Source organism: Microcaecilia unicolor, chromosome 3, assembly GCF_901765095.1.
Source record: "Microcaecilia unicolor chromosome 3, aMicUni1.1, whole genome shotgun sequence".
Classification (NCBI taxonomy): domain Eukaryota; kingdom Metazoa; phylum Chordata; class Amphibia; order Gymnophiona; family Siphonopidae; genus Microcaecilia; species Microcaecilia unicolor.
The window spans coordinates 402,360,490-402,466,475 of NC_044033.1; the positions used below are offsets into that span (position 1 = coordinate 402,360,490).

At 43.0% G+C, this 105,986-nt stretch overlaps 1 protein-coding gene across 2 annotated transcripts; it reads right to left on the reverse strand.

Moving 5' to 3' along the window:
* Window positions 1-2,313: 2,313 nt before the first annotated feature.
* Window positions 2,314-93,410, reverse strand: MMUT (methylmalonyl-CoA mutase). 2 transcript variants are annotated; one of them, XM_030198754.1, is made up of 13 exons: window positions 93,219-93,410; window positions 85,718-86,164; window positions 67,930-68,297; window positions 61,605-61,762; window positions 47,527-47,698; window positions 45,928-46,176; window positions 42,118-42,229; window positions 38,061-38,176; window positions 25,209-25,324; window positions 15,293-15,424; window positions 11,423-11,570; window positions 5,375-5,542; window positions 2,314-2,728 (listed from the first exon to the last, which is right to left on the reverse strand). In XM_030198754.1, exons 2-13 carry the CDS (start codon window positions 86,130-86,132, stop codon window positions 2,600-2,602), a joined length of 2,283 nt encoding a protein of 760 aa, XP_030054614.1. In that variant the 5' UTR covers window positions 86,133-86,164; window positions 93,219-93,410; the 3' UTR covers window positions 2,314-2,599. The 2 variants fall into 2 exon arrangements, with proteins under 2 accessions (XP_030054614.1, XP_030054615.1); XM_030198755.1 differs by having other exon boundaries at window positions 93,335-93,376.
* Window positions 93,411-105,986: the final 12,576 nt, after the last annotated feature.

Genomic DNA, 105,986 nt, shown 5'->3' on the forward strand with positions numbered 1-105,986 from the left:
AGAGTACATCCAAAACTTTATTTTTATATTTTAATCATCTTTATTCAGAGCACAACAAGTTGGTAGATAAGTTTCATATAGAAAAAGAAAACCCAATGAACCATTCAACATTGCACAATATAAACTTTTACAGAGAACATACCTTAAGAACCCTTCCCCTCCCTCCCTATAAACCCACCCGACTGTTTCCACCCACCAAAATAACAGAACAGATGTGCAGATCAGTAAGGCCCCAAAGCAGTACAAAACAAGCAAGGGAAAGGGACTTGATATACTGCCTTTCTGTGGTTTTTACAACTACATTCAAAGTGTTTTACATAGTATATACAGATACTAATTTGTACCCGAGGCAACAGAAGGTTAAGTGTCTTGCCCAGAGTCACAAGGAGCTGCAGTAGGAATCAAACCCAGTACCCCAGGATCAAAGTCTGCTGCAATAACCACGAGGTTAATCCTCCAGTCATAAACACCACACTTCATACCAAATTATTTAATCACCCTTAGGTGACAGTATAAGACTACCTGGCTCATTCTGTGGGCAGAAGCCAGTAGGCGGAGCTTGCCACCATATTGAGTGACCCAAAACATTCACATAGGTTATCGAAAACAATAGCAAACTTGTGAGGTTTATATTGATTTATTAAACCTCCCTGGTTTTGCATTATTTCTATTTGGAGGGGATTGAATCGGGGTAAGGGGAGTATTCGAGGGGTCTGTGAAGGGGGACAGAGTTGTATTCAAAATGTTTTTATCAGTGCTCCAGTTTGCATTATTTGCAATACTGTATTGCGGATTTCAGTGCTGTGCTATATGCCTTTATTTGTGCTTCTGATGACAATAAAGATATTTCTACCTAAAAATAATAGCAAACACTTATGACTGCATACGTGTGTGTTTTGTTTACAGCTTTTTATTTCACTTTAAAGCATACTGGGATCCCAAATGAATGAAAAGCACTGCATACAAATGATGAGTCTCATTAACAGCTAAGCAGTAGCAGGCTCTCACCTCAGAACAATTCCAGATCCTTCCAAGAGCATGCTATAATCCTGAGCAATCTGCTTGGTGAGGTTTGACAGCAGGGAAATGTTCATGTGACCCAAGCCCCTATTCTGGCCATGATTTAAAAATCACACATTAATAAGTACGATCCATAGGAGTTCATTACAAGAGAGCAGGCTTAGCTCCTGCTGTTATGCATATGGGAGGAAAATCCTACTGAACACTTCTAACTCAATAGATTAGGAAGCATGAAGGAGACACTCTCCCAAATCCTGAGCGCTAATGACTAAAACCTGCACATCTGGGTGAGGTAGTGAGGAAGGAAAGATAAAAGTGAGGGGTGCTGTGGGGAGAGACAGAGTGTGTGGTGTAAAACCCAGATCCCTCTTAGTAACACCGTAAAAACAGATCACTATTTTGTTTAGAGTGCAGAAGTCCTCCAAAGAAGGAAGGGACACTTCCCGCTCCAGGACTCATACTCAACCCTCTAAAGTGCTGTATCCAGCACACATTCTCCTCAAAAGGACTGGATTCACCTCTTATCAGCCCTCTTATCTGTCCTTTTGGAAAGTTCTGAAAATTCATTTATTTAATTAGTAACACTGTTTTTTCTAATTGCATTATGTTATTATTATATGCTAACCCTGTTAGTCTTCTCTATTGTAGAGTCTTTTAGATTTGTTAACTGCTGTGAATCCATTAGAATATTGGCGGTATATAAAACTCTAATAGAACAGAAGGGCTGCATCCCCCTGGATCCAGCACTCATTCCCCCCAGAAGGGCTCTATCTCCCTGGATCCAGCACTGTTTTCTCTCAGAAGGGCTGCATCCCCCTGGATCCAGCACTCATTCCCCCCAGAAGAGCAGAGGAGAGATGGCATGGTTGAAAGCTCCAAAAGATAAGAGGTTTACTATAGTCCTCATGTTAGGCAGTGGACAAGGTTCATGGTAAAGGGATCCAAGCATGGCAACTTAATCCATTATCTTTGAATATTGTTCCTATTACTGAGATGTAGCAACCCTCTGTGTTTAACCTGGTAATAATTTGGTATTCAAATTCTACAGCAGTCCCTCACTAGTCATATTCAAAGTCTGTTTCACCAAATTAATCACATTTTCAGTGGACCCTTTTCAACTTAAGCAAGGTTTGGGATATATTGATAAAGGACTTCAGAAAAATTAGGGAAAAAGTTATAAGGAAGAATTTATAAAAGTAGACACAAATGAATCAATAAAGACTGCTTGAATTTAGAAAGTATGGAAAATAAGGAAACCAGAACACATTGATTAAAATTAAATATATACTTTATTTTGCCAAATGTCATGAAATAATTCCAAACCACTTTATGAAATTTTGAATGGAATTAAATTTTAATTTTTTCAGGCACAGACTTAACAGACATATACATATAGAAGCATACAAAACAGCTCCATACACAAGGAAAATGTGAACTCTTAACTTTCTCAGAAAGTACACAGTGCATTAATCATTGAAGCTGAATCTGAAATCATGACTGTCCATCATTCATTTCTACTAAGGGTGGAAACTGTATGTCAGGATGCACACTAAAACAAATACACTCTTTTGATATGATGTCAGATTGATTGCTGTCTCTTATCAAGGCATTTTTCAATATCATCAACCACCTGGACAGCTGCTTTTGGAATCCGAGTCCCTGGACCAAATATACTGGAAACACCACAGTTGAACAAGAAATCATAGTCCTGTTGACAAGAACAAATTGACAAATTAATATTTTTAAAAACCTGAACAAACACTAGGAGAAAAAGGCTTTATCAATAGAATGATGAGGCCCACTACATGTGAAAAAAAGCTGATTCACAAGTGTACATTGGAATACTCTTGTAAGTATTCAAAGGATTTTATACTTCTAAATTGACCTCTGAAAATTTACTAGGACTGAGTACCTAAATTTTTAGGAGCATAAAACGTGGGTAGCAAAAGGGGAGGATTGAGGGCAGGGGAAAATAGTTTAAGCTTAGCACTGATTTTCAGCACTAGGCTCATAAAACTAAGCAAACGAACAGAAGGCCTAAATTTATAAACATAACTTGAAGCTCCTAAATGAAGATGAATTTTCAGCTGAAAACTTAGGCTTTCAAGGTGTGAAATGATGTAATTACAGCTTTCCATGCTGACTGAGAAAAGTCTGGCTAACAGATTATTTTGGGATTTAACCTCTATGATTCCTTCAGGTGATCCTCAAATGGCAGGATTCTGTCTAGACAAACTCCCAGGTATTTTGGACAGGACAGATGTTAAGCTCTTTTCTGGCATTAGCATTATGGAGGTGGAAAATAGTGGATACCATTTTGGTGGCATTCAGTGTGAACCTCTGTGTAGCAGAGTATCTGCCACTTTATCCTATTTCCAATGTCTTATATGGACAGTGAAATAATACATACAGAAGCTAATCAGTAGACTTCCATAAGACTTAGCACTGGCCCCAATTTTATTAAACTTCCATACAGAATCATTTATCAACAATTCGTTCTCACAAGTGGACTTTTTTTTGAGCCTTTTTGGATTATTAATATTTAATAATCAAAAAGGCTCAAAAAAGTCCACTCCTTACACACGGTAAATACAACAAAGCAGTGAACCCTAAAGTTCACCGCAATATTATTAAATAGGATTTTTGGTCGATGATTACAACAGTCATCTATTGGTTCTATTTTCTGACCCGGTTTGAATGTTCAGAGCTAATTGACCCGGTGATGTCTGAGACCTTTTCCTCCTAATAATATTGTGGTGAACTTAGGTTCCACTGTTTTGTTTTATTTATATGGACAGTGAACAGATGAAGCCTGTGTGGTGCATCACATGCCTTCAGCATAGATAAACTTGTGAGAACGAACTGTTGATAAATAATTCTGTATGGAAGTTTAATAAAATTGGGGCCAGTGCTAAGTCTTATGGAAGTCTACTGATTAGCTTCTCTATGTATATCATATGAAAAAAAGGTTCTATCACTAATCAGCAGTACTACTCTGAACTGCTGTCATTTAGCCTTCAAAATACTTTATTGAACATGTTTTTTTACAAAATAGATTTTAAAAAATGGCAACTCAACAAAGGTCTTTGTTTCAGATTTAAATACAAAGGATATAATGTGAGAAGGTATGAAGCTGTCCTATCCAGGGAGGCCACTAGAGGGCGCTAGGAGAATCGGTGGAGGTCGCTAGGACCGGGGAGAGCCCTGTGAGGTCCACAGGTGTGGGAGGTTATGGGCTGGGTCCTGGGTAGCGAATTAACCACTTTATATACCCCACCTGAGCACTGTCGGCAGGCTGCGGTAAGCCGCAGAATTGGGTGGCTTTTCGGGACGGCTGCGGTGGGAATTTCGAATCGTGTGGGTTGCGGGGATTTGGGCGGGTTTTCGAGCGGCCGCAGTGCAGGATTGGGTGGGTTTTCGTGGCCGCCGATTGGCCGGTTTTCCCGCTGCCGGGGCTTCTATTGGTCCAATTTGGTCCAATAGAAGCCTTTCAGGGGCGGGGTTGACATCAGGGGCGGGGCTAGTGACGCGAGAGGCGGGGTTAGTGACGCGGGAGGCGGGGTTAGTGACACAGGGGGCGGGGTTCGGGTGGGGCGGGGGTTGGCTGCGGGCGGTTTTTGGGCGGGTTTACGGCTGGTTTTGGGCTGGGAAAATTTTTCCCAGCTGGCAGCCCTGCACCTGAGTTGTGAAAGGAAGGGAAGTTAGCTAGCAGCAGAAGAAGAAGAGAGAGCCCCTGGAAGATACTGGCTAACCTGATGGACTTGGGGTGGACTGGGTGTCCAAAGGAGATCAGCAGGCTGAAAGTCCTGGGGTAAGAAGTCCCTAAAGCATTAGTGTTTGACTGTGTGTCCTCAGTACTTATAGGAACTGTGTGTTCAGTGGAGGGACTGTGTGATCAAAGAAGAAAAGACTGTGTGTCTAGAACTGTGTGTTCAAAGCGGGGACTGTGTGTCCAAAGTACTGAGAGAAGCAGGCTGCAAAGCCTGGGGTTGAGAGTCCCCAAAGTATTGGTGTAGTACTGAGCACATGTATCTGTGTGGGGAGGCTCAGGGTGAAGATCTATGAAAGTATAAAGTATTAAGCTAGAAGAAGTGTGCCCAGGGGCTGGAATAAAGAGTTGCCTGAGAACTATGCAGTTGGTGAGACCTGTTTAATTTGCCGAGTGGGAACCAGGTCACCCTGAGCGAGAAGGGGTTGCACACTAATTTGCATATAATCTGCATATTGAGAACCAGGTCACCCTGAGTGAGAAGGGGGATATCACAATAAGCAAAAATCAAAATCCCAAAACATATTGGAATTTAGGGTTAAAATATTCATGCCGACAGCAAAGGTTCCTTTGAATATGTATTACCTGGGGTGGTATAACTCCACCACATATGATAAGAATATCAGGACGCCCAAGAGCAGACAGCTCTTTTAGGAGTTCGGGAACCAGAGTTTTATGACCTGCAGCCAGAGTGCTCACACCTACACAATGTACATCAGCATCCACAGCTTGCTGGGCAACTTCACGAGGTGTCTGAGGAAAGAAAATGGAATATTGGCGTTTGTATTCCTTGCCAAATCTCGAAGTTTCATAGTAAGTTTCAAACAAGCATACATAAGTAGAATAAATGCACAAACACATATCACACAAGAACAGATCGAAGGTCTATTGATGAATCACCCTCATCCTCCTCAAACATGACCTATGAGCCTATCAATCTGCTGGGTAATATGATATTGCAATCCTACACAGAGACACAGAAAAGCTCTAAATAGTAGATTTTTAGAGCTTTATGTATTCCTGCAAATCCAGCAGGCTCCTTAACTGATTGGCTAGTACATTCCACAGCAGTGCGGCATAACAGGAGAAAGCTCAATTTCTACTCAAAGGAAATAAAGTGTCAAAAAACAGTCATTTATGGGGGAATTTCTTGACATGGGCTATCGTTAAAGCGTTATTTTACTGTTAGCCCAAGTTACTAGTAACTAGGTCTCGCTGCAAAAAAATGGGACCAGTACTAAAATAGCACAAGTTAGTGGTAAAATAATACAACTTAACAGTAGCCCATATTGATAACTATGCTCCTGAGATGACCACAGAATCCTAGAATGCACATGAATTATGATTTATAACAAAACATAAGAAATTGCTAGAAAAAAAATTATTTCCCAAACATTTCAAGCTCTTATTTCCAGATGAAGAATTTTTGTGTACAAAGTATATAAAGTTGCAGCAATAAATCCAGATACAAATGCCCTGGCTACTTATATGAAAATGTTTTTAAATGGCTGTGGATAAATGTATTAAAAGGTAGTTAAGATGATCTGTTTTGGGGCAATTTCTTTTGGATTTTCATGATCATGATATACAAATGAATATCCTAGTCTTTCTGTCTTTATTTAACATGTCTTGTTTTTATTTTGACTTGGCAGTTTCTTTTTGCTGCTTTTGGGCATCTGACCAATCGACTTTGGATAGCCCCATTGGGGAAAAAAAAAGTCACAGTAAATATCAGATTGATATCAGTTTCATTCTGTGAGGGGTTCGATTCTGGAACCTGTATTGAAGTTCTTGAATCTATTTATGAATCTGGTAGTGAAGTGAGTAAAATCTTATGTAAAGGGTACATCTCATATGTCACAGGAATTACTGACTCATACAGAAGTACCAGAGGAAGTCTTTTTGATAACTAAGGATATCACAGTTATATACTCGCATACTGCAAGGGGTGGTTCTGCACATGATTCTTCATGCTTTACAGAATTTCATCATGCTTTACAGAAGACTATGCTTTGAAGCCTCATATCCATAGAGATTTTTTTTTTGCTACAACTGACTAAGATAGTATTCAGAAGGTATTTATTTTGAATAATTTTATTTACAAATTCAAAGACTGGCTATGGGATCGTCTCTAGCTACTTCGGTAATGTGACTATGTACCATTCAACGACATTCTCAAACACTCTTTTGTGGAAAACATTTTTGAACAATGTATTTTGTTTTGTGTGGACCGGCTCCCATGGCACTGGATCAATTTGTAACAAGACTGAATGTAGCTTGATGTGAATCTGAAGAATCTGAAGTTTACTATGACTTGTTACCTACTATTTATACATTTTTTTAGATATTTGAATTGAGAAGGCTCATGGAACTTTTGTTATGAGCTTATACCAGAAGAAAGTTGACCAGAAAAACTATCTACAATTTCATAGTTTTCACCTTACTAAATTGAAGAATTGTCTACCCATAAATTGTTTCTTCACTTAAAAGCTCTTCTTTAATGGATTTTGAAAATCATACAGAATTAAAGAACTAGGTTTTTTTTTTTTTGCCAACAGGGTTATCCAATCCAATGTGAGTTGTACAAAAAGGGCAAGGTATGCACACTGTGATTATTTATTGTTGTATCAACAGCAACAACCTATCAGAAGATAAAGATGAATTTTGCCCTATATGATAGGAATTGGTTCTGTAGTGAAGATATTGTGGTGATACTGGCAAATGCTGTCAAGTATAATTTTTTTTTTTTTTTCAAGAACCACCTTTGATGGCATTGCAGCAAGGAAGGAATGTGGGGAAATTACTGACCAGTAAGATACATCAAATTCAAGAAGTAGAGGCTCATATAGTAAGTGGCAAGTGTATTGGTGCACTACGACTACTGAAGATTCAGAATAGGTGGCCTCTTCTGTGGGTCAAAAAATTGTATCTAGAATGAAGACTACATGTGAATCTAGTTATGTGGCATGTGTGTTATCTGTCTATGTCTTCGGATATATGTGGAAAGAATAAAGTATGTGATGTAGCTGCATTTGAATGCACATAAGAATCGGCTCAAGACAGCGAGTTTATCCGCACCATTAGTTTCTCATTGGGCAGAGAAAAATCATGCTTTAAGTTTTCAATGGTAGATTATAGATCACGCGCCTTTGAATCCCCAAGGAGGGAATCAGGAATTCCAACCACATTATAGAGAGCAGTATTGGATACATATATTACAATCAGCTTCATGTTTGGGTCTGAACAATGAATCAGAATGGCTATTATCAGTCTGATGGCCATTGGTTGTTGGTGATCGGCTACTTATTGAGGATGCTGTGGCGCCATTTTGTTTGAAATAAAGCCAGTTAAGCAAAGCTATTGAAGCAATTTCTTAACATGGACCATTAATGTGTTGATTTTTCCCTGATGCAGTTTCTACCCCAAAACATGATCGTGTTGGATGGATTTGAAAGAGCTCTCAAAATGGATTTTTGAAGTTTGGAGTATTTTATTATGTTTGGATTATAACTGATGGAACTCTAAAGCAAGGTGTGTGGATGACTGGAGGACATTACTACAGTCTTCTTAAGATAAGTAAGTGAAGAAGTCATTTATAAGAATAACATTCTTGAAATTACTGTTTGAAAAGTTAATCTACTTACAGTAAGGCAGGCAGTCCACAAACGTCAAGGCAAAAAAAAAAAAAAAAAAAAAGCAGACCAGCTAAAAGGTGCTCAAAATAGAAGATAGTTCATTAGATTGCTATAACACTAATGGGGTCTTTTACTAAAGATTAGCACATATCCGCCACAAGACCAGTTTTATCCCTATGGGCCCTGTTGCAGATAACATGTGCTAATCTTTAGTAAAAAAAGTCTCTATAAAACACTTGAGGAATTTAAAATTTTGTGCCCAACATGGCCACATTTCACTGTCCACTAGGGCTATATCAGTGGTGAAGAGTAATCAGTAAGATCATAACAGAAATTATAAAGGGCACCATTGTAACTTTTATTTTATTCATGTTACACTTTTACATACAGCCTTGTTCTAAGTTGCTGAGATGCAGAATTTAACTCATTCACTGGCAATCACTGAGCAGCCTTCACACAATCATTGTTTATGGATTATCTGTTATTGATGTTTAGCTTTTATATGGATCTTGATTCTAAGTTGCTCATTTATATGTTGACAGATTTAATATACGTTATAGTTTTTTAAAAAGTTTTATGTTTGTTATTGATTCATTTAAATAATTGCAATGGTGCCCTTTATATTTTCTGTTATTATGATTTTACTTATACTCATTTTGTTTTACTCTGTTCGCCCCTGATGTAGCCCTAGTGGAAGGTGAAATGTGGCCATGTCAGACACAAGTTTGAATCACTCAAGTGTTCCACTGCTGTAGAAATAGAAGAAATTATCTTCTATTTTGACCACTTTCAGCTGGTCTGTTCTTTTTTTTATATCACCAGTTCATCTACTGTAAGAATCTATGATGGCTTTTTAAGAGTTGCTGTGATATATACGAATGCTACATGTTACACTCCCCTGACTGACGGTTCTTACTAACTGACCTATATGAACTTATTTGCAATTGGTGTTGATAAAAGTGAGGTATTTTATAAAGACAACATGGGTGTCCAGATGCCTTTAGTTGGGCAACATACTGTGGATAATCTTTATACGTTACTGAAAAGAGAAACAGGGGTGATATGATACAGACGTTCAAATATTTGAAAGGTATTAATCCGCAAACAAAGGCAGTAGAACTAGAGGACATGAAATGAGGTTGAAGGGGGGGCAGACTCAAGAAAAATGTCGAGAAGTATTTTTTCACGAAGAGAGTGGTGGATACTTGGAATGTCCTCCCGCGGGAGGTGGTGGAGATGAAAAAGGTAACAGAATTCAAAAATGCGTGGAATAAAGGAATTCTGTTCAGAAGGTATGGATCCTCAGAAGCTTAGCGGAGATTGGGTGGCAGCACCGGTGGTGGGAGGCGGTTTAGAAATGTTAAATAGTAGTAGTAGTAGTAGTGTTAGTGGTTGGGAGGCGGGGCTCGTGCTGGGCAGACTTCTACGGTCTGTGCCCTGAAAATGGCAGATACAAATCAAGGTCAGGTATATACATAAAGTAGCACATATGAGCTTATCTTGTTGGGCAGACTGGATGGACCGTACAGGTCTTTCTCTGCCGTCATCTACTATGTTACTATGATAAGCAGGGCCTTTTCACTGTTGTTTATGAAGACTAGGGATGCAAACTGGACTAGCTTTTTCCTTGAACATTTGACTTTTTGTACATATTGAAAACTGAAAAATTATTCTGATAACAAAGAGTATGCATGATTACAAGTAGGGCTTCTATTCTTAGACATTTATCAAATGTGGAAATAAGTGATTATTTTTCAGTTAATTAGGGGTTCTCTGACGTTATGAAAAATTGGTGTATACTTGTGCCATTGCTGGGGGTACCGTTTCTGGTGAACCACATCTATACATTTGTGCGGCAGAGGCACTGCCACCACATAAAAGGCACATAAATATAGAAAGGATCTAAGACCGGCAAGGAAAGGGGTGAGAGAGCACTAGGGGCAGTAGTGTTTTTCAGGTTTTTATCAAATAGATACCTTTGGTTTTTTTTTTACATAAGGGATGGTTAATTAATGCTTGTTCAGTTAAAACCTAAAATCAGAAGCCCTGATTATATAGTTTAAGCATTTTTTTACTTTTTTTTTTTTTTTTTTTAACTAAGATTGAAGTACATACACATTTTCACATATAAACTTTGGGACCACTGTTCAGTATGGAGAAGGCTGTCCCTACTTTGATGATAAAAAAAAAACCCTAAAAAAACAAAGAGCAGACCTTGATGAAGAAAATGAAGTCTTTAATAAATTATATAGATGCTCCCAGGATTCACACTGAAATGCCTGATGTGGCCATGTTTAGCCTAGAACACAGGCTGTTTCAGGGGCATAAATTACTACAATAAATACCATAAAAACTCCAATCAGTAAAAAGTACAGTTGGTCACATATAAATAAATACAAACAATCCAGGTAAAAAATCATCAGACACTAAACAAATAAAACAGTGCATCGGTATAACAAGTTAAAGCTTGAAAGGTAAGACAAGTGAATTAAGAAGCAAAAGTAAACACTCAGAGAATGGCTTACCTGGTTGGTGCAAATCTAAACACTCTACCAACACAGATCACTATTTAAAAAAAAAAAAAAAAAAGGAAGACCCCCCCCCCCACCCCACACAACTCTTTCAACCAAGCATTCAAACCTGAATTTGTTCAGTTTGCAAGGAACTATAATGGTAAACAAAGAAATAATGACGTGGCTCTTTGTATTTTGTTCCACGGTGGATATTGTGGACCAATTGCCTTGTTTTCTTACCCCTATTTTAATGATGTCCATATTCCAGAGTACATGTTGATGTTCTGTTAAGATTTGGTTGTAGTTTGGAGCTCCTCAACTCCAGCCTTTAGGTTTATCAAGCATTTTGACTATGGAAGACCTTTTACGTTCTTGTGCATTTTTGCCATGTTAACCTTATTTAGCATAAGAAAATTATACTTGGCAAGATGTGGACAATGGAATCTGTGGAATATATTAATATTTTTTATTCATTAAAAAGGTACCTGGAAAAGAGGGCCAATGTCTACATCAAAGCCGAGGTCAGCAAAGCCAGTAGCTATAACTTTAGCTCCTCGGTCATGGCCATCTTGTCCCATTTTTGAAACAAGGATACGAGGTCTGCGCCCTTCACGATCCATAAACTTCTTTACCCTGAAGATGAAAACATACAATATAAATGCATCTAAGCCACATACTTCTGAATTTTATCATGTTGAGATTTCCGTGCTGAGTTCGAAGCATATTCCAAAACAATACTTATAACCTAAAAGGTGTGAGCAAATCTAAAATAAATAATTGGTTAACAAGCCAATCAGTGCTGATAATGGCCAACAAGCATTTATTGACACTACTGATAATGGCCAACAAGCATTTATTGACACTACTCTATAATATGCTGTGCATAAATTCTAAGTTGAACAATTAAAAAGGAGGCATGGCCATAGGCATGGAATGGGCGGGTTGTAGGCATTTCTAAAATCTATGTGCATTGTTATACAATAAACCCGGTCCATGCTTAATTTAGGCATCAGCATTTACACCAGGTTTTACCTGGCGTAACTGCCCACAACTAAATGTAGTCACATGGACCGATGCTTGCCCATATTCTATAAACTGCATGGAAATTAAGGCTTATTCTATAAAGTACGCCTAAATTAAGGTGCACTTTGTGGAAAGTGCATAGGCGAATTTCATTTTGACGCCAAATTTTTAGGCACGATATATAGAATCTAGTCCATAGTGACTGCAAATTCCTGAAACATATTAGTTGAAAAAAAAAATCCTGTAAGCAGAGCATAATGGAAGACAATAAGTGTTTTAATTATGGAAAGTGCTATTCAAGATTTAATTTTTAAGCTCATTTTCTAACCCAATGTGGAACATAGGATGCCAATGAAATTTTATTGTGTTTTGCCTCAGAATAAAGGGAAAGGGAAATGGGACTTGATATACCGCCTTTCTGAGGTTTTTGCAACTACATTCAAAGCGGTTTACATATATTCAGGTACTTATTTTGTACCAGGGGCAAGGGAGGGTTAAGTAACTTGCCCAGAGTCACAAGGACCATCGAGCTAACAAATTTATTATTATTCTTTTGCTTGTGTCATTTCTTCTCAATTATAATTATTCAGGAAGCATAAGGACAATCTTGTATTAATCATTTCCCTGTAATTTGCCTCTTTCAATGTAGTTCCACCATGTACTTAAAGCCACATTTTGGGGCCCTTTTACAAAGCGGCGGTAAGCCCATCGCGGGCTTACCGTGTGCCAATCTGAAGCTACCGCCAGCCCAATGTGGGCGTTAAATATTTCCACAGGTGCCAACTCGGCAGTAATCGGGCAGCGCCACACACTACCTGGTTACCACTGGGTTAGCGAGGGAGCCCTTACCACCATCTCAATGGGTGGTGGTAAGTGCATCCAACTGCATAGCCACATGCGGTAAGTGAAATCTTACCGCATGCCCTTTTTACCCACTGCGGTAAAAAAGGGCCTCAGCGTGCAGCAAAAACAGCCCCCGCCGCTAGCACAGGGCCCTTTTTACCACAGCTTGGTAAAAGGACCCCTTTATTTATTGTGAACTGCATCCAAGGTGTCATACAACATTTTAAATGGCATTGAGAGAAGGCATTTCCTAGCATGTGTTCGAGGCGGGGGGGGGGGGGGGGGGGGGAAGGAAAAGCCACATATGTAGATTGTGTTTTCAAATCTTTGTGCATACATTTCCTGCAAATACCTACCTGCAGAAAATGTAGGTATTTGTAGCAAGTTTCAAAGTCAAAGTACGTATATACTCTCATGGCTAAATAGTGTGGTCTTTGTCCCTTGGGGGACAGTTTGAAGATTTCCATATTGTATCACTGTATATCATTATTGAAAAAAAAAAAAAAGCAAAGTACAGTGTAGCAATTTCTTTAGGCTGATATTCAAGTTGTAAAAAGGAGACGTACAAAAAGAATCCTCCTTAATGACTTGTTTCTGAATCTATAATAGAACCAACCAATATTGATCCCTTCTAATTCGATTATTTTTTCATATTATCATTATTAACATCATATCTTATCCTATTTCACTTGTACGCTAATGTATTATCATTTTATTTACCCTATTTACCTGTTACTCTGTACATTAATTATAACAATATATCTGAACCTCTTACTCTGTTAATAGCGATGCCATTGCAATATAATGTAAGCCACATTGCGCCTGCAAATAGGTGGGAAAATGTGGGATACAAATGCAGCAAAATAAATAAACAAATAAATAGTTGGAGATAAACGCCTACGTTTAAAAGCCAAAATTTTGTTCTACAGACAGACAGGTAAATTTCAATATCTAGCCACTAGTATTGTAAGGAAACATGTAATATAAGTATGACAAACGTTCTTTAAACAAATAATCCTTCATTCATGAGTAATACATTCTAAAGACAAAAGAAAAAAGATAAAGAAGGCGCACTTATCTCTGCGCTGCTGGGTGTGTGCACTACACCCAGCACCTGCTATTGAATCCAGCGTTGACAAGTATTCTCTCCACCGTCGTTGCTGTGCCTCAATCAAGCTCTTTTTTGAAAAATGTTTTGAAGGGTTTTTTGAAAATCATTTTTTCTGAACATCATTACTTCCTCTGTTCCACTTATATTAATTTTTCTGTATCATCATTATATTTAGTTTTATTTTGGTTTTTGTATTGTTAAACTGATGTTTCACGTTTTTACGTGACACTGATCACTTCCGGTTTTGGGAGTATAATAGCGGGAACTCTGTTGAACTCAGACTAAGAACGAGGTTTCAGAAAGTTTGGCGCAGTATGTGTTTATTCACAGGAACAGGCAGCAAAAAAACAGGTCCCTGATGAAGATCGTCTCGAAACCCTGCAGAGTCGGACACAGACGGTATATACTGCCAATATTGGAGCTTGATTGAGGCACAGCAACAACAGTGGAGAGAATTCTTGTCAACGCTGGATTCAATAGCAGCTGCTGGGTGTAGTGCACCTTTGTAAAATTTATTTATTTATTTATTTAGTTGCATTTGTATCCCACATTTTCCCACCTATTTGCGGTCTCAGTGTGGCTTACAATACATTGTAAAGAGCCCCTATCTGTATTGTCTGGCATTTTTTTATGCCTTTTTGACTTTTATGCCTTATGAACTTTTAGGACTCACCTTAGGTTGATTTACTGCTGCTGTTTTTGGTTTTCACTGTTTTGAAATTGTTCCTTTATGTATTTTATTGTGTGTTTTTTGTATCCCCGCCTTGGATAAAGGCAGTATTATAAATAAAATTTTATTCTATATAGTTTGTTGGATTAAGGTGGATTAGAAGAGCTTATATCTTTCTTGTTGAATATCTGTATTCTCCTGTTTAATATCTGTTTATATCTTTTCATGCTTAACAGGTAAGAATTAATGTTATAATAGTTATTTTTTTGCAAAGATAAACATTCTGAATCTGTATATCTACATTGCATATTATCTGATACACCTATCTTCTTCTGATACTCTGAGAAAAGGGTGTTTGTTAATATTTTTTTAACTTTAATTTTTATTGCAAGTTCTTATCTGAGCATACAAGACAATATAGTTGTCCAACCATACATAAAAACCTCATCATCTCATACATTCCCCAATCCTCAGGACTGTCATAGAAATCCCATTTTCTTCCTAGAGATAATATTTCAAAATACTAAAAATCTCTTACATATAATTTTCTTAGAAATATTATGATGTGAACAGTTAACACCCCCCCTCACTTAATATTATTACAATGCAAAGTTAAACCTACAATACACTACACAGAAAATATCACTGCCTTGATTTATCATAAAGGTAACATTGAATTAGAAGGCTAATAATTTGGCATCATCTTACCTATTGATGGCAAAATCAATTTCATTGCTTTCCCCAAACTCCTGGCGATACGCTCCACTCACCATTCGATCACTGGCTTTATGCTCACCAAAAACTTTTTTCATTGCATCAGTTATTTCTCCCACTGTGCATCTAAAAGAAAGGTCACAAGCACAACACATAAAAGCCATGTTTGAAAGGCTACTAATTTTCACTATGAACAACTAAGTAGACGACAAATCAGTGACCAGGTCTCATTTTTTTTTTCCATATACTGAGTAGCATTAGTAACAGGTCTATTTTCTTGAAGTCAAATCCTCCTCTTTGCTGTTCATTTTACTGCCCTTTAAATTATATTACACTCCTGTTGTCCCCCCATGGCATCAGTGTAATTTACCGCCTCCAATTCTGTATCATGGGTTAGTGTTAGACTCTGTCCTTCCTGTTGGTACTGATCATTCTTCCCCGTAGCATTAGCAGGAAATCTGAGAGAAATCAATATTCCACATAGCCTGGCTTAGGAGTCAGGTTCATTATTGTCATGGTATGTGCAAAATTAACCCACTGGGAAACTTTGCCTCCAAGAAAGGTGAAACTGCATGGAAAAAAGGAAAGAATGTATGTTGGAAGGAAAGAAAAAAAGGGGAGAGAGTGGTGAGAAAAATGAAACAGAATCTAAGGAAGGAAAAACAGCTATTTAGAAATCTAAATGACAGAAAAAAATGACCTGTGGCAAAATCTTGAAGAAAAGAAAAAGTTCTAAGTACTAAGGGAAAAACGTAATAACAGGCAAAGGGTGAGAGGGCAAAAAACAACAAAACAAAAAGAGGTAAATATGTTTAAAAAGAAAAAGTCAAAGGTAAAAAGGTTGTGCCTCCAAAGATCACTGTGAAGCCTAAGATGTCTGAAAAAAAACAAAACAAAAAGAACCACACAAACATACAAAAAAAAAAAATAAAACACTACAAAGGTTTCTGTCATTATATAGAAAACAAATAATATTAAAGCAACAGAACTGCAGAACTTATGATGGAAGGAGAAGGCACTACAAAGAAGGAATAGAGCTTCTGTTTCTCCCTGAGCCCATACGCCAGGCCCCCTCCCTGCCCATCTTCAAATCCTTGCTCAAAGCCCACCTCTTCAATGTCGCCTTCGGCACCTAACCACTATATCTCTATTCAGGAAATCTAGACTGCCCCAACTTGACATTTCGTCCTTTAGATTGTAAGCTCCTTTGAGCAGGGACTGTCTTTCTTTGTTAAACTGTACAGCGCTGCGTAACCCTAGTAGCGCTCTAGAAAGGTTTAGTAGTAGTAGTAGTCTATTGATATAATATATAGACCTTTGTACACAGAAGAAACAAATATTTAACTGAAAACAGATACTGATTCGGATATTCTGGCTGTGGTTCTTCTAGAAGAAGGGAAATCCTGGCTTCTGTAAATAGCTGATAAAGGAATCCAATGAGAGGACACTGGACCTGGTGCTTATGGATAGAAAGAACAGAGGAGACTGCTAGATATGGTGTACTTGGCTTTTGGCAAGGCCTTCAACATGGTTCTCCAAAGATAACTGATAAACAGGGCACATTTTGTATGGCCCAAAGGTGAGTGACCAGCTAAGACATTTGTGGAGTGGAAGGTGCCAAAAGCAGTGGTAAATGGTGTGCGACAATGATCAGTCATTGATCCAGTTCTTCGTTGCTCTTTTAGACATCATACATACAATTATTAAATATATTGATGATTTTATGGCTTTAGATTTTGGCGCGTTTTTTTCAACTTTGACACAGTAATGACATATATATATATATATATATATATATATATATATATATAGACTTTAATTAGCTTCAGTCGTCTTTTCCAGTACTTCTAGACTTTATATAGCTTCAGTCGTCTTTTCCAGTACTTCTAGCGGCACGTCTCTAGAGGATCAGACACACAATTGTAAATGTATTTTTGATTGCAGTTTCCATCTTGGGGCACTTTATTATAGACTGGTTGCAAATTAGCAAAACTATATAATTTTTTTTCGCCGAGTGATTTAACAACGACTCGTGGTAGACTCAATATTCTATTAATTTGTTTCTTGTAAGTTTGGGGATAGGGGAGAAAATATTAAAAGTTCGGGATGCTGTTCTGTAATGCGTGGGAGTTCTACAACATGTTTAGCCTGTGAAGTTTGCTAAGTGGAATGTTCCATTATGGTTTAACATGCTGATTTCTCAATAAAAAATGTTTAAACAATTTGTTTCTTTTGTACCGTATGTGCTCCTGTGGACATCTTAAATATACTCATTATGTGTTGGAGTGATTTTATATATTTTTTGACGCATTTTTTGTATATCAACATGACAATGACGCATTTAAGTCCTCTTTTCCAGCATTATTTGCGTAAGTGTATCTTTGCTTGTAGTTTTATACTTTGGGGTACTTTATCGTTGCATATTAAGATAACATGTGTTTTTTAGATGGAGTATCGAATAATAAAACAATAGATGTAAAACAGATTACTTGAAAATGGAGAGTAATTCTTTATCTTATTAATTAGGGACCCCACTGGATGTACTGGTTTTTCTTTTATGAGTATTGCAAGTGAGTGATTTTCAAATTAGTTCAGTTTCTTATGCTGTCTTTATGAATGTATCCAGTTGATTTGATTATAATTGTTTATATTTTTATTATATTATTTTTCATTTTTTTATTGCATTTTACTTTTTATTTTTCATTTTCATATTATTTATATTTTTATATTTTTGATATAGTTGTTCCTATTGGAAGGTTTTCATTTTAGGTACGTGTCCTATTTTTAATTACATGTTAATTCAGTACATATATATTCTGTTGTAATTTGATTGCTTGTTATATACAATACGTTTATAGACTCATGCTTTATAATTTCAGGTTTTATATTTTAATGTTTTATTATTTCATGTATTATTATTACAATCATATGCATCAGTTTTTCACATGGGTATAGCAACGTGGTGAATGGTTTTCTTGATAATAGATTCTTTATGACTAGTGATATATTTATAATATTTATTATTGTACTTATTTATTATCAATATCATTTATATTATGATATCTATGTTTATATTACGTTATTTTAATTTTGCATGACATATGTTTTTACAATCTTTTTATATCCTATATAATAATTTGCACTTCCAACATTCTACGTCTGGATGCCTGGGTTCGTAACACACTTCTCATTGGTCCGCCCTGGCGATGACGTCAGAGGGCGGATCAGTGAAAGGGAAGGGAAGCCAGCACCAGCCAGCCACAGAACACTGGAGGTGAGTAGAGAATCGCCCCCTCCCTCCGAGTTCCAGGTTCCCCTCTCCTCCTCCCCCTCCCTCTCCTTCCCCCTGTCCTCCCCTCCGAGTTACAGGCCCCCTCCCCTTCGAGTTGCAGGACACCCCTCCCTTCCTCTCCAGACCCCTGTGCCTCCCTCCCTCTCTTTCTCTCCCCTCCGAGTGCAAGCACCACCTGTCCTCCGCCTGGCCCTCGCCTTCCTAAGTGCCGACTGTAATTTAAAAATTCTTATCTCGGGGATCAGCATCAGCAGTGAAGGCGAGCGGCGCTTCACATTGCCTTCCCTTCTGTCTCAGAGGGTGGGACCAGAGGGAGAGCTGAGATAGAAGGGAAGGCAGTGGTAAGCGCCGCTCGCCTTCACTGCCGACGCCAGACCCCGAGGTAAGAATTTTTAAATTACAGCCGGCACTTAGGAAGGCGAGGGCCAGGGGGAGAACAGGTCTTGCATGCACTCGGAGGGGAGAGACAGGGAGGGAGGCGCGGGGGTCTGGAACTCGGAGAGGGGGGACATGGAACTCGGAGGGGAGGAAAAGGAGGGAGGGGGACGGTCCTGGAACTCGAAGGGGAGGGGGGCAGTCCTGGAACTCGAAGGAGAGGGAGGGAGGTATGGGGGCATGGAACTCGGAGGAGAGAGAGGGAGGGAGGTAAGGAGGGGGGCGTGGAACCTTGCTAGCATCCGTTTCATTTCTGTCAGAAACGGGCCTCTTTTACTAGTTATTTCCTATTTGTAATTTTATGTGTTTGTCTATTTTAGCCCCTGACGCAGCCCCTTTGGGCGAACATGGCCTGTGTCGGGCATTTTTCTGGTATATAGTTATCACTAATAAAATCCTTTGATGTTTTATTGATCTGCTTGTTTGTTTTCCACATTGGAATTTGCAGATCGTTTGCCTTGTTGTTTTCTGGGACCCAAAATCCTAAGAGACTGTCGACCAACTACTTGCTCCCTCGATCCCTGCCCATCAAAGATAGTGCAGCAGGCAAGTATGCGCCTTATAGAAGGCGCCACAAAAATTGTGACCACCTCTCTTTCTAATGGGCAACTACCAACAGCATTAAAAAGGGCAGTGGTTCGCCCTCTGCTGAAGAAAACCAACCTTCACCAGGACAAACTTGAAAGTTACAGGCCAGTATCCAACATCCCGTTTCTTGGTAAACTCACAGAACAAGCAGTCTGTGTTCAACTTAATGAATGGCTAGATCCATGTCAATCTGGATTCAGACCCGGTTACGGAACAGAAACTGTCTTCGTATCCCTGCTAGATGATCTTCACAGAAACTGAGACAAGGGATTCGCCTTGATGTTGGTACTGCTAGATTTCTCATCAGCTTTTGACACTGTGAATCATGATATCTTGCTAGCACGACTGACAGAAACAGGTATCAATGGAACAGTACTTGCCTGGTTCAGATCCTAGAAGACTGGGCGGAGTCGTACCAGCCGATCTCCTTACTAAACATTGATGTTAAGATATTGGCTAAGATCTTAGCAAATCGGCTAGCGGAGTGTTTACCCCGGTTAATAGGGCCAGAGCAAGTCGGCTTTGTTAAACATCGCCAAGCAGTGGTCAATGTACGGCGCTTATTGCTGGCAATGGCTCAATGCCAACAAACTAACACCTCTGCAGTACTCATTAGCCTAGATGCAGAAAAGGCTTTCGATAGGGTGGGCTGGGATTATTTGTTTGGGGTGTTACAATACATGGGCTATCAGGCGGTACAGGACCTATACACAGACCCCAAGGCCTCGTTGCTAATTAATGGTGTAAGTACTGCGCAGATCCCTATTAGGCGAGGTACTCGTCAGGGGTGCCCTCTGTCCCCCCTGCTATTCCTGCTATCAATAGAGCCATTGTTAAAAATCCTAAAAAGGGAAAGAGGGGTGGCTGGGATTGAAGTGGGTGGAGAGATAGTGAAAACATTAGCATTTGCTGATGACCTGTTGGTGGTAACAGGCACCCCAGACATGTCTCTGCCATTACTGTTGGACAGGGTGGAACATTACAGCTTAATATCAGGCTTTAAGGTAAATTTACAGACATCTCAACTACTACCAATAATACAGGATGAAGAAGTTCAGGGGAAAGAGAACTATTCTTTGGTGTGGGCAGAGGGGAAAATTAAATATTTGGGAATGCAGATCCCACAAGATTTATCACAACTGTATGTGTTAAATGTTAGCAAACTGTATGAAGACACTGCTTCCAAGTTAAAGGTGTGGCAGGCATATCCACTCTCATTGTTAGGGAGAACAGCGTTATATAATATGATGCCTGTGCCACATTGGTTATATGTATTTCAAACTTTACCTATATACCTCACACGTCAGGACAAAACAAAACTGAATAGCATGTTGCAAAAATATCTTTGGAAAGGGAGAAGACTGAGGCTACCTTGGTCGACTCTCCAGACACCAACCAGTAGAATATGGAGGACTGGGCCTTTTGAGCTTGAGATACTTACCTATTGCGTGTGGCATGAGACATGTTAATGATTGGTATCGCAAAACAAATGACTTTTCAGCTACTAACATTGAGCTACACCTGTTTGGCCATACACACTTCAGTTGCCACTTGAAAGATTGGGAAGAAAAGGTCTGGCAGTACTAAAGAGCACCTTCATTCTGCCAACAGCCAAATCGGTCTGGAGATGGATATGTAAAGCTCATCGTTTTTTGCCCAATGCTACGCCATATATCGCTATTTGTGACAACCCAGATTTCCTACCAGGATCGCTCTATAAAGTATTTGACAGATGGAGAAGACAAGGCTTGAAATACTTATGCCATGTGCTAACACAGGAAGGTTGGATTAAGGCATTTGCAGAACTACAAGAGCAATACTCAGTGCTGCCCACAGATTACTTTTATTACTGCCAATTGAAACATTATATCTCTAGTTTATCATGGGAAGCTTTAACGGAAGATGTGCGAGAGGCGATAGCCTCGGCAGTTTCTTTAGGAGCGCAACAGAAAGTGCCAATGTCGTTTCATCATAAGCATATCCGAGATATGACAGAAGTGCAACAAAATAAATAAATAAATTAGATTTTGCAGCGTATGCAACAACGTGGAGTCGACTTGACTATTACAGTGTCTCCCACAGTATTTAAAGAACATGTATTGACATTACATAAAACATCCATGATAGCAGCAAACTGGGAGTTACAATACCGTTTTGCTCTGCGTCTACACATACCCCAAAGACGATGTGGGCCTGTCCCCTGATGGGGCTTGCATGAAGTGCGGAATGGAAGGAGCAACGCTGGCTCACATGTACTGGTCATGTCCAAAAGTAGCTACCTTTTGGAAAAATCTCCTTCAACACATTTCGCACATGTGGTCAGCAGTATGGCATTATGACCCATTATTACTATTTGGCAGGCCTAGACTAGGCCCTCCGCTCCCGATGGGCTTTACAGAGTTTGTGAAACGAGCAACTATCATGGCCAAAAAAAAACTATCCCTATAGACTGGCTTATGACGCAGACACCTTCAGTTCAGAAATTGCATATTCAGATGGTGACCCTTCTCTGAATGGAATGTTTAGCAACATACTGGCTCCCCCCCACTAGGAGTACAACAATTTCAAAACCGATGGTCTCCATTCTGGGAGACTCTCACTCCGACAGCGAGAGGACAACTCTTGAACTTGTAATCTCTGCATGGACTCACAATGGACTAGGGCCTTTACAGCTTGGAAAAGGAGTAGGGAGAGGGGAAGGGGTTAGGGTGGGAGGGAGGAGGAGAGATTAATGGGAATTCATGAAAACGGTGCCAGTGATCTGGTTTTGTGTTAGTTGGAATATCATAAAATGACTTGGTATACACAGTGAGAGTAGGGGGGAAGGGGAGGGGCAGGAGTTAAGGGAAGGAGAAACTGGGGAAAAATTTGATGATGTGATTACTGCTTATGTTATCTACACTAATTTGGTTATAGTTGTAAAATTACTTCTATTAATATGTCGATAGAGATGTTTGCTTACTTTGTGGATTCATCAATAAAAATTATTGAAACAAACTTGCAACTTGAGAAGGGTTTGGGATTTGGTCCAATAATGGTGTGGGGTTAGTTGGATGCTCCATCCAGAGATCTCCTTGCTGGGCCGCTTAGGACCCCAGGGAAGAACTTGGCAGCAGCTTTAATCCTGGTGGTCCATATGACAATAGCACAGGAGTGGCAGGAGCTGGTCGGTCCCATGCTAGCCAGGTGACACTCGATATGTGTAGGAAATATGAGAAACAGTAGCACCGCTGAGTGGTGCATTAGAACACTTTGGCCTTGTGGGCATCAGTACCTTTGTGAGTATGGGGGATGGCCTTTCTAGCAATGTTGAGGTTTAAGGAACAGTGGGTGGGTGGATGTGGGTGATACTGCTTCAAAGATGAGTCAGATATGATCTCTATATACTACAATTGGTGGACATAGTTGCCTTTGACTAGGGAACTGCAGTTAAAGGGGAAGGGTTTTCATCTTGTTATAAAACTTATGGAAACTTCTGTGAACTCATGTTTATATAATCGGGTTGCTGTTTTGTTGGATGCCTTGTTGTGTGCTTCTCTGATGTTTTTCTATTGATTAAAAAAAAAAAAAGCTCCAAAAATAACCTAGCAACTTAGCCAGTAATATAAACAAAAGACCCCCCTCTCTTCTTTTAAAGATCTCAGACACACCCAAGAGAAATGGCATGCCAAAATATTCAAAATTATTTCAAGAAAATCAAAATAATTTGCTGAAAATAATCAAAGTTATGCAAAATTACACAGAAATAAATGTTTATATTTTTATACGACATATTAGTATTTAACCTTTTGAAGTATATGCAATTATTTTCCCACATTATAAGAGTCAGCCCACTTACTCCCTGGTCAGCTTTCATATGCACATACACAAAAACAACCAGATTCTTACTCCAAAGCGGTGAGTGCATGCTTTATACTGTTCTTTATATTATAGTTCTAGTGTGTTTAATGCTGGTCTTACTTCTTAGGTTCTTCAATGCTAATGTTACTTCCTGCTGTAGTATATGAGTAGTGCATGGTGTGTAATGTAGTCCAGCAGGTTATTACAGCTACTCCTGCTAAATGTATACCATTACTCCTACTGGCCATTCTTTTGAATGCTATCTCTTCCTCCTCTCAGCCAAGCCGAAGTCTTATCTCCCTCATGTTGCTTCCTGATTGTCCTTACAATCTATGCTCTGATGGGTTAGCCCTTGGCAGATGCAAGCAACCCCTTCCCTCTAATAAAGGGCTGCCCTCAGTGACCTAGTCTCAGGTTTTGACTCTGTTGGTTCCTTGCCCTCTAGTTTTGTGGGTGCTTCTTGTTGCCACTTTATTGTCATGTGCAATAAGTGAGGATGCTGTGCAACTCGGGGGGAGGTGAAGATATCTTGTTTAGTAAGTTGAATACTGTCTGCAATACTTGGGGGTGATATGTGGTTATAACCAAGGCTCCATAATGTTTGGCTGCCTATATGGTTGGCATGGTAGAGATTGACAACCATGGGTGACTGGGGCCCGCACAGAGGGTGCGGCTCTGGCTACCTTCTTGGGCAGACTGGATGGACCATGTGGTCTTTATCTGTCATCACTGACTGTGTTACTGTGACTGCACAAAACAGTTTACACCGACTTGGGTGAATCTCTTCATAAAGGTAGTTAATAAATCCAAATGCTGCTCTCAAGATCAATACACAATGCAACAGAAGCAGAGAATAAAAATCACAAAAAAATGGCAAATTTAAACATCACACACTAACTACCCTCTGCTCCCTGCCAAAGTGATGCAAGTGTGCAGAAATTGCCCTCTCTAATTTGTACACATGCACACATTTATGCGGATAGAGGAGGATGTGAAGCCACTACCTGTGCGCCGGGATGTGCTGGCTCCCCATCCCTTTTGCCCACCAGGAAGTGAACGTCACTCAGCACCTCGTTGTTAAAGAGAAAGGCAAAGCGGTCCTTCACCGTGGTCTTGGTGGCCTGCCAGTTGTAGACTGTTTAGTTTTATTAGGATGCAATCTGTGTAAGGAGAATCTTATACACAGCAAGAATGCAGCAGAATTGATCTCAGTGTGCATTCATAGATCCCAATGGTGTCTTTATAAAAAAAAAATATTTTCTCTTCCACAGTTCTAACCCAATAAATCTAATGGTTTCAGCAGTGTAACTTGCTGGTGTGCCAACTTTACACTGCAAGACTTACAAACACCCAACTCTTCATATTAACTAGTAGATGGGGAAATTTTTTTTATAACCAAATTTACTTTCAAACTTTCCACTTTTTAATAAACTTATGAGAAACTCTCTCCCCAAATTTTTAGTATTGTTCATATGGCGCTATTAAAATGCTTAAGTGAGTTTTAAACTCAATGCCAGGTCGGGGACCAATAATCCGACATGATTCATGTTTTGCAAACACTGTTTCAAGGATGCATCCCCTCCAAATAAAGTGCCAGTTAGACTGGGTTGGAATACTGCTTCACCCGACAACCCTTCTAAAATGACCACCTTAGATTAAGAAAGACCTACTGTACCTGAAAGGTAACTTGCTTTGAACTACTAGTGAAAGCATAAATTAAATCTAAATTCAAACAGTAATATCTTCTTTACATACCTGGCACGTGCTGCTTCCACTGCCAGGGCCAAGATATTGCCTTTTCCTGTAGCAGCACATTCTGTAATGGCAGCGAGACACTGCTGTACTGCTTTATTGTCTCTGCAAGATTTCACCTAATAAAAAAATATTTAAAAATTATGACCCAAACCAAAGTCTCATAACAGCACACCAGAGAAATTTTGAGTCAACTGAAAGACTTACAGTTGAAATAAATTTGAAAAGGGATACAAAATAAGACCAAGAATGTTATAATGCCTTTGTATTGCTCCATGGTGCGAACTCAACTTGAGTATTGCATTCACTTCTAGTCGCTGTATCTCAAAAAAGATATAGTGAAATTAGAAAAGGTTCAAAGAAGAGCGACCAAAATGATAAAGGGGATGAACTCCTCCCATATGAAGAAAGGCTAAAGAGGTCAGGGCTCTTCAGCTTAGAAAAGAGACAGCTAAGAGTGGATATGACTGAGGTCTATAAAATCCTGAGTGATGTAGAAGGAGTAGAAGTGAATCGATTTTTCACTCTTTCAAAAAGTATAAAGATCATGGGACACTCAATGAAATTACATGGAAATACTTTTCAAACAAACCGAAGGAAATATTTTTTCACTCAAAGAATAGTTAAGCTCTGGAACTCACTGCCGGAAGATGTGGTAACAGCAGTTAGTGTATCTGGGTTTAAAAAAAAGTTTGGACAAGTTCCTGGAGGAAAGGTCCACAGTCTGTTATTAGGATGGTCATGGGGGAAGCCACTGCTTACCCTGGTATTAGTAACATGGAATGATGCTACTAACTGGGTTTCTGCCAGGTACCTGTAACCTGGATTGGCCATTGTTGAAAGCAGGATACTGGGCTAGATAGACCACTGGTCTGACCCAGTATGGCTCTATTTCCTCAGGTACAAAGTTAGATTGTGAGCTCTGCAGGGGCAGAAAAATACCTACTGTACCTGAATGTACACTGCTTCGAAATTTTTTGTCACTCTTTAGCCAGGGCCTATGGAGATCTCAGTCTGAGATTTCCTGCTTCACTTCAGAGTTCATTAGGGCAGTACTGTACAGTACAACCTATATGCGAGTATTAAGAAGATGCATTTGCAAATTCTCTTTAATCAGGTCATGGGACAATTTCTGTATCAGTCAGTCACAATTTCTAGGTCTCTCATTGTACTTGGTGATGTGTGAGTAAAGTACTTGAGGATCTTCTCTTTCTCTAAACAGTACAGAATAATCATGTAGTAATGACACTTCTATTACTAATGTCATCTTTGTGGTCAAGTTTCTTGCTTCAAGCTTTTTATCAGCGGAAATGCTGCCATGCACATTGTTTTTGGATTACAGAAATTTGATCATATTTCTCCTGCTGTTTTAGGCCCCGATGCTCAAAAGTCTGGTGGTGTTCTGAACAGCACCGGAAAAATACTGCCTGATCAGTGCGGTGAAGCAACTCCCTAAAGCTGAACACTAATTATATGCAAATTTAGGCACGCTGTTAGTGTTGAGCATTAGGGAGCTCAGGGGGAAGATTGTGCATGGTGCATGCGTTCAAGAGTTGTGGGTCAAGCACAGTTCTTAAGCGCATGCCCAGAACGCTGGAGGGGGAGGAGGAACAGCTTTCGAATGAGTCAGTCATTGGGATCTGCACATAGAGTCCAGAAAAAGCAACTGCCACTGGCTGTCACAGAGCTGCTTCAAGAATATATATTTTCTGTTTTTATGGGGGGGTGTATATGTGTGTGTGTATATATAGATATACATACATACACACAGACACAGTGCAATCCGCTTAAGTGCAAGGGTCTGGGACCAAAGAAATACATGCAGTTAACCGGAGCGTGCACTTAACCGTTGTGACCCAAAGAAGCTTGACATCTGATAAACATATGTACAGAACTGTTTATTATATGTACAGTATACAGTCTCCGTTAACTGACGTTAGGCTTACTTGAAGTAATCAGTCATAGTCCTCTGTACACTCTTGTGTCTATGAGTTCCATAGACTACGTCTGCCAGACGGTAAAAACTGTCATAGCACTGACATCCAGTAGCCTCCAGATAGGCCCGCACGGTGTTGAGACTCTCCAGAGCTCTTGCAAAAGTGACAGGAGGTTGTTGAATTTCGTCAGCATGTGCCTCGCTGCTCATCTGTTTCATCATCAGCTGTTGCCTGCGTATAGGCACATATCTGGACATCAGTGCTGTCATCTACTGTTTGTAGATCGTAATCAACAGCTACGTAGTGATGAAACTCCTCTTCAGTAACACAGGCTTGGATGTCAACAGCCTGTTCATCTGACGCGTTTGCAACAGCTGCATCTGTTTCGTCCCTCTCCACATCCCTAACAAAGCTTGCCCACTTGTAGCAGTTCACAATGGTTGCCTGTGTAACATGATTCCAGACTTCTTTCTGCATATGTAGGGAATCCAACAGTGATAGATTACGAGCCAGTTCAACAGCACGTTTATCCTTGCCAGTCTGGTCATCCATAATGCTCATCAAACGACGTAGCACAAGAGCCCGATAATGTTGTTTGAAATTGGTTATTATGCCCTGATCCGGAGGTTGGATCAGAGAGGTAGTGTTTAGTGGCAGGAAGACCACCTTGACGTTAGACAGCCTAACATCATCACTGTGTGCAGCACAATTATCACAAAGCAACAAAATCAGACGCTTTGTGCCCGCATTCTAGTGTCTAACTTATTTAGCCACTGCTTCCAAATTTCCCGTCATCCATGAATTTGTGTTAGCCTCATATGACACAGGAAGTCGCTTAACATTCTTGAAGCAACAGGGCTGTTTGCTCTTTCCAATGACGAGGGGTTCCAACTTCTCACTCCCATCCATATTGCAGCAAAGGAGGATTGTCAGTCGGTCCTTCGACGTTTTACCTCCTGTCGTTTCGGCTTGTTTGAATGCAAGTGTTCCATCAGGAATCGCTCGCCAGTAGAGACCGTTTTCATCAGCATTGAAAATGTCACGAGGTGCAAACTCATTCAAGATGGTAGGAAGAACTGAAACAACCCAATTTTCAGCACCAAAGTCATCAGCATCTTGTTTTTCACCATGCTGTTTCTTGAATTTTATGTTGTTCCTCTCCTTCCATCTTTCCAACCATCCAACAGTGGCTTCGAATTCAGTTAGTCCAAGACTTTCAGCTAGCTGATTAAGCTTTCTCCATAAGCAGTGGACCACTGACAGGAAACTGTCTGCTCCTGACTTGAGAAAACCACCGAAGAAGAGCATCTTCTATCTCCTCAGCTTTTCCTGCCTGTTTTCGTTTCCGGTGTGGATTTGTATCGTTTTGCCAGTCTTCCAGAAGCTAGTCTTTCTGCTGCAAGATACATGAAATTTGACTGGGATTGACACCATATTCTTTAGCAATAGATGCTTGACTTTGTTTGTTTTCTAATTTTTTAAGAACTTCTATTCATTCAGCCAGTGTTAAAAGTCTTACAGTTGCGCAACGATGACAACTCCAGTGTACACTCTAACAACATTCTTTCGCTTATTTTGCCTGTGGAGGTTAAAGAGGCAGTAAATTTGAAATCTCATTGGTTGTCATGTGCCAATCGGCTTCCATATTCCGTTCGCGCGCTTATGCGGAGTCTTTCCTGCAGAGGAGTGGTCTTAAAGCATGCATATAAGCGAATCTTGCACTTATCAGTGGTGCGCTAAACCGAAATTTGTCCCCATAGAAATTGATGGCGCCTTTGTTTAGAGGCCATGTCAGCCGCCCAATGCCAGAGCCAAAGAAGGCGGCGGGCAGCAACCGCCACAGACCTGCTTAGCCGAAGCTCTGACCAGATCATAAAGAGCATCAGCCAAAAAAGAAAAGGGTAGACTCCACACGCGGGCCGACCTCAGCGAGGGAACCCGCTCCATTGGCGGGCTGCTCAACTGCCTGCTGCAACCAGGAAATGCAGGCCCAGGCTACATAGGAACTGCAAATAGCCGCCCGTAAGGAAAGGCCCGAGATTTCATATCTTTCAAAATGACCCCTCCCTCCACCGGGAGAGTAGTCTTTTTAGTCACAGCCGTGACTAACACATCCACATTAGGCATCCCAAAGAGGGCCAACTGACTTTCACTCAGAGGGTAAAGGTGACACATAGCCCTGTCCACCTTCAAGAGACCATCAGGGTCAGACTATTGACCTAAAATAAGCTCTTGGATGGAAGCATGCATGGGAAAAGCCTGACAAGGCTTCTAAGTACTAGCCATCCTAGGATTAATAGAAGAGGCAGTGCCCTTGTCAGGATCTTCAATACAAAGGGCCTGTAAGGGACTGGTGGTTGGGAGGTGGGGATGGTGCTGGGCAGACTTATACGGTCTGTGCCAGAACCAGTGGTGGGAGGCGGGGCTGGTGGTTGGGAGGCAGGGATAGTGCTGGGCAGACTTATACGGTCTGTGCCCTGAAAAGGACAGGTACAAATCAAGGTAAGGTATACACAAAAAGTAGCACATATGAGTTTATCTTGTTGGGCAGACTGGATGGACCGTGCAGGTCTTTTTCTGCCGTCATCTACTATGTTACTATGTAAGGCATCAGAAATGAGAGCTGGCAGCTCGTCGCAGTAGAAAATCCAAACTACTTTAGGGTCATCCAACTCCTGTGGCACGCAGCCACCCTCGTCTGGATCAGTCCATGAAGGCCTGCCCGACCCCTCAGACTCCCCGAAACTAGACCATGGGGGAGAATAGGGTGAAGAGTCCCTTTCAGACAGGGTATTCACTCGTCTACGCTTAGTGTCAGCCAAAAGCTCGGGGGAAAAAATAAAGTCTCCAGCAGACGTTGGGCTATCAAGAACTGGAAGAAACCCAGTCTGAAAGGAATTGTCAGGAGCCTCAGGCAGTGCTCTTTTTAACATAAAAACCTTATGCATCAACAGCACAAATTCAGGGGAGAAAAAAAAAACTCACCCTGTACCTCCGTCCCCACATTGGGGGAAGCGGAGGCAATAGCTCCTCTAGAAACCTCAAAACGAGGCGTCCCCCCGCACTCAGACCCCTCTGCAACCACGAGGGTCGAGTCATGCGGCGCCTCCAAGATGGCGCCCACTGCCAACTCTGTCGGGCGAGAGACTCACCGCCTGCCATGCTCGTGCCAGCATTAGCATCTAGGCAGCATAAGCTGCAAAGCCCCGCTGCTGATCTTCGTTTCCCAGAGTGGGAGCAGTGCTTAACCCCTTCAGCAGCCATCAAATACAGAAAACAAAATGGCGCCTTCACGCCAAAACTTAACCCGCACAGAGCGCTGTCAGTGGGAACCTCCCCGGAGGAGCTGGGCACCACTCTCACCTCAGGAGACCGAGTCAAATGAGCTTCGGTCAAGCTGCACTGAACGAGGAGCTCTGGAGAAAGCCTCAGAAATCGCCACGCTGAGAATGCGAGCCTCTCTCTTTTTTCTTTTTCTTTTTTTTTTACTGTGAGGAAAGTTAGAGGCAGGCAGCCACAGAGGAACTCTGGGAGGAGGGGGAATGGGGTAAGGCAAGGACAGGGAAAACCAAGTATGCCTTTAAAGTGGGCACCATCAGCCACAACACCCCCCTGCTCTACTGGCAAAGCACAGGAGCCACCCCAGGCAGAAATCCAGGAGCTGAGAAAGCGACGTCCACACCTGCTGGGAGATAAAGATATACTGAAGGCAGAGGGGGCTGGGCGTCCAGGAACACCATGTGCTTTCAGTGTTCTCTATTTCTACCTGCTGGTAGGCGGATACAACCCATTAGTTAATGGATTCATCTGCTGCTGACGACAAGGAACAGTGGTGCGCTAAACCGAAGTTTGTCCCCATAGAAACTGATGGCACCAAAAACGGGACCGAAGTACGGCATGCAGTTAAAACAGAGCATGTGCTTATCCGACGTACACTTAAATGGAATGGAGGAGTAGCCTAGTGGTCAGTGCTAAAGGTAGATCATTCCAAGCAGAAACAGAAAAACAAACAAAAAAAAGAGGCTCTCCAGTGCTTGCTATATTTCAGACCACTAGTAGAAGAAAAAAACAACAAACATCGAACCTCAGAATGACTACATTTTCAACTGAACAGATAAAGGAGAAAGGTACAAGGTCACAGGTTACTTTATAAACAAAACAGAGAACTTTAAATATCATTGTGGCATGTACAGAAAGTCAGTGACAAGTTTTCAACAGAGAAGAAACACTATGGTATCTTGAGCATGGAAAAATCATCCTCACAGCTGTATTCTGAAGTAGTTGCAATCTAGCCATTAACTTTTGTGAAAGGCCAATATATACAGAATTGCAATAATCCAAGACTGACAACAGCAAAGTGTTCATCATGAAATATGAGCTGATCAATTTCAACCAAGTTTGAAAAATATTTTCTTAGCCACATTAGTTATCTGAATCTCACAAAATAAAGTTGAGTCCAAGAAGACTCCTAATACTCGAGAATGCTAAGTTACCGGCAGCAACAACCCATCAGATAAGGCAACAGAATCAGGAATGTCGGTCAAAGAATTGCTGAACCATAAGATGTTTGTTTTATCTGCATTAGCTTAAGAAAGTGATCATGAGTCCACATCTTAACTTTAGAAATGCATTTTTCAATAACCTTGATCAGAGTGGAGACAGGACAAAAATATCATCAGTATATGAAAAAACGAATGCATCAGGAGATTTGGATAATTTCCTAAAAGAAACGACTACAAGCCATTATTAAGATGTATTGGGAAAAAACACTGCTTATTTCTAGGATAAGCAGCACAAATCTGTTTTACTGTTCAGGGATCTTGTCAAGTATTTGTGACCTGGATTGGCCACAGCTGGAAACAGGATACTGGGCTTGATGGACTTTTGGTCTGTGCCAATATGGCAATGCTTATGTTCTCTATGTTGTACGAGTCACAGAAATTAATTCAGAAGTTAGCTGCGGGCCGCTGGCTGTAGAGTAGACCAAAAACGCTCCCAACGCTGGAAGCATAACCCCCATACAGAGGTGATATCCTCCACCTCCAACCGTTCCAATGAAATTAAGGAAATCATCTCAGACCATCAAGTTGGACAGAGAGAGTGGCAAGGGTCTCTCCAGAAAAGAAGAATAACTTTCTCTGCCAGCAAAAACATATGACGAAGGAAAGAATAAAATTATAGAACTCGTAGACAAACATGGTTTAATGGGTCAGAGTCAGTATGGGTTCAGCTGAGGGAAGTCTTCCCTCACCAAATTGCTTCATTTCTCTGAAGGCGTGAATAAACATGTGGATAAAGGTGAGCCGGTTGATGTAGCGTATCTAGATTTTCAGAAAGCTTTTGATAAAGTTCATCATGAGAGACTCCTGAGAAAAATAAGAGTCATGAGATAGGAGGTAAGGTTCTGGTGTGGATTAGGAATTGGTTATTGGACAGAAAACAGAGGGTAGGGTTAAATTGAGGAAAGTGAACAGTGGAGTGCCACAGGAATCTGTACTGGGACCGGTATTATTTAACATATTTATAAATGATAGGGAAATCGGGACGACGAGTGAGGTGAACAAATTTGCAGATTATACAAAACTATTCAAGGTTGTTAAAACACATGCGGACTGTGAAATACTGCAGGAAGACCTTAGGAAATTGGAAGACTGGGCATCCAAATGGAGAATGAAATTTAACGAGGACAAATGTAAGGTGATGCACATTGGAAAGAATAATCCGAATCCTAGTTACCTGATGCTAGGGTCCACCTTGGGGGTCAGCACTCAAGAAAAAGATCTGGGTGTCTTTGAAGATAATACGCTGAAATCTTCTGCTCAGTGTGCAGCGGCGGCCAAAACAGCAAATAGGATGCTAAGAATTATTAACAAAGGGATGGTGAATAAGACCGAAAATACTATAATGCCTTTTGTATCGCTCCAAGGTGCGTCCACACCTTGAGAATTGCGTTCAGTTCTGGTCGCCATAGCTCAAAAAAGATATAGAGGAATTAGAAAAGGTTCAAAGAAGAGCAACTAATATGATAAAGGGGATGGAACTCCTCTCATATGAGGAAAGGCTAAAGAGGTTAGGGCGCTTCAGCTTGGAAAAGAGATGGATGAGGGGAGGAGATACGATTGAGGTCTACAAAATCCTGAGTACAAAGACTAGAGGACACGCGAGGAAATTACATGGAAATACTTAAAAAAAAAATAGGAGGAAATATTTTTTCACTCAATGAATAGTTAAGCTCTGGAACTCTTTGCTGGAGGGTATGGTAACAGCGGTTAGCGTATCTGGGTTTTAAAAAAGGTTTGGACAAATTCCTGGAGGAAACGTCCAGTCTGCTATTGAGACAGATATGGGCAGTAACTGCTTGCCCTGGGATTTGTAATATGGAGTGTTGCCATGATTTGGGTTTCTGCCAGGTACCTGTGATCTGGCTTGGCCACTGTTTGAAAAACAGGATACTGGCCTAGATGGATCATTGGTCTGACCCAGTATGGCTACTCTTATGTTATTTGTAATCCTCAAACAAGATATGGGGGTCCAGCCCTGCAGGACAGAACCATTGCAGTAGCATGAATCACTTGGCTCCAAAAGGTTTGAGGACAGCTCAAGAACTTATGATCCAAAATAGCCAGACTATGCTGTGCCCGTAAAGGCTACCCACTGAGCTCTGTGAGAAGAGATGTACAGTCTCAGGACAAATTTATATTGTAATTCCCAAAGGAAAGTGGAGCTCAGATACTGTTGCACCCCAAACATACTGACTTTAATCTGTAATCCAGTGATGTCCACTGCTACGTTGGCCGACCACTGCCGAGCCAATCGTTCATAATCCAATTATTCACTAGAATACTGTATATGTGATGATAGGCAAGTTTTTAGAGCTTAACACAAGGGCCTCATTCAATGTGTCCTGCACATCCTCACACAGATACTCCCACTGCAACCCCCGCACACAGTGATGCAGTTGTATATAAGCAAAACAGTCTGATGTTGGCAAGTGGAAGCTAGCCTGTAGATCTGAGAAAGCCTTCAAATGACCATCCTCAGTAAGAAGCTGCAACAAGTACTTGATTCCCAAGGCTTCCCAGCAAACAAACACTGCTGATTCTGTGCCCGGGGATAAGTCTGGATTATGGTGGATAGCCAAAAATGGAGTCACTACCGCTGAAAAGTGGTGTCACCTGCAGAGCCAGCACCAAGCAGCCCCGTCCCTGTTTCAAAAACACATTCCGCTTCAACAGCAGGGGAGAGTGATCCAGAATGGTGTGAAGCTGGCAGCTAAAATGAATCCTACAAAAAAGGTTAGCTTCCAGTACAGTAACAGAAGTCCCCCACTCCCCGATACCAATCATTAAGATGTCTCCTCGCACAAGTTATCGTTACATACCACAGATTCAACAGGACCAAACCCGCCCCCCCCCCCCCCCATGGGAATGGGGCTTGTGCAATGGATATGGGAAGCCTGACACATTTACCAAGTCACACATAGGCTTGCTAACTACGATGACACACTCGTCCATTGTGGCCCCTGAGGAACACCAGTTGCACCTGAAAAACATACAGCAACCATGGGGCCAGATCATACTGAATAAGGCAATTTGACCCATTAAAGATACTGGATAAGTGCAGAGCCCAAGCATCCATTTGGACGCACAGACAACAATGCTGGATATTACTAGCACGGACGATTGCCCCTAAATACTTAATCCAATCCTCCACCCAAATGAGGGGAAAGACACTCCTCCATTCACTACGCACCCCAGATGAAGAGGGCAGAGCCTTAGATTTAGTAAGATTGAGTCAAAATTCTGAAAGGCGCCCATAAGCTGATATTAAGTGCAACATAGCTAGTAAAGAGGATTGGGGTTCGGTAAGGGTCAAAAGTAAGTCACTGGCAAATGCCATGACCTCAATAACCTGAAGGTGTATTACCACATCCACCAGTTCCTCTGATGCTCGTAGAGTACACAAAAGGGGTTCCAAAGATAGCAGAAAAAACAAAGGGGAGAGGGACAGGTCCTGCAAGAGATAGAGGCCATGCGGACACCATTAACGAGCAACACGGCCCTGGGATGAGCATAGAGCATGGCCCCCACCCTGTAGAACCATTCCTCCAGTTCTACATAAGATGAGGTTTCAAATAAAAAAGGCCCTCAAACTTGGAGAAAAGTATGCTCCACATCCAAGCTAGTAACCACTAACAATAAGAAAGGGCCAGTAGCATGTTCTGCACATTAAGAAAGGATTGCTGCCCCTGCATAAACCATTCCTGGTCCTCATTAATGAGCTCTGGGCGCCCTGTCCTTGGAATTAGTGCTGTTATGGTTTGCTAAGGATATGAGTGTGTTTTTGCACAAGTTTGTGTATACTGTTTTGCAGTGGAGAGATTGTGTATTGGCCTTACTGAGGTGGCACCAAAACATCAGAAAGGGTTTTAGAGCCTAAATCACGACACACTACCTCTTGAAGGATCTACATATAGTCGTTAATAAAAGGAGCTCATTGTGAACACTATCCACCCTAAAAGGGTGTTTTGTGGCTCTACGTGAGAATTGTGATATTATGATCCCTTGTTTCATATTGTTGACGATCTGCATTTTCCGTATGGGTGGTATATTGGTGTATTAGGGTCTGCCTAGTGTTATGGTACAGTAAGGTTCTGAGTGTGTTTTTGCACAAATTTGTGCATAGTGTTTTACAGTTGAGCGATTGTGGTTAGTATATGCTTTGAGCAACCACTTTATTCTTTGACATATGATACATATTTAATATCTAAATTTAATAAAAGGTATTAATTGTGACTTATTTTTATTTATTTATTTTTTCTGTGTGTTATCAGACAATTATGGATTTAAGCTCCACCCCTGGCTCCACCCCTAACCCCGCCCCCTTTAGCCTCCCCAAACAGTTGGGCCACCAACCGCCTATGACCATATGTACCCACAAATTGCAAACATTCCCCCAGGAAGCAGGCAAACCAACAATCCCCACTCACCTCCCACCCTCCCCCTTCCTGCCCGCCAACACAACCATTTCCCTACCATCCCCATGCCATTCTTGCCACATCATCATGCAGCTGAAATGCGAGCAATTACTGATGTTTGTGGCCCCGCACACCACCTTCACAAAAACAGGATAAAACTAATCAAAACCAGCCTTCCTCTATGAAAGAAATTCTCTCCCAGAACATACCAATATACCATGAACAAGTAAAGTAAGAAGTCAATATAGAACGCTGACCCCCCCTCCCTTTATTAACAGCACACCATCTCTGCCCTCGCCCAAGCAGCAGTCAGGTCTTAAGTCCTGCAGCTCCCTGGAAGGCAAGCAAATACTCCTGCGCTGCCTGAGGGGTGTCAAACGTTTGCCACCTGTCCTGATTGAATATCTTCAGGATTGCAGGATATAATAGCATGAAGCGCCAAACAGATGGACACTCGCTGTTCAAATTCTCAGGTGCAGCAGATCATCTCTGCAAGAAGCAACTTCAAGCTGGTAAACTGGCCTGAGAGCTGACCCAGCCTGGGTTCAAGCACCTTTTCCACTGGCTCTGTAATTTGAGGGAGCTGCAGCACAGTGAAGGCAGAAGCTGAAGAAACTTCAACAGGATGTGAGCTCTCAGCTTCCTTTTTATTGTTTTTCCCCACCATAGGACCTTCCACTTGGGTCAAGAATCTGTTCATGTACCGACAGCAATCTAAGCGAGGGGATACCGTCCATATAGCTGGCAAAAAAAAAAGTCAAGTGGGGTGCAGGAACCCCGGAGAGGAACTGAAGCATGTCTGTTCCCCTCAGCACATCATGTGGTCTCTGCCTTTTTTTTTTTTATTCATACACTATTCTGATGGACTCCTTTCTAAAATCCAAAAGAATCCTTGATACCTTGTTGAGGAAACTAAGGAAGCGTATTAACTTTCTCTTTAACATCTAGACTGTGATAACTAGAGACTGGATCTTGAGGTAGAACAATGAAGTGGAAACCATAACAGTCTCATTCAAAAAGAAGTTATGAGTATTAAGGTTTCTTTGTCTCTTGAGTTTTATTAAAGAATTGGCCACCAGAAAAGTATCAGAAAATACACATACTGAAGATCGGCCCTGAAAGAAAAAGATACCTGCACTAGCCTGCCTTCTGATTTTAGAAACAGACTGGTACCTCTCCGTTTAGGAATGCTGCAAAACAGATCCATCTTGGATTTGTCTCACAAGACAAAAACAGTTTGCCACCCCCTGGTCAAGGAACAATTTGTGGGAGTCTAGATTTGTGACATGGTCCGTCTGCCAGGATATGGTCTCTTCTTGCCCAGTTCATCACTCTTGGATCACACTTGTTAAGTTGCCCAGCTATCTGTTGCCAACTGTGACCAATCCAGAACATTTTAAAATACTCAACATATCCTACTAGTGTTGATTTAATTAACTGTTGCTCATTCTTAGAAGGAAGGTGGGGGAGGGGGCAATCCCACCTTGATTGGCTAATAATTTGTCCAAGTGTTTGTTAAACTTAGCTGCTAATAACTTTTACCATGTCCTCCAGTAACAAATTTCAGTTTTATTGTGCACTGACTGAAAAAAATATTCCATAAATTTGTTTTAAATATACTATCAATTAGTTTATGTTCTGCTAATCCTAGTAAGTTCTTTATTAACAGATCCAAGCTAATATGACATAGGCAGTTATACTGAGGCAGTTTGGCTACAGTGAAAGCATAGTTACTACATGTACTCTAATCCAATCCAAAAGGGCCTCACTATACATCCATAGCACAGACAAAAGCATATACAGAGATCTTAGTCAAATTCAAAAAGTACTGTAACTTGGATGTCCTTTCTTGTACCCTCTCCATAAATATAATTTTGGCTTTTGGTCAGTTCCCAAACTTGGTGAGATTCTGTGAATTTGTGCTTTTAAAAACAAACACACCTTTTTAATCTTCTCGATTTGCTTGTTGCGCACAGAGGTGTTATCAATAGCCAGAACTTCCACCGTCTCTTCTTTTTCCAGCTGATATTTATTAACACCTACAATTACTTCAGCACCTGTTTGTTCACAAATGAAAATGAAGAACATTCAAATTAAACTCCTAGCTCCCTGATTTTTAAAATATTGTTCTTTGAACTATATCTGCTCAATTTAATGCAGGTTTAACCGGGAAAATCAGCAGAAGAAAGGAAACAGCTAGATACTGGAAAGTATCAGTTTCAAGTAAATAATTTCTAATCATTTAGATGGCTGTTAGAATAACTGAGCCCCTTTTTGTTGTCCTGAACTTTCTATTGGATTAAGGAGACTGGAAACACAAGATATCTTATTCTGAAAAAGCAGCAGCATATGTGATACAGAACTGGCAGTGCATGCTATTCCACATTGCCCTGCCAATATGCTTCCATCATGCAATGAAAGTGTGAGGTGATAATTCAGTCTCCAGCAGTATTCACTCAGACTCTTAGTATGGCTATCAGGAAGTAACAAATTCCGAGACTGGATGCCTTTCCATTAAGAGCTGAGAGGATCAGTGTATAACTGTGTGCAATGTTTATAAGTTATGCACCTTAAACCTTTTCTTCCTCTGCAAGTGACTTTCAAACTGTTAAGCAAACAACTGCTTTTCTTTGCTTTATGTAAAAGTTGTTTTGGCAGAACTTCAAGCCTCCACACTTAAAGCCCTAAAGCCTATGTAAAATTCAGTTGCAAGAATATTCTCCATAAGAGCATACCACACCAGCCCTGAGTTGCACTAGTTGCCTATTAGCCATATAATTAACTACAAAATCCTGATATTGACATTTAAATCTATTTATAGGATAGCAGTGACTACTGTTTCCTGCATATTGATTCCCTATGACTAGACCAGTCCATGCTTGTTTGTATAATGTATCAGATGTGCAAGTACAGATTGTGGGAAGGCTAGGCTGTACGAAGATTTCAGTATGCTTGCATTTCCTCTGGGGCACAGCTAAGTGGAAACAATCTGCCTCACTAAGACACTGCCTTGATTAGGCTGTCCCTTCAAAGTCAAGAGTCTGGCATGCATGTAGGATGTTTTGTGGTCTCAATGCTCTGTGATATATATGGCATATAGCAAGCACACCCTTCTAGCTGCTGGTGGTAGCAGCATTATGTTATGGGGATGCTTTCAAGCCATGGGAACAGGAGACGAGAAAATGGAGGCAGGGCCGGTCTTAGCAAGTGCGGGGCCCTGTGCAGACCAATTTGGTGGGGCCCCATCCTAGCCCCGCCCCACCCTAGCTCCACCCCATTGATAAGATTATTCAATATATCACTTTTTAAGAATATATATGACAAAGTTGAAAACCAAAAAGCAGTTGAAATGCTGGCATTAAAAATGATGCAAAATATTGAAATATGTTAACCATTGTAAAAACATAACCTTTTATAAAAATATGTTCATCCACCAAGGTGTGAGGTGAATCACAGAATATTGGACCTAAGAGAAATCTGATCATTTCTATAGATCACCTATTAGGGAATCTATAAATCACCTATTAGGGAATCATATAAATATAACAAATGAGAAATATTGAAGTAAAATAAACAAAGAAAAAAATAATGATTGAAAAGATTCATCCACTCTTTTTCTATTTTGAACAAAATAACAGCATACAAAAAGAATCCAGAGCCTGGACTTCTCTTAATCCTCTTAACTATTGGGCTATTCCTTCACTCCATAAAAAACGAAACCACCAATAAATAGCAAAAAAGCATTAAGATTCATGATGAATCTTAATGCTTTTTTGCTATTTATTGGTGTTTTCCTTTTTTATGGAGTGAAGGAATAGCCCAATAGTCTTTAAAATTGTGAAACAGTATAGAGAGGGAGAAATGAAGGGAAAGGCCTATGACAACGGAAATGAGCAGTTAGGCAACATGACGAATCATCAGGTTCCATTCGCAAATCAACAAGACCACTTTAATTTAAAAAGGTCTGGTTCCTTATAAGAAAAAAAGCTATCATACCTTGCCTTAATGGCACAAACTGTAGCCCTGTCTGTTGCTCCACTGCACGCTCTCGCACCACAGCGATGGCTCACCTCAGATCAGGCTCCAGCTTTTCCCGCTCAGTGACTCCCACCCTCGCGGAAACAGGAAACTTGGAGTGGAGGTGTAGCCTAGTGGTTAGTGCAACGGACTTCGGTCATGGGGAACTGAGATCGATTCCCGCTGCAGCTCCTTGTGACTCTGGGTAAAGTCACTTAACCCTCCGTTGCCCCAGGTAAATCGTTTTGGATGTGGTTGCAAAACTGTAGAAATACCTCATCAGAAGGCGGGGCATTGAACGGGAAGTGAAAAGCTGGAGAGGTGAGCCGTTGGCGTCGCTGCAACTGTCTGTCGGGGCCGTCGCTGGCTCGCTGCAAATGTCGGGGTCTGGTCCGGGGAGCTCAGCGGGCCCAAGTGGGGGGTGGGCGCTGGTGGCGGGGGCAGAGCGGCCGAGCGGGATCATGATGCGCATTGCAGTCGTCCGAGCGGGGCCCCCTTAGGCACGGGGCCCTATGGGGCCGCCTCTGCCTAAGACCGGCCCTGAATGGAGGGGAAATATGGATGATGGAAAGTACAGACAGATACTGGAGGAAAAACTGTTGCTGACTGCCATAAACCTGGAAATGGGAAGAAGATTTATGTTTACAAGGGAAAATAAAGCAAACACAACAATGGAGTGGCTCAACAAGAAGAAATTGAATGTCCTCGAGTGGACCAGTAAAAGCCCAGGCCTGAATTCAACAGAAAATCTGGGGCAAGACTTGAAGACTACAGTCCATAGATGATTCCCACCCAGTCTGAATGAGCCTGAACTATTCTGTAAAGATTAATGGACAAAACTTGTACCATCCTGTTTCACAAAGTTGGTACACACTTATCCTAAATGACTAATTGTTGTTATTGCTGCAAAAAATGCTTTCACCAGCTTACTGAGTGAAGAGGTATGAAGACTTATGCAATCAAAATATTTTTTATTTCTTATTCTTAAATATTTTTCAACTATTTCTATGATTGAAGTGGAGGAGTGGCCTAGTGGTTAGGGTGGTGGACTTTGGTCCTGGGGAACTGAGGAACTGAGTTCAATTCCCACTTCAGGCACAGGCAGCTCCTTGTGACTCTGGGCAAGTCACTTAACCCTCCATTGCCCCATGTAAGCCGCATTGAGCCTGCCATGAGTGGGAAAGCGCGGGGTACAATTGTAACAAAAATAAAAATTGTTTTTGCATATTGAAAATGTAGAGTACATTGTGTAGATCGGTGAAACAAATGGCTACATAAAAATGCATTAAATTGTTTTGGTTTTTTTTAGTTAAAAAAAAAAAATCAATAAGGATATGAAGATTTTTGAAAGGTACTGCACACACAGTTTTAAGGCCCTTTTTGCTGAAGCAATAGTGACCTTAAGAAAAGTCTGGTCACCTGTCTCTGTGAATGTGTGCAAACAAATTATGCATAAAAAACGGTAAGAGGTGGGAAAGTCTCAGCCACCCTCAGTTGAATGTGCTGCAGGAATCCCAAGCTCTGGTGCTACAGGAAGGAACAACCAGGCCACTGCAAGTTTAGTTGAGTGTCACCCAGAGATCCCAAGCCCCATAGCCGAGCAGAATAATGAGGATCTGGGCTCATTACAGGGCTTCAGCTGCACTGAAGAAAAGAAGCTGATTAAAAACATGCATGGACAACTTGGAGGGGGAAGGGATGGGAAAGGATATGAGTGCAAGGAGGGAAGAGAAAAGCAGAGTAAGTGTAGGGGGAAGTGGAGTGAGTGCAAAGAGGAAATACGCCATTGTGTTATGCTATAAGTATACATGTTTCAACTAGTTAAATATTTTTTTAAACAAAATTCTATACGTTACACTTTCTAATCTTGCCATAGGCTACTATAGAAACTAGAGGCCTAGCTTTTAAATTTTACATTTTATTTTTCTTTCTACATGGCTGATATATTTTGTTACCATCTGGCCCAAATTCAAAACTGTACCTGAATCAATCCTGGCTTGCCTTCGAGCTGCACACTCCTCAATTCGAAGCTTGGGTATTCCCTCAGCAACAGCCCTTGCCATTCCACCCATGTCTTCAATCTCATTGATAAGCTAAAAACGGGAAAACAGCACCACACTATGCTAGTGACAACTTAGAAGATGCAAATGTTTTTCCTATCCACTTCGAAATAAAACAGGTAGATTTCTGTGTAAAGAATGAAACAAGTAGTTTACATATGCTACAAGAGTGGTATAAACAGGCAAATCAATGAAACACCTGGTCAATGCTTTTTAAAACAAACCTAAGCATGGCATCCATATACTCCAGCAGGTCAAGGGAAAGTTACCTAAACTCCCCACCATTAAATTTAAGTGCCAATTTATTAAAGCTGCACAAGCCTTCTCAGATCTTTTCACTCTTTCAAACTGAATGAAATGTTGGGGGGGGGGGGGGGGTTGAAACTATAAATAAGGTAAATAAAATTGTCTGTCTAGGGGCAAAAAAAAACCCTGCAAAAATGTAACAGAACCGGATCAAGTATGTTGAGGAAGAAAACCCGTGAAAAGACATTTTAAGGGGCCAATTTTATATTATTAGGCATATATAAATTCATAAACAGAACAAAGATTAGCAGCTAAAACAACAGATCTTGCAGTGTGGATAAACAATTCAAAACCCCAATAAAATGATAACCATTCAACATCTTAGGAAAAATTACAAACTCTCAGTAGAAAGAAAATTCTCTAAGGCCTGGATGATCAAAAGCAAATGCAGGCGCTAGAGGCCATTAGTGCTGGACTACAGCTCATGCTTGCCTACGCCTCAGGATTAGGGTTACCATATGTCCAGATTTACCCGGACATGTCCTCTTTTTGAGGACATGTCCAGGCATCCGGACGGGTTTTGCCAGTCCGCCTGTTTGTCTGAATTTCTGGACAAACGGGCGGGCAGGCAGGGGGCCTATCCTAGCCTCCCCTTCCCTTACTTACTATCTCCTGCCCTGGTGGTCTAGTGACCTCTTAGGGGCAGGAAAGAGCCCCCTCTTTCCTGCCCGGAGTTCTGTCCTTGCCCTGCATCCTGTTGCTGTGATGGTCTCGGGATTCAAAATGGCTGCTGAGAGTTGAAGCGGCCTCGCGAGATTTCAACTTTCGGCAGCCATTTTGAATCCCGAAACCATCTATCCCTCTCACTCCCTCCCTGCAGTCCCTCTAATTTAATCAGATTGCCGCTGACAGGCTCTCTCTCATCCCCCCACCCCCCGATGCAGCGTCTATCCCTCTCACTCCCTCCCTGGCCGTGGTCCCTCTAATTTGATTTAGATCGCCCATTGCTGCCGGTAGCAGCACGCCAACATCGAACTACAGCTTGCTTCGGCCTGACAGCATGACGTACCCAGCCCCGCCGCCTCTGACCAGCCTTCCTGCTTCCGTGAGGGCTGGACACACCATAAGGAAGGCTGGTCAGAGGAGGCGGGGCTGGGCACATCATGCAGTCAGGCCGAAGCCCCGAAGCAAGCTGTAGTTCGATGTTGGTGTGCTGCTACCGGCAGAGATGGGCAATCTAAATCAAATTAGAGGGAACACGGCCAGGGAGGGACTGAGAGGGATAGATGCTGCATCGGGGGGTGGGGGGATGAGAGAGATCCTGTCAGTAGCGGCGATCTGATTAAACTAGAAGGACTGCAGGGAGGGAGCAAGAGGGATAAATGCTGCATTCGGGGGGTTGGGGGATGAGAGAGAGACGCTTGGGGCTTGCGGCCTCCCCAAGCCTCTTATACCAGGTGCCTATGGTTACAGTAGGATTTGAACCTGTGTCCCTTGGTTTACAATTCACATGGATGGCGGAAAGGGAAGACAGGAAGGAGATGCACATGGATGGAGGGGAGAGAGGAGGAATGCTAGACATGGAGTGGAGCGCAGGGAAGAGAGGAGAAATGTTGGGCAGGAGAGCGAGGACAGTTGCTGGACATGGATGGAGGAGAGGGAAGACAGGAAGGAGATGCACATGGATGAAGGGGAGAGAGGAGAAATGCAGGACAGGGATGGAGGGAAGGAAAGACAGGAAGGAGATGCACATGGATGGAGGGGGAAGGGAGAGAGAGGAGAAATGCTGGACATGGATGGAGGGGAGAGAAGCAGAGGAGGAGAAGCACATGGATGGAGAGAGGAGAAAGTCTGGACATGGAGGGGAGGGAAGACAGAGGAAGGAGATTCATACTGACGGAGATGAGGGAAAGGGAAAAGAGGAAATACTGCACATGAAGGGGAAAGAAGACAAAGGAAGGAGAAGAACATGGATAGATGGAGGGAGGGGAGGGAAGAGAGCGCGAGAGGAAGTGAGATGAACATGGATGGAATAGAGAAGCGAGAAGAGAGAGAGGGGGGGGGGGGAAGTGAGATGAACATGGATGGAGGGGAGAAGAGAGAGAGGGGGGGGGAAGTGAGAAGAACATGGATGGAGGGGAGAAGCGAGAGAGAGAGAGAGGGGAAGTGAGATGGAGGGGAGAAGCGAGAGATAGGGGAAGTGAGATGAACATGGATGGAGGGAAGAAGCAAGAGAGAGAGAGGAAGTGAGATGAACATGGATGGAGGGGAGAAGAGAGAGAGAGAGGAAGTGAGATGAACATGGATGGAGGGGAGAAGAGAGAGAGAAAGGAAGTGAGATGAACATGGATGGAGGGGAGAAGAGAGAGAGGAAGCGAGATGAACCTGGATGGAGGGAAGGAGAGAGAGAAGAGAAATGCTGGGCATGGATGGAGGGGGGGGGGGGGGGAGAGGAAAAATTCTGGACATGGATGGAGGAGAGGGAAGAGAGAGGAAGGAGTTGCATACTAACAGAGATGAGGGAAAGGAAAAAGAGGAGAAAAATTACACATGAATGGAGAAAATAGGCAAAAGCTGGATCCACTCTATACCTCCTCCAGTCAAGTCCGCGGAGGACCCAGCTTTTACTTACAGATGTAGTGCAAAAAATGAAGAAAGGAGGAAAGTAAAGAAATAAATGGAAAGGAAGCCTGGGAAACGGAGTTAAGAGAACAGATAAGGAGCAGAATCAGAGACTGGGACCAACATGATCAGAAAAACAAAGTCACCAGACAACAAAGGTAGCAAAAATCATTTTATGTTAATTTTAGTGTTTGGAATACGTCCAATTTGAGAATTTACATCTGCTGTCTTATTTTGCAATGTATAGCAATGTGTTTCTTTCTGTTTTTCTGGTATTGTGAGCTGCATGCAGAGTCTAGCTTCTTAGGATTTCAGGTTAATTTTTGAAGAGGGGCTTTCTCTGTTCTGCATGTGTGACTGCAAAGCCAAGTGTCTGAATAGGGATCTGTCTGTTAGGTTCTGAGATTTTGATAACGTATTGTGTTTCAGATTTGGCAAGACTGTTCTCCTAATTCCTGGTCTGTGTGCTAATTTGGTTTGTGTCATTTGGGTATACTAGAGCTGTAACAGCTTACAGAAATTATTTATAAACAAAAAAACCCAACAACTTTATTTTCTTCTCCTATACTGGTGTAATATTTTCAAAGATGCCTGTTTATATGCGCAATTGCCAGTGGGTGTCTCTACTGCAGGGCAGAGCCATAGTGACCCCACCCCTGGATGGGTAGCGGGCGGCAACTAATAAGATGCAGGTGGGCGCCAGAAACCCTAGCATCAGCCCTGCTTCATCATATTCATACACGTTGCAATTCCTTTGGACATAGACTAATCATCAGCCAAAAACCTCATTTTTTATATTAATGTACTTTTCAATATTCAGTGTTCAAAAAATAGCACTCTTTAGAAGAGAAAAGAAAAATTACCTGCAAAGCAGCCTTATAAACATCATTAGTGAGACACTCCATCATACAGGAACCTCCCCATGGATCTGCCACTTTAGGAATGCCAGACTCTTCTTGGATTATGATCTGAGTATTTCTGGCAATTCGAGCACTCTTCACTGTGGGTAAACCCAAAGCTTCATCAAATGAATTTGTGTGCAAAGACTGAGTACCTCCAAACACTGCTGCCATTGCTTCAATCACAGTACGAATGATATTGTTATAAGGATCCTACAAAAAATTAAGAAAGACAGCACTTACTACAAGTAATGATCCAGACAATTAGTTAACATGATCTCTGTCTCATGCTAGTACAAAAGGATTCTACCAGAAGTTTCTAGAAAATAGCTCACACTGCTGGATCCACTGCTTAACTTATTAATTGAGTAAATAAGAGGCATAATTATTAAAGGTGTGGTAAAAGTCAGACTTTTATCACACCTCAATTTTCCATGGAAGTGATTATCCTTTGGTATATCAGGGGATCACTTCTGCCCCTCCCTGATAGACACCCTGCAGGACAAAAAAAAAAAAATAACACCAGCTTTTTGATGGCAGTATTTTTCCAGGGATAATGCAGCTTGCACAAGTTCACCACAAGCCGCGCTATTCGATTTACATACAGTAGTAATGAGTTGTTTTGAATGCATTAGCATGCTTTGAACCTCATTACTATGTAGTCCATGGAACCTAATATTAATGTACAGTAATGTAATGCATATCACTGCCCTTTAACATGTGTTAAGGGGCAAATAACATGGGTTAGGGCTGTAACACACCTTAATAAATACTCTCCTAAGAAATAACAATTAACCTTTCTCTGATAAGCAAGAACATGGGACTACCTAGCTAAAGGTCTATCGTTTGTCATTTATTTGGACTTAACATACCGCCTTATCTGTAGTACAAGTCAAAGCGGTTTACAATTAAAATTTTAAAATCAGACAACAGAATACTATAATGGAAAAAGTTAAAACACACCTGCTTATGTCACAATTTCTATTTTTGATCTAATTTCTATATGCACAAAAATTACAGAATTCAAGCACAGAGGATCCGTAGATAAAAAGCTGGACAACAAGAGTCTATGGAACAGCAGCAGAAATGGAAAATCATTAGAATAAGTGCCTGGTTGGCATTCTGTGCTTCTTATGGTGCTAGCAATTTTAGAACTTGTCTGGTGCAAATGAAAATTTGGATTTTAACAGTATCTCTATAGGATATAAATACCGAAAATTATTTCAAACAAAAACCAGTATGAGATCTCGGATTCAAGAAAGACTGAATCACCATGTTTCCCTATCAACTGAATATTAGTTCTGCATTGAATAACTTTTTAATATTTTTGCAGCAGTGAAAATGGCTTAATGAGGCAAGGGAGAGACATCTTTATTAGTGGGTTTTTTTTTCTGTAGATAAGAGCTAGAATCCGGAAAAGTCCTGGAAAAGCTCTTGATAAATCACCTACAAAGAATATGCATCATTATGACTGCTTATGTTGCTGTATGCCTTTCCCTTTATATACAGATCTATCTATATTTTCATTACAGAAGGATTTGTTTTTGCCTTTTAAAGACTCACCTGCTCCGTAAGTGACCATCCTGAGGTCTGGCAATGAGCTCTAAGTAGAAGAGATTTCTGATTTTTAGGCTGGAACTTATTCTCTATTAAATGAGACCAAAGACGTCTGCCAGCTCTCATCTTAGCTATTTCCATGTAGAAGTTCATCCCAATACCCCAGAAGAAAGAGAGTCTGCAGTAAAAAAAAAAAAATTTTTTTTTAAGGCAAAAGACAAGTACTTTCTTTTACCATACCATGGAAAAGTGACATAGCTCAGGGCTGTGATTAAAAAGAACGTCCAGACACATCTCAATATGCTGCCTGCATATATAATGCACCATATGAACTGTAGAAGGAAGCTTTTCAGCACAATTCAAGTATTAAAAGTGCACTAGCGTTAAATCTGAGAAACTCATCACAGCGAGCTTTATTCCTACCACGGAATTGCAAACTGCATAAAATCCTAAATAATGAGACTAAAAGGAAGAAAAAGCAAGCACACTTTATTGGGAAAATATTTTGGATAGCTATGACAAAGGCCTAGAAATCACTGATGACATAAAATAGTGGCAGTAGAACCCAGCTGAACCTCCTCCTCCACATTAAGAACATGAAGAATAGTGGAAACCTTTCTATTTTCAAACTATTTACTTTTGGCCTGACAGAAGCCTAAAGAAATAGGAGGAAACTATTTGGCTATGGTGCCATAAGCTTTAATTTACAATTACTAGGTTTTATTATTATTATTTTTTTACATATTTCAAATCTCTCCTGCTTACCTAGCCCAATCCTCAGCTCAGCGTGATACGTAAGGGCACCCTCTGGAACCAGCACCATTGTTCCCTATGTCCACCAGCTGAGTGCTGGCATTGAGAAATGGCTCAGTCTCTCTGGGAAATAAATATCTAGCACAGGAATCAAACACAGGTCCTCTGCATTCACCCCTTGGTCCAGACCTCTTTATACCTTTGAGGCCTCTAAGGTCCTCTCAAGAAGAATCCCTAATTGTACCCTCATTAAAGGAAATTAGGTTAAGTGATGCACACCAGCAAGCCTTCTCAGGAATAACCCCAAAACTGGAACTCAATCCCAGAGGGGCTATGCCCAACTTTAAGAAAACCTCTACTTCAGGAAGCAAGTGAAAGCCTGGCTCTTCTCCCAAGTCTTTAATGGCTGTAGTGTCTATCCATTCACACCATTTTTGGACTAGCTTGCCGCACACCATGTAACTCAGACCAGTTCCACATATGTTATTCAACTGTACATTGTGGTGTGTTGGATGCCCTCCTGGTCTCCCTGTTGTCTTTTTCATACCCGATTGCTCATTAAATGGTTGCAGCAGAAGGGGAGATTGTAATTACCAAAAGGACAGATCCCGAAGGTTCTAAACCCTTCTCAAGAGGGCTTAGTTCTATTCTTCCCCAGGACAAGCATAGAAGCTCTGGAAGGAAGAAAGAACATATCCTCAGGAAGGGAGGGAAGCTTCACACCTGCAGTGCCTTCCTAGAGGGATAGGAGTCAGCCCTTAAGGAGGGGTAGGCGTTTATATCCAGGCAAGTTCCATGGGCTCACTAAACAGTATATCTGAGAATCAAAGAGAGCCTGAAGAGAGGGGAGGGACTGGCCAGTCCTCTCAAGGAAGACACCAACATAGAAAGCCTGCTGAAGCCAGAGTGGGGGAGAAGAACCCCAAGTTAATACAGAGCTAGGAAGCTGGAGAAAAGAGAGGAACTGGAGCTAGGTCCTCACAAATGCAGTTGTAAGACAGGGACTGACCTGCCTGAAGGGGGCGGTCAGGGGTGGAACAAACAGAGTTTGTTCTGGAAGGAGTACAATTACCAGTGGAGGAGAATATGGGAATTTTTCCTGAATACCCAGAGTTCCAGTTCAACCACGTGAAGTTTACAGAGACTGTTCCTGGCAGTCATAGCCTGTGGCTGGGATCAGTTTATTGAGAATATCTGGTTAGAAGGAGGTACACTGAGGATACAGCTCTAAGCTGCATCCTGAAAACAGCGGGTAAAGCCCATGAGAAGCATAGAACTATCATGGACACAAACTAAATGTTTGTTGAGGAAGAAAAAAAAATTAAACCTTTCCTGTTTTGTTTTGCATAAATCCTTTTGGTGGCAAATCCTAGTGAAAGCAGTGAATGATATACTTAATAATTAACTTGCTGTTATGATCCTTTTTAGTCTTTTTCCTTTTGAGTCCTGAGCCAACATGCTGTAAGGACTTGTGCTGTGTTTTGAGATTCACGGGTGAGTGCTGATAAACTATACCTGATGCTTAGGGAAGCAAGACTCCACAGAAAAAGGCTTGATGATCAGAGGCAACTCTGCTCTCAAAAAAGACTAGCTAGTGTAGGATCATCATAACCCCCCCCCCCCCCCCCCCCCCGCCTGCTCTGAAATGTCCAAGTCAGGGCCATCAGCAGAACTAAGACAGTCAGAATACACAGATAAAACCTCCTATGAGTCCCAAGGAAGAACATTCTCCAAATCCTGCGAAATAGAACGTTTCTTAGAAGCAATGTAAGGGGAAGAAGGAGAGGCAGCTTGAGCTGACTTTAATAAAAAGGCATCTATATATATAAAACTCACCCTCAACGTTCTATTTGCACTGACGTCACTGAAGCCAGGTTCGTAAGTTCGAAGCTCTGAAGCCACACAAAATCACAGTCTGTGGGCCCCGCCCTCACGTCAAACGTTATGACGTTGAGGGCGGAGCACATTCTCAGCTCCAACGTTGTACTGCACTGTAGCTCTCGCACGGAAGCTGCAGGGGGGTTGGCGACACACGGAGACACAAAGGGACGGAGGGGAGCCTTGCTAGCGCCCGTTTCATTGCGATTTGAAACGGGCCTTCGTTACTAGTGATGTAATAAAAGGTAAAATTATGTATCATACCTGATAATTTTCTTTCCATTAATCATAGCTGATCAATCCATAGACTGGTGGATTGTGTCCATCTACCAGCAGGTGGAGATAGAGAGCAAACTTTGCCTCCCTATATGTGGTCATGTGCTGCCGGAAACTCCTCAGTATGTCGATATCAAAGCTCCATCCGCAGGACTCAGCACTTAGAGAATTACACCCACAAAGGGACACTCTGCCCAGCTCACCACCGCCGAAACGGGGGAGGGGAATTAACCCAGCTCATCCCCACACAAGTGGGGGAGGGGAATCCGTCCAGCTCATCCCCGCGGAGCGGGGGAGGGACACCACACCCGCCGATGCGGGGGGATCTGGCTTATCCTGCAACCGCAATCGCGGGAGGAGCTGACTGACCCTAACACCGCCGAAGCGGGAGGGGTACAAAGCTGCCCTACAGCCGCACGAAGCGGGAGGGAGTGCCGGCAGAATTTAAGTCTCAATCCAGCCTCGTAAAACGGAGGGGAGAGGAATGCAGCAGCTCACTGTAACACAAACTCGTCTCAACACTTGAAGAATCCAAGTGAAAAAACTTGAACACGAAGTCCTCCTGAAGGAACTGAAGACTAAACTTGAACCTAAAATTCAACCAGAATATAAAAAGTACAGATATCTGGGAGGGGCTATGGATTGATCAGCTATGATTAATGGAAAGAAAATTATCAGGTATGATACATAATTTTACCTTCCATATCATCATGCTGATCAATCCATAGACTGGTGGGATGTACCGAAGCAGTACTCACCCAGGGCGGGACATTGAAATCCCTGACCTCAACACTGAAGCTCCAAACCGGGCCTCCGCCCGAGCAGCCACAGTCAAGCAGTAAAAAGCGGTAATGCTTGGAGAATGTATGGGCCGATGCCCAAGTTGCTGCCTTGCATATCTCTGCCAAGGAGACGGACCCGGCCTCTGCCATCGAGGCCGCCTGAGCTCTAGTGGAGTGAGCCTTCAGCTGGATAGGCGGCACCTTCCCCGCGGCCACATAAGCCGCTGCAATGGCTTCCTTGACCCATCTTGCCACTGTAGGCTTAGCAGCCTGCAGACCCTTACGAGGACCTGCAAACAGGACAAACAGATGATCCGATTTCCGGAAATCATTGGTCACTTCCAAGTATCTGATGATGACCCGTCTCACATCCAGATATTTGAGAGCAGAATACTCTTCTGGGTAGTCCTCCCTACGAAAGGAAGGGAGACAGAGCTGCTGACTCACATGGAAGCGAGAAACAATCTTGGGTAGGAAGGAAGGCACTGTGAGAATAGTCACTCCTGCCTCAGTGAACTGCAGAAAAGGCTCTCGACAAGAGAGTGCCTGGAGCTCGGAAACTCTTCTGGCTGAAGTGATAGCCACCAAAAAGACTGCTTTCAACGTCAGGTCTTTCAGAGATGCCCTCGACAAGGGTTCAAAAGGCGGCTTTTGCAAGGCTCTTAGCATCAGGTTGAGATTCCACGCAGGCACCACTGAGTGCAGAGGAGGGCGCAGGTGATTAACTCCCTTGAGGAAACGCACCACATCTGGCTGCGAAGCCAGGGAAGCACCCTTCAGGCGGCCCCTGAAGCAAGCCAGGGCCCCTACCTGGACTTTCAGGGAACTGAGCGACAGGCCTTTCTCCAGACCTTCTTGCAGGAACGCCAGCACTGAAGAAATTGGAGCAGTAAATGGAGAAAGTGAACCTGCTTCACACCACGCTGCAAAGGTACGCCAAACCCTGGCGTAAGCAGTAGAAGTAGAGGACTACCTCGCTCTCAGCAGAGTGGCGATGACCTTGTCTGAGAAGCCCTTCTTCCTCGGACTCTGCCGCTCAATAGCCAGGCCGTAAGACCAAAGGGGGAGGGATCCTCCATCACCACGGGACCCTGATGTAACAGGCCCTGCTCCACTGGCAGTCGCAGAGGTTCGTCCACTGAGAGCCTGATCAAGTCCGCATACCAGGGACGTCTGGGCCAATCCGGACCCACCAGGATTATCCGGCCCGGATGCTTTGCCACCCGGTCTAGCACCCTGCCCAACATGGGCCAGGGCGGGAACACATAGAGAATCTCTTGTGTCGGCCACTGTTGGAGAAGAGCATCTCTCCCAGGGATCGAGGGTCCCGTCCTCTGCTGAAAAAGCGCGGCAGTTGGCAATTGGCCGATGACGCCATCAGATCTAGGCTCGGCTGGCCCCAGCGCTTCGTGATGTCCAAGAACACCTGAGCAGATAGCTGCCACTCTCCGGGCTCCAAGGTATGGCGACTGAGAAAGTCTGCCTTGACATTCATGACTCCGGCAATGTGGGTTGCTGACAGCTGTTCCAGGTTCGCTTCCGCCCACTGGCATAGATTCATGGCCTCCTTGGCTAGAGGGGCGCTCTTGGTACCTCCCTGGCGGTTGACATAGGCCACAGCCGTGGCATTGTCCGACAGGACCCGTACAGGCTTCAACGCCAGTACCGGGATGAACTCCAAAAGCGCCAACCGAATGGCTCTGAGTTCCAGGAGGTTGATAGACCACTTTGCCTCTGCAGGAGACCAGAGCCCCTGCGCTGTCCTTCCCAAGCAGTGGGCTCCCCAGCCCGACAAAGAGGCGTCCGTCGTGACGACAATCCACTCCGGGGTCACCAGAGGCATTCCTGCAGACAACTTGTCTGTCTGCGTCCACCAGCTCAGCGCCTTGCGCACTGCTGGGTCCAAGGGAAGGCGTACAGCATAATCCTCCGACATCGGAGTCCAGCGCTGCAGCAGAGAGTGTTGTAGTGGTCTCATATGAGCCCTGGCCCAGGGCACTACTTCCATCGTGGCCGTCATAGCCCAACAGCTGCACATAGTCCCAAGCCCGAAGATGAGAGGCTACTAGGAACTGGTCCATCTGAGCCTGAAGCTTGACAATCCGATTGTCTGGCAGGAACACTCTGCCCACTTGGGTGTCAAATCAAACTCCCAGATACTCCAGGGACTGAGTTGGGCGCAGCTGGCTTTTCTCCCAGTTGATGATCCACCCCAGGGAGCTCAAAAGAGCAACCACCCGGTTCACAGCTTTGCCGCACTCTGCATAAGAGGGGGCTCGGATCAACCAGTCGTCCAGATAAGGATGGACTTGTACTCCTTCCTTCCTCAGGAAGGCCGCGATGACCACCATTACTTTGGAGAAGGTCCGCGGAGCAGTAGCCAACCCGAACGGGAGGGCTCTGAACTGGAAGTGTCGGCCCAGTACTGCAAAACGCAGAAAGCGTTGATGAGGAGGCCAGATGGGAATATGCAAGTCCGCTTCCTTGATGTCCAAGGATGCCAGGAACTCTCCTGCCTTCACTGCCGCTATAACAGAGCGGAGGGTCTCCATGCGAAAGTGCCTGAATGACCCCTTTGAGGTCGAGGATAGGCCGTACAGAACCTCCTTTCTTTGGTACCACAAAGTAAATGGAGTAACGTCCCTTGCCAAGCTGATTTTCTGGCACCGGAACGACCGCACCCAGGCGGATCAGATTGTCCAAGGTCTGCTGCACTGCCACAGCTTTGACCGGAGACTTGCAGGGAGAGAGTACAAACCCGTCTCTTAAGGGTCGGCAGAACTCTAGCTTGTAGCCGTCTCTGATGACTTCCAGCACCCAAGCGTCTGAAGTTATTGTGGTCCACTCGTCCAGAACCGAGGACAGCCGTCCTCCAATCTGCACTGGGGCGTGGACCAAGGCCCCGTCATTGGGTACAAGACCCTAGGGGAGGACCGGAGGGAGCACCTCCGGGACGGCGGTCTCTGCGAAAGGAATGCTGCTTGGGGGAGAAGTTCCTCTTGAAGGAAGAGGGGGCAGAGGAGCCCCACCTGCCCGGGCGGTACCGACGGGCTTCCTGAAACCGTCCTCTGGAGGTACCGGGGCGAGCACTAGCCCGAGCCCCGACCTCTGGTAACTTCTTGCCCTTAGACGTGCCGAAATCGGTCACGATTTTGTCCAGCTCGACCCCAAAGAGCAGCTTGCCTTTAAAAGGCAATCTAGCCAGGCGGGATTTAGAGGCGTGGTCAGCAGACCTATGCTTCAGCCAAAGCCACCGCCGCGCAGAGATTGTCTGAGCCATGCCTTTAGCTGAGGCCCTCAAGACATCATACAGCAAGTCTGCCAAATAGGCTAAGCCCGATTCCAGGGCCGGCCAATCAGCCCTCAAGGAATGATCCGAGGGGGAAGCCCGCTGCACCATAGACAGGCACGCCCTGGCCACATAGGAGCCGCAAACTGAGGCCTGCAAACTTAAAGCAGCCGCCTCAAAGGACGACCTTAAGGCCGCCTCCAATCTTCTGTCTTGGGCATCCTTTAGGGCCGTGCCACCTTCCACCGGCAACGCCGTTTTCTTAGTCACCGCAGTGATTAAAGAAACCACGGTAGGCCACAGATAGGCCTCACGTTCACTTTCAGGCAAAGGATAGAGGCGGGACATAGCCCTAGCCACTTTAAGGCTCGCTTCCGGGACATCCCATTGAGCCGAAATTAAGGTGTGCATGGCCTCATGCACGTGGAAGGTTCTATGCGGGCGCTTCGTCCCCAGCATAATGGCAGAGCCAACAGGGGCTGAGGGAGAGACGTCCTCCGGAGAGGAAATCTTCAAAATGCCCATGGCCTGCATTAACAGGTTGGGCAAATCCTCTGAGCTAAAGAGCCGCGCTGCAGAGGGGTCATCCGCTCCATCCGAGCGGGGATCCGTCTCCTCCAAGGAATCTGCAAAGGACCGTTGGGAGAACTCAGATACGCTGCCCTCATCTACATCGGAGGAGACAAAGTCCTCCAAGGCCTGGGAATCAACCCGAGGGCGTTTACCTCCGGGGGCCTCAACCTCTTTACCAGACGAGGGAGCAGGGGCAGCGTTTTGCATAAGGGAGGCCTGATGCAGCAGCAAAACAAACTCGGAGGAGAAACCCCCCAGACTGTGCACTTCCGCAGCCTGGGCTACAGCCATAGACGCACCCTCAACCAGCGCTCGCAAGAGCGGGGGAGAGACATGCTGCGCATCCAAGATGGCGTCCGGCGCGACACTCCGCGGAGCCGCGCGGGAAAAACGGCGCTTAACTTTAGCCGCTTTTGTGCCGTCACCCAAATTAAGGGCGTTCATGGCATCAATGTCTCCCACCTCAAGGGCGGCCCAAGAAGAAGCCGTCCGAGCCGCATGGCCGGCCAATATGGCGGAGGCGAGCCGCGGGGGATGGGCGTTTATGGCGGGAAAAACCGCCACACCGGAGGAAGGACCGGGACACTCATCGGTCACGAAACTGTCACCCAACAAGGGCGATCAGACTTTAAGACCCCCGCATCCCCTCTAGAAGCGCACACGCGATCCGGGGAGCGACTCCTTGCGCCCTCGCCCTCCGACGCCATAGGCCACGTGGAGACCAATCGGGGAACCCCCTGCCCGCTATAAAAGGTAAAAATTACCTGCTTTCCGCTCCGAGCTGTAACGACCTGGTGTCCCAGTGTGTAGCTGCAATAAACGTTTAAATAAACGTCAAAATAAACGCCTTTAAGGACGTTCAAAAAATTTTTTTTTTTTTTTCAACGGAGCCAGCGGGAGGGGGGAGAAAAGGAGGGACCTGGCGCCACCAGGTTTGCACTTGCTCAAGAAGAGCCCTCAACCCCAGGCACTCAACAAAACCTAAAAATTAGGCTTGGAGGCCTAGCCAGAGCTGCTGCTGTGTGTAACCACCACCTGCTGAGATAGAGAACATACTGAGCAGTTTCCGGCAGCACATGACCACATATAGGGAGGCAAAGTTTGCTCTCTATCTCCACCTGCTGGTAGATGGACACAACCCACCAGTCTATGGATTGATCAGCATGATGATATGGAAGAACAAATTCAGGTAAAAACGGCAAGGCAGAGATTTCTACCCACAAAAAACCAACATCTTGGGACATGGTAGTGGGCGAGGAACCCACTGACAAAATGGCTGCTGAAGCCTCACAGAATGCAGGAGCTGTTGGTGCTGAGCCCGACAAAACGCCATCAGAGCGGGGCTGGATTCCTGGAGATGGAATATTGATGGCTAAAGTGTGTCCACAGAAGTAAAGCAAAGCGTGCAGGAACTGGTAGTCAAGAGCTTACCACGCAGAAGACTTAATAGGCTCAGACACAGAATAATAAATATACTCATAGAACACAGCCAGTCTCGTGACCTCCAAGGCACTGAAGCCCCACAAGCTTCCCATAGCACAAGCGCTCTCACAAAGAACCATAGTGGCTACCTTTTTCTTTTTAGATAGAGGCAGGAGAAAAAGAGAAGGGAAGACTGAGATAAAGAGGTAGAAAGTGGCAACAGAGGAGCAGGGAGGGACCTAGACTACTAGGTTTACACCTGAGGCACAAGTTATTCTCAACCCCAACTCAACTGAACCTGCAAGCAGGACAGGAGGCCACACAGAAGTTACCACTGCGCACAGGATCTGTTATCCTGCATGCTGAAGACAGAGAATATTGGCTTGGTTGCTGTGTGCAGGAGCTTATGAGGCACTCATTAGAGATATCTACCTCCACCTGCTGATGGATGGTCACAACCCATTTGGACTGATCCTTGGGACCTAATGGAAATACATGTTACAAAAGCACAGTAGCAGAAAAAAAATACAACACTGGGCCTTCAGGATGGAGATAAATGTAGTCCTTTTTATTCTGAAAAAGACCAGACACAGGCCGTGTTTCGGCCTACAAATGCCTGCCTCAGGGGTCTGGATGCTTTGTCTCAAAAGGTTAGTGGACAAAGCGCACAGAATGAAGTCTCTTGTAGGTTGAATTTTTCGAAAAATGAGCTGCTGCACGTCGCTAGTCTGTAGTAGAAAAAGGACTACAGAAAATGGAAGAAGGAACCGTCTGAAAATAACAAGAAACAGCATAAGGAGTGTCAAAGCAAATGCAAGGCGCAGATTAAGAAGGCCAAGAGGGAGTATGAAAAAAAGATAGCATTAGAGGCAAAAAAACATAGTAAAAAATTTTTTCGGTATATTAAAAGCAGGAAGCCGGCAAAAGAATCGGTTGGGCCGCTGGATGACCGAGGGGTAAAAGGGGCGATCAAGGAAGACAAAGACGTAGCGGAGAGACTGAATGAATTCTTTGCTTCGGTCTTCACCGAGGAAGATTTGGGTGGGTTACCGGTGTCGGAAATGGTATTTCAAGCGGACGAGTCGGAGAAACTTACTGACTTCACGGTAAACCTGGAGGACGTAATGGGGCAGTTCGGCAAACTGAAGAGTAGCAAATCTCCTGGACCGGATGGTATTCATCCTAGAGTACTCATAGAACTGAAAAACGAGCTTGCGGAGCTACTGCTAGTGATATGCAACTTATCCTTAAAATCGAGCGTGGTACCGGAAGATTGGAGGGTGGCCAATGTAACGCCCATTTTTAAAAAAGGCTCCAGGGGAGATCCGGGAAATTATAGACCGGTGAGTCTGACGTCGGTGCCGGGGAAAATGGTAGAGGCTATTATTAAAAACAAAATTACAGAGCACATCCAAGGACATGGATTACTGAGACCAAGTCAGCATGGCTTTTGTGTGGGGAAATCTTGCCTGACCAATTTACTTCAATTCTTTGAAGGAGTGAACAAACATGTGGACAAAGGGGAGTCGGTTGATATTGTGTATCTGGATTTTCAAAAGGCGTTTGACAAGGTACCTCATGAAAGGCTACAGAGGAAATTGGAGGGTCATGGGATAGGAGAAAATGTCCTATTGTGGATTAAAAACTGGTTGAAGGATAGGAAACAGAGAGTGGGGTTAAATGGGCAGTATTCACAATGGAGAAGGGTAGTTAGTGGGGTTCCTCAGGGGTCCGTGCTAGGACCGCTGCTTTTTAATATATTTATAAATGATTTAGAGATGGGAGTAACTAGCGAGGTAATTCAATTTGCTGATGACACAAAGTTATTCAAAGTCGTTAAATCACGACAGGATTGTGAAAAATTACAAGAGGACCTTACGAGACTGGGAGACTGGGCGGCTAAATGGCAGATGATGTTTAATGTGAGCAAGTGCAAGGTGATGCATGTGGGAAAAAAGAACCCGAATTATAGCTACGTCATGCAAGGTTCCAAGTTAGGAGTTACAGACCAAGAAAGGGATCTGGGTGTCGTCGTCGATAACACACTGAAACCTTCTGCTCAGTGTGCTGCTGCGGCTAAGAAAGCGAATAGAATGTTGGGTATTATTAGGAAAGGTATGGAAAACAGGTGTGAGGATGTTATAATGCCGTTGTATCGCTCCATGGTGCGACCGCACCTTGAGTATTGTGTTCAATTCTGGTCGCCGCATCTCAAGAAAGATATAGTAGAATTGGAAAAGGTGCAGTGAAGGGCGACTAAAATGATAGCGGGGATGGGACGACTTCCCTATGAAGAAAGACTAAGGAGGCTAGGGCTATACAGCTTGGAGAAGAGACGGCTGAGGGGAGACATGATAGAGGTATATAAAATAATGAGTGGAGTGGAACAGGTGGATGTGAAGCGTCTGTTCACGCTTTCCAAAAATACTAGGATTAGGGGGCATGCGATGAAACTACAGTGTAGTAAATTTAAAACAAATCGGAGAAAATTTTTCTTCACCCAACGTGTAATTAAACTCTGGAATTCGTTGCCGGAGAAAGTGGTGAAGGCGGTTAGCTTAGCAGAGTTTAAAAAGGGGTTGGACGGTTTCCTAAAGGACAAGTCCATAAACCGCTACTAAACGGACTTGGAAAAATCCAAAATTCCAGGAATAACATGTATAGAATGTTTGTACGTTTGGGAAGCTTGCCAGGTGCCCTTGGCCTGGATTGGCCGCTGTCGTGGACAGGATGCTGGGCTTGATGGACCCTTGGTCTTTTCCCAGTATGGCATTACTTATGTACTTATATCTCCATCCTGAAGGCCCAGTGTTGCTTTTTTTCTGTTTCTGTTTATATCTGTATGCTGTTTTACCCTCTCTTCTGTGACTCACAACAGCACAGTAGAACATATATATTCTGTTCATTACTTAGAGCACTTCACTGCACATTTTATAAAATTCAGAGGCTATTTTTCTTAAGATAGATGTCCAGAATACACTGTTTTATTCCAACTGTTCCCTAACGATGAAGGATGATATTTTGTTCCTTGCCTTTGTGCTTTGTTGAATGGATGTCAACATGTACACAGCCAAAAAGAATTTCAGTTCCTTAATGTGAAAAATCAACAGACACCGCTTTTACATACTTTACCTAAAGTGTATAAGACTTTAGACAATCCCCCCAGTAGGTTATGCTCCTAAATTTATGTGCATAATTTATGCTCCTAAATCACAAGCATAATTTATGCTCCAAAATAGATTGCACTTGTAATTTAGGAGCATAACCTTTATAGAATAAGGCCCATTTGTGTCTAGCGGGTCTCATTACTTGAACCTTTATCTATGTATGTAGACTGTTTTTACATCCCATGGTGGAGCTGGGAGCTTCGTACATCAAAGACTCCACTGATTTCATGAGGAAGATAGCTACAGCAGAATGTGATCATCACAGTTGTTGGCTGGTCACTTTGGATGTAGCTTTCCTTTACACAGTTATACTACAAGAAGCAGCGTTGGATGTTCTAGCATCATATTTGGATCAGAGATCAGTATAGGATCTTTCTACATCTTTCATTATAGATTTGGCACATTTAGCAATGAATAACTTATTTTCAATACAGCGGCCAACTTTACCAACAGGTGGCACTTTAATGCAGCATCTGTTTGGAGAGTAATGCATTGCTTTAACTCTCCTCTGTGCCTGCGTCAACAGCGAGTGAAATCGTGGGCGTCTGTGTGCATTCCTCTTCTCTGCGGAGCTCTCGTCAGACTCTGGACTCCTTGGCTTCCTTCGGCTGACATGCTATGCCCAGCACATCGCCAAGGAGCCCCACTCAGCTAGCAGAGAAGAGACACAACTGGCAGCCAGAAAGGCATCTATGTCCACCCTGCACAGACAGGGCTATGCTTGCCACTCCAAAAGGCAGCCCTGGCCGACATGCAGAGTCACAGCCACGTTCATCAGTTCCCAATGAATCAGCGGCCGAGATGGGCCATACCCTTTGTGAAGAACAGACAATGATCCGTGAGAAGGATCCATCTGCCACCAGCAGAGATGTCCTCACATGCACCGTAAAAGAAGCGCCAAAAGAGAGATAGGAAGTGGCCTATCCCCCTATAGCTTGGGGAAGGCCTCAATCTTCAGAAAGGCAGTAACACCCTACCCCTCCAAGGGACAGCCACGCTACACTGGTTGAATGACCATTCCCAACAGGCAGACCTGAACAGCCAGAAATGGGGCAGCATCCCAAAAGATAATAAAAAGGAAAAGGAAATGAGGAACTGCACTGAAGAGGCCGAGAAGCAGCCACCACCATGAACCGCCACGAAAAGAGAGAGAAGCGGTGTTTAAGGCTGTGAATGCCAAGAATCCAACTTGCCACCCAGGAGGATCCCAAGTCCCCAAGCTGCGTTCTCCACAGCCACATGAGGCAGGGGCAACCCAAAATACAGGGAAAATAGCGCAGCCAGCAGAAAGTGGACCACTAAACCAGAGTGCTTCAGAAGAAGCCCGTGAGTCTGCCGAGAAGAACAACTTTCCCCTGGCAGTAACAGAGATCTCTCTGCAGCTACAGGCAGACACTCCACCCCCATATATAAGGACAGACTTAAATACCTCAATATGTATTTTAGAAGAAAGGGGGGATAGAGATGTTTAAATATTTCTGTCGCATAAATGCACAGGAGGTAAGTCTCTTTCACATGAAAGGAAGCTCTTGAACGAGGGGGCTTAGGACGAAGGTGAAAGGGGAGAGACTCAGAAGTATCCTGAGGAAATACTTCTTCATGGAAAGGGTGATGAAGGCATGGAACAGCTTCCCGGTAGAGGTGGTGGTAGAAAAAAAAAAAAAAAAAAAAAAAAAAGAGTATCTAGTAGCACTATAGAAATGTAAATAGTAGTATTAGTAGTAGTAATTCAAGACAGTTTGGGACAAGTAGATAGGATCTCTAAGGGAGAGAAATGGATAGTAGATGGTATGGATGGGTAGACCAGATAGGCCATATGGTCTTTACCTACCTTCATTTTTCTCTGTTTCTAGGTTTATAGTGTTTGTGTTTAAAAAGAGAAAAGTACCCATAAAACTAGTTTACAACTAGTTTCTATTCCTTTTTTTTTTTTTTTAAACCTACCTGGGTGCAAATTCATCAATGCTAAGGCCTGCTTGCAGTCCCGTTCTACAGTATTCCAAACCATCAGCTATGGTATAGGCCAATTCCAGAATTGCATCAGCTCCTGCCTCTTGCATATGGTATCCACTAATTGAAATAGAATTAAATTTTGGCATGTGCTGTAAAAAGAAAAACAAAAAATGACATCGCTTACAAATAAACACAGTGCACAACAGTAAATAAGGTTTAATTACATTTGACCTGGCACAATTTACCACAAAACATGTCTGTCACTTAAAAAGTATGTTCTAAAACAGGGGTTCCCCATTTTCAGTCCACAACGGCCACAACAGATCAGGTTTTGAGGATATCCCTAATGAATATGTATGAAAGGGATTTGCCTGCTACCTCCATTGTACGCAAATGTCTCTCATAAGAGATATCCTGAAAATTTGACCAGTGGGTGGCCCTTGAGGACTGGAAATGGGAACCAAAGACCTAAACAAATTACATATCAATGCATTCAGTTTCCTACCCTAGGTCTTTATGATGGAGTTAAAAATACAAATATGAACCCCTGCAAAAAAAAAAAGATAACTGTACCCATGGGAGAAACATCCAATACATCTCAGCAGTGATTCAGATACGTACAACACCTTTTTAAAGGGCAATAAATAAATCCTTAAAGGACCAAAACTGTGCTATTTATTTAAATCAGGTTTTAATAGGTGCAGTTAGATATTCAACTCAACAATTAGTGGATGCTAACATGGGAAAACCAATTAGTGGGTGTGGTATGGGTAGGAAATGGGCAAGATGGAGTAATCGCTCGTTTACTCGTTCCCAAAAATACAAGAACCAGGGGGCATGCAGTGAAGCTACTAAGTAGTAAATTTAAAACAAATTGGAGAAAATATTCCTTCATTCAACATGTAATTAAACTCTGGAATTCATTGCCAGAGAATGTGGTAAAAGCATTTAGCTTAGTGAGGTTTAAAAAAAAAAAAAAAGGTTTGGATAACTTCCTAAAAGAAAAAAGTTATACTCCTAAGTTGGGCTGAAAATAGGGCACAAATTTAGGAGTTCAACATTTTCTGAATATTGGGCCTGTTACTATATATACATATACCCACACACACACACATATATATATATATATATATATATATATATATATATATATATATATATATATATATATATATATATATATATAATGTGTGCAGAAGGAATGGATCCTCAGGAGCTTAGTTGAGATCGGGAGGCGGGGCTGGAGCAGGGCAGACTTATACGGTCTGTGCCAGAGCCGGTGATAGGAGGCGGGACTGGTGGTTGGGAGGCAGGGATAGTGCTGGGCAGACTTATACGGTCTGTGCCCTGAACAGCACAGATGCAAATCAAAGTAGGGTATACACAAAAAGTAGCACATATGAGTTGTCTTGTTGGGCAGACTGGATGGACCGTGCAGGTCTTTTTCTGCCATCATCTACTATGTGTGTGTATATATACATATATATATACACACACACACACACACACACATATACATGCACAAAATTAATTGCACGATTAAAGTTTATTTAGTTCTCACTGCAGCTGCTTGTGACTCTGGGCAAATCACTTAAATCTCCATTGCCCCAGGTACAAAATAAACACCTGTATATAATATGTAAACCATTTTGATTGTAACTGCACAAAGGCGGTATATCAAATCCCATCCCTTTCCTAAAGGACTGATAATCTCCCTCCCTCACGCCCCCCAGATTCAAAAATATCTACCTTTCCTTTTCCACTTCCCCCAGGTCCTTTATCTCTTTCTCTCTCCTATTCTTCAGCACCTCACCCTCCCTCCCCTCTACCCCCATAAGTAGCAACACAAACTTGGTGGTGAGTAACAAAGTTCTTTTCATGGGTGCTGGAGCTTTCTGCTTTGGAAATAGCTTCCACTGGTGACCCCTCCAGTTCTGCAGCTCACTCCACTCCCCCCCATTGAGGGTTCAGCATCTGCCCCCTCTCAATTCCCATCTCCTCCTAGTCTTCCTTCAAGGTGGTCTTCTGTTGTCTCCTGGAAGTTGATGCCTGCAGCCAGGTCTGAAGCTTTTCCTCCGACCCATTCTGCCCATGCAAAAACAGGAAGTGATATTGGAGAAGGCAGAATGGGCCAGAGGGAAAGCTTTGAAGCACACCTATTCAAACTTAACTGACAGTGAGGGGCATAATCGAAAGGGGCGCCCAAGTTTTGCTGAGGATGTCCTCGCAAAATGTCCCGATGGAGGGGCGGGGACACCCGTATTATCGAAACAAGATGGATGTCCATCTTTCGTTTCGATAATACGGTCGGGGACATCCAAATCCTGAAATTTAGGTTGTCCTTTGAGATGGTCGTCCCTAGACTCGGTCGTTTCTGATTTTCAGCAATAATGGAAACCAAGGACGCCCATCTCAGAAACGACCAAATGCAAGCCCTTTGGTCGTGGGAGGAGCCAGCATTCGTAGTGCACTGGTCCCCTTCACATGCCAGGACACCAACCGGGCACCCTAGGGGGCACTGCAGTGGACTTCAGAAAGTGCTCCCAGGTACACAGCTCCCTTACCTTGTGTGCCGAGCCCCTGAAATCCCCACCCCAAACCCACTACCCACAACTGTACACCACTACCATAGCCCTTATGGGTGAAGGGGGGCACCTACATGTGGGTACAGTGGGTTTCTGGTGGGTTTTGGAGGGCTCACATTTACCACCACAAGTGTAACAGGTGGAGGGGGGGGCCTGGGCTCGCCTGCCTGAAGTGCAATGCACCCACTAAAACTGCTCCAGGGACCTGCATACTGCTGTGATGGAGCTCAGTATGACATTTGAGGCTGGCATAGAGGCTGGCAATTTTTAAAGATGTTTTTTGAGGGTGGGAGGAGGTTAGTGACCACTGGGGGAGTAAGGGGAGGTCATTCCCGATTCTCTCCGGTGGTCATCTGGTCAGTTCGGGCACCCTTTTGTGACTTGGTCGTAAAAAAAAAAAAAACAGGACCAGGTAAAGTCGTCCAAGTGCTCGTCAGGGACGCCCTTTTTTTTCCATTATGGGTCGAGGACGTCCATGTGTTAGGCATGGCCAAATCCCGCCTTCGCTATGCCTCTGACACGCCCCTGTGAACTTTGGTCGTCCCTGCGACGGAAAGCAGTTGGGGATGCCGAAAATTGGCTTTCCGTTATAACGATTTGGGCAACCCTGTGAGAAGGACGCCCATCTTCCAATTTGTGTCGAAAGATGGGCATCCTTCTCTCCACCTTGCGGCAAGCAGGACCCGAATGTCCAGGTGAATGAAGAAATACCCTGGACGGTCCCCTTCCTAAGGCTAGCCGCCTGACTACCTTCCGGAAACTCCCCAAGGGAGCGTTGCAAGTGCCTCTGAAATCAGGGGGCCGCCTCCTAGCAGCCCAACTGCAGCGAAATCTGAGACTAAGTCTCCACGGGGCAGCAGACGCGATCCCCTGGGAACAGGCAGGGAGATCCCCATCTCCTCTCTCTCCCCGGAGCTGCCAGGCCTGCTGGAGAAAAGACTCCTAGCACCAGCCCAGTGGAGCAGACGAAGGGTTGGCCATGACCCAGGGCCCCTGCCCCCCCCCCCCCGAAGGTACCTCCACCTACACAGCTGCCTGTGCAGGGGCTTCGCTTCTGCTGAAAAAAACCCCAAAATGGCCGCCATTCCCGCCTCCTTCTGAGGGGAAGCACCAAGGCACTGAACCAGGGACCAGAGCCGAAAGAAACGCGTTGCTGTGACCAAGCGCACCCTGTACGTGCGAGCCCTGAATCAGCTCCTCCACTTGGGAACCGGACTGTACAGTGGCCCAAGGAGGAACACCGCTCACTGCAAGACGGGCAAGCAGGTCACATACTAAGCGGGGCTTGCCATGGCCACAGACTGCCGCTGTGTGGGAAAACATGTGGCGCACCGCACTACACACCCACTTTTTTTTTTTTTTTAAACCGGAGCACAGCACAAATAAGTCCTGTTTTTTTTTTTTACATTCAGGTAGATTAGGCAGTTTTCTGTCTTCGGAGGAATCACAGTCTGTATCTGCCAAAGACCTCAAGGAGCAGTTGTGAGATTTCAACCAGGCTCCCCTGGTTCTCACTCCACTGATCTAATCATTAAACTGCTCCTCCACGGTTGTATTGTTTTTTTGTTTTTTTTTGTAGTACCAACACACAGTGCTCCCATTGATGTACCAAGGCCTGAAGCACAGCAGAAAAGACCCACCACCCTGGGTCCACGCTACCCAGGGTCACCCCCCCCCCTTTCAGAGCAGGGCACGGCAGCAGCACCGGCCTGCCAGACTCACTGTGTTGCCTGCAACTCCTCATCTTCTGAGCAGACTGGTTGCTGAGCAGGCTCTCACACAGAGGGAAAACAGGGAAAAGGCACAGAACACCCCAGGGGGAAGGCACGACAGGGACTCAGCACCACCAGGTATGTCTGCTCAACTGCTCACTCTGCTCAACTGGGAACCAACTGACCAACTGAACCAGGAGCAAGGCCTCAGAACCAGAGAAAGTCTGTCCATCCACCTGCTGGAGATAGAAGATACAGAGGAGCTGAGCTGCTAGCAGGGAGCTATGTAGTGGTGCTCAGTTCTGTATTTTCTATCTCCACCTGCTGGTCAATGGACATAACTACCCACTCGTCCTGGATCAGTGGGAATGAACGTAATGGAAAATTTATTTTCAGTTGGGGGGGGGGGGGGGGGGACACAAAAACAAACAAAAAAAAAACTTATGCTGCTAAATTTGGCTGAAAATAGGTCACAAATTTAGGCGCTCAGCTTTTTTGGAATATTGGGCCTGGAGTTAATACTTTAGTCAGAGGAGGATTGTGGCTGTAGAGCTCAAGAATTCTAGGGAAGTGGGTAAAGAAACCCTTAGCAGCTGTGAATGAAGACTCATGGTACCTTAGCTCAGAAAGGGCAGGCCAAAAAAATGAATCCATCTTCCTTTAATTTCATGTTAACAGCAGGCAGAAATTACTACTGGTATCTGCTTTTACCAAGGTGAATTAAAGAAAAATGTTTCTTTTAAAAGCTGGTTAATTTTGAGGGTTACAAGTTTTTTTTCTCCATTTCTGTTTGGCATTGTTTTCTGGATAACACTATTGGACTGTTCTGTATCTGTACCCTCTTGGAAAGAGCTGGAAACTAGTAGCAAATACATGGGAGATAAAGGAGCAAACATAAGGAGAGGGGAAAAAAATGTTACAAGAAGAAAAGTTCAGTTTTGGCTCAGCTTATTGCATAATTGAGGGAAAGGAGGTAAATCAGAGATTAAAGAAAGCTACTACATGAAAAATTCTGAATCCTTCATTCCACATCAAACTGTTACCAAGCACATTGGAGGCAATTCTACAACTGGGAGCCCCCGAGCTTAACCTCTATTTAGGAGCCCAGAGAACGTCGTAAGAGCCTACTCTAACGGAAACTAGGCGAGCAACTAGCGTAACCTGGTATCAACACCCCTAACATTCAGGCGCTCGCAGTTACACCAGCTATATAACTGGCATAAACGTGGTTACCTAAATGTGACAGGGATTATCATGCAGTATTCAAAGTAGGAGCCCTACCCATGTCCCACCTCTGTGTACACCAGGCAATAGATATTGGAGTAGATTCTATAAGTGACACCTAAAAATTGGTGCCAAACATTTTACGCACTGAGCGCTATTCTATAAAGGGTATGTATCCTTTATAGAATAGTGCTTAGGGCATAAACCGAGCCTAACTTTAACTGCCGGCAATTATACCTTCTAAAAGCTGGTGTAAATTCTAGAGCCTAAATTAGGTGCAGTTTGGGCAACTCCTGTATTTAGGAGCATAAAATTTTGGAACGCCCTGAAATGCCCAAAGCCATACCCAAAAAAATGTATGCATGTAAATCCTAGTTCTACTGACACTGATTGGCTTGTTAAGCAATTAAGTTGCAAGTGCAAATCAGCTGCGAATGCCAATTTGCACACGCAACTTCAGTCGTGGTTTATAGAATCTGGAGGATTATGTAAGTGAAGTAGATATTTGCAAAATGTGTTTAGGCACCCTGCTAGCACTTAAGCAAGTATGTGCAAGGGGTGTGTACATGTGGGCACCTACAGAACTGCCCTTACTATGCGACATGTTTGAAAGGCGATATAGAGGAATAAGGATAACACTTTGCAACACTAACCATAATCTGATTATTAATTTATCTTCGTTGTTTTCATCACAAAAATAAGAGAATAATTTTTCTTAATCTACACCATTATTCAGCAATTGGTTTCAAGAATATAGAAAAGGTACAATTGTAGGACTTGGTATACAAAGAATACCTGTGCCGTGTACTGGAAGATGTCAGCAATAATGCGCATGGATGGCACAGGAGGGAAAATGTACGTGTTTCTGACCATAAACTCCTTCAATATATCATTCTGGATTGTTCCAGTCAGCTTCTCCTGAGGCACACCTTGTTCTTGGCCTGTCACGATGAACATTGCCAGGATGGGTATTACAGCCCCATTCATTGTCATGGAAACTGACATTTTTTCCAGTGGAATTCCATCAAAGAGCATCTTGGTATCTTCAACAGTATCAATGGCAACACCAGCCATCCCGACATCACCATGCACTCGAGGGTTGTCTGAATCATACCCACGGTGGGTTGCCAGGTCAAAGGCAACTGACAATCCCTGCTGGCCAGCTGGAAACCAAATTTAAAAAGAAAAATCTTGCTTCAGAAAATATTTCAAGTATAGCAGTACACTGAAAAGTCAACTAGTGAATCCAAATAGCATGGAAAGAAAGGCCAGGATTAAGACAACGAACAGCCAAACGATTCACAAGGGACAGACCAGCATTCACAAGCAGACTGAAAAACCAGAGAATCCAGTAGACAAATCCAATGGTACTTTTATTGACAAAAAACACAGAGTAAAAACTGTTGATCAGCAACAGCCAGGAGTATGAGGGAGTGTAATATTGCCAGCTTTGGCAGAGGCACAGTTGGGGGGGGGGGGGGGGCGCAGGGGGAGCAGGTGTTCCCCTAAACAGATTTTCAAAGAAAATGGCGCTTATGCGCCAAAAGTGCCCCCTACTACTAACTTTTCCTCCTGGCTACTGCCTAGTCTGTGGTGGCCTGGAGGAATTGCGAGCTTCCTTTCTGTGCCCCTCACTGACTGGTTCGCACTGCTGCCTCCCGACTTGGCTGCAACAAAATGAAACCCTGTGCCAGGTTATAGCTCTTTGTGCGCCACTGCCCCTCTATCGATTTCCCTCCTCCACACCCCCCCCCCCATGATGTAACGTCCTGATTCAGGGAGGTGGGCGGAAGGCAGGAATCAGCAGAGGAGCCAATGGTGCACATAGCGCTATGGCTCTGTGTACGGCTTCATTTTGTTCCAGCCAAGATGGGGAAGCTAGATTTCTGCCAGGTTGTTTCAAATCAAAGGTACAATTTACCTGTTTTAGGCCATGGTATGAAATTGAAGTCATCTTTTGAGAGTTTAGTGAATTCTGCTGCTGTAGTATATTCTACACTATGCAAGATTGATGTTGAATTGATCTGAAAAGCAGTTCCTAAAGTAGTATTAGCAGTATGCCAACAGCATTGAATGGATTTTGTACTCTTTGGTATTGCCACATGAATGGGAGAAGGGCTAAGTTGATATTCTGAAATCTTCTTTTGACTGCATGCACTTATTTGTACACAAATATTTATTGAACGTGTTTTTAATTGTTTAATGTTTAAAGGGCTTTTTAAAATCTATGATGAACATTCAAACCTTACTTTAAATGAAAAGATACCATGCTGATAGATGATATCAGCATGGTATCTTTTAGGCTTGACTGAAGGTTCTGCTCCATACTAGCTTTCACCACTTGTTGATTAGTGGAATATCATTTTTCACTTGCAATGCTTGATTAGTATGGACACAAAGCAGGGCTCATGCAAGAGACAGGTTAAACTTTTATGCTTTGATTTTCCCCTACATGATTCTAAAATGCCAATAAATATTCACCTAAAAAATGCTGTTATTGTGAGCTAACTGTAAATAGCTTACTATTTTCATTCCACTGTTACCAGGTGGTTGAGAAAGAATTGTATCCAAATCATTGTTTGGGTGATCTGAAACCTGGTGGCCATTTGACAACCTACTACAAACATTGACAGGTACACGACTCCCAGTCAGGATTTCGTTCTAATCACAGTACTAGTTACGCTCATGACTAAATTCAACAAACGATTGCAACCAGCAAGAATATATTACTTCTACAATTTGACATGTCAAGCGCCTTCGACATGGTTGATCATGGAATCCTATTACACATCCTTGAATACTTCGGTATCGGAGGCAACGTTCTTAATTGGTTTAAAGGATTCCTAACCACATGCTCATATCAAGAGGCATCAAATTCGATTACATCAGCCACATGGACACCTGAATGTGGAGTTCCACAGGGATCTCCCCTCTCACCGACTATATTCAACCTAATGATGACACCCTTGGCCAAACTACTATCAAACCAAAACCTCAACCCACACATTTATGCTGATGATGTAACGATCTACATTCCATTCAAACAAACCTAAAATAAATTTCCAATGACATCAATCAAAGTCTGTATATCATGCACTCCTGAGCAAATGCCTTTCAATTAAAACTCAACGCAGAAAAAACCCAATGCCTAATACTCACCTCTCAACACAACTTGAGCAAATTTACCACCATCAACACACCAAAACTAAATCTACCAATTTCGGAAACCCTGAGAATTCTTGGAGTTACCATTGATCAGCACCTAACACTTGAGAATCATGCGAAAAACACAACCAAAAAGATGTTCCACTCAACGTGGAAATTAAAAAGAGTAAGACCATTCTTCCCAAGGACCGTCTTCTGTAATCTGGTACAATCATTAGTACTCAGTCATCTAGACTACTGCAACTCACTCTATGCTGGCTGCAAAGAGCAAATACTCAAAAAAACTCCAAACAGCTCAGAACACGGCGGCTAGACTCATAGTTGGAAAATCAAAATACAAAAAAGTACAAAACCCCTACGAAAGAAGTTACACTGGCTCCCACTCAAAGAACGCATCACGTTCAAAATATGTACCCTAGTACATAAAATCATCCATGGCGATGCCCCAGCCTACATGTCAGACCTGATAGACCTACCACCCAGGAATGCTAAAAAAATCATCTCGCACATTCCTTAATCTTCATTTCCCCAACTGTAAAGGTCTAAAATACAAATTAATGCATGCATCAACCTTTTCCTATATGAGCACGCAATTCTGGAACGCATTGCCACGCAATCTAAAAGCGACCTATGAACTGACCAACTTCCATAAACTACTAAAGACCCATCTCTTCGACAAGATATACCGTAAAAGATCACATGTGAAACTCCCACATATATCCAGAAATGTTAATAATGCCTTCTGTTATATTACTTTTATGTATTCCATTACCATGCAACCCAAAATCCTTCTGTATCACCAAATGTCTATTATCTTCTTATTTACATTATCCATGATGTATTGTAAGCCACATTGAGCCTGTAAAGAGGTGGAAAAATGTGGGATACAAATGCAATAAATAAATAAAAAATAAAATCATTTTACGATTACCAGTATGGGAGGAAGGGGATGGGGCTCCGAAAGGGTTGAGTGAGGGTAGAAATAGGATTAACAAGATGGTGAAAGAGAGGCAATAGGACATGGGGTATAGGATAAGAGAATGGCCTAAGAGGAAAGGGAATGAAAGAGACAGGGATGCAGCTGGGGCTGGTGAGGGGATGAGGCAGTGGAGGGTAGATTAGGGCTGAGAGGGTGAGTAGAGGGGATGGGAATGGGGGAGTAAGGAAGTGGATGAAAAGATGGACGGTTAGGAAACTGAGGGGTCAAGCGACTGCTTGAGAGAGAATTGAAAAGGAGAATAAGTACCAGAAGTTGAGAGAGAATGAGAAGTGTGTGTGTGTGTTGGGGGGGGGGGGGGCATAAAATGAAAGATCAGTGCCAGACAGATGTAGAGAAGGAAAGGAAGAAGACAAGAATTTGGAAGACTGACTCATGGAACATGGGAAAAAGACTGGGACCAGCCAAATTGGAAAACTAAATTCCCAGACAACCAAGGTGGAAAAGAAAAATGTATTTTTATTTAATACTTTGTAAGGACTGAAATGTACTTGATTTGTAAAATGTACATGTTTTCTATTTTTATTTTGCAAAGTACAGGAGAAATGCAATTCTGTTTCTCTTTTATCAGTACTGCACTGTTTATAGAGTCTGACTTTCCAGCAGAGAGGAGCAGGTCTGTATTTTTTTTTTTTTTTGTGTGGTTCCCTATTCTGTATTACATGAGAGTCTATCTATGTTCTGCATGTGTGACTGAGATGAAGGATTCTTCTAGCATGTCATATCTGTGTAGGAATGTGTAACAGTTCAGCCTGTTTTTGTTTCCCCAATAGTAATATTGGTGCTCTGCCACGATTTGGGTTTCTGCCAGGTACTTGTGACCTGGTTTGGCCTCAGTTTGGAAAACAGGATACTAAGCTAGATGGACCATTGGTCTGACCCAGTATGGCTACTCTTATGTTCTTATGTAATATTTATAACACTGTCTTTTGATAGATGGGTTAGGGTGTGGTAAGTTTTTAGTACAGGTTTTGGGTGTATTTTTGCAGGGTTTCGTATTATTTCACAAACGTCTGGCACTATTTGAAAGTAGGCAAGGGCCACGTTTGGTGGCCCTTGTCACCTAAAAATGCTCACATCCTGTAGAGTCACCACACAAACAAAAGTCCATCTGATTTAAACAAAGTATCTAGCAGTGGAGTGTGTGTGCTGTTCCTGAGGTGATGGTCATAACTTTAATATTTTTACTTGTAGTTAAGGCAGGTTGCCTGCTCTGGCCAGTCCAGGGACCTCTGCTGCATCCTGCCTCTCAATGTAACTTCCTGTTTCCTCGTAGGCAGGATGCACCGGAGACAGCCTGTATTAATCATTAGCCACCACACCTGAGCGACATCAGCAGTGCTGTCTAGTTGACACCAATTGGCTCCCACTGGCGACAAAACCTGGCTACACCTTCTAACTCTGGTGCAAGGTAAAATTATGTATTACCTGATCATTTTCTTTCCTTTAGCCACAGCAGATGAATCCAGTAACTGGTGGGTTGTATCCATCTACCAGCAGGTAGAGAAAGAGATTACAAATTGATAATGAAGTGATATTGAACAACCAGCCCTTCCATTAGACGGTATATGTCTCATCACAAAGCAGAACCCGGCAACAAACCAGAAACCTTCCTCACCAACTATAAACCACAGTGATCATAACAGAACTGTAATGCACGGCAGACTGGCAACCAGTCATATCATATCCTGTCTAACTGTATTTCTTTGTAGACCTTTTTCTTTTTTGTAAACATCCTAGCCAATTGGACCAAAACAAACAGCAGAAAAAAAGCATGCAATGGGAAAATAAGGGAAGGATTCATCTGCTGTGGCTAAAAGAAAAAAAAAATCATCACGTAAGATGTAATTTTACCTTCTTTTGCGCAGGCAGCAGATGAATCCAGTTAACTGGTGGGATGTACCAAAGCAAACCGTAATGTAGGAAGGAAGCCGCTGTCGCCCCCCCACCGTGCCAACACTGCCGCTCCAAAGAAAGCATCTGACCTGACGGCTACATCCACTCTGTAATGCCAAGAAAAAGTGTGCAAAGAGGTCCAAGTAGCCATTCGACAGTTCTCATCCAGGGACAGCACCAACATTTCTTCCCACTATGCCAATTTTGCCCTAGTAGGATGAGCACACAACGCCTCCGGTGCAGCACAGCCACACAAGAGATAAGCCAAAGAAATCGCATCCTTGATCCATCTGGCAATGGTAGCTTTCGAAGCTGCCTCACCCCTTCGGGGACCCAAAAGAAAAACAGATGATCTGACCGTCGAAATTCATTAGACATCTGCAAGTAGTGAAGAAGGACTCACCAAACATCCAACAGTCGAAGCCTTTCGAAATCCTCGGAATAATCATCCTTCTGGAAGGACGGAAGAAAGAGAGGCCAATTGAGATGAAAAACAGAGATGAGCTTAGGCAAAAAGGAAGATACCGATTGCAAGGTGACTCCAGATTCTGAAAACTATAATAAGGGATCTCGACACGACAGGACCTGGATCTCCGAAACTTTGCGTGCCGAAACTATCGCCACCAAAAACACTGCCTTTAAGGTGAGATCCTTATCAGAAGCCCTACGCAAGGGCTCAAAAGGCACTCCTTGTAAAACCCTAAGGATTAAATTGAAGTTCCAGGTCGGAAATGGCCGACGCAACGGTGGATGCAGATGAAGTGCCCCATGCAAAAAATGAACCACATCTGGATGAACAGCCAGGGTCGAACCAGACACCCAGCCCCGAAAACAGGCCAGAGCTGCAACCTGCACCCAAATTATAGGTCAAACTTTTCTGTAATCCATCTTGCAAGAAAGCCAAGTGCTGGGACACAGATGTTTACAAAGCAGACCAAGCGCAAGCCTCACACCAAGCAACAAAAGCGTGCCAACCGGGCATAAGCCGACGAGGCAGATCACTTCTGAGCTTGCAACAAGGTAGCTATCACCACCTCCAAATAGCCTTTTTCCTCAAACGCGCCTGCTCAAGAGCCAGGCCGTAAGACCACAGTGGTAGGGATCCCCTATCTGAACCAGCCCCTGATGAAGAAGCCTAGGGTGGACCGAAGTCAAAAAGGCGGCTTCACCAGAAGCCGAACTAAGTCCACATACCAAGGGCGTCAAGGCCAATCCGGAGCCACCTGAATGACATATCCTAGGTGCTGCCTGATCCTAAGCAGGACCTGGCCGATCAAGGGCTATAGAGGAAAGACGTACAGAAGTGCCAAATCAGGCCAGGGCTGGAGAAGCTAATCTAGACCAGTGGAGCTGAACTCCTTTCTTCTGCTGAAGGCGGGGACCTTGGCATTCGCCCGGGTCGCCATTAAATCCATCTGTGGTATGCCACATTTCCAGCAAATCGGACAAAACCCTCTGTGGACAGATCCCGTTCCACTGGCTCCAGGACATGATGGCTCAGAAAATCCGCTTGTACATTGCTCTGTCCCACAATGTGCACTGCCGACAGACACTGAAGGTGGGCTTCTGCCCACTCGAGAAGATGACTTGCCTCGGCGGCAAGAACTCAACTTCAGTGCCGCCTTGATTGATGTAAGCCACCGCCATCGTGTTGTCCTTAAACAACAGATCCTGAAATGCCCTTAAGGCGTTTAACTCCACACGCAGCTCCAGGCAATTATCAGCCAATCTGTTTCCAACACCGTCCAAGTCCACTGCGCATAGTGGTGGAAGCAATGAGCCCCCCCAACCTGTCAGGCTGCCATCCATTACCATGACCACCTACTGCGGTGGCGTAAGTGGCATTCTCTTTAACAAATTGAGGTTACAAAGCCAGCAGGCCATACTGCACCAGGCCTGAAGAAACCAAGACAGCGCCGATAATCCTGAGAGACCAGCGACTACCAGCTCAGTAGTGAGGACTATACATAAGTACATAAGTAATGCCATACTGGGAATGAGCAAAGGTCAATCAAGCCCAGCATCCTGTTTCCAACAGTGGCCAATTCAGGTCACAAATACCTGGCAAGATCCAAAAAAAGTACAGAACATTCTATACTGCTTTTCCCAGAAATAGTGGATTTTCCCCAAGTCCATTTAATAATGGTCTATGGCCTTTTTTTTTTTTTAATGGACTTGGGGAAAATCCACTATTTCTGGGATAAGCAGTATAGAGGTTACATGTGTGCCTTCGCCCATGGAACTACCTCCAGGGTTGCAGCCATAGAGCCCGTCAACTGAACACAGTCCCAGGCTCAGGGACTAGCCAACTGCAGGAAGTTGGAATATCTGAGAGCGGAGCTTGTTCCTCCACTCGTCCAGCAAGAACACACAGCCCAGAGCTATATCGAGGCAAGATCAGGTAGTCCAGAGTTTGTGAAGGAACCAGGTGACTCTTGGGAAGGTTGATGACCCATCCCAAAAACTGCAGGAGCGCAATTACCCTCTTGGTGGCCCTGCGACTCTCCTATACCAAGTCCGCTCAAATTAGCCGTCGTCCAGATAGCAGGAAGGCCGATACTATCACCATAATCTTGAAAAAGGTGCGTGGAGCAGTAGGGAGGCCAAAGGGGAGCGCTCGAAACTGGAAACGGCACCCCAAAATGGCAAAATTGATGATGTGGAGGCCAAATATGGATATGAAGATAAACATTCTTGAGATCTAACGCTGTCAGAAACTCCCCCGGCTGTACTGTCGCCAAGACTGACTGCAAGGTTTCCATGACAAAATTCTAGACCTTCAAGAACTGGTTGACTTTGCGAAGATCGAGGATAGGGCGAAAGGCTCCCCCCTTTTTGGGGGCACTACAAAATAAATGGAATATCGCCCCCAATGTGACTCGAGAAGCAGAACTGGTACTACTGCTCCCAGATCCATCAGGGATTGTAGCATGGCCTCGACCACCACCCTTTTGGAGGTGGTAGCACAGCGAGACTCCAAAAATGCATCGCCTACGGGTGAAGCAAACTCTGGCTTGTAGCCATCTCTGATAATATCCAGAACCCATTGGTCTGAGGTGATCTTGGCCCACTCTTCATAGGAGAGAATCAGCCGGCGCCCCATCATTGGGAAGAGCGGCCTGTAACTCCTGGGCGCATCGAAGCATCCATGAGTCTTTTATCCACTCGAAAGGATGAATGCTGCTGAAACCAGGGGTGCTGAAAATTCGTGGCAGGGTGATCTGAACAGCAATAGCTCACCTCTCTCAGACGAGGCCGTGCAGGACCAGGCCTCGACGCTGATCTGGGTTTGTCATCAGGAAGACGGTGACCCTTGGATTCCCCCAAATCCTTCACAATCTTTTCCAAAGAGGAGCTTGCCCTGAAAGGACAGCCGAGTGAGCTTCTGCTTGGATGCCAAATACGCCGCCCAGTGGAGCAGCCACAACAACCAACAGGAAGAAACAGCCAATGCCATCTTGTGGAAGTCCAGACCAGGTCATAAAGAGAGTCAAACCTTACTCTATGTGGGGTGCAACAGACCCCAACACAGCAGTCACACCAGGGTCCTGCTCCAGAGGCTACTGAAGCCAGCTAAGGTACAAACTACAAATCGAGGCCTGGAGAGCCAGAGAACACACCTCAAAGGTACGCTTTAGGGAAGTCTCAAGGCGTCGGGGTCCTGCACATCCTTCAGCGTTACTCCCCCTTCCACTGGAAGAGTAGTCTTCTTGGTAACTGCCATTAGACTGTCAACAGTAGAAAGAACAAACTTGTCCGCATGGTCTGTGACCACTGGATAAAGACCGGCCATTGCCTTGAACACCTTGAGGTTCCTCTCAGGATCAGACCACTGAGCTGAAATAAGCTCCTAGATGGCCTCATGTACAGGAAATGACTTAGCATGTTTCCTTGTGCTGGCCATCTTAGGATTGACAGAGGTGGCCGCCTACGCTTCAGGGTCAGCGATATTTAAGGCCATTAAAGCGCTAGAGATAAAGGATGGTAGCTCACTCCTATGAATCAAGTGCACCGCAGCAGGGTCATCAAGCTCCTCTTGCACTAACTCGCCCTCCTCCAAATCATCCACCCGCAAGGGGTGGAGAGAGTCCCCCAATAGTGCGGCAAGCTGAGTCACAGGGGTACAGGGGCCCAAGGACGCTACCACAGAGAGTGAGGTGACTTGATGCCTCTTCGGAACAGAGTCCTCCAGAGAAGGGACACCAGCAGTCCCCAAATCCTCAGCAGCACTGACTGAGGGCATGGAAAAAGCCTGAAGCTGGGACTAAGGAACGGCCCTCTTTAATAAGTAAGCTTGATGCAGCAAAAGTACAAACTCCAGGGAAAACCCCTCCCCAAAGTTCCCAACCCTTCCCCCCCCCCCGAGGATGAGGAAGGCCCTGCAGAAATCTTGGTCAAATCCAATGAACTATGTAAAGGCTCAGAAACTGCCACCAGCTGACTGGCAGAAGCCATGTCAGGAGCAGCAGAAAAATGGCACAAGTGGTCAAACCTTCAGCATGGGAAACGGACGCCCCCACATTGGAAATATCACCACCCGGCAAGGGCTCAAGAGCAGCCCGCCAAGCACAGTCCCACTGAGGATCTTCTCTTCCTGCAGCGGGAACACCGCTTGGCCGTCTCTGCCACCATAACCCCCAACATGTACACCACGGGAAGGGAGGAAAACATAAACAAGGCACTCACCAATACCACGTGGTCCAACCGAAGAGAGAAAAAATAATCACAGCAATAAAGTCTGTGCGTCCTGTTCCTGCTCCCTCCTTGTCAGGAATTCTTAGGCCGAGACATGGGCAGACACCTTGGAATGGGATCCCAGCAGCTCACTGCTGATGCAGGACTGCGACAAACAGACCACGAATCCAAACGGAGCACTTAACAGGTGAACGGTGCAAGTTAAAAACAAGGGGGGGGGGGGGGTCGATATTCAAAGCAATTTAACAGGCTAGAAATGGCTGAGATGGTTATGTTATACATAGCTTCTATTCTGCATTCACCTATCCAGTTCAATGCAGATAACAATAGTCAAGAAACTAGAAACTAAAACATTCAGGAATTAGTGTATGAATTTTCAGTTACTAAATGGTAAATACTTATTAAACAACTAAGTTTTTAGACTCTTACGAAACAAAAAATAGCCGGTGGCAACTCGAAGTGACAGTAAGTTCTACATCAAAGCGATAATAGAGTGAAGAATTAAGTTTTCCAAGACTTAAGTTGTTTTACCAATGGAAAATCATCTAATTATGGGTCTGATAAATAGAAGAGTAACTCTGTTCTGGGTTAATCAGTCTTATTCAGCGGTAGTTAACCAGATAGTGCTGCTGAAAATGTCTTGTTAGCACCCAACTCAAAATCAGATATTTTGGGGCATTCCTGGGGTGGTGACAGCACTTAACCAGCTTAAGGTAATCGTACAAATAGGACCGCATAAAAGTCAGTCCTCTCTTTATATGGTTCGGTATCACTAGTTGACTTTCCAGGGATAACCAGACAGGAAAGAAGGATGCATGACATGCAGGTCATGTATTCATAACTACAGACAATTTGCCAACATTGTGTTTTGGATACCTCCATCCTCACCTGCTTGGAAGTCATCCTGCCTAGGCACTCCCTGGATTCCTAAGCCAATATAACAGCAGGACATGCCTAGGATCCATTATAACCAAGTAGACATGTTTAGTAGCCTAGTGGTTAGTGCAACGGACTTTGATCCTGGAGAACTGGGTTTGATTTCCACTGCAGCTCCTTGTGACTCTGGGCAAGTCACTTAACCCTCTATTAACCCAGGTACAAATAAGTACCTGTATATACTAAGTAAACCGCTTTGAATGTAGTTGCAAAAACCACAGAAAGGCGGTATATCAAATCCCAATTCCCTTTCCCTATTTTAGTGCAGAGGGAACTCTCTTTACACAGATGATGATTTTCTGTAGTTATATCCATGAAAATATTGAGAATAGGTTTCCTATACTGAGTGTATGCTCACTGATTTGTTCTACCAGCTCAATGGTAAAAATGATACTAAATTTCACTCAGAATAATGGACAAAGAAACCCTCTTCTGCAGCGTCAGTGGTGTATGAGTTAAAAAGGGCTTGAAGTCCAACTATAGAGAAGATTATAAGGCACTGGCAGGCAGTGTGTTCACTAGAACATAAGAACATAATTGTTTACCATACTAGGACAGACTGAAGGTCATTCAAGCCCAGTATCCTGTTTCCAACAGTGGCCAACCCAAGTTACAAGTACCTGGCAAGATCCCAAAACAGTACAACAGTACACCTATTTTATGGTACTTATCCTAGAAATAAGACGTGGATTTTCCCCAAGCCCATGTTAATAATGGCTTATAGACTTTTAGGAAGTTACCCAAACTTATTTTTAAACCACATTAAGCTAACTGCTTTTACAGCATTTTCTGGCAACAAATTCCAGAGTTTAATTGCACGTTGCATGAAGAAATATTTTCTCTGATTCGTTTTAAATTTACTACTTCATTGTGTGCCCCCTAGTCCTAGTATTTTTGGAAACAGTAAACAAGCGGCTCATGTCTACCCATTCCATTCATAATTTTATAGACCTCTATCATATCTTCCCTCAGCTGTCTTTTCTCTAAGCCGAAGAGCCCTAGCCGCTTTAGACTTTCCTCGTAGGGAAGTCATCCCATCCGCTTAATCATTTTCGTCACCCTTTTCTGTACCTTTTCTAATTCCAATATATCTTTTTTGAGATACGCTGACCAGAATTGCACACTATATTCAAGGTGTGGTCGCACCATGGAGTGATACAAAGGCATTATAACGTCCTCATTTTTGTTTTGCATTCCTTTCCTAATAATACCTACCATCCTATTTGCTTTCTTAGCCGCCGCCGCCACCGCACACTGAGCAGAGGGTTTCAACGTATTATCAACGATGACGCCTAGATCCCTTTCCTGGTCAATGACTCCTAATGTGGAACCTTGCATTACATAGCTATATTTCAGGTTCCTCTTTCCCACATGCATCACTTTGCACTTGCTCACATTAAATGTCGTCTGTCATTTAGATGCCCAATCCCCGTCTCGTAAGGTCCTCTTGTAATTTTTCACAATCCTCTTGCAATTTAACAACTTTGAATAACTTTGTGATGTCAGCAAATATAATTACCTCACTAGTTACTTCCATCTCTAAATCATTTATAAATATGTTAAAAAGCAGCGGTCCCAAAACAGACCCCTGAGGAACCCCACTATCTACCCTCTCCATTGAGAATACTATCTAATCTTATTCTCTTTTATCCAGTTTTTAATCCACAATAGAACAGTACCTCCTATTCTACGACTATCCAATTTCCTCTGGAGTCTTTCAAGAGGTACTTTGTCAAATGTCTTTTGAAAATCCAGATACACAATATCGACTGGCTCACCTTTATCCACGTGTGTTCACTCCTCCAAAGAAATGTAATAGATTGGTGAGGCAAGATTTCTCTTCACTAAATCCATGCTGGCTTTGAGGCATATTTTCAAAGCACTTTGGGAGGCTAAGTTCCATATGTTTCTATGGAACTTTGGGAGGCTAAGTGCTTTGAAAATAAGCCTCCATGTCTCATTAATCCATGCTTTTGAATATGCTCTGTAATTTTGTTCTTTATAATTGTCTCTACCATTTTGCCCCGGCACCGACATCAGGCTCACCGGTCTATAAATTTTCCAGATCTCCTCTGGAACCTTTTTTTTTTTTTAAATCGGCGTTACATTGGCCACCCTTCAATCTTCTGGTACCATGCCTGATTTTAAAGATAAATTACATATTACTAACAATAGTTCCGCAAGTTCATTTTTCAATTCTATCAGTACTTTGGGATGAATACCATCTGATCCAGGAGATTTGCTACTCTTCAATTTGTCAAATTGAGCCAATACATCCTCCAGGTTTATAGAGATTTCATTCAGTTTCTCTGACTCGTCAGCTTTGAATTCCATTTCTGGCACCGGTATCTCTCCAAAATCTTCCTCGGTGAAGATTGAAGCAAAGAATTCATTTAATCTCTCTGCTATGACCTTGACTTCCATGATTGCCCCTTTTACTCCTCGGTCATCTAAGGGTTCAACCGATTCTTTTGCTGGCTTCTTGCTTTTAATATACCTTAAAAAAAAATTTACTATGCATTTTTACCTCCAACGCAATCTTTTTTTCAAAGTCCCTCTTTGCCTTCCCTATCAGCGCTTTGTATTTGACATGACATTCCTTATGCTCTTATTATTTTCAGTAAGGTCCTTCTTCCATTTTCTGAAGGATTTTCTTTCAGCTCTAATAGCTTCCTTCACATCACTTTTTAACCATGCCAGCTGTTGTTTGGTCTTCCTTCTTTAATACACAGAATATATTTGGCCTGGGCTTCCAGGATGGTATTTTTGAACATCCATGCCTAATGTAAATTTTTGACCTTCGCAGCTGCTCCTCTTATTTTTTCACCATTCTTCTTGTTTTATAGTCTCATTTATGAAAGTTAAATGCTAACATATTGGATTTCCTGTGTGTACTTACTCCAAAGCCAGTATCAAATCTGATCATATTATGATCACTGTTATCAAGCGGCCCCAGCACCTTTACCTCCTGCACCAGATCATGCGCTCCACTAAGGACTAGGTCTAGAATATTTCCTTCCCTAGTTGGCTCCTGTACCGGCTGCTCCATAAAGCAGTCCTTGATTTCGTCAAGGAATTTCACCTCCCTAGCATGCCCTGATGTTACATTTAACCCAGTCAATATTGGGGTAATTGAAATCACTCATTATTATTGTGTTCCCCATTTTGTTAGCCTCCCTAATTTCTGATAACATTTCTACATCAGTCTGTTCATCCTTCCCAGGTGGGCGATAGTATGCTCCTGTCACTATCCTTTTCCCCTTTACACACAGAATTTCAATCCACAGGGATTCCAAGATGTGTTTTGCTTCCTGCAGAATTTTCAATCTATTTGATTTAAGGCCCTCTTTAACATGCAATGTTACCCCCCTCCACCAATTCGATCCACCCTATCACTGCCACCATATGACTGAAAGGAATCTTATAGTAAATTTAAATCTTGTTTAAAAACCTATTTTAGCTGAAGACTATGATAGCTCATTGAGCAGGTAAGCACTGACCTCTCTTCCCCTCGCCTTCCTTAAAGTGTAGCGCTACAGAAATGATAAATAGTAGTAGTAGTAGTAGTATATGGGCCTTTTTCACTATAAAGGCAATTCTACAACTGATGCTATGTACTATTTTATAAGGTTGTACATGTGTTCTGGGGATGTACATGTGGGCATGGTGCATTCAGGCACCCCCACTTATGCCTGCCATTGACCTGGCGTAAGTGATCGTGCCTAAATATGAGCATGCCACTATGGATTTTTAATAGTATTCTATAATGGCTGAGGCATGCCCAGCTGCCGTTATAGAATATCACTCAGCGCACACCACTGTGGCATCTAAATCGAGGTGCCAAGTTATAGAATTACTCCCTGTGTGTTTATCTTAACTTGGATCATTGTATTAATGTCTATTGTTTACTTGTACCTTGTGCTGTTATAGCTTAGTGTCAACGTTATTATTAGTTTGCTAAGACCCTTGATGTGCATATTGAAAAGTGGTACACCAAGTTGGTGAATGAACTAAAAAAGGGCCAAGGATCATGGAAGACAAGAAGTAGTGCAGAGCCCCAAGAACAGAGGAGACCAACAACAAAGGAGAAAACCATGGAAAGCAGAAACCAAACAGGCAATGAACCAACAGGATGCACAGCCAGAGACATGGAAGAAATACTTTGGTCAATCTGGGCACAGGAAAATAATACATCCACAGACAACAGCAATCTGGTTGCTCAGATGTGTCAATAACTTCTCCCGGAAGAGCCCTGGAACTCCCAAAGAACCAGTACAAGGCTGACATGTAGGCTGACATCAGTTTAGCACTTCCATTGATTTGACGTAAACTCCCAATAAAAAGTATATATGAGTAACTGAATGTCCGTGGTGAGGATGACTACTGCAAACCTATCACATCTGGTAGGCCAGACTTCCTAAAATTCATGATTTTCATATTTTTCATTTGTCTTTCCCTCTCCCTCCACAGATTTTCTTTAATGATTAAGAGGCTAATTTTATAATATGGCACTAACTGATTATAGCACCTATTTTAAGCCTATTCTATAAAGAAAAGTAGGCACAAGCAGCAGAGAACGAGCATACATCTAGGCGTGATCACCTAAAAGCCTATGCCTAGAAATTTGTAAATTATAGAAATACTAGAATTTATGCACATTCATGCAGGCTATCTGTGCTCTGGCCAAATTTCACCTTTACATAAGTCCACTGCAAAGAATGCACTATCAAAGCATAGTGCGTTCTTTTCCACTAGTCCATCTTATATACAAGACCATCTTTTTATCACTGTCAATTTGGAAATTGCCACACGAGACGAAAGTGCAGCTCTCAGCTTCTCAGTGACCACAAGAAAAGACTTAGTGTGACTGGATTGTTTTGCTGAGTGAAAGAGACCACAGAAAGGAGAATAGGGCCTAAAGTACCAGATGCGTATCTAAAGATAAGCATGGATACTGAAAATATTGTGTTCTGTCCTCCAGTTCCCAAACTACAAAATAACATGCTTATGTTCTTTAACAAGACGTTAGTATTGTTTCAATAGTTGAGAAAATATTATGTATTAGACATATTTTGCTTGTTTGAAAAAGACATCTGTATCCTACCTATGAAAGTCCCTTTTCTTTGTATTCTTGTTGACCTATTGATTTCTTTTAGTTGTTAGCTGACCTTTTGATGTAAGCTGTTTCTGCCTTTATAAAACCGTACCCTTTCTTTGTTAAGCAAGGTGCTCAGGGGAGGATAACTGACATCTGTTTTGTCAGTGATTGGTCTCATGAACCTTCTTGTTGCTAGCAAATCATTTATAAAGGAACTTAAATGACCATTCTGCTTTGAAGTGTTAATTAGCAGTATGAAATCCACACCACCTAAAACTAAGTGGACATTTACAGAATTACCCCCCCCCCCCCCAAAAAAAAAAAAACAAAAAAAAAAAACAACTTCTCTCTAATATTCTAACTCCGTGCTCCCATTAAAAAAACACACACAGAAGTGTCATTTGCAAAATTATGGCGTACAAGAGTACTACATATGTGCTAAGGGAATTATGAGTGTCATACAAATTTTTCCACTTACTTTACTGAGTGCGGCCAACTCCTCTGAATGTTAATACAGTTACTGAAGGTTGCAGATACATTTAAAATGCCAAAGGCTTCTGGTTTGGTTGAAGTAACAGAAATGTTTAACACTTGAAATTCAAAGCATGCTTCTAAATTTGACTTGTTCTAAAATGCTTTGAGTTCTCTAGTTGGAAAAGTAAGAAAAATACGATGAGGATCCTGCTGCTATAACCACACCATACTCTCTGCCAATCCAGTTCTATTAATTCATGTTCCATGAGCTTCCCTGTCTGTTAAGATAAAGCGGGACTTGGGAAAAAGAGATGGCTTGACATACGAACTGTAGACAGCATCACAACTGCTAACATGATCGGGATAACAGACATAATTTTTTCCACTGATAGATTTTGAGAGAACCAAAACAATTTTGATATAAACAAAAACAATGCAAAATAAAACATGGAAAACAAACACTAATCTGAGATGTGTGTTCTGCTTTCTTGTCCAAAGACCCAATGTAAGTTGCAGCAATAGATAAAGATGTAAAATCAAGTACATTCTAAAAATATATGACAAGCAACTCTATTTTACATAGAATATAGAGATCAAAATTGAGATGTCCAGGTCAGGTGGTGGTGCTCAGTTCCAACAGCATTTTAGATGTGAATTTGTCGATGCAGATCCTTTTCTAAAATACCTATAGGGGTGCATGTATTTTACATAAATCCATATTGAAAAAAAAAATGAACAGAGTAGACCCAGCATCTTCCATAGGGAAATGTCAGCACATACATGGAAGTGTCGACACTTCTATGTGTAGTTACCCCATTTTACAAACTCACATAAATATAAGTACTTCCAATTATGGACTAAGGCCGCAATTTTAACATGGTTTCATTTAACAGGTAGACAAAAACTCCATGGGATTCAGAAAAATTACTCCCTTAATCCCTCGTGTGAAGCCCTGCCCGAAATGAACACTTTCTTAAAGCCTAAATGTACCACTGACAGGGTATATAAGCCAGCATGGTACTTTTTTCCACATACATGTGTATTCCCTTTGTGAAATGGGGAATACATGTGTAGATGTTAGACTCGCCCCCATGAAAACTGCTACATAATTTGTACATCTTCTTGTAAACAGTGGCTATCTGAAATTAGCTTTTACACATGTATATGATATACATGTGCATATGACATACATGTGTTAATGCCAGTACTTCCATGTGGAAACTGAATAGGGCTTCTAAAAAAAACCCTAATATGCAAGAAATACATTCTGGAAAACATAAAGAAGGTGATATAGCTTAGATATGTCAATCCGAGTATCTTACCCTTTATATTGTCTCTATAGAACTTGTTGCTCTCCTCCACTGTACTGAAGCCTGCATACTGACGGATAGTCCAGGGCCTATGAGTGTACATGGTGGGATATGGGCCGCGGCTAAAAGGCTTCACCCCTGGCAATTCCTCAGGCAAGTTCTCTGTGTCCCTCAGAGTGTACAGAGGCTTGATAACTATCCCCTCTGGTGTATGCCAGCGTAGATCCTCTGGATCTTTCCCTTTCAGCTGTTTCTTGGCTAATGCAGCCCATTCCGGGTGTAAGGGTTGGTAATGAGACCAGCGTAGGGACCATCCAAGGCTGCAGTTTGGCTGGAGGAGGGCTGATGGTCTGGTGCTACCAGTGGGGCTCAGAAGGTGCTGCCTGAACACAATGCTCTGCAGTACCAGTCGTTTCACCTGCAACATGGTGCTCACTCCACTGAGCCCAAAGGTCTGAGCTGAAGGTAGAGAAAACATTATGAGACACACACAATAAATAAATCAAATTTACAGATGATTACCTAACTTTTAGAAGTCTTCTAAAAACACATTTCTTCAATCTGGCCTTTCTGAACACAAAGAACTCTATTTGAATTTTACCCATACCCTTTTCTTAATCTCGTTTCCAATCTAGTCCTGCCTAATTATGCTCTTGCCTATCCACCCTCAATTATTTGTTTGTCCTTGAGATAGTCTATATCCCTGGTTACTTACTGCACATGTATTAATTTTGCTTCTTGATCTTATTGCAATTTAATTCTGTACATTATTCACTTTATTGTTTGTAAACCACATTGAACTTGAATATATTTCGGGCTAATGTGGGGTATAAATCCTTGAATAAATAAATAAAACAACAGAAGTAAAATACACACTTAGCATCACACTATCTACCAGCAAACTAGCGTAAGTAAAAAATGAAGACCCTTTTCTACAAACTGAACGTTTTTGGTTCCATCTTTCCAAAATGTTAGCCATATTTAATGCATTTCAGCAGTGATTTGTTTCTCTGCTTGTAAGCCTGATATTGCATAAGTCATCTAAGGATCACTGAAAGCATAGCTTTCCATTAAATACCTACAAGGATGTAGGATAAAGCCATGTAGTACCATGTGAGCAGCCATTTTGCAAAGAAACACATTCAATAAACAGATCAACAGCACTTAAGTCTTGAAATGCGTAAATATGGGCCGATTTGGCAACCTATGATGGATTTTACAAAACTGGATGTTCAAGAAGAGCTAGTTAAGTTGCTGAGCTCCAAAACTCTAATGGTTGGCATATTGACATAGTTTTAAGCATCAGAAAGGCAAGTACAATTGCCCCCTTGAACACTCCTCAAAAGCCTAAGTCCAAATGAGAGAGGTTACAGGATCCTAACATTGTCGGAGAAAAAATAAGTCCTTCAGCGGACTCTGGGCAGTTATAAACTGCCTTTCACTATTACAATCAGAGCGTGATGACATTTCTGTTGACAGTTCACCACTGACACCAATAAGTCACAACTGGTGAGCAATCTACATCAGAAGGAAGCTCTCTTTGGCAGCTTTAGCATTGGCGTGGGGTGGAGGAGTAGCCTAATGGTTAGTGCAGTGGGCTGACAAGCCAGGGAACCAGGTTCAGTTCTCACTACAGCTCCTTGTGATCCTGGTCAAGTCACTTAACCCTCCATTGTCCCAGGTACAAAAAGCTTAGATTCGCTATCCCTAGTGTGCTAACAAAGTACCACATAATCCCTTGAATTCAAATCTGGATGCCCAAAATTGCGTGCAATCCTGAGAGGCGCATGCAAATAAATTAATCACCAACAGCCAATCAATAACTGGTTGTTATCAATTATTGATGTTAATAGGCACTAATTTGAATTTGTGCACAGTTCTGGCTGCGTGCAATTCTATAAAAGATTCAAACCCAAATCCTCTCATCCACAACCTAAAAGGGGGAGGGGCACAGATGGGCCAGGGGTGTTCCAAAGAATTATGCGCAGTGTTATAGAATTTAGGGGCTGAACGCCAGGATTTACACCAGGTTTCAGCTTGCATAAATCTTTGCGCCCATAGTTGGGCACCAAAATACATGCTAAGCACTATTCCAAAAAGAGAACTCAGCCCGGATCACCCTTTGAGGGGCATAATCGAAAGGGGCGCCCAAGTTTTCCTGAGGATGACCTCGCAGGAGGTCCCGGTGAAGGGGCGGGGAAACCCGTATTATCGAAACAAGATGGACGTCCATCTTTCGTTTCGATAATACGATTGGGGACGACCAAATCTTGACATTTAGGTCATCCTTAGAGATGGTCGTCCCTAGACGTGGTCGTTTCTGATTTTCGGCGATAATGGAAACCGAGGACGCCCATATCAGAAACGACCAAATGCAAGCCCTTTGGTTGTGGGAGAAGCCAGCACTCGTAGTGCACTGGTGCCCCTCACATGTCAGGACACCAACTGGGCACCCTAGGGGGCACTGCAGTGTACTTCAGAAAAAGCTCCCAGGTACATAGCTCCCTTACCTTGTGTGCTAAGCCCCCCAAAACCCATTCCCCACAACTGTACACCACTACCATAGCCCTTATGGGTGAAGGGGGGCACCTAGATCTGGGTACAGTGGGTTTCTGGTGGGTTTTGAAGAGCTCACATTTACCACCACAAGTTGAACAGGTGGTGGGGGGGGGGGGGGGGAGATGGGCCTGGGTCCGCCTGCCTGAAGTGCACTGCACCCACTAAAACTGCTCCAGGGACCTGCACACTGCTGTCAAGGAACTGGGTATGATATTTGAGGCTGGCAAAAAATATTTTTAACATTTTTTTTTGAGGGTAGGAGGGGGTTAGTGACCACTGGGGGAGTAAGAGAAGGTCATCCCCAATTCCCTCCGGTGGTCATCTGGTCAGTTCAGGCACCTTTTTGTGGCTTGGTCGTAAGAAAAAAAAAAGGACCAGGTAAAGTCATCCAAGCGGTAGTCGTGGACGCCCTTTTTTTGCCATTATGGATCAAGGACGCCCATGTGTTAGGCACGCCCAAGTCCCACCTTCGCTACACCTCTGACACGCCCCTGGGGCCTCTGGTCGCCCCCGCGATGGAAAGCAGTTGGAGACGCCCAAAATCGGCTTTCCATTATACTGATTTGGGCGACCCTGTGAGAAGGACGCCCATCTTACAATTTGTGTCTAAAGATGGGAATCCTTCTCTTTCGAAAATAAGCCTGTTTATAGACTAGTGCTCGGCAAGAATTTTCCCCGGCTCCTACTTTTTGGCACCATTTAATGAATCCATCCCAATATGTAAACTATTTTGGTTGTACCACAGAAAAGCGGTATATCAAATGCTCTTACCCTTAAATTTAATTTAAGTCATTTATAAATCACCTACATCCTAACAGGCTTGAGGTGGGGAACATATCATATATGATAAACCTGGGAAATCAAGATCATAGTCTACATAACAGAAAGGTTCACTGCTGTCATGGCATGTGCAAAACTAACCCAATTGGAAACAATGAGCAGCATTTCAGAAAAGGATGTAGAAATTGAGACATCCAAGTCATGACATCTCAAGTTCTATTGGTATTTTAGAACAGGATCTGTTGACATAGAACCCGTTCTAAAATACATGCAGAAATGTATGTTTAAGCTCTGGTTATGAGCAGGAGCATCCATTTTAGAAGCATAAACACCTAAAATACCATCAAGTCAAAAAGAGCACATAAATGTTTGTCATAAAATAGCAACATAAATATTTATGTGCTGGAAAAAAACGTTTATATACGCTATTTCAAAAACAAGCATTTTTCCCCAAAGCTGTCAGTCCTACATCTCTTGCTAGTTTCGTTTTCAAAGGGGGACATCAACTACTGGGCGATTAAGAGAGTGACCTCTCCTAATCCCTCCAGTGGAAAGCTGCTCACTACCAGCACTTATCTGAAATGTAGAAATTCTGAGTAGCAGGTGTAAATCCTGATGTCAATCTTTTTGGACAAAGACACGTATTCCCCTTCTGAAATGGGGAATAAATGTTTATTTTTTGGTGCGCCCCAGTTCCACCCACACGCACCCAGATCATGTCCCTCACCAGATACAGGTTTTTCAGTTTCAAATGTATCTATCTTGGCCTTGTAAAATCAAGATTCAGATGTTTATGCAATATAAACATGTAAATGTCGGTAAATGTACTTCTAAAACTCAAACAGCACTTCTAAAATAAGCACCACTGCCACCCAGAGAACAGAAATGGAACATATAAGCTTGGTATAAACAACATTTCAATTTAAAAAAAAAAAAAAAAACCAAAACAAAACATTTTCTATTTGCCTACTAAAGGAACTACCTCTACTCAACCACTTTGGGGAAAATTCTATCTATTCAGTGCCTGGACCTGCTGAATAGAATAAGCTGCCAGCTTTTATTAGGAAGCAGAATGTTGCAAAGTTTAAAAGACTATTGAAGCAGCATCACACAGGCAGTTCAACAGGAAGCACAAAAATGTTGTAGTGTCTAAACTATTAGCTGAAGCAGCAGTATTTGTTAATACAGACAGCTTGATAGGTTGCAGTGATTGTATGCTCTTTGTATATTTTTTGATTAAACATAGCAATTGATGTGTGTTTTTTGTTGGTCCATCTGGTACATACATTTGGTTATTGTCTGATTTAGGATATGTTATTATTACATATTGCCACACTGGGACAGACCAAAGGTCCATCAAGCCCAGCATCCTGTTTCCAAAAGTGGCCAATCAAGTCACAAATATCTGGCAAGATCCCAAAAAAGTTGAATACATATTATGCTGCTTATCCCAGAAATAAGCAGTGGAGTTTCCCCAAGTCAATTTAATAATGGTACATGCACTTTTTCTTTAGGAAGCCAGCCAGACCTTTTTAAAACCCCGCTAAACTAACCACCTTTACCTCATTCTCTGGCAACGAATTCCAGAGTTTAATTACACATTGAGTGAAGAAAACTTTTCTCTGATTCGTATTAAATTTACTACTTTGTAGGTTTGTCACATGCCCCCTAGTCCTAGTATTTGTGGAAAGAGTAAACAAACGATTCACATATACCCATTCCACTCCACTCATTATTTTATAGACCTCTATCATATCTCCCCTCAGCCATCTTTTCTCCAAGCTGAAGAGCCCTACACGCTTCAGCCTTTCCTCATAGGGGAGTCATCCCATCCCTTTTATCAATTTTGTCACCCTTCTCTTTACCCTAATTCCACTATGTACAAACATACCTATTATTATGTATGTTTGTACTTACATAATAATATGTACATACATATTACGTATGTTTGTACTCCGCTCTTAATATTAATATAATAAAATGAAAAAAATACAGTGTGGAAAGTTAGGTGCCAAAAAGATCAGCGCTGAGCCCCTATTCTATAAAGGGCACTCGACCTTTATAGAACAACAACTTAGTGCACAGGTCGCACCTAATTTTGGGCGCTACTTACGCTTCATAGAAACATGTATAAGTCCAGTGCCCAAAGTTAGGCACTGACTGGCACTATTCTATAACTTGGTGCCTAACGTTTAAGAACACCCATGACACACATATGCCCCTCCCATGGGCACATCCCCTTTTGTGTTGTGTACAGGAAATGTTAGGCACTAAGGGCCCTGTTTACTAAGTAGCGTTATAGGCGTGTTAACATTTTTAACACACGTTAACCATATACGTACCTACAATATCCCTATAGGTACCTACAAGATTAGCGTGCGCTAAGTGTAGGCGTGCTAAAAACACTAACGCACCTTAGTAAACAGGTCTTTAAGTTTTAGAATAGCGCACATTGGAGATTGGCATGCAACTTCAGTCAAACACCAATTAAGTGGCCAATTGGTGCCTATTACCTCATTAAGTTATGCACAGATTTCAGATGTGTGTGCAAATGCTGGCGCCCAACTTTGGATGACCTATATAGAATCTGAAGAGCTGTGGGCTACTCATAGGTTTTATGAAATAACTAGTGCATTTCCACCTGAAGAATAGCATTTTCTGTTTCCCAGAGTTTTTTTTCCAGCCTTTGGAAAGACCTATCATAATCTGGATTTTCATTGCACTCCAGCAGTTTTTTCACAGACTCTGGTTTCTGATGAAAACTTGTCAACTAGTGAAGCGTGTGTAGGGTAGAAGGATATCCGTTTTCCTTAATAAAAATAAATGGCAGGAAAAAGGTAGTATATATAACATCAGCCAGACTACTGCCTTTTCCTAGATGGTGGTGGCGACGAGAAAGCTTTCCTGGGAACAGGTAAGAATTACTCGTCAATGGGAGAGTACCAGAGATTTGAGAGCTCTCTGTTCCAGGGCCTCCCTGTGCCAGAGACCTGGATCACAGAATCCCTAGAACCAAAGAGCCTATGTGGTTAAAGCATAAAGAGCCCTGTTTACTAAGCTGCGTTATAGGTGTGTTGGAGTTTTTAATGCACGTTTACCATGTATGCGTGTTAACAGTGTATGCGCCTACAATATCCCTATAGATGTCTACACAGTTAGCGCACGTGGTACTTATAGGTGCATTAAAAACGCTAACGCACCTTGGTAAACAGAGTCCAAAGTTAGATACTGATTTTAATGTTAAAAAGGTTATCAATAGAAATCAAACAAAATAAAACATGGAAAAGAAAATAAGATGATACCTTTTTTATTGGCCATAACTTAATACATTTCTTGATTAGATTTCGAAGGTTGCCCTTCTTCGTCAGATCGGAAATGTGAAAAAGGAAATTAAGTTTACTGTGAAACTACATTTACTTTTAATTTAATACCTTACTTATGATTTAACTTTTTTTTTCAATTTTTGTTACTGTCTTAGGTGCAAAAGTTTACTTTGCTACTTTTTGCAGCTAATCACATTAAAAAAAAAACTATTAAAAATCTAATGCCAGAAGCAGCAGAACACTTTTCTGGTTGGCGGGGCTAAACAAACCAATATTGGCCCCACCTCCAAGCTCTCCAGTCGCTGCACTTACGTCCGCATAAATGTTAAAAAGAACCTACAACTGGAACTAAAAGTCAGCCTTGGGCTCAGAAAAATAAATTATGCCCCATTCAGTCCCAGCTTAGCAAGAAAAATGGATCACAGTTTGCTGTTTATACAGTTAATTGAGAACCTGCTCCTGGTCCATACTGTTACTCTCATTTTAAAAGGAAGAGCGTACAATCTGCACAGAATGAAAGCCTACCTTGCTTCATCCAGAGAAGTGGGAGCTTGAGTCTCTGCCTGTCTACGCATGCGAGGGGCCAGGGTTCCACTGCTCCACTAAGGGCCAACAAGCTTTGTATAATGTAGTGTTTTCAGAGTGCAGAACCTTATCTTGTGGTCAGGGCCGCTCAGCTCAGCCTATGGACCCGGTGAGGCTCTGGTCCGGGCGCCAAACGCCCCGGTGCATAAATTGCACTCTGTCTGCCTCCCTTCCCACACGCACTGGTCCGCAATTTCTCCACCCGCGACCGCACACTCGCACCCACGTAGTCGGGCATCTCTTCTCTCCCCTGCCCACATTTTTACCTTATTCTTCCATAAGCAGTAAAATCTTCAAGCTTCCGCCCTGCAACTACGGCAGCGACACAGAAAAGCTGCCAGCACCGGTCACCGGACCGTCACCTTCAAAGAGGTTTAATCACCTTAATCTCGGCTCGCCTCGCCTGTCTGTCTCTGACTCTGACGTGTTCCAAACAGGAAGTTGCATCGAAGGGGGCGACACGAGTCAGAGGAAACAGGAGAAAGTGACGGTCAGGTGCAGGCCAAAGGAGGCAGCATTTTTGTATTGCTGCAACGGCTGCAGAGCCAAACTTCGAAGACTTTATAGCAAGTGGAAGAAAAAGGTAAAACTAAGGAGGAAAAGATTATTAGAAATAAAGGACTGCATGTGCCTGGTCCATCTGTAAAAAGTCAAAAGCTGAAATTTGGCCATCTGTATTGTATAGAACAATATAGAAAAATGAACACAAACTAACAGTGCTTTTTTTGTAGGAAAAAAGGTACCAGTACTCATTATGGGTGGGGGGCACCATCTGTGGCGCTGCCCATATGGTAGCCACACCCTCTTATGCCAGCCTTGGCGCATATAAGCAGTATCACTGAAAATACTATACATTACAGGGGTGTAGCCAGACCTCGCTGGGAGGGGGGGCCAGGGTCAGAGCCTGAGGTGGGGGGGCACTGTTTAGCCGCCCCCCGCCACCTCCCCCCCAGCTGCCGCATTGGACCCACCTGCTGATGACCCCCTTGAACCCCCCTCCTGCCACCAACCCTCCCCCGCTGTCGCGCCCGCCCCGCATCAGATACCTCAGATACCTCGTTTGCTGCAGCCGAAGACAGTCTTCTTCAGTTCAGCGCCGGAGTAGCGCCTTCGTTCAACGAAGTTCCTGCTGTGATCAGCTGGTTCTGAAGCCTTACGTCTTGCATGACGTAAGGCATCAGAACCAGCTGATCACAGCAGGAACTTCGTTGAATGAAGGCACCACTCCGGCGTTGAACTGAAGAAGAAGACTCTCTTCGTCTGCAGCAAACGAGGTATCTGGTGCGGTGGCAATGGCGGGGGAGGGTTGCTGGCGGGAGGGAGGTTCAAGGGGATCGTCGGCAGGGGGGCCAGGGCGAAATCTACGGGGCTCAGGCCCCACGTAGCTACGCCACTGCCATACCAGTATGAGAGAGAGAAAAACTTGTGATTCTTTTTCATTATAAATAATATTTCTGTAAGCTGTTACAGCTCCAATATACCCAGTGCAAAATAAGACAGCAGATGTAAATTCTCAAATTGGACATATTCCAAACATAAAATGAAAATACAATGATTTTTTTCTACCTTTATTGTCTGGTGAATTTGTTTTTCTGATCTTGTTGGTCCCAGTCTCTGAGTCTGCTGCTCTCTATTTGTTCCCTTAACTCCATTTCCAGGGCTTCCTTTCCATTTATTTCTTTACTTCCCTCCTTTCTTTTTTATTTCTTGCCATACATCCATAGGTAAAAGCTGGGTCCTCCATGGACTTGACTGGAGGAGGTATAGTGTGGCTCCAGCTTTGGCCTATTTTACCTATCCATGTGCAGTTTTTCTCCTCTCTTCTCTTTCCCTCATCAGTATGCATCTCCTTCCTCTTTCTTCCCTCTCCTCCATCCATATGCATCTCCTTCCTCTCTCTTCCCTCTCATCCATCCATGTCCAGCATTTCTCCTCTCTCCTCCCCTCCATCCATGTTCATCTCCCTTCCTCTCTCTTTACTCCCCCCCCCCATTCATGTCCAGCATTTCAACTCTCTCCATTTCCCTCCATCTATGTCCATCTATGTCCAGAATTTCTCCTCTCTCCCCTAAATCGTGTGTATCTCCTCCTCAGTCTTCCCCCCTCCCTCCATCCATGTCCAGCATTTCTCCTCTCCCCCTCTACTCTATCCATGTGCATCTACTTCCTCTGTCTTCCCTCCCCTCTATCCATGTCCAGCATTTCTCCTCTCTCCATTCCCCTTCCTCTCCAACCATGTGCATCTCCTTCCTCTGTCTTTCCTTCCCTCCAACAGCCCCCTTCTCACCTTTTGTAGCCCCTGTCGAGTTCCAATTCCAACCCCAGCCCCATGCTAGGGAGGTAAAATTCCTTGACGAAATCAAGGACTGCTTTATGGAGCAGCTGGTACAGGAGCCGACGAGAGAAGGAAAAATTCTAGACCTAGTCCTTAGTGGAGTGCAAACCTTTTTTAACAAATTACATACGGGCTCATTTTCAAAGCACTTAGCCTCCCAAAGTTCCATAGAAACCTATGGAACTTAGCCTCCCAAAGTGCTTTGAAAATATGCCTCATAGTAACATAGTAGATGACGGCAGAAAAAGACCTGCACGGTCCATCCAGTCTTCCCAACAAGATAAACTCATATGTGCCACTTTTTGTGTATACCTTAGCTTGATTTGTACCTGTCTTTTTCAGGGCACAGACCGTATAAGTCTGCCCAGCACTATCTCCGCCTCCCAACCACCAGCCCCGCCTCCCACCCCCAGCTCTGGCACAGACCGTATAAGTCTGCCCAGCACTATCCCCGCCTCCCAACCACCAGCTCTGCCTCCCAATCTCGGCTAAACTTCTGGGGATCCCTTCCTTCTGAGCAGGATTCCTTTATGTTTATCCCACGCATGTTTGAATTCCGTTACTGTTTTCCTCTCCACCACCTCCCATGGGAGGGCATTCCAAGCATCCACCACTCTCCGTGAAAAAATACTTCCTGACATTTTTCATGCCCTCTAGTTCTAACACCTTCCCATCTCCGGAAAAGGTTCGTTTGCGGATTAATACCTTTCAAATATTTGAACGTCTGTATCATATCACCCCTGTTTCTCCTTTCCTCCAGGGTATACATGTTCAGGTCAACAAGTCTCTCCTCATACGTCTTGTAACGCAAATCCCATACCATTCTCGTACCTTTTCTTTGCACCGCTTCCATTTTTTTAACAGCCTTCGCAAGATATGGCCTCCAAAACTGAACACAATACTCCAGGTGGGGCCTCACCAACGTCTTATACAGGGGTATTAAAACCTCTTTTCTTCTGCTGGTCACACCTCTCTCTATACAGCCTAGCAATCTTCTAGCTACGGCCACCGCCTTGTCACGCTGTTTCGTCGCCTTCAGGTCCTCTGATACTATCACCCCAAGATCCCTCTCCCCATCTGTACCTATCAGACTCTCACCGCCTAACACATACGTCTCCCTTGGATTTCTACTCCCTAAGTGCATCACTTTGCATTTCTTCTCATTGAATTTTAATTGCCAAACATTAGACCATTCTTCTAGCTTCCGCAGATCTTTTTTCATGTTTTCAACTCCCTCCGGGGTGTCCACCCTGTTGCAAATCTTGGTGTCATTCCTGGAGGAAAAGTCCATAGCTTCAAAGAGGTGGGATAATGTGGGATACAAATGCAATAAATAAATAAAATAAATAAATAGTCCGCCATTGAGACAGACATGGGAAGCAACTGCTTGCCCTGGGCTTTGTAGTATGGAATGTTGCCACGATTTGGGTTTCTGCCAGGTACTTGTGACCTGGCTTGGCCACTGTTTGGAAAACAAGATACTGGGCTAGATGGACCATTGGTATGACGCAGTAGGGCGACTCTTATGTTCTAAATTAAAAAGCTGTCAAACAAGTTTTAAAAATATATTTTGTCCTCCACTTTTTAAGGCATTGCCTAACAAATTGGAACAGCTTTTGACTTTTTACAGATGGACAACGCATAGGCAGTCAGTTATTTCTAATAACCTTTTACTATTGTTTTCAATAGCATTTGCTATTGTTTTGGATGTACCAGTGTTTATTTGAAAGCTTCCTATATGTAGATATAAATATCATGAAATCAAAACTGAGTATCACTGAAACAGCTTCAAAAATGATTGTAGCTGGTGGAAATAGCACTAAAAAAATGCTGTTTTTTGGTGCGTATTTTTCTACACTACAATGCATGGCCAAATTTCAGTGAGGATATCCTGTTTACTGTTGGGTTCATCTCAACTGTTGTTGTAGTTTGACTTGGGAAGCCTGGTGTTATAAATATTGGAAGTAAAATTAAACTCTCCTTTCGTTGGGGCACATGGAATCATCTTCATCTCATCTCTTTTGTATAAATGGATTATTCTTTTTGAGCATGTTTCAGGGACAAGTGGTTTTCATAACTCAAAATAATAAAAATAAATATTTTCTTTCATGCAGATCTCTCATTTGTTTAAACGTAACTAAATGGGTTAAAAGCCCTTAATGCAGTCCATTGAATTTCTTAAATGTTGTCCTTGTGATGACTTATACTGTGCCAAAATTGGAAATACAGTGAGACAGAATAATAGCATTCAGTAACATCTGAAACTTATTAACATTATAATTGTGTTCGCATTTGGGTAATAGGTGAGAAAATGCTGTTATCAAATCATATTAGGAAACTGGACTTCAACTTGGTTCATGCCTGCTGAATATTGTGATAAACACAGGACTGCCCTACCCTGAGGAGGCCGCCAGAGGGTGCTGTGCTAGGGAAAAGACTGGCAAATGCCCTTATCTGGTCACTAGAGGGAGCCAAAAGGGGTACACCAGTGGAATGACCTGAAGGGACAGCTAGGGGGTGCTCATGGTATAGGACCTGCCTTGCCCTGAAGAGGCCACCAGGAGGAACTCTCAGAATAGGAGATGGAAAGATGGAGAGAGTTCTGGTCTTGGATCTTTCTGGAACCAGGGGGAGGGGCCTAAAGAGGTGGGGAGGATTATTAGCCACCCTATAAAGAGCACCCTCCAAGACGAGGAAGGAAGAGAGGAGATGGGGGACCGGAAATGCCTGAAGCCTGCTGGAGAAGATCCCCTGGAAGTGGAGAGAGAAGGATCTCTCTAAAAACGAAGAAGGTACTTACCTGGCATGCCTTTTGGTAGTAATGGAACTGTGTATTATTGGAAGTTGAATGATATGCTGGAAAGAAGTTGTTCCCCACAACACTGGAGCAGGGTGCTAATAAAGGGGATTTGCATCTGGTATGGTGAATTTGCATATTGATGAAAGCTGAGAAACCAGGGTTTTAGTCCCAAGAAGGGTGACAGGGGGGCCCATCAGGGGTACCAGAAAAGTGATATTACCAGAGGATACAGCAGGGAGGCGTGTCCATGAACTGGTGGTAAATGAGGGAGTCACCCTGAGTTAAAGGGGAAGTCCAAACATTGAGACTGAGTTTACAGGCGGCCTTAGAGGAGTCTTGTCTCTGGGCCTTTCTCAGAAGCAAAGTGGTAGTGAGCCTTGGCTGAGGGCTTGTAATGCTTGATAGGAACCACCAGGGGGCTTCAGCACCTGAGAATACCTCTGGGGATTACAATATTAACCAGTTAATAGTTTCAAGGCTAGATTTTGTTTGCTGAACTCATGCTGATTCACTTCCTCTCCACCAGATTTGATCCTTCTTGGATAATTTTAAACAAGAAGCTAAGAAATTATTTACTCTGGTCTTACAACAAGGACTTCACTTCAAGCTATGCATAAGTACATAAGTATTTCCATACTGGGACAGACCAAAGGTCCATCAAGCCCAGCATCCTGTTTCCAACAGTGGCCAATCCAGTTCACAAATACCTGGCAAGATACCAAAAAAGTACTAAACATTTTATACTGCTTATCCCAGAAATAGTGGATTTTCCCCAAGTCCAATTTAATAATGGTCTATGAACTTTTCCTTTAGGAAGCCAGCCAAACCTTTTTTAAACTCTACCAAGCTAACCGCCTTTACCACATTCTCTGGCAACTAATTCCAGAGTTTAGTTACACGAGTGAAGAAAAGTTTTCTCCGATTTGTTTTAAATTTACTACTTTGTAACTTTATCACATGCCCCCTAGTCCTAGTATTTTGGAAAGCATAAACAGAGGCTTCACATCTACCAATTCAACTCCACTCATTATTTTATAGACCTGTATCATATCTCCCCTCAGCCATCTTTTCTCCAAGCTGCCCTCGCCAAGCTGAAGAGCCCTAGCCGATTTAGCCTTTCCTCATCACTATTTGGAAAACATAAATGTCGTTCAGCTCCATCTGTTCTACTGCTGCTTTCCCTTAGCCATCATTATTCCGGGAACCCTTCTATATACAAACACAGCCGGGAGACAAAGATTAACCCCCTCCTCCTGCCCCCCCCCCAAAAAAAAAATGCCTTTTACAACCGAAAAGACTTGAATAAAATCAGAACTGGAAAATGGTGGCACATTTAGAATGACTACTGCATGAAGGTAGCTTTGCTCTCATTGAATATCTCTCTTTCAAATAGTAGTAAAAAACAATATTAAGTGCATTTTTATAATATACTACTGCATTCCACAAAACAAAAGATGCAAGTTCCCACAAACCATCTTTCTCTTTTGATCTAGGCACAGGAAAAAAAAAAGATTTTAAATGCTCCCAGGTTTCAACTTAATTCATGTTTGATGTGGAATATAAATGTCATAAGTAAATAAATAAATAAATAGAAACTCTAAATGTTGAGCACCTGATTAACATGGTGCCTTACCAGAAGAAAAAAGTCTGCACGAATACATGTGCTAGGGAGTCCCTATAACCAGCCCCTCCAAATGACACACTGATTACGATTTATAACAAATTACTATTCTCTACCTATAAAAAGTTATTCCATTATTATACTTCTCTGTACATCCGCATGCTGCACAAGCTGGCATGTTTGAAAATATAAGTGAGATTAAATAAAAATGCTACCAACAATAAGGAACAACATGGATGAAGTAGCTCATAGGTTTGTTTGCTTTGTCTTGAGAGTACGCAGAACAACTGCAGCACAGGGAAGGGGAAACAGATTTACCTAAGTGGCTTCAACTTATTGACGTCATGCCACCTCCTGTTCTCAATCAAACCTCCTTGGGATTGAATTAATGTCAGGAATATAGCCCATAGAGCCCCTCTGGCACGCTGGTTAACTACCCGCCTGTCAGAGGGGTCTCCTAGAAGGCTGATCCTAACCATCTGGAGGCTAGCAGTGACCATCTGACTCGTGTTAGTGGGGGAAAACATATACACCTACCTATACCCATTTCTACTCCAGAGATTAATTATCCCTTCAAATATTGTATAAGAAAGACATAGGAAGGATAGATTGCAAATATATATTTATTGTTTCTTACCAAAGCAACACAGGGCAATCAGGAACATCAATAGGACCGCAGGTCCGACTGGCAGCATCTCTGGATAGCATCCGAGACTTCTTTTACCACACCCAGATTTGCTGTCACTTTTATACCCTCCTGGCTGCATTAAAACCAATGGCTTTCCATTGACTTCAATGTTAAAGGAGTTTACCCAAAACTTGCTTGACCGCAAGGATGCAAGGAAAGACGCCCTCCCCTCTTGGACAGCTACTTCCCCTTTTTCCTTCCCTATTTTACTTGTACCTGTCATTATCTTCACAAAAACAAGTTTTTCCTAACTCAGATACAAAACTAAGGGAATCCATTTTGTAGCTACAGGCTACATTTGTTCTCAAATTCATTGACCAAACTTCTCCAATTTAGACTATTTAGGCCTCAATCCGGGCTAAAAACTAGGCCATGCTTTTCCAGCAAGCTCCTAGCCATTCTAGCCATCAGATTCTTAACTTGGCCAGAGGTTTGACTTCCCACCCTTCCGGTGGGGGTTCCTGGCTGTACCATATTTCTACAGGATTCACCACTGAGGCAAGGAGTTTGAAGAAAACAGCAGACGGGGTGTCCTATCTAGTCCGTTATACGGGCTGAAGCTAGTAGGTGGAGCTTGCCGCCGTGTTAGTTCATCCCAAATAATAGCAAACTCTATTGAAAACAATAGCAAAAGATTATTAGAAATAATGGACTGTTTATGCATGGTCCATCTGCAAAAAGTCTAAACCTGATCCAGTTGAATAGGCAATGCCTGAAAAGATGGAGGACAAAAGGGTTTGTTTGTTTTTTTACTTATTTGACAGCTTTTTAACTTATCTGAAGGCTTTCCATATGTAGATATTCAATTTTTATTTCACAATATTTATATCACTAAAACAGCGTGTAGCTAGTAGAAGCAGCAGTTATAAACTTTGTATTGTATTCTAATTTTTCTACACTGTTCTATACAAATACAGATGGCCAAATTTCAGTGAGGATATCCTGTTTCCTGATTTGGTTCATCTTAAATGTTGTAATCTGCATTGGGAAGCCTTGTGTTTATAAAGATGGACTAGACTGCAATTAAATGGAAGTAAAATTAAACTCTCCTTTCATTGGGGCACATGGAATCACATCTGCATCTGTTTTGAAGTTTACATTTTAGATATACAAATGGATTATTCTGTTTTTAGGCATGTTTCAGGGACAAGTGGTTTTATAAGTCAAAATAAAAATAAATATTTTGTTTCATGCAGATCTATTTTGTTTAAACATAACTAAATGGTCTATAAGCCCCTAATGTAGTCCATTGGTTTTCTTATATTTTGTTCTTGTAATGACTTATATTGTGCCAAAAGTGAAAACTCTCATCTCTATCTGGTCATTAATAAAGGGAACTCATTGTGAACACTATCCAACCTAAAAGGTTGTTTTCTGGCTTTACATGAGGAATTGTGATATTGAATAAATAAGTGTATGTATCCAAAGGTTATGTAATCCTATTAAGACAGCCAGTTAATCGTTTAACTTATTAGTGGAACATAAGCACAGAGGCAGTATGGTCACAATTTCAATATGGTAATACTAGGGCCCAGCCAACGGACAGGTTATTCTGAGTTAGTCTTCACTGGACCAAATTTGCTTTCCTTGTTACATCACCATCCAGCTGGATAGGCAGTGTCTTAAAAGGTGGAGGTTAAAGGATTTTTTTTTTGTTTGTTTCTTTACATTTTGTCTTACATTATCCCAAGCAAACATGGTTTCAATGTGGCTTACATTTGAAAATACAGTGAGCCAGAATAATAGAATTCAGTTTTATCATGGGAGTAAGTACATGGATATGTCTGGAACATTTAACAAAGATGAGATTACCTTCCTTGTCATCAAGCTGATGAAGCCATTACGTATGGGTTGTGTCCATCAACCAGCAGGGGGAGATAGAGAGCACTCAACTTTTCACAGTGCCTCATGGCCAGCCAGCTCCACTGCCTCTTCAGTATTCTCTATCTCCCCAAGCAGGGTGGCTGCAGCTTCTTCGAGCTCCATCAAAAATCTGCCTGGGGGTGGCTCCTGGCTTGCCAGTTGTTAGCCAGGGTGTTAGAGGCTATAGCAGCTTCACTTTGAAGGCACATAGGTTAGCCCTTTCCCTGCCTTACCCATGCCCCCGTGGATGTGGACATATTAGCTTGCTTTTCCCTGTCCTTTCCCACTCAGTGGATGCAGGCACATTGGTTCACCTTTCCCTGCCTTTCCCACTCATCTGAGCCTCCGGAGTTCTTATTACCTCTGCTTTCCTCACAGCGTTAAAAAAAAAATGGAACAGAGGTTTCCCTTTGATTCTTCTATGGGACCGGAGCTGTGATACTCGGTCCAGCTTAGCATTTAAAAGTCTGTCCTTTAATGATGCCACTTGTTCAGAAATCATAGCCATAAGTATAGAGTTATTGAAATATTATCACAGGCATACATACACACATAGCAAAAGTAAACAACCACTTCTACAGAATACATCCCAAGTTTAATTTTTATTTTCTCATTTCCATCTTCCAAAATTCCAGACAGCAGATGTACAGATCAGCAAGACCCAAAGCAGTCCAAAAACAAGTAGCAAACAAACAACACAGTTTATACCTAATTGTTCAACCACCTTCAGGATTCACCTTTGGGTTTAAAAAGCAAAACTGTGCATGTAAGGACTGGATAAACCAATTAAAACAAAGTTTACAGCAAATGCCTTTAATATGTAATACTCAGTATCAATAATGAGCAGTGATGGAATATTCATGTAGCAAGCAGCCTGAGCCACAGCTTTATTTTTTATTGAACACTAGTAAAAAAGGCTCGTTTCTTAACGCAATGAAACGGGCGCTAGCAATGTAATGAGTTCCTGCCATTAATGTTTCCACGGTTGTATTCTGAATATAATTGTTGTTTACATGTGTAAGATTTCTTTATATACAATATTTTTTGTGTAAACTGTGTTACAATGTGGTAAAAGTTTTTCTTGTTCAGGCCCTTCAATCAGTTTAACCATCACGTTAGAAGAGCTCCTTACTCGTGAGAATGCAACATATAGTTGCCCATGTGAGAGACTGAGAGTGACAGTGTGTTTTACAGACAGTGTAAGAAAGAGATACACAGAGTGATTGAGTGTGTGTGTGATGTCTGTGTGTGAGTGACAAAGTGATTAAATGTTTGTCTTCCCTTCCATTCTGTGCACTTGCCTCCACTGATGTTCTTCGTACCTCTCTGTATATGATTGTTTGTTAGAGATTCAATCCACTCCACTTCCCTCCTCCAAGTTCCGTTCTGTCTGATTGGTTCTTCGTTCCTGTGACATCGCGACTGTTTGCTTGGCAACTATGCAGCGTTCCATTTCCGCGACATGAGGGCGGGGACAGTGAGAGCCAATGAAACACTAAACTACAGACTTGTGAACCCTACACTGCCACAGAGTCAGCTTCAGAATGCTGGAGGTGCTTTTTATTATATAGGATAACTAGCCATTGAGCCCGTTCAAACGGGCTAGTGGGTCGCCGCTGCCCCCTCCCCCCGAGGTCGCCGCTGGCCCCTCCCCCTCGAGTTCGCCGCTGCTGGTGCCCCCCCTAAGTCGCCGCCGCCACCCCTCCACCCGGCCCGTCTCTTCGCTATTCAACTTACATCGCCGCAGCAGGCAGATCAGCTGAGCTCCTGTTGGCCTTCCTTCTCTGAAAACACCACAAAGGAGAGGGCGGGACACAGGCAGGGAAGGAAGGCCAACGGCAGCTCAGCTGATCTGCCTGCTGTGGAGATGTAAGTTGAATAACGAAGAGATGGGCCGGGTGGAGGGGTGGTGGCAGCAGCGGCGACTCCAGGGGGGGTACCAGTGGAGGCGACCTCGGCGGTTCCCTCCCCTTCGCGCAGTTTCCCTCTCTGTCCCGCCCCCGTCATCACGTATTGACGCGGGGGCGGGACAGAGGGAAGTCTCTACTGCGCATTTGCAATTGAGTACGGTCACTCGCCATTTATATGTTTGATTAACTTTGTATGAACTTGGCTGTTAATAGTGTGCTGAAATGGACAATGTTGGCACATTTAGACTGCTTCTGGACAGAAGTTCTGCTTGAAGGAAGCCCCTACCTCTGAAATAGTAGTAATAAAAAAAGTAAGTGCATTTTTATAATATACCACTCCATTCCAGAAAACAAAAAGGAGCAAGTTCCCACATGCCATCTTTTTCTTTTGATGTAGGCACAAACCAGTTTCAACCTCATGAATGTTTTTTTTTAAATTGTACTTATAAATAGCAAGTCTGTTAAGTAGCTGATTCTCATAACATGATGTCTGGTTTGGTGGCCCTTTATTAGGTGAAAACATCTCTGCATGAATACAGCGCGTGCCTGTGGCCAACCCCTCCAAATGACACAATGATTTAAAATATAGAACAAATTAGTACTCTAACGATATTTCCGATCTGACGAAGAAGGGCAACCTTCTGTTTAAATCCCCCCTCTTATAGACCTCTTTCTGACTCCGTCACACGGGGGACTAAAGGTACTTATTTCATATATCAGGTTCTGTATAGTTTCTCTAACCTCCATTGTCACCCAATCACAAGGGGGTGGCATTAGGAGCCGTAATTGAAAACTAATTCCCATAACTACTGCTTTCTGTCCAAAACTGAGTGTCACTTGTATGTGATCTACCTTAGGCTAAATGTTAGGTAAAGAGAAGATAGAATCAATAAAAATAGAGACAGAGATAGGTTTAAATAGATAGGTACATTTTATTCCTTACCCAAAGACAAGTCTTTAAGTTGATACAAATACAGACATCAGATTCTGGGTTTATCTGCACAGCGCCCTGCCGTCTGAGAGAAGCGTTGGGGAGGACTCCAAAACTAAGGCAAAATCTCCCCTCTTTTATACACAAACCTCTCCATAGAAGTGAATGGTGAGAAACCTTGCTCCTAATCTTTCTCACTTTCTGAGATCATACTTTCCCACGCGGTCTTATCAGCATGTTTTGGGAAGCGTTGAGATAACAGTTTCACATCTCCCTGTTGCAATACTTTTCACACCATCTTAAGAACTCTGTATGACCTCTGTATCATTTTATACAAAAATTATAAGCTCCATTTTATTCATCTGATCCATCATTCTTTCATTACAGGTGCTGTATTTGATTTAAAATTGTACCAATTTGTGGCAGGACTCATTGTTCAGACCTGCTTTTTGCAGATTCTCAAATATTAAATCATTTACTTGTTGTTTGGCCTAGTCAGTACTTTTTCAGTTGTTTTAGGCTGCATAGCTTTGGCCATCACTATTCCAGTGGTAGCCTTAAAGCCAGGCCATATATTAACACTTCGAAAGCTAATCAAGAAATGTATTAAGTTATGTCCAATAAAAAAGGTATCATCTTATTTTCTTTTCCATGTTTTACTTTGTTTGATTTCTATTGATACTCTAACGATGAAACCAACACGTCCTCTGTATACATCAGTATGCTGCACAAGCCAGCATGTTTGAAAATATAAGTGAGATTAAATAAAAATGCTACCAACAATAAAGAACGACAACGAAGATACAGCAGCAGCTCATAGGTTTGCTTGCTGTTTTGAGCGTACTAGATGACGACTGCGAGCGGGGAATGGGAAACAGCGACTGGC

Excerpts from the sequence above, each read along its gene's own strand:
- MMUT (XM_030198754.1), bottom strand. The coding sequence starts at position 86,132 with ATGTTGCAGGTGAAACGACTGGTACTGCAGAGCATTGTGTTCAGGCAG. Across the intron at positions 46,177-47,526 it reads GATGGTCACTTACGGAGCAG|GATCCTTATAACAATATCAT; the intron begins GTGAGTCTTTAA and ends AATTTTTTGTAG. Across the intron at positions 25,325-38,060 it reads AAATCGAGAAGATTAAAAAG|GTGAAATCTTGCAGAGACAA; the intron begins GTGTGTTTGTTT and ends TTTTTTTATTAG.